This window comes from Barbus barbus (assembly GCF_936440315.1).
Source record: "Barbus barbus genome assembly, chromosome: 14".
Taxonomy (NCBI): Eukaryota; Metazoa; Chordata; class Actinopteri; order Cypriniformes; family Cyprinidae; genus Barbus; species Barbus barbus.
The window spans coordinates 20,338,948-20,471,650 of NC_136742.1; the positions used below are offsets into that span (position 1 = coordinate 20,338,948).

General features: G+C 36.8%; 5 protein-coding genes across 10 annotated transcripts; 4 read left to right on the plus strand and 1 right to left on the minus strand.

Annotated features, from left to right (window-relative positions):
* Positions 1-1,886: 1,886 nt before the first annotated feature.
* On the plus strand, positions 1,887-61,060 carry LOC306879890 (otoferlin; the record flags this gene model as incomplete). Of its 2 annotated transcripts, XM_079433119.1 has the most annotated exons (47): positions 1,904-2,263; positions 4,940-4,998; positions 20,660-20,748; positions 26,340-26,439; positions 27,645-27,841; positions 37,082-37,155; positions 37,444-37,570; positions 37,873-37,927; positions 38,954-39,085; positions 39,308-39,370; positions 39,510-39,594; positions 39,687-39,846; positions 40,054-40,240; positions 40,357-40,543; positions 40,654-40,877; positions 43,141-43,249; positions 43,389-43,578; positions 43,801-43,921; positions 44,060-44,160; positions 44,257-44,347; positions 44,440-44,556; positions 44,639-44,791; positions 44,910-45,099; positions 45,212-45,336; positions 46,012-46,146; positions 46,921-47,082; positions 47,329-47,400; positions 48,084-48,203; positions 48,330-48,491; positions 48,571-48,733; positions 49,728-49,798; positions 49,993-50,022; positions 50,140-50,274; positions 50,369-50,444; positions 50,841-50,980; positions 51,189-51,326; positions 51,409-51,546; positions 51,623-51,750; positions 51,835-52,005; positions 52,340-52,500; positions 52,583-52,725; positions 52,962-53,050; positions 54,127-54,225; positions 55,914-56,155; positions 56,309-56,487; positions 56,665-56,765; positions 60,143-61,060. In XM_079433119.1, exons 1-47 carry the CDS (start codon positions 2,185-2,187, stop codon positions 60,327-60,329), a joined length of 6,057 nt encoding a protein of 2,018 aa, XP_079289245.1. In that variant the 5' UTR covers positions 1,904-2,184. The 2 variants fall into 2 exon arrangements, with proteins under 2 accessions (XP_079289246.1, XP_079289245.1); XM_079433120.1 differs by lacking the exons at positions 47,329-47,400; positions 60,143-61,060 and adding an exon at positions 57,938-58,118 and having other exon boundaries at positions 1,887-2,263.
* Positions 61,061-61,357: 297 nt separating this feature from the next.
* Positions 61,358-68,020, plus strand: LOC306880283 (protein disulfide-isomerase A6-like). The gene is made up of 13 exons (XM_079433726.1): positions 61,358-61,493; positions 62,000-62,144; positions 62,501-62,558; positions 63,268-63,394; positions 63,512-63,618; positions 63,703-63,833; positions 64,008-64,122; positions 65,440-65,580; positions 65,738-65,822; positions 66,534-66,606; positions 66,765-66,923; positions 67,075-67,171; positions 67,255-68,020. The coding sequence occupies exons 1-13, from the start codon at positions 61,478-61,480 to the stop codon at positions 67,321-67,323; spliced, it is 1,323 nt and encodes a 440-aa protein (XP_079289852.1). The 5' UTR covers positions 61,358-61,477; the 3' UTR covers positions 67,324-68,020.
* A 1,181-nt stretch (positions 68,021-69,201) lies between these two features.
* On the minus strand, positions 69,202-84,248 carry LOC306880484 (hippocalcin-like protein 1). 4 transcript variants are annotated; one of them, XM_079434021.1, is made up of 5 exons: positions 83,879-84,224; positions 80,270-80,298; positions 71,368-71,777; positions 70,715-70,820; positions 69,235-70,224 (listed from the first exon to the last, which is right to left on the minus strand). In XM_079434021.1, the coding sequence occupies exons 3-5, from the start codon at positions 71,743-71,745 to the stop codon at positions 70,127-70,129; spliced, it is 582 nt and encodes a 193-aa protein (XP_079290147.1). In that variant the 5' UTR covers positions 71,746-71,777; positions 80,270-80,298; positions 83,879-84,224; the 3' UTR covers positions 69,235-70,126. The 4 variants fall into 4 exon arrangements, with proteins under 4 accessions (XP_079290145.1, XP_079290147.1, XP_079290146.1 ...); XM_079434020.1 differs by lacking the exon at positions 80,270-80,298 and adding an exon at positions 83,063-83,263; XM_079434019.1 differs by lacking the exon at positions 80,270-80,298 and having other exon boundaries at positions 69,202-70,224; positions 83,879-84,248.
* A 12,807-nt stretch (positions 84,249-97,055) lies between these two features.
* On the plus strand, positions 97,056-114,211 carry LOC306880209 (apolipoprotein B-100-like). Its single transcript, XM_079433575.1, has 28 exons — positions 97,056-97,157; positions 97,543-97,572; positions 97,836-97,939; positions 98,032-98,177; positions 98,296-98,443; positions 100,236-100,388; positions 100,488-100,612; positions 100,699-100,784; positions 100,873-101,326; positions 101,412-101,526; positions 101,619-101,765; positions 101,874-102,085; positions 102,158-102,353; positions 102,441-102,617; positions 102,703-102,906; positions 103,064-103,231; positions 103,327-103,532; positions 103,650-103,829; positions 103,913-104,022; positions 104,118-104,325; positions 104,433-104,608; positions 105,327-105,487; positions 105,599-105,708; positions 105,831-106,204; positions 106,307-112,342; positions 112,470-112,575; positions 112,712-112,898; positions 112,991-114,211. The coding sequence occupies exons 1-28, from the start codon at positions 97,103-97,105 to the stop codon at positions 113,897-113,899; spliced, it is 11,283 nt and encodes a 3,760-aa protein (XP_079289701.1). The 5' UTR covers positions 97,056-97,102; the 3' UTR covers positions 113,900-114,211.
* A 5,097-nt stretch (positions 114,212-119,308) lies between these two features.
* LOC306880700 (solute carrier family 22 member 16-like) lies at positions 119,309-132,476 on the plus strand. Of its 2 annotated transcripts, XR_013785096.1 has the most exons (10): positions 119,309-119,453; positions 121,125-121,598; positions 122,537-122,654; positions 124,642-124,956; positions 125,418-125,658; positions 126,123-126,250; positions 129,567-129,676; positions 129,974-130,061; positions 130,411-130,510; positions 130,637-131,308. XR_013785096.1 is itself a non-coding variant. In XM_079434420.1 (9 exons), the coding sequence occupies exons 1-9, from the start codon at positions 119,404-119,406 to the stop codon at positions 130,808-130,810; spliced, it is 1,710 nt and encodes a 569-aa protein (XP_079290546.1). In that variant the 5' UTR covers positions 119,315-119,403; the 3' UTR covers positions 130,811-132,476. The 2 variants fall into 2 exon arrangements, 1 of the variants encoding a protein (XP_079290546.1); XM_079434420.1 differs by lacking the exon at positions 129,974-130,061 and having other exon boundaries at positions 119,315-119,453; positions 130,637-132,476.
* Positions 132,477-132,703: the final 227 nt, after the last annotated feature.

Sequence of the window (132,703 nt, forward strand, 5' to 3'; positions counted from 1 at the left end):
CGATACTGGTACCCATGCACTGCAAAGAACAAATAGCCAGTGGATCCTTATCATATCATATAATTGGCCTTAAAACATTATGTTATAAAGACATTCCTGTCCTATGGATGTGTGCAACTACATAAATTATGTATTATAATCCAAGAGGCACAAAAAGAGCAACATATTTCCTCATTTATTTATTTAGTAAACACAAGAGGCATGACTTGTTTGTGGTGGACACCATTAGACTTCATCAGACTGCTACTTCCATCTGATATGGCATGATCTCTAATTAACTGACAAGAAAGAAAGAAAAGGAGACAATATTAAAAAAAACAAAAACAACAACAGCTCTAGTTTCGCTTGTACATAAATATGACTCCAGAAACTACCCAGCAGCTAAATGTGACCATAACTGAACATAAAACCCCTAGAGACAGCAGAGCTCCAAGTACAGTTAACCCTGAGAAATACATCAGCAAATAAGCCTCCATCACAAACAATCACTGGCCAGCCATAGTCTCTGACTGTCTCAGGGGGCATGAAAGAGGCAATTAGATCCGTGTGAGATGGAGGATTAAGAGAGAGAGAGAAGAGATAGGATAGCCGAAGACCCATTTTTAGAGATTACACTCAAAATTAGCCTATTTAGTTTCTTAATGCATGTTAACACATACACACATACATACTGTATAAATTCAAATGTTTCATATAGGCAGATACTGAAGATATTTTAAATTCTTGGTTTTCACTTAAAAGATAATATGTAAAATAGTTATTTTAATTAAAATAGCTGAGATGGCTTAGTCAAGTTAATTTCTTACATTCACTCTGGAGGGACCTTCTAAGATCCTTTTTCTCTTTTTCTGGCATGACAAAGTAATTGACCGGCTGCACAGTGCCCGTCTTATCTTTGTAATTTTCCCTGTGCTTCTGTGACAACTTGGGAAAAGAGAAGTCCAAAATGTTCATGACTAATCAGAGAGACAAAAGAGAGCAGTTTAGAACATGATCCTCAGTCACACCTTAATTCTCATTCTTACCACGTTGAAGTCCTTGATCTCCATCTGTCTTTTGAAATTAATGTTGTCCCGAACCCAGTAGGATAAGGTACTGTCTTGGGTATGGGAGCTCAGAGGCACACTATTGTCTATTTTTTAGGCCATCATTGCAGAACGGATGTTTTGGAAGTACTTTAAGGATGAATTGCCAAAAGTCTCCCCATACACGAATTTAGTAGTGGGAATGTGTCCACAACACCTTTAAATGATGCAGCAATTGCACAATTAACAGTCAATACAACATTGGTAATATTGTTTTATGATTTAATTCACTATCAATTAATTGATTTATATATTTAACATTAAATGACAACACACATTTTCTGTATCGTTTGAAAAGAAGGTGAATGTCAAAACTTAACCCTAAAAACCAATTCAAGGAGACAATTATTCTATTGCACACAAAATAAGAAATAAGCGATGTTTTTACCCCGGCATCAGAGACGATGGGATGTAGGCTGTGTTGTTATGCGTAATGAGAGTACCATTTCCTCTGAAAGTCATGGCTGAGTAACGTTAGATAATAATACTATGAATATTATCGGACCATAAGCTGCTGCGTGTCAAAGCTGACCTGCACCGCAGAAAAGACAACAAAAGGTTGCCTGGCAACCATTTTTTCAGTAGAGACTAGCATAATCGTTTTTATTCATAGCTAATTTGTCAGTTTAACTCTATATAGAATATATAAAACTATGCCTCTGCCTCGAACAATAATCAATCTGGTAAGAAGCTTTTGGGGCGTATTTGTTTTCTGCAAGAATCCGCCCCTGAGAAAGAGTTTTGACTGTGTGCGCCTGCCCCCTGCTGGGGTCGTCCGTCACCACATTGCGCTCGTGCGGAGCTGCGAGGGGTATCTCAGACTGAAAGAGTGTCGGAGCGGATCTGACGAGTGTACATGTGCGCATAGTAAAATTAAAGCTCTTTAATTATTAATTACTCTTTTCATGTTATTGCGCGCAGAGGATGCAGCTTATACCATAAGAGGATTTCCCCCCGGTTTTTATGTAGCGAATAAAAGCAGTTAGGACAGGATTTTATTAGAAGTTATGCAGCGTTGTTCAAGATAGATGCGCGATCTTTGTGATGAAACATTTTTACTGTCTTTTAGTCTTTTGATTTGTCTTCATTTTAAGTTGAAATGGCTTTAGTAGTGTACCTGAGGACTGTCACGGAGCTTCGTGGAAAGGGGGACCGCATCGCTAAAGTGACTTTCAGAGGTATAGAGCAATCATTTTAATTTCCAGTGAATGTTTTAGTATGTATTCATCTGTTTATTAAGCATCTTGTGTTATACATATGTAGGTTTAATATTTATCTCATTTTATAGGCTATATCATGCAGTGTTGTGTAACTTGAGGCTCTGGTGAAAAGTTGTATGTCTTTATCAAAGAACATTTAAAATATCGCTTTAGATGATTGAAAACTCCCTTGCTGGTGGATAGATACTAACATTATGGCCTCATACACAAGCCTGAGCTGGTTTTATTGTATATAGGCTCTCAATTTTCACTGCAGTACTGATTAATTAATTGTTAATTTCAAGCAATGCGTTTTAATCAAATGGATAGATCAGTAAGCTGCTAGGATTCTTTTCCAAATACTGTCTTCAAGGTCCCCAAAAGTATTAAATCTGGACAAAGTTGTAAATGGTAAAAAAGTGAACCAAATTTGTTTGAACTTTTTGGTTGTTTTATCTCATTACACCTTGTCTTATTAGGCTTGCCTCAGCAATCCATTAGATTTCATGTAAGTTAAATGTGGCTTTAAAGACACTGAATATGAATGACAAGACCTTTTTTCTCCTGTTTCTCTCTTCTCTTTCTCTTTTTTTTTTTTTTGAACTGTATTGTGTATTTCAGCACCTTGGACAGTTGCTCAGTTTTCATCTGACATTATTTTCTTTTTCATGAAATGCTCTCTGTGTATGTTTGTAAGAGAGAGTGGTTGGGAGACAAATACAGCCAGAGATATGTGTGGAGTTGTATGTGTTTCTAGCATATAAAAAGATAAATTACAGAATCGCCTTAGTTAAATGGAGCAGAAATGAGCTAGGACAAACAACATTTTATTGCTAATAAAAAAAAGAGAATGGAGTAAACATCTTCCATTATTAATAGGAATCTTCTCAAGGATATTTTGAGAGAAATGATGTAGAATGTGACAGTCTGCTTTTTATGTAATTTGATTGAGACACTTCAAATAATAAAAGTCATTTTGATGCATGGTCTTGTTATTACATTTCCCCCCCATTTTCTCTGAGGGCAATGACTATCAGCTCTCCTGCCACCCTTTCCTTCCCTCCCATTTTGGCCTTCCTCTCAGTGTGCAGTGATCTAGGCTGTCTGGTGCGGAAGGGCTATACTGATCTGTGTCCTGTTTCTCTGTGGGTTGCATAACTTAGATTGAGTACTAACGAGTGGATCTGAGAACAATGAAAAATCTCCATAAAAATGTTTCATCAGAGATAGAAAATTATGGAAAGTATGAAAATATTGGCTTTGAGACTTTCAGATGTGATTATGTTGGAATTTGAAAAGTCCTTGTGAAGACTGTACATCATTGAAAGTACTGTTCAAGATTGTTCTGTTGCTTGATTGGCCATCAATTTTTATTAAGTCGTTGCCTAGTTTATGCATGTTATATGAGCTTTTATCCATGTTCTTGTTATTGTCACAAAGGAAAAGTGTTTTTAAATCTAGGTTGTGAGCCTTGTGATTTTTGCTCTCAGTTTTCTCTTTATTAAGGTATCAGTACTGCACAATTCACAAACTCTTGCTCATCACACTTTTATCAATTCTTGCTTTTCTATTATGACTTTGAAGTAAAAAAAAATCCTCACTAGCTCAGCATTTTGTGATCTTCATCTCTGTGTACAGAGGGTAGATGTAAATGTTACCTGGGGGAAAAGCTCCTGTGAACAACAGCAGGCAGCAATGAGTTTGAGATGAGATGCTGCTTGTTTCTCTGAGACTAAGATAATTTTGTTGTCTGTTTTTTGATAACACATAACTGATAACTTATTTCAAAATGACATAATTCAGACTAATTTGATTATTTAAGAGCTCATTACCTGTACCAGTGCAATTGTTCAACACAGAATCAAGACAACAATAGACAATGGTATGGTTGTATAAAACTATAATAGCACAACAAAACAAAAATGGATTTCTCTCTGGCATATGTGGGAATTTGCATTAAAAAAATTGATGGCTGGGAAGAGAATAAGAACAAGCAGCATTGTATTGAATTGTATTGTCCGTTTATTTTAGTGTCAGAGGCCCTAAGTAATGATTCTTTATGTATTTACCTTTCTTAAACATATCTACCTGTGTGCCTCAGCTAGAAAACATGAATTAATTGCTCAAGTGCAATATCTCTTGTGTTCAAGTGTTTGTGTAGGCTTGTGTATGTGTGCATAAATTGGTGTGTTAATGTATTGTATTGACAGATCTTGTTTGCACAAGCACACACTGACAACAAACAACAAGCACTGTTGTATTAGACAAGTCTCTTGGTCAGAGAAGATGCTAAGGGTTGAAAAAAGGAGTTTCTTGCTTTCCTTAACATCTATACCCCACCCCTTCTATAAAGCAGTTTTGCACTTCACCGTTTTAGTGTGCTGCAGTTTTATGATAATCTGTGCTTCTCTTTTGCCAAAACATGTCAGGGCTGTGATGACCTGTGGCCTTCCTGTTATGCATAATCTTAATTTAATCCCAAATCTGAGCTATATATATATATATATATATATATATATATATATATACACACAAACACACAGATTTATAATATTTGACATTGCAGTCTTTATTATATTACACAATGTTTCTTATATAGCACTGCTTTGATGCTATGCTCTATATTGACCTTTAAATATGTTTGTCTCCATGCAGGTCTCTCTTTTTTCTCTCGGGTGCTGGAAAACTGCGAGGATGAAGCTCGGTTTGAGCAGGTCAGTATTTCCCCCTGCTATCTCTCCAGCTTCGGCTACTAACTCAAGAATGTTCAAGCGTGACACTAACACTGTCGACCTCAGAAACATATATACACTACAAATTTGATTTCTCTCTCCCCGAGAGAGGATGTGGTGAAGGAATCACTCGAGGAATCAGCCCGCTCAACCGTGACCAAACCCATCACATTTAGCCCCACTAAATCCTATTAATCTTATTTGTACAGACCCTCAGGCAAGCAACGCAGCAGTATGAAGTGGCAATAAGCTTGTGGATAAACCAGCTAAATTTCTATTAGGCTTATATAGTTCTTTGAATGATCGCTTTCTTTACTCTGAAATATCCCTGCAGGTCCAAGTCTCATACTTATAGATTTGATAACTTTGTTACTTTCTCAATCATAAATATGACTTGACGATGTGTCATGCATAATGTCCCCCCACAAATATTTTCTGATTTTGTACCAATAAAGATGTTTTTATTTGCATTAATAACAACTTGCTGGTTTAGTGTTTTTTAAAATAGACTTGTATATCCTCATAGTAGGCAGAAATTCAATTATGTTTTGCTGTCAGTCGTGATGGGGACTCCCACACTAGTGTTAGCCTCGTCTCACCTTTGGAGGGGGTTGTTGATTTTTTTCCAGTGCTGCAAAAAGCAAGCGTTACGAAAATGCTCTTTTGATTCTATTTAAAAACTAAGTTCTACTTCCTTTCTTGCTGATTGGTCTTTTGTCTATGTTAATAGAGAAGGCGGTGTTTCTACTGTGTGTACAGTAAGATAAGAAGAGAGAGAGAGAGAGAGAGAGAGAGAGACTCATAGTGAGTAAAGCAATAAACAAAAGAAAAATAATAATAATTTGAGATTATCTGAATGTGGAAGAATAAAGTTGACATTTTATGTTGCTTCCATATCTGCCCCATGACCTTTCTGGTTGAACTCCAGCCTCTTCATTTCCTTTCAATCTCTCACTCATAGTTTTGTGGTAATATTTTAATCATTACTGGGTGGTGAGAGAGGGCCGTTACACACTTCAAATCTACTGAACCCACTCGCCACTTATGATTACATCACAGATTTCATACCAAACCCCACAAGACAGTTCAGACAACACTTCTAGTACTGTAGGAGATGCAGTTGCTCTCACTTTAATCTCTTTTTTTATTTAAAAGCATGTTTGTGTTTGGCACCAGCATTGTTTTTTCATTCAGGTTTATCAGGCAGTTTTTCATATTCATCAGAAGTAACTTGGCTTTTTATGTACCTAACACTGACATTTACCGAAAGCAGGACATAAACAGAAAGTAAGCAGACTTTATTTAAAAGAGATGTTTGTGTACATTTTCTATTGATCCTGACAGTTTTATTCATGATTTGAAGATCATTGATAATCAAAGAGCAGTATAACTGGGCATATATTCAGACACACTGTGTAGTTGAGCACGCTTTGCATTGCCGATACAGAATATCTACATGCCAGATTCCAGATTAGCTTGCATAGAACATAGAACCGACAAACAAAATGGGGTTTTGTGCTGCAAAAATTGCGTTTAGCACAGATTTTGTGGCTTCATGTTTGTGCTTTTACCCATTTTCCATAATTCCTTCAGTAAACCAAGAACTAAAACAATACAGGCGGCTTGAAAACTCAGTTCATCCTCACGATGCATCTAAATTCCCATTCTTTCATAGTATGTCATAGTCTACTAATGTGGCATTCTGCTTTTTGCTTATATTATAGCAAGAAGTATGCACATTCGTACGCAGGTTCACCAAAATTGAAAATTGTCAGAATTTTCTCACCCTCATGTCATTCCAGATCTATTGCTTAATGCAATTTTTTTTGATGCATCAAAGTTTTGGTTTTGTGGACTTTCAATGTTAGGACAGAAGTCTCTCAGGTTTAATTAATATATATATGTTTTGAAGGTAAATGAAAGTCTCATGAAACAAAAATGAGGGTGAGTAAATGGAAGAATTTTAATGTTGGGCTGTTCTTTTAAGTGAATTTTCCCTACTTCTCTACTAACATATTTGTGCTGAAATTCTGCTTCTCTCATTCTGTCATTTATCCCAACACTTGTTTTATTACAGTCTTACTATCTTAGTATAACCAAACACAGCAGTTTTAAATCCTTGTTTTCTAATCCTGCTATGTGCAGCTGAGTACACCTTTCAGGGCTCTTGCCAGCTGTACTCATTGTACACTCTCAAATAGACTATTCATTTGAATCTGAATGGACCCAGATATTGTTTATGCATGAGCAATTATTATTTTATCTTCAACAAGCTCACAGACGCTGGCAAAGATAAAACATACATAATTTGTACATAATTTAACCAGATATGTCTTGCTCTCAAAATGCTGCATTTTCTCCACATAATCTTTGGTTCCTTTTTTAATGTAATATAAATAACATCTTAACACTTCTCAGTGCTGTTTGGCTTATTATTGCAGCGCTGTTGCAAACTGCTTTAGGCCTGCAACCTGATGTTGACTGTGATGGACAGACAAGGTTCAAAGCAGACGCTTGCTGCAGCTATGTGCAGAATTGCCCTTCTTTACATCAGCTCTGCAGGAGTGCCTGTGTTTAAAACATTGATTTTATCTGCAGGAGTCCAGCAAGAAACTCTGTTGTTAATGACAGCTGATGTGAACGTTTGGCACTCGCGCTGTTTAAGGCTTTTCTTGTGGTGGATGAAACTTCAGAGGGTAAAATATCCTGTTTGGATGTGTAAAGATTCTGTTGCTTGTATTTTAGCAGTTTAATGGCAAATGTAAATGAAAAGGAGAGTGACTGATGGAGCAAGACTTTGCTGAATCCTTTGTGGCAGGCAATTTCTTTCCAATCTTGTAATGTCTAAAACCAGGGGAACGTGAACCCCAGGTTGTTCTTAAACAGCTTTCAAGGAGTGGTTGGAAAGATATTGACTTCACTTTGGTAGACTTGTAAGTCTTTTCACCTGTAAATCATAACTTGGCATTAAAATTTGTAGAAATGCCAATGTATTCGGTTGTGGGAGATATATCATGTTTGGTCATGAGCTTCTATGCTGTATATATTCCACCGTACATTGGAATTGATTTGACTTAATGTTAAATGGTATGAACATGCCATCTGGATTTTATTTATAAATAAATGTGCTGTTAGGTCTTTCAGAGAAAGTTTCTCTGGGATTGGCCCTTGTAGAAGTCAAACAAGCTCAGATACAGAAAAAGCTGTGTGGTGCGCCATTTTTTCCTTCACAGTGTCAATTAGTTTTAATTTAATAGTTAATGTTTCTTCAAACTTCTTTAATATGAGTGAAGGAATGTATTTGTTTTGAACTTCACTAATGGGGCTGTGGGAGTGCATAAAACAATATAATGTTGGGAAACACTATACCAGTGAAATGCATTTTCTGTGAATGCTAATGAGTGAATACTTGAAGTGCTGACATAGTTGCACAGGAATTCATCATATAACCAAAGGCAATAAAAGTATGTTTAAAAAATGAATGCTTGTCCCTAAATCCTTTTTGATTAAAAATGGGTCTGCAGAAGATCATAAAGATGCTATTGTAGCACCAATGCTGCTCTTTGTTATAATGCATGCATATGCATTTAAGGATGTTCACACGTGAAGACTGACAAACAGAATTTTCCCCCACCCTATTACACCCCCGTGCATTTATCTATCAAACATTCTCTGCTGGAGCTTGTTATTGCTGAAACATACAAAGCTAGCCCCCACTAGTTCATGTCCATCACAAAACTTCAGCTATGCCTATCATGCTGCATCAGTTTCTCAATGTTGAAATAAGAGTTGCTTTCTCATTATACTGATGGGGAATTGTCTCATCATGACCAGCAGATCTCATCTAATATGATCATTCTCCCAAATGGCCCAATGAAGCACCAAATTGCACCAATCTCTCTCTTTTGTCAGTCTAATTATTCTTTCTGTTCAGCTTTCCAACAGTTTTAAACCACATGCTTCACGCTGACATTTCTCTGAAATGTGAAATCTTGACATTTCACATTAGATGCTGTGTTTTTAATTTGGAGCGGGAACAAATGTTATGCACAGAAACTATAATCCTTCAGTTCAGATCACTAATGAAAAGGTGGCAAATTAATTTGTTGTTTTAAAGTCCACATGTGAACTGAATTTATTGAGCAGGAGAGCAGTGATTCTCAACTGGTTCTGATTTTCTTCTCCGTTTTTAAAAGTAAATAAGCTTATTTCGTTTTTCTATGCCATCTGTGCACATGTATGGTTAGTTGCATTTTAATTATTTATTTGCTCTTGTTTTTCTCTGCTTTCTGTGATCCAATTACAACAATTTTGTGTAACAGTAGAGAACCATTGATGTAAAATACTTGTAGGAAGGTGTTTTTGATAAAGAAATTAACAAAAGTTAAAAAGTAAAAAAAAAAAATCATTTTTTTAAGTACGTTAAAAAACAGACAAAAGTCAGACAAAGTCAGCACCCTGTCTTTAGAGTTTGTAAAACAACATACAGGCATGTAAATGCATATCTCAATTTCTTAGGATGCTTGAGAGATTTAATGGTGAAGGAAAAGATTTGAGCTTGCTGTGACTCAGAAGTGAGTGAGGTCACCTAGAGATGTCTGCAGAGGGTGAGATGTTGATGTATGAGAAATCACATACTGTGAGGCCATATGGTGTAGAAAGGGAAGCGTGTAGAAGTAATGGCCACATTAAATCATTTCAGATTACTGTGGTAAATCAAAACAATCTGTTTTTAATATGCTTAATTAGCTGAAATGTTCCTTAGAGTTGGCTGCACACTGGGATTCTGAAATAAGAAGTGTTTTAACTTGCTATATTAATGTCAGTAAGCGTCTTCATGTGGCAGTATGAAACATTACGGAGGTTGGAAGATAAATCTGAACATAAGAGCTGAGAAATTAAGCTCAAATAACTCAAATTGCAAGAAACGACTAAACCATATAGTATGTGAGAAAGAGACAGTTAAACATGTAGGAGAGGAGGAGAAGGAAAAGTGGAAGGGCAAGCGAGAGCGAGAAAGAAAAACACCAGGGGGCTTGACTGAGCAGGCCGATTAGAGATGCGGTTTGATGTCAGGACCAGTGCACATTTTGTACCTAATAGTGAGACATTGATTTCACTGAAATAGTTGAGTGTTCATGCATCTTTCCATTATCTAAATCTCAGACAAAAAGAAAGAGAAGAAGTGAGGGGGAGGGAGATGTAGCATGTCAAAGCGTGTGATCCTTTGCCATTGAATAATTCACTCTCCATGCATTTAAATGGTGAGGCGGCTCTTAGTTTCTTAGAGCTGAATTGCAAACTCAAATCACCTCATGTCTTCATCACTGGAGCAGAGAGCTCTTCTATTCATAGCTTATATAAGAGAGTCATTGGTGGGAGAAATTAAATGCAAGTAGGTAAAATATGACTGAGGTTGATGATAGAACCAGGGTGCATGTTTTCAAGTAAAGTAATCTGTGTATTTTTGATTATCGTGGTGATTATTCAAAGCTCAAAGGGAGTCTTGGTCTTTGCAGTTTGATCAGTCATTCATAGTCAACGTTTATATTAACTACTTCAGACTTGGTTCTAGTCTCTGATTTTTGAGTTCAAATGTAACTTCAATTGTCTCCTCTGACCTACTTATATATAATTGTTTGGATTAATGGTATAGTTTTGAGTGACTGTCCAAACGAGGGTTTTCACAATGATGCCACGAAAGACAAGAGCCATTTTGGGTTCCTGAAACATCTTTCAGTGAACAGTTCTTAAAATAACCATTTTTTAGTGTAAAGAACATTTTAAAAATCTAAAGGACCTTTTCCCACTATATTGAACCTTTTGTGAAATTGGAAGTTTCCATGGATGTTAAAGGTTTTTCATGGAACAATATAAAGAACCTTTATTTTTAATAGTTTAGTAAATTTGTTAGCATGAAAGAGATTATTTAACATATTGTCACTATTTATTTTATCACATGACTCTCTGAAATGCTAGACCCTGATTGGTCAATAGCACCATGCATGTTTATGTATAATCATGTTTATATACAGTCAGCCTAGCAACAAGACAAACACTGATATATACTGATATATAGATATATAGGGGTATATTAGGGGTGTAACGGTGCACGTATTCGTACCGAACCGTTTCGAGACGGGGCTTTCGGTTTGGTACGCATGTTTACTTAACAAATACAGTATTTATTTATTTTTTTCAGGAAATTCAAATAATAAATGGCGTTTTGACAGTCTTTGTGGCATGACAGATCAGTGTATAAACGCCTTGGAGAGCCACTTCTGGGACGGTTCAAAAACGTGCTGGTATAAACCCAACACAAGCATTGACTCGAGCGGCTGCGATCAGCTCTGGTTCCCTTGTCTGAGCCGTGACGCGCCGCAGACCTGTGCAGAGCGGAGCGCGAGTGAACGCCATCATTCCTTCCTCTGTATTATTAGTTTTAATGCAAATAAACATGACTGAACATCTCATGCCTCATGTAATTTCTCAATCAGTGTTTCAACCGTGGAAAGACATCAACAAAACAGCGTGGAAATAAAATGACACGTAGCATTTCATTTACCTCAGCAAGTCATCAGTGTCCACAGCTCATTAGTTCACTAGAGAAATTAAGTCTAGAGAGGAGCATTTTGCGAAATATTACACCATATTCTCATTATATGAGAATATGGTGTAATGTATGTTTAAATGAATCTGCTATGAAACATGACGGCCAGTGTGTAATTGAATATATTTTAACAAATAGCCTAGAAATGTTATTATTTCTAAGTAAATTAAAATTTAAAAACTGCATTATGTGCAATTTACATGTTTGCATATAATTTTATTTTATTTTTTTTAAAGTTGAGTGTTTATCATCTATTTAAAAATAAATAGTAATGAAGTTAAATGGGGAATGGGCGGTTAGTCAGCAGAGCAATGGTGGAAGTACTCCGTGAGTCTGGCATGGTGGGAGCAAACCTGCGGAAGGCGGTGAAGGAGTTGGAGGAAAATGCAGAGAAAGCCAGCTTTGGCTCTGGAGGAAGGAGAGTGGCTGGGGGCTAACACACCGATAAAGGCAGCTGCAGGGGTGGCAGGGAGACGTCCCTAATATGCCACTGCCCAGAACAGCTTACCTGTGCTATAGATTAAATTTAAATTTGGGTTAAATTGTTAGGCCTAATTGTAAGCTTATAATGTAAAAGGGCTCCCTATATGTTTTAAGCATAAACTGATGTAGATTTTTATCACTAAGAACATTTAAACTATAACTGAATGTATTTAAAGAAAGAGCAAGTTGTTCAGTAAACCACTGTTTATTAAAAAAAAAAAAAAGTTTAGTTTTCCCCCCTGCTGTACCGAAATCATATCGAATCATGATGTTACTTTGTAATTGACAATTTTTAATAAACAGGCACAATTCTAAAATAATCAATCATCAGATAATCAAATAAAAATCTACTTAATTTATTTATATGTACCTGTACATTATCCCTTAATGATTTATTATTTATAGTTTATTATGAGTCTGTTCACAATATAAACACTGCTTGGGGTTTAGAATCTGTGAAAAATGTGTTTCTGACATGTTTCTCTGGTTTATGTGATATCCCAGAGAAACAAATAGAGTGAGAGATGAGGAAAGATTGAGAATGAACTTTATTTCTCAGAGTTATCTCCAATGAAATAGAGTCCAGTCAAACAAGACACTGAGCTCAAACCTTCTTGCACCAATTTTTCATTGACAGAAAAATGCTTCAAACAGGATTATTCCATAACCTGTCCTGAACTTTATTTTTATTTCTTAAAGGTTTTATGTACAAATTTGGGAAGTGATCATCAAATAATCTGACTGCATTTCAGACATTGCAATTTTCTACACATTGCAGTCATTTTCTTAATCATCGTTTTCCATAAAAATCTAAACATCCTTAAAACAACATAATTTCACAAGCAAATTTGTATAATTAAAACTTTTTTCATGATATATTGAATATGAAGTTTATTTTTCTTACCATATTTCCCGTTTTAACCATGAATATAAAATGGGGTGAAGCTTATGCATAGAACATAATGTGAGAGAATGTGTCATGCTATTTTTGTCCAATTAATTTTTATTTCCTGGGTTAATTAGTCATGGTGGGGAACTGTAAGATAGCGGTACATCTTTGTGTTGATGAATGCAGCCGCCTTACAAATGCTGTTACAAAGATATCTCTGAGCTGCAGATAATTTGTTTAATCAGTAGCCTTATCATCCACAAAGATAATTCAGAAATATCCCTAATCTGATTTGGCTCTATGGGCACAGTCACTGTAATTCCTTCTAATCTGCTCTCTTCATAGCCAGTAGCATTTGTAAGGGTATTATTAATAATTGGAAAAGGTTTTGTTGCAACTTGATACAGATTTGTTGTAATAACATAGTCTGTAATTATTGGTGGCAAAGTGAATTATGCACAGCTGTTTACATTTTCACTTTGCCACCAATAATTACAGACTATGTTATTTCATGGAACAATAGAACAATAGTTTTTCATGCAACAATAGATAAAGAATATATAATATAAAATATTTTTTGACTCTATGAAATGCTAGACCCTGATTGGTCAATAGCACCATGTATAATCATGTTTGTATAAAGTCAGCCTAACAACAAGACAAACACAAACAAACACACACACACACACACACACACACACACACATATATATATATATATATATATATATATATATGTATACATATATATATATATATATATATATGAAAATGAAATACACTTTATTGTCCCGAAAAGGGGACATTTGTGTTGGACTCAAGGTGTTTACATTGACAAGACCACTGGATCCATAAATAACAATATACACAATATACACATGAATTCCTATACTAACCCTAAAAAAACAATCAAACAAATACTTCTTTGTCCCAATGGTCTTCATTGGTATTTTTAACAAGCGTGCAAGCTTAGACTTTACCTGAATTGTGAGGTTACCAAACCATACTGTAATGCCATATCTAATTATAATCTAATCTCTATAACTGCCTGATAGAATAAATACATGATTTTCTGCTCTACTCCAAAAATCCTAAGTCTACGCAGAAAATACAATCTTTGCTGCACATGAGAACAAATTGCATCCACATGAATCCCCCAACTGAGTTTATCAACCATATGGATACCAAGGTACTTGTAGGAACATACTTGATTAATTGATGTTTCATGTATAAAAACGGACGTGTGATCACCTATTGATCTTGGATCAAAGATAATCTCCTCTGTCTTTTTTGTGTTTAAAATAAGATTGTTTAAATCACACCACTCTACAAACCTTGATACCTCTGAGAAATAAACCGACAAATCAGTATTCTCATACAGAAGACTAAGTATCGCTGTATCATCTGAGAATTTCACTATAAGGTTAGTAGAGTCACAACTTGAACACTTGATGGTATACAATGTAAAAAGTATAGGAGAACTAACACATCCCTGTGGAACATCTGTGCTAATACCTTTCAACTCTGATAAAGTATTAGTAACCTATTGTGTCCGATTATTCAAAAATGAAAAATAACATCTTATTAAAAATGGATTCACATTCAATGTCTTCAGTTTCTGAATTAAAAGGTGAGGCTTAACAGTGTTAAAAGCAGAACTAAAATCAACAAATAACAGCTGTACGTAAGCTTTTGAATTTTCTAGATGTTTAGTAATAAAATAAGCTACAGTATTAACAGCATCTTCTGTACTATCGCCCTGCCTATATACAAATTGTAATGGGTCAAGAATAGAGTCAACTTCTGTCTTTAAAACAGACACTATATATTTCTCAAAACTTTTCATTACGCAGGATGTCAAAGCTACTGGCCTAAAATTATTATTTTCACTCGAACCTTGTTTCTTTGGTAATGGAACAATTCTTGATTTTTTCCAGAGATCAGGTATAATATGAGAGTCCACAGACTGCTGAAAGATAGGACACCATGCCACAGCAAGTCCCTCTGCACAAGATTTGAACAATAAAGCAGAGATACCATCAGGACCTGTGGACTTTTTGGTACACAGTCTACTGAAGATTAAACAAACTTTCTGTTGGTCAACAATGACCCTATCAGATGTGTCCTCTATTATTAATGACTCCAAAGCCTCTCTACATTCCAGTGAACACTCCTGTGAATCAAACCTGAGGTAAAAGTCATTTAACTAATTTTCTTTCCTCATATTAGTAATAAGACGGTTCATATTTGTATTCATATTAGTCATGACCTTAATGGTGTCCCATACTTTTTTAGAATTAGTAGAAATAAAACTCTGTTCTAAAATCTCCTTATATTTTTTCCTAGCATTTCTTAGCAAACAATTCAATTCCTTCTGGATCACTCTCATACTCACTCGATCACATTCGCAAAAGGTTTGTTATTTCCGGTTGATAGAGTCTTTTATCTCTTCCGTGATATATGGCTTATTGTTTGGAAAAATAGTCACATACTTTTTCCCAACACATTATCTACACAAAAATTAATATAATCTGTGACAGTGTCTGCAGCCTCGTTAATGTCCAAGCTGTGATACATACCCCAATCTGTGCACAGAAAGCATCCCTTAAGCTTTTCTATGTATCGTCAGACCACACAGAAATAGTCTTTACCTCTGGTTTTCTAGATTTAAAAACAGCCTTATATATCAGAGTTAAATGAATAATATTATAGTCAGAATTTGCCAATGGTGGCTTTGATCCAGCAACATATGCTTTCTTTATATTGCCATAACATTTATCTAAAATATTTCTGTCACGTGTTACACACTGAACATACTGTTCAAAGTACTTGTTCCAATTTGCACTGGTTAAAGTCTCCCAAAATAAAAACTGCTGCTCCTGGCGTCTTGTGCAGTTGCTGCTGGACACAGTCAGTGATTTGAGCAGCGGCCCTCGCAGCGTTACCATCCGGGTGAACATATATCGCACAAATGACAATATTCCCAAATACCCTTGGCAGATAACCAGGTCTTAAAGATAAGCAGAGTAGCTCTAAATCGGGATCACATATCGTCTCCCGTACAGTATACTGCTTACACCAATCGTCTCTGATGTAAATGCAAATACCTCCTCCTCTGCTCTTTCCAGCTGCCTCCGTTCTGTCCAAACGAACGAGGGAGCGTCCTTCCAGCTCAACTAATGAGTCTGGAATATTGATGTAACCATGTCTCTGTGAACACCATAAGGCTTGATTCACGGTATTCATAACACACATTATTAATGAGGTGAAGCCCCTCCATTTTTCCTTTCAGTGACCGTACATTTCCAAAAACAACCGAAGGAAGCGGCGGTCTATTGCTTCTTCTGCGTATGCGCTGTCGTACACCCCCTCTCTTCCCCCTTCTCCGTATGCACTTTGTCCGATATAGATGAAATCTGCGTTCCTCAGAGAAGTCCACAGTTGTGGGAATATCTCTTGTTCTGAGCAACAACAGGGTTTGTCTGGTGTAAGTAATTGGTGACAAACACCCGTCCTCTCCACTTTGCCGCGTTGCAAGGCCTTGATGCACCAGTTCCCAAACAAACAGCATCAGCAGAAAAGTTCTCATATAGTTCACCATAGTGTCACACGATCTTCCAAATCGAATAATAATAAAACAACATAAAATATAAAAAAACTGTCCAAACTGATTTAAAAAAGATTCCAACAATCAATCAATGTAACGTCAACACCTGAGTCTGGGTCGCCAGCAGAGCAGCACCACCGGAAGTCCAAATTTGACCTATATATATACTATATATATATATATATATATATATATCAGTGTTTGTCTTGTTGCTAGGCTGATTGTTTTGTACTTTGTAATTGACAATTTTTAATAATTCTAAAATAATCAATCATCAGATAATCAAATAAAAATCTACTTAATTTATTTACTTGTTGAATAGCTACCTGAACATTATACCTTACAGATTTATTATTTATAGTTTATTATGAGTCTGTTCACAATATAAACACTGCTTGGGGTTTAGAATCTGTGAAAAATACGTTTCTGACATGTTTCTCTGGTTTATGTGAGTCTGCAGTGTATCCCAGAGAAAATAATAGAGTGAGAGATGAGGAAAGATTGAGAATGAACTTTATTTCTCAGAGTTATCTCCAATGAAATAGAGTCCAGTCAAACAAGACACTGAGTTCAAACCTTCTGGCACCAGGATGAGCAGATAAGTCTTTTTTTTATTGACAGAAAAATGCTTCAAACTGGATTATTATCACACAAGCACTGAGAATTAAAAGCATTTTGTGAGATATTTAATCATACTTAAAATGATCTCATGTTATGGTCAATACTCGAAAAATGGCCAATGTTAAAATTCGGGACTAAATTTAAATTAAAATCAAACGTTTTACAAATGCATTAGGCATCACAATAAGAAGAAATTTGCTGAAAATTACATTTAACAGGGTTATTAAATTATTTATCTTTTTAAAGATGAACTTTTAAGTATATTACCATCCTACAATATATTTTGCATCACTATTAATTTATAATTGTGCTGAGCTTTAACATCCCATGAGATAGTTTTAAGTATGATTAAATATCTCACAAAATGCTTTTAATTCTCAATGGCATGCTTGTGTGATAATTATTGGGATTTATTTGAAGCGTATGACTTTATGCAGCTTGTAGTCATGAGAGTGATTTCTAATAGCTTTCAGATTTTTTTAGATCCACAGGGAAGCAGGTTAAAGAAGTGATGCCTATCTCAACTCTTCATTTTCTTATTTCTTGTCCATACTCTCAGAACTGCCTCTCACCTCCAGCTTTCTAATAAACGTACCAAAGGCCAAACGTACACGGGGGATTGTAGAGATGAGTGGGTTTAAAATAAGCCCTCACTGCCAGTTATTCCTTTCTCTTTAATGAGCAACTCCATCTCCTATTGTTTATTCTTCTTCATATGTTACACCCTCTGTGGGAGTGAATATAGATGCTGCACTGGAGCAGAGGGATTTGAGGGGAAAATCCTCATTGTGCTTGGCTGGACTTTACCCCGTGGGTATTTGGCTCAGTCCATGAAGCTAAGCAAAGCGCACAATTCCTGCAGTACTCCATTAGCGGCTCCTCTCTGTAGATGTAGCATATAGACCTGTGCTGCAGTCTGTGCAGCTGCTCGAGTGCGAATGGAGACGGTTTGAGACCTCTAGTAAATCTCACACACATCCCCTTCACTATTTTGTGTTCGACATGACTTGACAGTTTCCATACATTTCCATATGACTCCTCCCGTTTTTCAATTTTTCCTTCAGTGTTATAAATTCCTTCAGTTGTAGTCCTTTGTTTGCATCTGGTACGCATCTCTCACTCTCTAGTGCGAATCATGTCTCTCATCGCATTAACTGCTCATACTGTGATGAGAACTTATAACGTTCAAATAGAAAAATGATCCTAATGTGTTTGGAATTAAGGACTGTGGGTGTCCTGTTGACAGAAGTTCACTTTTGTGTGTGTGTGGTTAATAACAGCATCCCTTCGTCAACAACCAAGTTCAACAACTAGTTTTTTTCACAAAGTTTCACTTAGCTTCTTAAATATGTTATTTCCTTGTGTAAGCCTCATTTGCATAGCTCATTGACAACAAGCTGTTGTAAAACTGCAATTTTCACTTTTTTTGTTTTGGTTGAAAGATACTGTATTTGTGTCTTTATGCACAGCTGGATGAAAGGTCTATTTTTTACACAATATTTTTGAGGTTAAAATGTACACATAGAGTAGTTTCATCCACTGTCAAGGAGCCGTCTAGACCAGGAGTTCAATTGTATATAAAATTATTACCCAATTGCCCTGGTTCATATAATCATTTCTGCATACTGATGAAACTAGTGGCCTTATTATGTTGTATTACTTTCATATTTGTTCCTCCTGCTCTTTGTTAAAGGTTACTGTCTGTTTGCTTTTTAAAAAGAGAAGGAAATAGGCATTGGACATACTGCAGACTTGTTTTTCTCTAGCTTCTCTGATCGCATACACAGTGTAAAGTTTTGAGAAACCTCACTGAAATGTGAGCATGTAAATATTACTGTTGATTTTTTTCTTAGTTGGAAGTATTAAGGTAATATGAAATTAATATTTTTATTCAGCAAGGATACATTCAGGGGATCAAAAGTGAAAGACATTTATAATGTTCAAACATTTTTTTGAACTTTCTATTTATCAAAGTATCCTGAAAAAAAATCTAATTTTGCACAAAAATATTAATCAGCAAGACCATTTATAACTGTAATAATAAAAAAGAATGTTTTTTGAGCTCCACATCAACATGTTAAAATGATTTCTGAAGGATCGTGTGAAACTGAAGACTGGCGTAATAGCTGCTTGTCGAATTACATGAGAAATCCTTTTTAAATATAATTCTGTTTCCCCAATAGCTATTATTTAACAAATATGTATTGTAAAACAAGACATATTTGTCTTGTTTTACACTTAAATTTATTATTAAATATCATTAAATTAAAATGGTAATTACATGGGTCAAATGATGGAGTCATGTAGACATGTACTGTACGTCTTTTCCGTATTATTTGTTTACACCATATTAGAAGAGAAACAAACATCTCTGATATGTTTTTAATAGCACCATTAACAACTATGTGTTCTGTAGACATGCCGTTATTTTTCAAGACTTAATTTGCCTGTCGAATGCGGCTGTCACTCCTGTAAATAACCCAACTCTGTGTTCAAAACAGGATTAAACAGAAGTGACAACCGCATTCACCTGCATGTAGCCTCTGTGACTTTTTTAATAACACAACAACAAATCTCATTCCCTTAGTCAGAGCGTCCTGGACAGTCTCAGCGCTGCACTGATTTATTTGGCAAGAAACATTGTGGTCCCACAGCCTGGCAGTGGAGTACCGCTGTTCTTCATAATCGCAGTGAAACAGAAGGCCTCAGCAGCCCTCAGGGCAGCCCGTTTGTCTGTATAGATCAGTGTGCCAGATGGGAGTCTATGTTCTGGGATCTAATGCATTATCCCACTGTTAAGAGCCCTAGCGGCAGAAAAGACTCCTGCAGTATCGTAGATTGCAACAATTAGTTTAAAATGGAATGCAAGTGGGTCATCCTTCAGTATCCTATATAATATTCACACTGAAATCCAAAAATGAATTTTGGGATATTAATGACGAGTAAATGGCAAGTGACTAGTTTTATTTAGATTGAAGCTTGGTCATGATAGAGAAAAACAGTTAAATCAAATTCGGTTCCTTATGGATGCCTGTTTAAAACAGCATAACATTTCAAATTTGCAACTTTATCTCACAATTACCTTTTTTTATATTGTACTCTGAGGCATGAACAAGCTTCTTTAAATCCCCAAGCATGGCACAGTACCGATAACGTTCAGCTGCTGATTTCCTGTTGTGTCGTTAATGATTTCCTGCAGAACACTTCCTTTTTAATTCAGATTAGGGTTTTATTGGAATGCCATTAATGATTCAGATAACTGGCTTGTTTTGGTTTGATATAATAAGAAATTATAGCCTAATAGTGTGTTGGGGTGCTAGAGCTCTTTTGGATTTGATGTTATTCCAATATAATGTGGATAATTAGCATGGAAAGGTGTACAGTTTGTTTAAACAGATTGAACAGATTGATTTTTGTTTGGTTGGTTTTCCAGGCATTCCGTTGGCCAATCGGGAGTCAAGTGGACGGTGACGAGATGCTGGAGATTCAAGTGTTTAATTACAGCAAAGTCTTTACTAACAGGTATGAGAATTCAATCATTTGATATGCAACATCAGATCAGCTAAAAAAGATTTATTGACACATCTCTATAGATTTAAGAGTATATGTTTAGAAAATACAATCTAATCAAGACATGTACAAGAATTATTGCAGTATTAAATAAATCTGAACAAGATGTTGAGTGAAGCAAGGCTATAAACAAAGCCCAAAATACATTTCCATTTAATTCAAGTAATTAACATTCATGGCTTCACCCTGTGGTCTCCAAACAAACTCCAGAAACACAGCACTGGTTGTTTAAATATTCTCTTGGACAAACTAAGGTTTGTTTGTTTTTCACCGTCTTTGTTATTTCCATCTGACCATATAGGACCTCATAACTCATAATTGCTGAACTCTTTGTATAATGGTTTTCATAATCATGCTGTTTTGACGGTCCATTTGCAGTGTTGACAATTTGAGGTATTTTGAGATATTATTACACATGACAACTACAGGGGTGGGGCCACATTTGACATGCCACAATTCCTACAGCAGGCTTTGTGCTATAAAACATTTATTGTATTTGTAAAAAAAAATCTACCACGACTATTATAGTATATTTGTTTATTTCTAAGTGTTTATCTCTCATTTTATGGAAGCCCAGTTCTGCCACTGAATAAAAAAGAAAAAAGGTAATTGCGACTTTTCTGACTTTTTTCTCAGAATTGTGAGGTATAAAGTCCAATTCTGAGAAATTAATAAGATGTTTTAAAATATTAATATAATGTTTTATTAGTTTCTTTCTTAGAAGAGTGGCAGTAAAAAAAAAGCCATTCTAATTGACACTTTATAACATTCTTGAGATACGAATGAGAGAGCAGGCACAGGATAGAGATCCACCGTATAGGTTCCAGGTATAGTATTTTCTAGAAGCTGTTTTTTTCTGTATTTGTACCTGTCAGTATTCATTCTGTTAAGTTTTTCCCTCACTGTTCTTTCTTTGAAAGAGTGCTGTGGTGTGTTTCCATCCACTGTCTTCCTCTAAAGGTGGTGGATAGGCTGACAGTCATTACTAGCTGTTCTCCACTGAATGACGTGTAAATTCTGTGTCCTTAAGAGTGTGACACTCCTGCTGATGTCAGTGTGTCAGTGTATGTAGGATTGTGCGGGTGTACATATGGTTAACATCCTGCCGTTTCACTGGAATACATCAGATTCTAGATTGAGTTGAGATGTTAGGTTGCAGTGGTGTTATCAGATTCTCTGTTGCTCTTGCTTGTGAGCAAGTCTGATGTCTATTCCAGTCTAAGTCAGTTCTATTTCAACCAGTTTGGCTGCATCTGCGTGACTTAGTAAATCAACAGCTGTCAGTAGAAAAATCTACCACGACAATTAAGTTAATTTAATTACGGTGTACAATCAATGGTCAGCTCTTTTTTGGTGTTATCATAGGCATTGTTTTGAGTTCACAGACATCTATTGTGGTCTGAATGACACCTGTGAATAGATCACAATGTATAAGAAAAGCATCTGCTGAATAATTCACATGACACCGTGACATATGTTAACCACGCAGCTCATTAGCTATTTGTGTGTTATTTACAGATGTAATTTCTATCCATCATATGCATTACGTACTGTAGCGGACCGTATCGACAAACACCACGTGATATCCCGAGCTTTACAAGCTCAGTAGATCGGGACAAAACACCAGGTGTGAGACCAATGTGTAGCTCAGAAACTCTTCTTTATGCAAGACTTTAAGGTTATACATTAGAGATGAAGATTTCCTATCCTTGAGAAGATTCATTCAACAGTGCTGTTGTTATTTCACAAGCAACTGACCACCAGGTGGTGACATTGGAGATTTCTGCAAAGGCAATAATAGGATGCCGTCCTGCAATTAAAGTCAATATGAGAAGAAATCAAACAACTCAAAAGAGACAGTAAAGACAGTAAAATGTTACAAAAGATTTCTGTTTCAGATAATTGCACTTTTGTGCTTTATTAAGAATTCTGAAAGATGCATCATGTTTGCAATACTTGAGTACCAAATTAGCATATAAGAATGATTTCTGAAGGATTGACACTGAAGATTGATGTAATGGCTGGTGAAAATCCAGCTTTGCCATCATGGGAATTAGCTACATTTTAAAATATCTTAAAATTGGAAACCTTATTTTAAATTGTAATAATAATGTGCTCTATTATTGATCAAATGAAGGCAAAGAGAGACATTCAAAGATGAGAAGCATTTAAACGTCTTACAGAACCCCAAACTTTTTAACCAAAGTATGTGCAGCTTATAAATAGTCACTGTGTTTTAGAAAGTAGTGGGGAGTTAGTTTAAAAGTAAGTTTGAGTCCAATGTAATGTAACGTTTTATGTCAGTGGACGTATATCAGAAGTTGGGCTGCATTTTCATGCATTTAATTTACTGATATCACTGGAAGAGAGAGCTGTGCAGGAGAGAGCATTCCTGCTCTATAATAGGATCTGCTGCTGATGACAACTACAGCGAATATGCAGAAAAACGTCAAATTCTGGCTCCAACACAGCCACTCATTATGTTACTGACTAATGAAGTGAAAACTCCTGCTCGGCAGTTCCTTGGTACTGCATATACATCTCTGCTGTGAGTTATTTTTTCTCAGTTTTCAGCTAAAGAAAGGCTCATTGTCCAATATTCAGTGTTCTTCTCTTTTCTTTATTCGTTCCCTGTCTATCTTGTTCTTATTTGAACAATGCTTGAAACTTGTTATTACTTCCTGTGTCTATTTACCTCTTTAAGATGAATCGCTTGATGTATTCCCCAATTTGGGAATTTGGCTTTGGATAAAAGCACTTGCAAAATGAATAAATGTAAAAATGTAAATATCAATGTCAGTGGTGTTTATGGTCTTCACAATAACAATAAAGGTAATATTAGAAACAGTAAAGTAGTAAAAAGAAGTCAAAACTGGTTACGGTTAGCATTTAAACAGATCAGATCACAGATAATCAGAAATCAACTTGACTGTGTCATACGAATCAGACTAAATTTGTTTCAGTATATTGTAGGAAACTAATTTGGTGGTTGAGTAATGCTTGAAAAAAACATGCTCTTTTTACATTACCTTAGTAAATATGGGAATATTGATGCATGGTCTAGTTATAAAATGACTGCAAATTGACAGATATTTTAGCTTTTAGCTGTTCATTTCTAAACCCTCACACAGTTAGTCAAAGGCTTGTGAATTCTCCAGTTCTGACCTCTTCAACAAAAGTCTAGTGACTTGACAAGGCAGGATGCAGTAAATTATGGAGCAGATGAAAGTCAATTGTCTGTTGTTTGTTCAGAGGATCAATAATGTATGTGGGGTCTTTAGAAAAGTTGATCGGGAGCCAGAACCTGATCCAGGATCAGTGAATTATTCACCCGTGGATGCATGCGGTTCACCGACAGTCACAAAGCCATTATTTCACCACTGAACTGGGCACATATCAATCACAATGCTCGTTTTTCCTTTATCGAGTCCCTCTGGACGAACAATGTGCTGAGTGTGTCATTTCACATCCGAATACAGCTGTAGCTCAGAGGCAGGTGCTAAAACTGTTTGCAGTTTAAATGGTTTGATGTGTCTTCTTCTCAAATTCCCTGACTACATGGATAGACCCGCCTGTCTTTCTCTTGCAGACAGTGATGCAGTAATAGACAAGAGAGAGTGTGTGTAAGCTAACTACATGTGGCATTTAATTGGTCAGTCCAGAGGTTCTGATTGCTTTTCTTCACTGCCTGTCACTTTTCATACAGAGAGTTGAGTTAACAATCAGAACAAAGACACATCACTATCGCCCATGTGTCTTCTTATGTCTGAATTGTTAGCTTCTAAATTCACGACAGACATCGTGGTTACATTAAAAGCATGTTTTTGTGTGGAGGGGACTGGGAGTGATTGCAGCTTTCTTGTTCAATACCATTTTTTTATTGGAAAATGTCTACATGATTCATAGAGGGGAAAGTATTCAGGATTGATTAAACAATTATAAAATATATATAATTTAATAATGGTACTTCTTTAAAACTACACAGCCAATTTAGAAGAATTTTCCCAATTATTTTTTTTAATGCTGTTAAAGGCGGTTTCCTAACTAAAAATAAATGAATAATGCTTTTCTGTGTGTGTGTGTGTGTGTGTGTTGGGGGCGGGGGATCTCGTAAAACCCATAAAAGTTCAGTCTTATAAAAGCTATTTTTATTTGAATGCAATTTTTTTGGTTTTACAGTAATTAATACTTTTATTATTAAATTAGTCAAAACAGTAATTACTTTTTAATTGTTACAAAAGGTTTCCTTAAAATAAAAGCTGATATATTGAACTTTCTATTTGTCAAAGAAGCCTGGAGAAATGTATTACACACTGTAAAAAAAAATCTGTCAAATTCACGGTAAAATACTGGCAGCTGTGGTTGCCAGAATTCTACCGTATAAAATACAGTAGCAACATTTTAGGTTTTACGGTTTTAACTTAAATTTACAGTTAAATACCGTAATTTCTTTAACTGATATAATCTTAATATACCAACCTATTAAAGTACTGAAATCTGTTTTGTTCTTTTGAAATACACTGACAACCACCAAATGCAGGTGATGATGAGAAAGTCACATGATGAGCCAAAGCCCATAACATGCAACTTTTAAACAATAGCATTTACAGAAGGTGCAGATGCAGTGTCATTCATACAAGCACTAAACACCATCATGGTGAGACTCCTTAAAATGAAATATGCTATAAACATTAATTTAACAACATTAGATGTAACATACAACCCTAATAAACATAACTGATAAGAAAAAACTAAGAAGAAACATAGTTATTTCAAAGAAAAAACGTCAAATTCAAACAGAATTTGAAATGGAACGCAGGGAATTCTGGGAACATCAGTTTATGGTTTTTCCCTGTAAATTTTACAGGAAGTTTCCGTTAACCATGTAACAGGTTTTTACCGTAGCATTTTCACAGTTTTTTACCGTTAAATCACGATAATTTTTTACAGTGCAGATTCCACAAAATATTAAACAGCACAACCATTTTCAAGTGTGATGCAAAATTTTCAGCATTTCTGAAGGATTTTTAAAGGATGAAACCTTCGCCTTTGTCATCACAGCAATAAATTACGTTTTAAAATATAGAAAAAATTGCAAATTTATTTTAAAAAGAAAAGTATTTAATAATATTACTGTTTTTACTGTATTTTCTGTTTATTATTGAAAAATCTTAGACTTTAAACAATAGTATAATTAGTCATGGCTGACTGTTAATAATAACAGACAGTACATTTGTTAAAAAAATAGATATAAAATGTAAAGATATTGTCTTTAAATTTCACGATATTCGTCTCAGCTTCAAATATTTTATTTCATGTATAGAGTCTATGTGTCTGTGTGTGTGTGTGTGTGTGTGTGTGTTTCACAGTTTTGCTATTTTTCATTCTCTTTGTAGTTGTCACAGTGTATTTTCCTCTCTGTGACCAAACCACCATTATAAGCTCAGTGCACATTGGGCCAGACCAAAGTAAGTGAAGGGAAGTATTAGATTGTTATTTAACACAGCTGTCTGACTCTTTTGTGTGTGTGTGTGTGTTTGCAGGTTAATTGGCACTTTCCGCATGGTTCTGCAGAAGGTGGTGGAGGAGGGTCACTTGGAGGTGTCTGACACTCTTATTGATGACAATAACACAGCCATACGGGTGAGACGTGAGGATTGCAGGCAGTGTGTGCATGTTTATGTTCTGGTCTGACAGATCAGAAATTTTCTTTTTTTTTCATATAACACACCCACTCACAAAAACATCCATTCACATATTTCACCACAGGGGTCTGGTTTTGCAAAACTTGCACAAAAAATTGTTGTCATGGTTACATGTCTACTCCGTGGCTATAAGGGACTATTCAGTTTTATTTCTCTCTCTCTCTCTGTGATATCCACCATCATGCGCAGGTTGTTTTCCATATGGATCCTGCTCATCTCTATGTGTCAGGATAATTAATAGCAGCTCTATGATAAAATGTATCGGTTTAGGTGGAGGTGTTATATTAAACGTCCTCCTTTGTTGATCTGCTGCATTGCTATGATACTATGAACACTGACTGGTCCTTAGTAATGTTTTGTTCAGACATTATTCTGTTCAGACATTTCTCCTCCATTCCTATTTCTTACTCTACTCAGAGCAAAACTTACAATATTGTAACATTTATGTGATTGTTGCATCAAAAAAGCTACTTATTATGAAATAATGTAAGCAAAATTATACCACTTTCATGCAACTTAGTCTTTTGATGGTTTTTTTTTCCGTTGAGATGAGACCTTAGGAAAGCTTGAAATTTGTCTTGGTTAATTAAAGCAGGAGTTATATCTAAGTAAAGTTGCAACAGGGCTCAGGTTCCCACTTTTGTATGACATTTACCCCTGGGAGAAGTGACCATCAGGCAGTTGACAGGGATACGTTGGACTGAGGCTAAATTGTTCCTTGTTCCTTCTAATGAGTTTGTAAACATGAGAAGGAAAGGGTAACTGATGCTGACAGACTGATACTGCCACATGGGTTAGCATGACCCTAACCCTAACACTTAACTCTAACACCTAACGTTTTACCCCTCTTCAGTGTCTTTATTGCTTGTGAAACCTGTGAACTAGTTAGCGTTTACTTAGTAATTAAGCTCAGTTTTGTACAGAACTTACTTTAAATAAAATGCACAATAAGACATATTTATATTTTTCATTATTAGATTTATTTAATATTATATTTATATATTTCAATTTATATTATAATCAGTAATCTTGAAAACAAGTAAAAAAAAAAAAAGTGAAATAAATATGTACTGGCTGTATTAATTATTTGACATAAATATGAATAATTAATTTTCTTTTATTTATTTATTATTTTTATTTCAGACAAGTATTTCCATAGAGATCAAATATCAGACCATGGACGGAAGTGTGAAGGTATGGAGCGATGGTGAGTTCCTTGATATTCCAGATGACTGTGATGGAACTTTCCAGTTTGAGACAGACAGTCTACTCTCTGGACGCAGCCAGAGCTCTGGGACATCACCTGGACGTTCTATCCACGGGATTCCCACATTCCGCAAGTAAGTGTGTCATCTTAGCCAGCCACAGTTAACACAATCACCCTCATCCTCATCCTCTTTGATGATAATGGTGAGGAAGAGGATAATGAGGAGGAAATTAGATTAAGTAATAAAGAAGTACTCTAACTAAAAATATACATTTGATCATCGTATTAATAATCTTATTAGCGCATCTTTTCACTGTGTGGACATTTTTGCTGAATGATGAAGACATGGATGACTGGAATGTGTGGGATACATTGATTTCCACTAAGCCTTCTAGTCTCCACAGGTCCTCTGATCTATAAATTATCACCATACACAGACACAAACGTACTCCATCATGGTTTGTGCGTGGGCACCATTAGTGTTTACATGCTGATGCATATGGATGATCACTGCTAGAAAAATCTATATTGGGAAAGTTGTTTAAAGTTACTACTAGGTCAATTAAAGCAGCCTCAAGAGATTTGAAAGCCTCATTTCATTTAGATCTTGTATTTGATATTGGGAATTAATTAGTATTCAACCAATAAATCTTATTTTTATTGAAACAAATAGTAATCCTGGAATTCAAGTATTCCATCTGTTTTAGATTGATGTTGTCTTTAGCAAGTGTTTTATGAGAGCTGTTTATCAGTTCTGATTACCCTTGCTTGCTTACTCAGTTTTTATTTATTATTTAAATTAAATCTCCATGAAGACAATCTATTTCATTTAAACTTCAAATTTTCCATATTATCGTGACTTCTTATGTCTTCACTCTGATAATAAAAAAGTGATGCTCCTACTTGGGCATTTTATATATATATGCTACTCTGTTTGTGTTGCCTCTTCGATATGGGCCTGATCGTCATGCAGGATCATTTCTTGTTAGAGAGCTATTAATAAAGCAACTTTAGCCTGTATCAATTTAGCATTAATTAACTGAGTAAAAGAGAAGAGACGGTGAGAGGAGAGAACACAAGGAATTGTTCAGGTCTGAATAAATAGGATGTGATATGATAGCTCATTATGCATTGCATAGTTGGCATAGATGACAGCTGCTAGTCAGTCAAACAAACACACACATGCACAACAGAAAAGTTAGTTTCTTTTCTCTACTACTTTCTGCACACTAGCATGCAAACAATGAATTTGGAGACCTTATACAACATATTTGCTGTTTCTGACCAGAAAGAGTGAGCACAAAACCACTGTCTTTCATGCTTTATGGATGACTTTTGAGCTCACACAGAGAGTTACTCTTTCAAAGACCTTGAGACTTTTCAAAGAGTTAAAGCCTATGTTTTTTTGTCCAAGTTTCTTCCTACAGTAGTTATGAACTGAATATTCTTTTAAGAGTCTGGCTTTACTACTACTTTGCATTTCACAGCAATTAGCGTCTTTTACCACTTTGAAGAATCAATTTTAATTACAAAATGCATGTATTTGTGTATCTACTTATAAAGTTTAAACAGTCTGTAAACTGAACAATTATCTTTAGAGATTTCTTTTAGAAACTTAAAAGTTATTGTAACATTATGTAGTCATGTTAATTGACATACTAAATAATTAAAAAAGGTTTCCACTTTTTTTTTTAAGGTTACTTGACATTTTAATAATATATCCATCTGTCCTCACTTGAACCATTCCTGGTGCTGTTTCATTATTAATTACAAGTCTTAGTTGTACAGTTGTACTTTTAAAAGTGTGTGAGAGTTTTTTGGAGTTTCTCTATGAAGAAAGTGTGTGTGTGCGTGTGTGTGTGTTTGTTTTACGGCTGAAGTTGCCGGGACCCAGTGGGACGTGGTGAAGCGTCTGATCTGAAGTAACTGCTAGTCCTCTCTAATGATTAGACCCCTCTCTCATCTCTACCTCTCTCTCTCTCCCATCTATCGGCTTTATCTCTTTCTAGCTTTTCTCTTTCACTCTCGTTTCTTTCCTTATAGAGCAGTGCTTCTCCGGACCCGGAGGGAATTCAATCCGGAGCCGTGTCCATTTCGTATTTCAAGAGCAGTTTCCATCTTTCGGATGAGACGTTAAACCGAGGTCCTGACTCTCTGTGGTCACTAAAAATCCCATGGCACTTCTCGTAAAGAGTAGGGGTGTAACCCCGGTGTCCTGGCCAAATTCCCTCCACTGGCCCTTATCAATCATGGCCTCCTAGTAATCGCCATCCACTTGATTGGCTCTATCACACTCTCCTCTCCACCTGTAGCTGGTGTGTGGTGAGCGCACTGGCGCCGTTGTCCTGTGGCTGCCGTCGCATCATCCAAGTGGATGCTGCACACTGGTGGTGGTTGAGGAGAGACCCCCCCACATGATTGTAAAGCGCTTTGGGTGTACAGCAAATTCGGCAATACACAATAAATGCGCTATATAAATGCATCATTCATTGATTCATTCATTTATATTTCCTTTGATAAACGCATGTTAAACTTGTAAATCATTTGTTTAGTTTTTAAATGTCTTTTTGGAGATGGTCCGAAATGAAAGCGAAGGCGAGATATTGAAACTTTTCCTTCATGACAATTGTTGTCATATCGGCAAAAAAAAAAAAAAAATCAGCATCTAATATTGGCTATCGGCTGCCCTGATTTCTAAATATTATTATTCGCGGTCGACCTCTATTGCAGACACTTAAATGCATTGTTTTGCCACTTTTGCACTTGTTATTCATGTATTTTAAATGTAAAGGGCACTTTATTTTTATTATTTTAAATTTGTGTTTATTTGTTATGCATGTTATGTAGGCTACTGTGTGTTTATTAAAAACAAGTTTTGTAATAACCAATTGGTCCGGACCTTTGACACTGATGAAAATTCAGATTTAGACCTTTTAATGTAGACTTTGAGAGCCCCTGCTATAGAGTTATGACATTTACATTTTTTTTTATTCATTTAGCTGACGCTTTTATCCAAAGCGACTTACAATTGCTATATATGTCAGAGGTCGCACGCCTCTGGAGCAACTAGATGGTTAAGTGTCTTGCTCAGGGACACATTGGTGTCTCAGTGGATTCGAACCCGGGTCTCTCACACCAAAGGCATGTGTCTTATCCACTGCGCCATCACCACCCCTGAGTCTGCCTACTTGGACTTGCACTGAAACTGTGCTTTCCATACTCAGATATTCTATATGTAACAGTCCAGTGTCCATGGACAGTTGCAGGAAATTGTATGCCAAAAAAAAAAAAATCCTGAAAAAAAAAAAAAAAAAATAGCAAGAAACACTGACAGTTTCTCTCTTTTTTTGCATCGGGCAATGCATCTTGTGAATTGCAGGGCAGCCCTGACCAATATCTCTAGTTCTATCTCATTGATTGGACTCTTTTGTTTACGGAGACTGTGTTTATCTGTTGTTGTGACTTAGTTGAAGATGGGATCAGTTTAATGATCAGTGTAATTCATGCCAAAATCCAGGTAAATCCTTTTTCTCTTTTCCCAGTATTGGACTAGGTATGTGTCTTGTATCCAAGGCTAGATTTAAATAGCAGTGATGGATTTGCATTACTATGTAAATGTGTGATGCATCTAAAGTCTTATATTTGACAAGGGTTTTGTTTTTTATCTTTCACATGTTATTTGAAGAGCTCCACAAAAAGCACCTGCATCACTGAACAAGCTTGATAAAGTTTTTGATGCCTCAACTGGACCATCCAGCTTCTGTCAGCCTTTTGTGTGCAACATCATTATCATATATGGAGGATATTGCATGTTTATCCTCAGCATTATAACAGGTGCTTTCATGTTTAGTAAAGCAGGAATTACCACCCTGCAGGGAGAAAAACAGTTTATTCTGGCTTACTTGTCACCCAGCCTGGCCCAGCTATTTATGCTGGTCTTTTTTGATGGTTTTAGAAGGGTTTTGGGAATTTATTTCAGCTAGCTGGCTGAATAGCAAAACCTAATGCCAGCTTGACGACCAACTAAACTGGTTTAAATCATCTAACCACCTTAGATTGGTTTAAGTTGTTGGAATTCCCAGTTCTGATCAGATTCATTCTCATAGCCTGCTGTTTGTAAGGCAAGTTTAATCATGAGAGAAGGAGCGTTATTCTCTTGAGCTTGGTACAATGACAGGTGATAGCTTACAGTCAAATTGAACTTTACAGAACAAGGGCATTTGCACAGGGATGTTCGTCACTTTAGAGCTGTGGCATTACTCTAGTGATTTAGTTCCCTGTCTTTGTTGAAGTTTAATGTTCATTCTCGATCGTTCCATTCTTCTGTATTTTTCTCCTCCTTGCATAAAACTTTGAACCCCCACATACACTTTAGAAAGTAGGGCACAAAAGCTCAAAGGCGCTCATTGTTTAATAATTCATCACATTAATGAAACAGAATTGTGCTTCTTATTCATTTACGCATTGCTGTAAATGGAAAAAATGACAAAAATACAAAAGAGACTCATATTAAACCAAACACCTCAGTATATTCATGTCTCTGCTGAATAGTGTTTAAACCGTCTAATTGTTTAAAATTGAAGAAGCCGATCTATTTATATTTATAATTTTAGAGTGACCCAGAGGGAAAAATAACTTTGTTCTAATTAGTGATTTGACAAAGAGCATGCTTTGAGTTTCTGTTTATGTGGCTAGAGCAACTAGCCTCAGACACCAAGGTCTCCCAAGCGCTTGAGCGATGCATAATTCATACGCTGCTTTATGCTCTTCAATGCATCCCCTTTATCTCTGTTTAAATGTGTTGCTGTGCATTTATTCCGTATCATGGTTGAGGAATGGCCTGTGATATACTCTGAGACTTTTCATTGATGTGAATTCTCTATTTTTGAGCATCAGTGCCCTTTTTCTTGCCAAATAAAGTTCATTTAGTCTCCAAGCCTGGATAAGATTGTATTTAACTGGTTTAGTTGTAATGTTTTGTTTATTACAACACAGATACATGATCTCACACACAAGCACAGAAAAATGTTCGGTAAAATGAATATCTTAGTTCTAGTGGTGCATTTTACTGTTTACAGTACTGGTCATAATTTTTTTTGGGGGGGGGGGGGGTTTGGAAGAAATTAACACTTTACTTTCAGAAAGGATGCATTAAATTGATCAAAAGTGACAAATACGTTTATTATGTTACAAAAGATTTATATTTGAAATAAATGCTATTATTTTGAACTTTCTATTCATCAAAGAATCCTAAAAATGTATCATGGTTTCCATAAAAATATTAAACGGCACAAGTGTTTTCAACATTGATAATAATAATAAAAATAATAATAATTTTGAGCACCAAATCAGCATATTAGAATGATTTCTGAAGGATCATGATGTGACACTGAAGACTAGAGTATTAACTGCAAAAAATTCAGCTTTGCCATCACAGGAATAAATGATATTTTAAAACATTAAAGGTGCCGTAGAATGGAAAACTGTATTTGCCTTGGCATAGTTGAATAATAAGAGTTCTGTACATGGAAATGACATACAGTGAGCCTCAAACACCATATAGTTTCCTCCTTCTTATGTAAATCTCGTGATTAAAAAAGACCACTGAAAAATAGGCGAATTAGAACATAACACCGACTGTTACGTAACAGTTGGGATCACTAATAGTTACGCCCCCAACATTTACATTTACACGCCCATGTTCTAGGCCAGCCGCCAGCCAAACCATCAGAAGTTCTGCAGGTATTGTGAAGAAACAAGCGAGGACAACAGCGAAAATGGCAGATCATGGAAATAAATGCTATGTTCCAGGCTGTGCAGGGGATGTGAAGTGCAGAGATGGGCTGGTGTCTGAATTCAGAAAGGCACGGAAAGCAAATAAATGCTGATGCCCGCATTTTATTTACAGTATAATTACCCAATGATATAACTGCGCAAGAAAGTATTGAAATATATACTGTATTTTCCCTGTGTTTCCTTCCTATGAGCTCCTGAAATGAGCCACACTGTGAAACAGCCAATCAGAGCAGAGCTCAACATTATTATTCATCCTTCCACATAAGCCTATAACAGACTGTTTCATTCTGGGGAGAAATCCTAGGGTTGTAAATGGAAATGTAAAACTGTTTCTGGAGAGTTATTGCCCTTACCTAATCCACATACCTTCTATGTAGATATCAGAGAACAATTTAAAATATTCTGTCAATGCATTCTATGGCACCTTTAAAATAGAAAGCAGTTATTTTGAATTCTAAATAATTTTTCATAATATTACTGTTTTCCTGTAGTTTTTGATTAAATAATTCAAGCCTTGGTGAGCATAAGAGTCTTTTGAATGATAATTTATGTTCAGTCTTACTATAACTTTTTGTGTAGTCTTGACATACTACAGTATGCCACATTTGAGGATTTCATTATATTTATTTGTGCTCATATTCCATCACGTCTGAATGCCTCAAGCAAATACAAATGAAATGCCTTTCACATTTCTCTCCCAGGTGTCATGTTCTCTCCTTTCATATAGTGTTGACAGTTGTTGTATTGTTTGTATTATGTTACAGGTACAGATCATAAATCTTAAACAGGGTTTAGAATAATTGCCTACCAGTTGCATACCAGTTTAGCATCTTCACTCATAATATCTAAAATGTCACTTGAGCTCACCCCCACACACTAAATTATATGCAAAGGTCACTCTTCATTAAACTGGGGGAAGGGGGATTACAATCTTTATTAAAATGGGATTGTCGTTGTGCAGAGGTTTCACACAGATGGTCCAGTCAATATAGATACAGTAGACTGAGACAGACTATGTGAAATCCAAATAAAAGTGCAGCATTTGGCATTTAATGAAGGAATTAAATGTCTCAAGTGCTTCATTGATTGACAGTGTTCACCAATGTCCTTCTCCTAGGCATAAAAAATTGTGTCTGCTCCATTGTGTGCTGCTCAGAGCGCAATGTGAAACTCTGGCTTTGTTCTCTGTAGCAACGCTGTCCATCAGACTGATAATTTACTGAACATCCTATGTAGACTAAACAAGTTAGTAATGTCTGGCCTACATACAGTACAGTAAGGCTATTTCATGTGGCACAGAAGTAGCTCCAGCAAATCCCAAAGACCTGCAGAACTGCCGTTGTTTGCGTTGTCAAGTCGCATCTGTGGGTTGCCTGTTTCTTCTTGACTGCTGAACTGAAGCCTTTGATTAAACAGAGATGGTCTCATCACGCTCTAAAAATCCTCTAATTAGTGTTAGGTTACCTTATCATGTCTAGATACAGTCCAGTCTTTTCTTCTTGATTTTGTCCACTCTTATCATAGGAAATGTTCTAGTGAAAGTCCAAACATAGTCTGAAGTGTTTTATTGTATATTTTAGTGTTTTTTTGTTTTATTTTTGTTTTTTTGTGGTGACGCCAAGATGACATTGTTGATGTTAATATGCTGTTATGTCCAAATACAATTTATATGCATTATCTGATATCCAAAGTACATTTGTAATTGGTAAATTGGTCATTTTATTTTAATCAAAAATACATCACAAACAGCACTGTTGTGAAATATTATTACAATTATTTGTAATTAATTATTGTGATGGCAAAGTTGAATTTTCATTAATCCAGTTTTCAGTGTCACGTGATCCTTCAGAAATCATTTTAATATGCTGATTTGCTCCCTATGAAACATTTAGTAGATGTATACAACAGTAATTTTTACTTTATGTAATATGGGTAATTATATCAGACACATCTGTAAGAGAGTGAGAGTGAGTGAATGGGAGTGTTGTTATGTGTCTGTGTGTGTATGTGTGTGAGGTCACATACTCTCCTGTTACTTTTTCACTCATACCTGGTCATCATCTCAGGTTCTCCCTTATTGTGGACGTCCCGTTTAGTCTGAGAAGTGTCTCTTTGCCTGTGTGTTTTGCTTTGATATGGACAAGCAACTGAAAATGGGCATATAGTACACTAGTGAGGAATTCCTCATTTTATACCCTGAGTGGCTCGGCACACATTTCTCTATTGGTTAGTTTTTGCTGGTTGTCAGCGCGTGGTGAGTATCCTGTATATGTGAGTGAGTTTGTTCTATTGCGCAGTTCAAAACCTTGTTAAACTAAACCTGCTTAATCTGTATCAAGTTCTGTTGATAAAAAAATAATTCAAAGCTTAATTTTGCTTGTTTTATAAAAATGTGTGTGTGTGTGTGTGTGTGTGTGTGTGTGTGTAGTGTGTATCTTTTTGTGACCTGGTGCACTTAAAAAAAAAAAAAACATGCCTGATGCATATGATGAAATTTTTATACTCTGATCTCATATTAACACTCATTTGTTTGATATAACTTCTTGTTTGACTGCGTATCTATTTTAGAGGGGTGTTTGACTCATGAGTAGTTTAAATTGCTAGACTTATGAGGAATAAAAAGGTCTGATCTTTATTCCTTTCTATTAATGAATAAAATTTTAAAAAGTTAGCTCTGAAGATTTTCTCTTCAGTGTCACTTTGAGATGACGGCAGTGATTCAAAGATACAAATTTTAGAGGGTCTGCTTCCATCGTAAGACTGAGATGCAAAAAAGACTACATTACAGAATAATGTTTTGAGAAAAGTATCTGTATTTGCATAATCAGTCCTGACTTGACAGATGATGTACTATTATTTAGTGATTTACGTAATACATCCACATAATGGAGAAATCAGTGTGATCTTGATACATTTTCACTCTTTGAATTCTCTCATCTTGTCCTGAAAAAGAATCTATATCCACAGATCACAGCTAATTGGAGAATTGTGCCCATCTTGTTGAATAATTAAGGACCGTTATTTGTCCAGCCGGCCTGTGACATCATCAGGCCTTTGTAGGTGAACTGATATCTAATCACCATAATATCAGTGCAGAGTTATTGGACACCACTGGGGCTATTGTGAGTGGGGTCTCGCTGTTGAAACGAGTGTCTCGTCTGAGTGATAAATATCACAGAAATTTTCCATCATGGCAAAACCTGTCGTGCTCCAGTAGTGATGATTTGATTGCTCTCCAGCAGTGCCTATAAGAGAATGAATACATCAAAACAAAGATAAAACTTGACCTGTAGATCAAACATTTGTATATGGGAACCATTTTGATACTTGAACACCTATCTATTGCACTACCTATGTATTAATAATTTATTTTATTGAATTGTGGAAAGTATCCAGATGGTTCACTGCTTTTTATACAATATCTATGTAACATAATCATATTTCTGAGTTTAAACTGGTATAAATTATTCAGTGTTTGGGAGGCCCAGAGGTAGAGGTGATTAAAAATGAATCAATGCAAATAATGTCACTTTTTTCCCCCATTCATGCCCATCTGAATGTTTGTTTTATATCGTAGGACAGGAAAAGGAGTGTTTTCAGCCATGAAACTGGGCAAGACACGCATCTCTAAAGATGACCACAAAAAAGGAGGTAAATATAACTGATTATTAGAGAGCTGGTTTTACAAGAAAGGCAAATGTATTTATTTATTGGTTGAGAGAGGACAACAAACCAACTGAAATATATTTGTGTCTGCATTTTTGGTCAATTTAGTGCTGAAATCACAGTTTTTATTACTTTTATTACCTTACCCTTAATTGTACTTTAAATCCAGTTCTCTACTGGTTTTGCTTCAGGAGATTTTACATTGGACATCAATAGGAAAGTCTAAAGAATCGTACAATTCGAATGCACTATCAACTGTGCTCTTGTTCGCAGATGACGCTGCCATTTTGGATGCAGAAGATCTGGATCGAAAGGCCATGCGTCTGGGCGGTGGACTCGACCCTGATACCATCTCACTGGCCTCTGTTACTGCAGTAACCACTAACGTCTCCAACAAAAGGTCACATATCTGATGTGCACTTGGTGTATTTTTAAAGCAGTACACTCTTCTCTTTTGAAGTTTATCTGTTTGCATCCTTTTAAAAGGTCACAGAGAAGAAAACCTTCAGTATTCCTTTTTCTGAGTGCTTGTCTTTTTAAGGAGAAAAAACTGTTTACTGAGTTTCAAGTATGCATGTCAGTATTTTAATCTTTATTTTATTTTACACCACAACGGTGTAATTCATTTGATTAAAGTGACTAATCAATTGACAGTCCTAGTTTGAAGGTGTTTTAAGTTTGGTCTTCACGTTTGTTTTTCAGATCAAAGCCTGACATTAAGATGGAGCCCAGTTCAGGGCGTCCTGTGGATTATCAGGTATGAAGACAGACGAAAGCACACAGAGAGGAAGGGGGAGCTCAATAACATTCCCACATTACAAAAGACAATAACTCCAGGCCTTGAATTGCCAACCAGACAAGGCAGTGGCATTTATCCTTGAGTAGTGTATTCTGCTCAAAGCCCTGAATATACAGAGCCATCCCAAATAAACAACATCGGCCTTGAGCTTCAGTGTTTCAGAGAAGCCTTTGATGTTTACTTACTAATTATCCTCTGCATGGCTGTTGTGTTGAGCAGTTGAATTGCAAATTCGTTTCAGTACCGGCACTGTATAATTCCTTTAAATGCAGGAAATCCATATATCCCATGTGTGCTGTGGAAGTGTTTTTAGGTATTGTTAAAAAAAATTCTTATCTCTAACAGTTCATATTTTGCTGGAGGTTGGAAACTCTGCTTTCTGTCTTTCTCTTACATTAACTTTTGGGACCCGCTTGCAGAATAAATCACTGCAACAATAAGCAGTATTATTGTCTGCATTCTTCTGGAATCCAGCTTCTGTTATTTTGAGTAGTTTATTTATTTATTTTAAATGTGTTTCATAAAAATGTAGCTTTGAATTGTAATAAAGACAGCGCCAATGTAAGGAAAATAAGAGAGATAGTTCATTCGAACTGTGCAAACCTGAATTAGATGGCTCTGCTGATTTAAGAGCTAAAACTAGAAATACAAATATTATGATTTTCCTTCTCTTGACTAAGGGTGGCTTTGCTATTTGTCCATATGCAGCCACAGAGTCATAAAGTTTATGAATCTGTGATCCAATAGAATACTGTAGCTCATTTGTCATTTGATTCCCTAAAGCAAACTTGACTAATTGGTATTCTGGAGTAATAAAAACATAACAGATTCCACACCCACGTTAATACAACCTCATCAGTCTTAGTCAGCATGTAAGACACATACCAGCTCAGGGTTTTATATCTTGTATGTTTTTTTTTTTTTTTCAAATATATAATTTTTAATTAATTATATTTTTAATATCCAAATTAAAATGTATTTCAGATCAGTGTAACAGTAATCGAGGCCCGTCAGTTGATTGGTTTGAACATGGATCCTGTGGTTTGTGTGGAAATTGGAGAGGAGAAGAAGTATACATCGATGAAGGAGTCCACAAACTGCCCCTACTACAATGAGGTTATATTCAGATTGCTGAAAAATCTGAGCAAAGGAATCTGTCATTTTAGACATTTTGACAGCCTGTTTACCTGTTTACTGATTACAACTGCAAGAGTTGATACAGCAAGAATGATAGTTGCTGTATCAACACCTAAATAATGTCTAAATCCACCACATTGTTTGAAATTACTTAATTTTATAAACCAGATTATTTCAATATTTTTCTCTATCTTCCAACAGTACTTTGTCTTTGACTTCCATGTGCCTCCAGATGTCATGTTTGACAAGATCCTGAAGATATCAGTGAGTAGATTAAGCCTTTGTTCACACTTTCAGCATATGAATATACATATTATAACAAACCTCTATGAAAACCCACTGAAAACAGCAGATGAAAAATGATTAAGTTGTACATCTGCTTTTCTCTCATGCTAAAATTAAGGTAATACATTCTAAAAACCTTCTACGAAGCGGTACTCTGGTGGGAACCTTCAAACTAGATGTGGGAACTGTTTACTCACAACCAGGTCAGTAACCAAGGGATAATGAAAATCTTTATAAGTAAGAGATATACTAATTAGATAGAAAAAGTCTTTTAATTGGTGCATGTATCTTACAGAGCATCAGTTCCACCACAAATGGGCAATGCTGTCGGACCCTGATGACATCACAGCTGGCTGCAAAGGTTACGTTAAGTGTGACATTGCAGTCGTAGGAAAAGGAGACAACATCAAGACTCCCCACAAGGCCAATGAAACAGATGAGGATGACATAGAGGGGTCAGAAACACTAACATTCATATATTTGTTTAGTTCATTAATTAATGAATTTATATATTGGAGTGCACTTTCGATTCACAAATGTTCATGAAGTTCATACTGTATTCTACACCATCTAATGCTTTATTTATTCATTGATTTATTCCTTAATTCATTAATTTATTTATCTGAGTGTCATATTGGTCTGTTCTTTATGATATATTGCAGGAATCTTCTCTTGCCGGAGGGTGTTCCATCAGAGAGACAATGGGCTCGGTATTATGTTAAGATTTACAGAGCTGAGGGACTACCAAAAATGAACACCAGCATCATGGCCAATGTGAAGAAAGCTTTTATCGGGGAGAACAGGGACCTTGTGGACCCTTATGCCCTGGTGCAGTTTGCAGGGCAGAAGGTAAGAAACACCTGAAAACACTCAATAAGAGATCAATATTTATATCAATTCAATTTTTTAATTAGACAGTGACAGATTACTTATTCTGTACATATAATACATTTTTACACATGCAGGGTAAAACATCAGTTCAGAAGAGCAGCTACGAGCCCATCTGGAATGAGCAAGTAATCTTCACCGAGATGTTCCCACCTTTGTGTAGGCGACTGAAAGTTCAGATCCGTGATTCAGACAAGGTGAATGATGTTGCCATAGGAACCCATTTCATCGATCTACGAAAGATTGCAAATGATGGAGACAAAGGTACTGGCGATCTGTCCCAGTGTAACACGAACAGTTTAATGAATGTACAGGTTGAATGGAGGCTGTATATAAACAGACATCTTAAAGAACAAATGAGCGTCTCTCCCCAGGGTTCCTGCCCACTATGGGCCCAGCCTGGGTGAATATGTATGGTTCTACCCGTAACTACACTCTGATGGATGAGCACCAGGACCTAAACGAGGGGCTGGGGGAAGGTGTGTCCTTCAGGGCACGCCTCCTTATTAGTATCGCAGTGGAGATCCTGGACACCTCTTCTGCAGAAATAATGAGCTCTACTGAGGTACAAATAGAGCAGGTGTCCAACAAGTCAGAGGTGAGATTCCTTATTTCCTTTTTTTGAGATCGGGTTAAGGCACTGTGACACCTCTCTATAGATCAATATTGAAATCTTTGTGAATCATAAATTATTCTACACTTACCTATCACACCATGACATTACACATGTGTTATTTGGAAGCCATCTCATTTATTCTAACTCATCTACAAGACTGCAATCTTCATATTTAACAATGTTTAAAAAACTCTACAAATTCCATCTTGGCATGGTCATTTGTAACCTTCCTGCACCATATGTGAAGACAAATTGATTACAGCTCAGTCCAGATTCTACGAAACATCATCTGCCCTCTGGGAAATTACAAGGCCAAGCTCTGTGTCCTCAGACAAAAAGTCACTGCAGATGTGGGAGTCCAGCTGTCTGTGATTTTGTCTGGCCTTTGGGAGCAAATATTGATTGTCAGATGCATTTTACTGAAGCACAAGATTTGTTTTTACACTTGACGTAGAGGCAAGCATCTGAGGTTGATAATCCCAACTGCCTTTAATGCCATGACTAACCTGGCGGTTTAAAAGCCTGTGCATTGATCCAAGCTACATGAAGAATAGAGACATAAAAGTGTAAGCCAAAGATATGTCGACGGTGTGATCATTGATATAATACAGAAGAGCTGGAGACTAGAACAGAAAATGAGATGTTTTCTTAGTGTTTAGAAGAGGAGGAGGTGAATAAACTCCTCAAAGGGATAGTTCACCAAAAATAAAAAATTCCAAGAGTTTCTTTACTCATTACAAACCAAATTACTTTCTTTCTTCCGTGGAACACAAAATGATACATTTTGTACCATTTATTATTTTCTGTGATATTATAATAAATAGGGAAATAGAGCTTTTACTCTTCAAAAAGTAAAAGCGAAAACACCATTAAAGCATCATAAAATTATCATAAAAGTAGTCTATGGTGTCCATGTGCTCTATTTCAATTTAAAAAAAAAATCAATTTAATGAATATGAATTAGGACTGAGAATGTGAAGCTCCATAATCACAACAAAAGTACCATTGAAGTGTTACAAAATGGTTGAAGTCATTATTCACCAGACAATCTTCCCATCCATTGCAATGCTAGAGAACCAGGCCAGAAGTCCATTTCTTGAACAAATCATCCAGATCAGTTTTTGGAAGTGGATCAACTTATTGTTTGAAAAGATTGACTGAAAAGTACAATTAGTTTATGAATTGAGCATTACTACAAAAATCTGTGAAGATTTTTCATGAATAACTTTTCTGTGTGTTTCTTATAGAAAGCTTTTGTTCAGCTTTCCCCTGGTTTCACAAACAAGACTTAAGTCTAGTCCCGGATTAAAATGCATGACTGAGATGTTTTAAATGAAAGAAACTTAAACTGACATATCTTAAAATATGTCAGTGCCTTTGTTTTGTCTCAAGATGCACACTAGTAATGTTTTGCTCTAATTGAACTATGACTTAATCCTGGCTTAGTCTAGCCCAGTCTGTGAAACCAGGACTTAGAATATAGCACACAAGTCAAATGGACCCTTTAGTGACACTTTATTTGTGCCTTTTTTTGGTCATTATGAAGCTTGACAGTCTCAGTCCTTATTCACATTTATCATATCATTTTTTTATATATACAAATGATTTGAGTAAATGATGAATTTCCATTTGAATTAAAAATTCTTATGAAAATGTACCAGTCAATTTTCAATTTACTATGGATCATGAATTAATTAATTAAACAATCTATTATACAGTATTTGGTATGAAAATTAGTGGCCAACTAAACTACTAAACTGCCATTGTTAGAATAAAAATGAAGATTTCTATTATGATAGATTTATTATTGCATAGTTGTAGTTATACAGTACAACTGTCGAAATGAAAAGTACATTTTTATAAGGGCGTGAATTCATTCCTTATTTTCTGCTAAGGACACCAGTGAGAGTTTTATTTGATCAAAGATCATAGCTTCAGTTGAGAAGAAACCCCTGCTGGGTTACAATGCAGCATTGAGCTTCTATAATCTCAAGTCAATTATGATTTCAGACTGAGCTCACACACTTGCGTTCGCTATTGGGAAAATGCTATTCATGTCTGAGAGGAAAGAGGCAAGAGATCCCAATGCGATGAAATAAAAGGTCACATAGTGTGTTCGTTCTTCACTCTACTAGGTCTGTCCCATTCAGCAGATAGTTATTTAACACTTTTTATGTTAATTAAATCAATGACAGCTATTTGGATGTAATTCTGACCTTAAAGGATCATTATTTTTTTCTATCAGAGTGCCACAGGGAAGATGGAGGAGTTTTTCCTTTTTGGGTCGTTCTTGGAGGCCACAATGATAGACAGAAAAATTGGAGATAAACCCATCAGCTTTGAAGTCACTATCGGTGAGCTGAAGTCAAACACCTGTGAGGTCTCTTTTCAAAACATTCACTTTTCAGTATACTTATGGAAATGCTTCAGTAAATTCAAAACATCAAAAATAACAAAATTTACAGCACCACATGTACACAATTTTCCACTTAGGTAACTATGGTAACCAGATTGATGGAGTGAGCAAGCCTGCATCAGCAAAGAAGAAGAAAGAGGGTGGAGGGGAGAGTGAAGAAGAAGAGACTGAGCTCATCCATAACTCCAGCGATGAAGAGGCAGAGGAAGATGGAGATTTGACATCTGTGCCGTCCACCCCTCCTATGAAACCGGTTATCACTGACAGGTCAGAGGTTAGGGAAAAGAAAATGATCAAATGGCAAAGAAATATCGAGTCCTCAGACTGTCTAGAAATGGTTTTGAGAAAATACTTTACACTGTTACACTGTGTTCTCTAACTGAAAATCACTCTCATGGGCAACTTGCATTTAAACAAAAAAAAATAGATAACAGCTACTGTTGAGCTCTGCATCAAGGAACTGAAATATCCATTTTGCTCCATTTACAGAAATTACTTCCACTTGCCTTACTTTGAAAAGAAACCCTGCATTTACATCAAGAGCTGGTGGCAAGACCAGAGGAGACGGCTCTACAACTCCAATATAATGGACAAGATTGCAGATAAACTGGTCAGGCTCCAACTTAAATTGCTATCTGACTGTTAAAATGTCAATCTCCTCCTTCGAAGCAGTTCATTTAGGGTTATTTTTGTAAAATAGGACATTATTATACTGTTTAAGCATGTGCATGTCTGTCTTTGTAAACAGGAGGAAGGTCTGAATGATGTTCAAGAAATCATAAAAACAGAGAAGGCATATCCAGAACGCAGACTTAGAGGTGTTTTAGAGGAGCTTAGCACAAGTTGCAGGTGAGAGAATGTTAAAGATCATCTAAACAATCAAAGTTAAAGTGTATACAGCACAAAATCACAATCGGCAATCTTTTTTCTCTGTTCTCTTTTAAGCCGATTTGTTACACTGGCAAACAAAGATCAGAATCTATCCGGAAGAACCAAGCTGGACAAAGAGAGACTAAAGTCCTGCATGAGAGAGTTGGTATGCCTACACACCCTATATGGTCTCAGCTTGGACATTAAGAACTGCTGATGGGTTATTAAATGTAATTTGCTTGGTTATATTGTTCATAGGAGAGTATGGCTCAGCAGGCAAAGACTATCCGCTCACAGGTGAAGAGAAACACGGTTCGAGACAAACTCAAGCTAGTGTTCAATTTCCTTCACAGGCTTCGTTTCCTGGCAGATGAGGTAAAAGAAATCACATCCCCTTACTACTCCATTCACATTGAGCAACTCAGACTTAATGTTTTCCTGTTTGTTTTCCTGTAAGCCCCAGCACAGCATCCCTGATGTGTTCATATGGATGATTAGCAACAACAAACGCATAGCGTACGCCCGCATTCCCTCCAAAGACATCCTGTACTCAATTGTTGACGAAGAGATGGGAAAAGACTGTGGGAAAGTTAAAGCTGTTTTTCTCAGGGTAGCTCCCCATTTTCATGTCTTTCTTCCTCTGAATAAACATGCTAGTTAGAAGGAATTAAATTAGGTTGGATATTATTGATGTAAACATTCTGCATTGGTGCTCGTGTTCATTATAGCTGCCTGGAAAGAAAGGCTTTGGACCTGCTGGCTGGACAGTTCAGGCTAAACTGGAGATTTATTTGTGGCTGGGGTTGAACAAACAGAGGAAAGACTTCTTGAGCGGCCTCCCTAGCGGCTTTGAAGAAAACAAGGCTACGAAGGGAACAGGCATACAAGCTGTTCCTCCCATCAGCCTGGTTTATAACAGTAAGATTATAAAAATATGATCTAATGTTGTTGTTGTTTATTTTTGCTTTTGTTTGCATGTATGTTATAACATGTACAGTATGTGATAAGTGACCCACAACTTGTTCTGTAGTGAAGCAGGTGTTTCAGCTGAGGGCCCACATGTATCAGGCTCGCAGTCTGTTTGCTGCTGACAGTAGTGGTCTGTCTGACCCTTTTGCAAGGGTTTTCTTCTCCACCCACAGCCAGGTGACCGAGGTGAGTGTGTGTTGGAGTCTTTGGTTATGAGTGTGCATTTCAGAGTCTGCAGAAGTACAGGATTTTTCTGTTTGGCTATCTCTGCTGTCTGTGAACAAATACAGTGGGTGCTGTTTTTGTATATAGTTGATTCTAAGTTAGAGGCACTTTTTTAAAGGAATACTTCACCCAAAAATTTTAATTGGATGGAATTAGATTAGTTTCTTTCTTCATCGGAACAGATTTGGAGAAATTTAGCATTACATCACTCGCTCACCAATGGATCCTCTGGAATAAACGGGGTCTGTCAGAATAAGAGTCCAAACAGCTGATTAAAAACATCATAATAATCCACAAGTAATCACACAAGTAAATTTTTGCAGTGATGCTAATTGCAATTACTGCAATTGTCTGTTATAATTGTATTTATTTATTTATTTATTTATGCATTGTACACATGAATACAAAATTAATTAAAAATGTTGATGTTCTTAATTAAACATATTTAAGAGCCATTTACCTGAAAAACTGAATACACTCTTTAAAAATGAGGAAAACAATTGAAGAGACGCATTAAAAATAGAGTCTGACCTATTTTTAGAATTACTATTAGAATTATTGTTATTTTTGGTTAAAGGACAGAAAGGTTCTCGTAATTGATGAATCATCCATGAACATTTTTGTATGATATTTCAGGTCCTCAGTGAGACTCTTTGTCCTACATGGGATCAGTTGCTTGTGTTTGATAATGTTGAACTTTACGGTGAGGCTGGGGAACTCCGTGATGATCCACCAATCATTGTTATTGAACTGTATGACCAAGACACTGTGGTAAGTTTTTATTGCACAACCCAAGTCTTATACCAAGTCTTATAAATATACAAAATTAAATGTCATTGTTTGCTAGTTCAATGCACAGTTCTGTTGACATTATCCCTTCCATGTATGAGTCATATTAAGAGTGTGTGAAAATGTGCCCTATTGTCCTGACTTGATGTTTCTTCCTGTTTAAAATCTTCTGGTCCTGGCCTTTTGTTGGACGACATTTTGGCTAAGTAGAGTGTGAACACTTATTTCAACACTGCTGCCAATCTGTGTTTGTATAGCTGAATTCAACAAGGCATGCAAGAAGTGGGATTGCTTGGGACTCTGTCTCAATAACAAGATTAGATCATTTCCCTTACTTTCTCAGTGATAAAAACCTGTTTCGTGAAGTGATAAACTGCCTCTTGCATTCCCTTGGTTGTGACAGTTCAGAGGGTTTACAATTGGATGTTTCTTTGTAGTTGTAGTCTCTACAGTAGTTTGTAGTAATCGTTGGTGTGGTTTATTTCATTGAAAGCTGAGGGACAAAGTCAGATGTAGCATTAATGATCCTTTTTAATAATTAGAGAGTGACTGAGCACAGATGAAGAAACCAAACTCAAGTAGACTTGGACTTTTGTGGTTGTTCATAATTGACAACCAAAGCTTGATTTTCAGATCTTAAAGCCCCAGCAATACAGTAGCCATGATGTGCAAGTGGTTTTACAAGGAATGTGGCTACACTGACCCCTGGTGTTCAGAGGCAAAACTGCAACTGGTGTTTTTTTGTGTGGCATCCAGGGGAAAGCTGAGTTCATTGGGCGAACATTTGCAAAGCCACTAACTAAGATGGTTGATGAACACTACGGACCCCCGCGGTTTCCCCCCCAGCTGGAGTACTATCAGATCTACAGAGGAAACTGTGCTGCAGGAGATCTGCTGGCTGCTTTTGAACTACTGCAGGTAACGTTACAGGCGGTACACAGTGGCTGTGATCAACTTGTAAATACTTCAATCTTGAGTGTACTCAGTCAATGCTTGGCTTATCTATTCATAAATGTTGCTTGAATAGCACAGATGCAGGTCGCTCTTTCTCTATTCCTTCCGCTTGTATTTGATTCTTGATCCTTTTGTGTGATTTCTCATTTCATTTTTCCATAATCCTCTGTCCCATCTTTCTGCTGTACTCTTCCATGGCAATTTTAACAGATTCCTTATGATGATGAGGAGATCAGGAGGGCTCTTATTGCTGTCCATGACTTTGCTGTACCTCAGATCAAGGTGCAATAAACAAAATAACATTGTCCCCTCTTTAATTCTACTTCGTTTTCCATTCTTGTGTAAGTGTCTCCATCCTCTTGCTTTTGCTGTGCTTTGGCTTTTTTCCTGTTTTATAAAACATGGTAGAGGTTTGAAATTAAAATGAGTACTTTTATTAGTATTATTACAGTCACTAATTACTTCAGCCTTTCAGCAGTTAAAGGGTTAGTTCACCCCAAAATGAAAAACTCACCCTCATGTCATTCCAAACCCATAAGACCTCTGTTCATCTTCGGAAACACAAATTATGGTATTTCTTATTAAATCGGAAAGCTCACATGCGTTGTGGTACTCTCAAAATTGTCGGAAGACGTTTGTTGTTTTTTTTTGTTTTCTTTGTGCACAAAAAGTATTCTCGTAGCTTCGCAAAATTGAAGTTGAGCCACTGATGCCACATGGACTGTTTTACCGATGTCCTTACTACGTTTCTGGGTCTAAGAACATTTCAGTTGCGTTGCTATCTATGCAGGGTCAGAGAGCTCTCAGATTCCATCAAAAATATCTTAATTATGAAGATGAACGAATGTCTTACTGGTTTGGAACGACATGAGGGTGAGTAATTAATGACAGAATTTTCATCTTTGGGTGAGCTATCCCTTTAATGAGTTATATATTTTCATTTTCAAATATCTGTTTATCTACAGATTGGTCCAGCAGGGCGAGCAGCACTTCCTCCAATTGATGGCCCGACTGATTCTGACCGTGGACCCATTCTGCCTGTTCCACTGGGCATACGACCAGTTCTCAGCAGATATCGTATAGAGGTGAAAACACCATCGCAAAAAGCCACAACCACAATTTGATTGTTAACAATTGCATTTACTACATCTGGAGCTCATATTATTTTTTGTATCATAATTTTTGAGCTCATGGTCTTTATTTCTCTTCAGGTCCTGTTCTGGGGTCTGAGGGACCTTAAAAGAATCAACCTGGCCCAGGTGGACAGGCCTCGTGTGGACTTCGAGTGTGCAGGGAAAGGAGTTCAGTCAGCCCTCATTCAGAACTACAAGAAGAATCCAAACTTCAGCACATTAGTGAAGTGGTTTGAAGTGGTGAGTGAAATATATGTAACAAAAAACCTCCACTTCATTTCTGATTTAAAAAGTTAACTTGAGTAATCTCGTGCTGCAGGATCTGCCAGAAAATGAGCTTCTTCATCCACCACTAAATATTCGGGTGGTGGACTGCAGGGCATTCGGACGCTACACGTTGGTGGGGTCTCATGCCGTGACCAGCCTTCGCAAGTTCATCTACAGCCCCCCAGACAAGACTGCTAACAACTGGGCTCACACCGGTACCTGCCATATACGAATATACTCACTGTGAATCTGTAATAATTAAATGACATATTAGAATTTTAACTTTTCTATTGATCTAGTAATTATTATCTGTACAAAAATATGTATTTGCTGAATTTCAATTATAGTTAAATCCCACCATACAAATATCACAAATATCTTTACATTTGTTAAACATCCCATCTGCATTTATTCATAAATACCTTGCACATATAATGTAAAATCAGGCAAGTTTCGCTTGTTATTGGATAAACTCTTATGCCACAATATGTGAGTAACAGCCCATTGTCATCTGGGTCAGGTACCAAACTTTGCAAGATGATGATATTGAACCACAATATGTGTTTGTTTGTTTTTACCATATATTGCACAATCCTATTTATACATCAAGCAATTAAATTATAATTACTTACACTACTGTTTAAAGGTTTGGAGTAGGTACAATTTTTAGTTTGTTGTTTTTTAAAGAAATTTATTCAGCAAGGACACATTTAATCGATAAAAGGTGACAATAGTTACATTTATATTGTTACAAAAGAAAGCTATTTCGAATACATTTTAAAATATTAAAATAGGAATATTTCACAATAGGATTGTTTCTACTCTACTCTACCCTACTATTTTTGAGGAAACAAATTCAGATAAATTGGGAGAGACTTTCAAAAACATTTAAAAAGTCTTACCAACCCCAACCTATTTAAACGGTAGTGTATATAAGAAAACTTGCATTATATTGCTTTTATTTTAAATTCTTGGTATAGACTACATCTTTTTTCCAGCTTTTCTGACTTTTCATTCCTTTTCTCTATTCCTTCTTCCTCTGATCTCTTCACGGTCTTATCCTTTCTGTCCTGGTGCTGGTCTTGGGTCATTGATTGCTAAATCATATGACCCTGCCCACACCAGCTAGACTGGCCAATGGCTACATGGCTCTCACGAATGGGACATCTCATTCCCGACCCCACTCCCGTCCTATTTCTCATCCCTCAGGTGATATTGAGGTCAATATGGACACTGAACCCAACATTAAGAAGATGGACACAGTTGTCAAGATTGATGCTGTGAGTAGAGATGCAATGCTGTGAGAACACGCTGTTATGGTTAGGAATACTGCTCTGCTTGGTGTGCTTTTGTGTTTCAGTGTTTTAAGGTTAGTGCACCAACATCATATGATGTGTATGCTAGTACGCTATTGTAAAATCTGCTGTGGATGTTGTTTGTATTTGATGTATGTTTGTGTGGCCCTGTCTTGTAGACCACCGATGCTGTTGTTAAAGTTGACTTGGTAAGCCTTGGTTTGGTTCAGACAGATGTAAATGTTTTGATTTGATTCATATTCATTTGGATTAACATTACAAATGTTACCACATTACATTTCAAATAAAATCCTTTGTACTCACAGAATGAGGATGAGAAGGAGAAAGATAAAAAGAAAAAGAAGAAAAAGAAGGGAGAAGAAGTGGATGAGGAGGAGCCGGATGAGAGCATGTTGGACTGGTGGTCCAAATACTTTGCCTCAATAGAGACTATGATGGAGGTGGGAGGGCCTTTAAGCATTTTTTTATCCTTTACGTTTGATATATAGTTTCATATTGTAATGTTTTACTGCATTATACTTAATGTGAATGCAGAATCTCAGAGCCCAGGAAGCCGCTTTGGCAGAGGCAGAGGAAAGAGAAGATTTGGAGATAGCAGCAGAGAGTGCAGGTAACCACAGAGTTTAACATGGATTTGGATTTACTAACGTTCTGGTTAGAAACGTGTTCGGATCAGCACTGTCATCCCAAATCCATTTCCATTGTAGTCATCATGACATGAACGCATTAGTATTTTTTTATGCCATGAACGTTGGCCACAAACATTTAGAAATTAACTAATTTTCCCCCATATTCTTTTAATTAAATTGAATTTTAATGTGTTTGTTCCTTCATACTTTAAGGGGATCTAGTATATAGTCTGTATGTCTTTTGGGACTTTAAAATAACTCTCATGGCTTGAAGCATCATCCTTCAGTACAAACATCCATTCAGACTGGTACTGTAGGTGTTGTGCTCACACATTTCTCATTTCCATCCGTACCTACCCATTCACCCCTAACCTCAGAGATCAAAGCTGAGGATTTTCCTATGAAAGGCACCAAACCCAAGGAGAAGAACAAAGACAAGAAGAGCTCCAAGGACAAAAAGAAGAACCATGATGGTACAGAAAAACGACCCCCAAAACCAAAAGTTGATGAACTCATGGTTAGTTCTTCTTCTTGAAAATGTTAGCCCACAGTGGCTGTGTTTTTCATTTTTGCTGTATTATAAACATTCATTTAAAAGTTACTGTTCAAAAGTTTCAAATATTCAAAGACTTCCTGACCACAAAATTTTGAACATACATTAGCTAAACTGTGATCTGTAGCAGTTTATCCTTATTTTAGTGTAAATATAAACACCTTTATCTTAGGTGTACAATAAAGAGCTGGAGAGTGAGTTTAGCAACTTTGAGGACTGGCTCCACACCTTCAATCTGTTTAGAGGAAAGGCTGGAGATGATATTGACCACAATGTGGTTGATGATGACAGGATTGTGGGCAGATTCAAGGTAAGAATATATAATGTATAAATCAGGCTTCAGTGTGAAAGTATGAACATCTTTGATTTGAATCTGTGTCCTTATGAACCAGGGATCCCTCTGTATGTATAAACTTCCACTGTCTGAGGAGATCACCAGGGAGGCAGGATTTGACCCAAACATGGGCATGTTCCAAAGTATTCCTCACAATGACCCTATCAATGTTCTCATAAGGATTTATATCATTAGGGTGAGTGAATTCAAATTTGAATAGTAAGTGTTATTCATACTGCACTGTCTCTAAAGTAACATGATTCCCTTCTCAGGCCACAGACCTGCATCCTGCTGATATAAATGGTAAAGCAGACCCTTATATTGTCATTCGATTGGGAAAGTCAGAGATTCGGGACAAGGAGAACTACATATCCAAGCAACTAAATCCTGTCTTTGGAAAGTGAGTAGGCTATACTATTGTAAACCGACCAAACCGATAAATCGGTTGAAGTTCAAACACTCTCCTCTCTTTCCTGTCCTTAAGGTCGTTCAACATAGAGGCTACATTCCCAATGGAGTCCATGTTGACGGTTGCAGTATATGACTGGGATTTGGTTGGAACTGATGACCTGATTGGTGAGACTAAGATCGATTTGGAGAACCGATACTACAGCAAACACAGAGCCACATGTGGCATTGCATCCAACTACTCTGTGTGAGTACTTTCTTTCTTGTACTTTCTATAAGTTATCAACGCATTGAGCATGAACCTCTCAAATCTTTATAGAACAACTTGTTAAAGTATTTTATTTATGGGGATGTCAATCAATACATTAATTTTGCATGATGTAACTATTCATAAGTTGAATCACAATTAATTGCATATATCAACATTTAAAAATGTGATGATAATAATAGAGTAGCCTTATCCAGCGTAATTACTCAGCTGAGTTTCTTGATCTGTCCAAGGCAGAAATCAAGTCTTTATAATAAATGTGGTAAACTGACAGTCCTATTTTTTTTTTGTGTTTCACAATGAAACCATCCAGCCATGGTTACAATGCATGGCGTGACCCTCAGAAGCCAGCTCAGATCCTTGCTAAATTGTGCAAAGAAGGTAAATTGGATGGACCCCACTATGGACCTGGTGGGAAGGTCAAAGTTGCAAACCGCATCTTTCTTGGGCCAACAGAAATTGAGGATGAGAGTGGTGAGACATTTACAGCGCTTATACAGAACTTGTGTTTTCTCTGATCATATATGAAAAGATGTCAATGTTGTTTGACTTACAGGTCTGAAGAAGCAGACAGAAGAACACTTGGCTCTTACGGTTCTTAGGCATTGGGAGGAGATCCCACGTGTTGGTTGCAAACTCATCCCTGAGCATGTGGAGACCAGACCGCTCCTCAACCCAGACAAGCCAGGCATAGAGCAGGTATGTAAGAGTCTGCAACAAAATACCACTTTGATTACTAAGGAAGGACATACTCCAAAGTTCACCAAGTGACCTTGATGAATTTTCCATCATTGATAACACAGTTCACAGCAAGAATAAACAACTGCATCAACTTTAGCAGATGCAGTTAATTTATGTGTGTTAAATGAGGAAACATAAATGAACATTGTAAAATAAAAAATGTAATGTAACTATAAGTTCCTCAAATCTCACAGGGAAGGATTGAAATGTGGGTGGACATGTTTCCTATGGATGTACCAGCACCAGGACCAGCCATTGACATATCACCACGCAAACCAAAGAGGTAGATGATTCTGTTCAGTGTCTTGACTGTTGTTGCTTTTCCTTAATTTGTTGCAGTTAAGGTATTAATGTTTCATTTGTACATAGTGTTGCCTTAATGTTTTCATGTTTTCCTTAAAGTCTCTAGGTACATGGAACAAAATGTCATTTAGATATGTGCATCAGTGAGTGCAGCCTTGAAGAGTATTAGACAAAAAATAGGAAGCATTAATAATCAGTCATGCTGAGGTCACATACTCACTCTTAGATCATTACACCCTTAAGCAAGGAACAGATTGCTTTGTTTTCTGGACTGCTTCTGCAATTAATATTCTTTGTATGACTTAAAAGCTTTGGATGAAGAACTGGCTGTGAATGGTGAATTGCCAAACTACAGAATGTCTTTTTATCTCACTTAATTTTTATAATTGTTTACTATAATGATTTTAACTGTGTTTACAGTAACTACAGTGATGCTACTGTGATTAAGCTACAGTTTAGATACAAACAACTAAAAGCACAGATGACAAATTCTTTCACCAAAAGTTGATAACTTTTATTTTCCTCCTTGTTCTTTTTCTTCTCATACTTACTCTGCCAGCTTCACGCCTCTCATCTGCTCTTATTTTTTCATGTTAATCATCTAAAGAATCTGCCAGTTTTTAATAAGACATGTACTGTGAAACTGTCCTACTTTAGTCTGAGATATTCATTTGCTGCAAAAAGTCAAACGGTGCAGTTGCACCTTATTGACATAAATATAAAAAGCTATTTGCATAGTTTGCACTTATTCAATTCTAAAAAGGTAAAGTCATTTCAGAGGAAGAGCAGACTATTATTTTTAAATTAAAGACTACAAAGACAAGTTAAAGACTAATTTGAATCAATTACAAGAACAGGAACACGCATTGAGAAAGTAAAATAGATAGATGTCATGTTAATAGTCTTAAATAATATTTTTATAATAATAAAATTTCATAGTCTTAAATAAAATAACCTGCTAATGTAGTTTAGATATTACCACATGAGGCACAGTTTTTGGTTAAAACACTTTTTACAGTGGTAGATGATGATGATCCCATTTTTTTCATCTCCCAGATATGAGCTCAGGGTGGTAATATGGAATACTGACGAGGTAATTCTGGAAGATGATGATTACTTCACAGGGGAAAAGTCCAGTGACATTTTTGTGAGGGGGTAGGTATGGGCAGGTGTGTGAAAAGTGTGTGGTTTAATCGGTTACCTTTGTTTGTTTGTTTCTGTTTCCTTTTGTTGTTCGTCTGTGTTGTTGCGTTTGGTGTTATTTTGTCTATCCCTCCTCCCTGCCCCCCGTGTCATTGCTGTGCTGTTATCTAGCTTTGAGCTTCGTGTTATTATTTGGAACACTGATGACGTAGTTCTAGAGGACGATGCTTTCATGACAGGAGAGAAGATGTCTGACATCTATGTCAGGGGGTAAAGACAATACGATCGCATGGCTTGAATGCTCTGCTCACCGCCTGCAGAAATCTGCACCTGCCCCTTCCATTCACAACTAATAAACAAATACCACCCTCCATACAGATTCAAGTTAAACGGGACCATATCATTCAAAAAGAAGCTGCTTTCTAGTTATCACCTCTAAATTCTTTGTATAATATTATTTCAAATTAATTAAATTGGCTGTAAAGTTGAATTCCTCGTAAATATACAATATCTGGTATGGTCTTGGTTTATAGAGCCATTTTTGTTTAGTTTGTCTTGGGGACTGAGATGTCTTCATCAAATACTGCATGAAAGCATAAGATATGTCTGTTTGCATGCCAAAAACAACTTTTGTAATCTGACTGTGACATACAAATAACAAGATGTTGCTTAAGGATCTGTCTCGAGAATTTAATCGGTCTATTTTGAAAAGTATTGGATCCACATAGTTGGCTATTAATGGTTCAAATAAATACATAATACAGTAGCTCTATATGATGTAATGCTGTTGGGACAGGCTATTCTTTCAAACTGGTAAGCTCTGCAGATTCACGCCTCACAACTTAAAGAAATAGTTCACACAAATATTAAAATTAGCTTAAAATGTACTTACCATCAGGTCATCCAAGATATACATTTTCATCCAAGATTTATTTTCTTCATCAGAATAGATTTAGAGAAATTTAGCATTATTTCACCTGATCACTAAAGGATCCTCTGCAGTAAATGGGTGCCATAAGAATGAGAGTCCATTCACAAGTAATCCACATAACTCCAGTCCATCAGTTAACATCTTCTGAAGTGAAAATCTGTGTGTTTGTAAGACGCAAATAAAATGCTTGGAAGACCTGTTTTCAGATTACAAAAGTATATGCATTTTCAGCAAAAAAGTTTTTGGGTGAACTAGTCCTTTAAGTTCAGAAAATTGACTAGATGTCAGGTCAGACATCCCTTTTTCTTTTTTTCTTTTCAGAGAGTGCATCTGTGATTTATATGCACTCTTTCAAATGATGTTATCAAAATGTAACAAGCACATAACTCTGTCATCAATTAACCATCTACATATTCTTTGAGCTTTATTCTACAAATATAATAATTTGGACCTCATTCAAATGTTTAATAACACCTACTGTAACTGCAATGACCATGGGGTAGAATTTGGATTATTTCATTTTTCCCCGTTTTCTGATGCAGTATTGGAGTAGATATGTATAAATACTATTTTATGCATGTTGTCTGTTCAGTATTTTTGAGCATACATTTCACACATTATACAAGTATATAAATGCACTCTTTGTTCAGAACATTTGTGCATGTTTTGTCATGCGACTATCACAAGAAATCACTGATGCTTGTATATTTTTTGTATGAATATTAAAATCGTGTTGCTTTTAACAATTGAAAATCATCTCCCTGCTCAGCTGGCTAAAAGGACAGCAGGAGGATAAACAGGACACAGACGTGCATTATCACTCTCTAACTGGGGAAGGAAACTTCAACTGGCGCTTTGTCTTCCCTTTTGACTATCTCATGGCTGAGGAGAAGATAGTCATCTCTAAGAAGGAATCCATGTTTTCCTGGGATGAGACAGAGTACAAGATTCCTGCTCGACTCACCCTTCAAGTATGGGATGCTGATCATTTCTCCGCAGATGACTTCCTGGGTATGTTCACAATTCAGAAAGAAAAAATGACTAATTATTAGATATTTATGACTTTCTGTATTCAAGTCATGTAATCAAGATAATTTTGGCTTTGAAGAACAAACACATTTTTGTAATGAATGCTCAGTTTAAAGTTAATGTGTTTAATCGCAGGTGCAATTGAGCTGGACTTGAATAAGTTTCCTCGTGGGGCAAAAACAGCTAAGCAGTGCTCTCTCGACATGGTTCTCAAAGAGCATGAGCTGCCAACCATCTCCATCTTTAAACAGAAAAGAGTGAAGGGCTGGTGGCCATTTGTGGCCCGCGATGAGAATGATGAATTTGAGCTCACAGTGAGTAAATCTAATAGATAGAATAAATGAAAAATACTAAAACAGGCATTTCATTACCAGATACAATTATTACCCAAATGTTATTTTACATTTGCTTGATAATTTGCCAGCATGTGGTGTATTGAAATGATTGCATAAGATTACCTCATTAACATTCTAACCATGTCGTGCTTGCAGGGGAAAGTGGAGGCAGAGCTCCATCTATTGACAGTGGAGGAGGCAGAGAAAAATCCAGTCGGCCTTGGGCGGAATGAACCTGAGCCACTTGAGAAACCAAAGTAAGACATAAAGCCGCTCACGTACATACACATTTACTTCCACTCACATGTGAGTAATGATGTAGTTTTAGTGTGTGAATAAATATGCAATATTTCATGTACTGCAGAGTAGACTATGAAAGCCTGTTTCTGCCTTGAGAGTAAAAAATAAAAAGGTAATTGTGAGATTGTGAAAACATAAGAAATAAAGTTGCATGCCAGGTACATTACCATTCAATTGTTTGGGGTCAGTAAGTTTTTTTATTTTTTTTAGTTTTTTTAGTTTTTCATGTTTTTGAAAGTCTCTTATGCTCACTGAGGTTATGTTAATTTAATCCAAAATACAGTAAAAACAGTAATGTTGTGAAATAATATTACAATTTAAAATAACAGTTTTCTATTTTAACATATTTTAAAATGTCATTTTTTCCTGTGATGCAAAGCTGAATTTTCAGCAGTCATTACTCCAGTCTTCAGTGTCACATGATCCTTTAGAAATCATTCCAATATGCTGATTTGGCGCTAACCACCCCCCCATTTTTTTATTATCAATGTTGAAAACCATTTATGTTAAATCTGTGATACATTTTTAGGATTGTTTGAATAAAAGCTCAAAACAATAGCAGTTCTTTGAAACAGAAATATTTTGAAACATTATACATGTCTTTACTGTCGCTTTTTATTAATTTAATGAATCCTCACTGAATTAAATTATTAATTTCTTGAAAAAGGTTTAGTGACCCCATGGCAGTGTATAAATTTACAATGTTTATTAAGTAACGTTGTGAGATATAAAGTTGCAATAATGAAGAAAAAAATTCACAATTACCCTTTTCTTTTTACTTTGAGGCAGAAACGGGCTTCCATAGTAGCCAGCATGCATGGAGTATTTCGGGTACAGTCTAACTGATGAGGATGTGCTAATTATACAGCTATAGAAAGGAGACATAAAGAGTCCCATATAAATACTGTAGATAATTACAGGTATGGCACAAACACTGACACATGAAGTGGGCTTAAGTCAGAAGCGTTCTCTCCAGTGAGAATGCCCCTCTGAAACTGTTAACTTCCCTTTCTAATACTCTCACTCTCCTTTTTCACATCCTTCCTTCCTTGTGTGACTGCCCTTTCCTCCACCTACCCTTTCCTGTTCATTTCCTTCATTCCAACCCCCATTCTTGTTTTGGAAAAAGTCGTCCAGACACCAGTCTAATGTGGTTCATGAACCCTCTGAAGTCCATACGATACTTCATTTGGCACAACTACCGCTGGCTGATCCTGAAGGCTCTGGCCCTGCTGCTCCTCCTCCTCCTCGTTGGGCTCTTCCTCTACTCTATTCCCGGATACCTGGTCAAGAAACTCCTAGGGGCGTGAGGGCTGAGGGGAGATGGGAAGACCACTGGTAGCCCACTCTCACTGCCTCTGTTTTCTCTGCTTTCCGTCTCTCTCTGAGCCATTCACAGTGTATTTCTCTCTTTTTGTTACTCGTACCGTATTTAAAGGCCTACAACGTGGACCAGAGGGATTGTGGGTGATTAAGTGTTTTCCATTTTGTCATTCCTCTATCATCTCATTTCTTTCTCACAGCATATCTGTGTGTTATGTTGTACTTCAGGTCTTTGTGGTTGTCATTTGCCTCTGGTTGTCTGTTTGGGCAAAGATTTGAATTGGTTATGAATTTTATGAGATTTATAGTCTATTGCCTGCTATTGTGCTTTCTGAACTTACCTTTGTTGCCTGATGTGTCATTGTACTGCTCTGAGCACAATCCACTGCAAATTTCCAGTATCATGCACATACGCGGTAGTCCTTGGCGAACATTTTTACCAGCTCTGTGGGATAGTTCACACAAAAATGAAAAATGTTGTCATCATTTATTTACTCACCCTCATGTTGTTCCAAACTTGTATGACATTTTTATTCCTCTAATAACAAGTGCAACGGAAGTCAATAGGAATGTTGTTTTGACCCCACAGTCACACAGGTTTGAAAAGACTAACACATTTTCATGTTGAGTGAACTATTCCTTTAAATGGATGATATGCCTTTAAGAGATTTTACTACTTTGCAGTCATCTTACTAACCACTAACATTTGTATTACCTCTCTTCCTCCATCATCCATGGTTTCACTTTTCAACTCACCACCTCTCACCTGCAACTCCTTCACCGCCTCAATCACAGCCGGCCTGACACCACCTTCCTGTGGTTTTTGAGCCCACTGAAGGCCATCCGCTACCTGATATGCAACCGCTACAAATGGCTCATCATCAAGATCGTCTTGGCTCTGTTGCTGCTGATCATGGTGGGCCTGTTTCTCTACAGCATGCCAGGCTATCTGGTCAAGAAGCTGCTCGGGGCCTAAAGAGGGGTCAAAAAGGTTCATTTGAGAGATTCTGATTTGACCTTGGCCTCTGAAGTGGCCCTTTTCTAATATTAGGTTACAATTTGCAGCAGCACTTTTATTTTTAAACATCTTAAAGTTTACCGTCCCTCATAGTTGCACTCTAAGCATAGCGTATCAAATATCTTGACTCTTTCAGTATCAATTTGCATGTCTAACCCAAAAAAAGATCAATTAACTTATCTTTCTATTTGTAAATTTCAAGAATAATTGGTCATAGGGAGAAAAGGAAAGCAGGGAAGTGTCTATTTTTGGTACGAAATTGAGTAAACTGGATTGATTTCTAGTATTCGTTCAAATGTTGATATAAATGCATTGCTTCAGATTGTTGGATTGGATTTTGTTGTTATTGTCTACATGTGTATATGTCGCTGCTAGAAGCACAATAAGCATGCACGGTTGTCTAAAGAAGGATGACTTGTTCATCAGTAGCTACAACCTGAAAAATATTATGATAGGGTTGCAGGCCTCATATATACAGTATGTAATTTGATTATACTTTGCCTTGATGTTTGCACTTTCAGTCCATGACACAATTCTTCTGCACTCCAGTAACATAATGTAGTTTATCCTTTAGAGAAACACAGACACTAGTAGGGGAATGATGTTTCATTTGACTTTTCAAGCTTTAATAACACAATAGAATGCTATTTCTTATATTTCCTACTGTTGTTTTTGCTTGCTGTGTAGTGTACACTTACTTGGTATGTACTTGTTTGCTTGCTATTTAATGTTGCTCTATTTAATGAATGGTAAATTTGACCATGGACCTGTTTGCACTGATTTTGGCTTGTTTATATATATATATAAAAAAAAAGAGTATTTTTAATTATTGTTTACAAGTGTGCAATATGGATTTATTTATTTTTGTCAGTATGAAGACTTAATAAAATGAACTCATTGAAATAAAACACTGAACATGTTTATTGTTTCCATACTGTGGCTATGCATGTGTGTGAGAGATTTTAGAGTATAACCCTGTTCTCTTTCACACAGTCGTCCGACTACCAGCCTGTCGTGGTTGTTGAGTCCCATACGGGTGACCTGCATAATGTGTTGGCGGCAGTATAAGTTGGCAACAGTGGTGACTCTGCTCAGCATAACCGGACTGATCTTTTTGGGCCTCCTGTTCTTTTCTTTACCTTCAGTTTTCATCCAGAAGATCTTCAACATCTCTGGATAATTACCTGGTGCCAGCACAAAGCAGCTTATTGAAATGGATGGCATCACTTAGCATTGCTTATTAAATGCAATTTATTGCTAATTTAAGGCAAATATGACATCATCTGTCTGTTAAGAATATTAAGAATATTATTAAAAGGCTGTGTCTGGCACTTGACAAGAGACTCTTACCCATCAAAGGCTTTTTATGGGATGGCTGTTTCTTCAACTATGAGCTCTTTTGTCATTGGTTTAATTATTTTGTCCAATTACAATGTAACAGTGTCTATACCTGCATCACTGGAAAATTCTTGTCATTTATTTCTGAAAGTCCACCACATTTCAACCTAGGCACAGTATTGTGACAATATTCTGTGCTAAAACTGATTACATTTTAACAAAATGATCGACCTCATTGTTTTGCTAAAGCAAATTTCGTAGTTGACAATTTATGTACCACAAATAGTTATATAATAGCTATTTTTCATGCTATTTGCGTGTAATTTTACAAAATTACAGCTTGATTGGAAATGTCACGCAAAAAGAGACTTTTGACCTGGATTTTTAAATGTTCAATAAAAGCCTTAAAATGAGCTAGTTTTAATAAAACTATCCCAGAGACATTAAAGTGCCTAGTAGATGAACACTTTTATATATTTTTATACTTTGAGTAAGAATGTGTCAAGTAATTTCTTCACTATTATGTTATTTTTATAATATTGTGGCTGAAATTAAAATATTTCTTTAACCGTGCGACTTTGTTTCAATTTATTATTGCATGCATCTTAATTATATAAATAACAAGTATGCATATGCATTTGTCTTATATTAAAATGGATCACGTGGATGCCGGACAATGGAAAATTAAATTGCAACGTTATGTTATCACATCTATTACTTTTGTTACAGTGCATAATTACTTTAGTACCTTTTATAAAACAATTTTAGTACCTCCCAGCTACCTTACTTCACCGAGGCGCAGAACTACACGTCGAGCTCCTATTGGCTGAGCTCGTCTCCGGGTGGGAGCGGGCCAATCAGCGCGGGCCACGGTGCGACTGTTGTGTTGTTACGCTGCTGGTTGATGCTCTGAGTGAGGTGGAGAGTTAACGCGGCGCACACAGCACTGCACAGCCTGAACAAGATATTGACTTGGCACAAAGAACAACCATGCGAGCGTTCTTGGGTGAGTTATAATGACAAAAAAAGCGTGAACTCTGCTGTAGAGTGGCGTTTTATCGACACAAATGCGTGGGAGGTGTGGAGAGCCTAACTTTAGTTAACATGAAGAATTGCAGCGTGAAGGATACAGGTTATTGGGATAAAAGGGAAAGCAAAACATTCTGTAAAACTAACTGAAGAGTGTTTCACAAAGTTCCTGTTTACATAGAATGCGTAAATGTAGAATTATAGTATAGTTAAACATGCAGAGTGAGTAATGGTGGTTGGGCCTAACGTTATACATTACAGCAAATTCATCTCCATATTGCATGAGACCAATTTTGTGTTCATATTGAGATTCTGCAATCATCCCTTGTTTGTGCTTAGAGCCTGAGAGTAGAAAGTCATGTTTGTTATGAACCACATGCTATGGTTCTTGTTTTTTACAGAAAGATGCTGCATTGTTTTTTTTCTAAAGCTGATGAAATCACTTGATGCTCCAGTACTGATGCTCCTTCTTTATGTTCTCAGGTGTGTTGGCGTGTTCTCTGACTGTGCTCTCTGTCCACGGTCTCTACTCTGCCAGTGATGATGTGGTTGAACTCAACCCCTCTAACTTCAACAGGGAAGTCATACAGAGTGACAGTCTCTGGCTGGTTGAGTTTTATGCCCCCTGGTAAGTTGGAAGAGTATGGTGGAACCTGGATATGTGTCACTCGTAGAGATCTCTCGATCTGTAGTTACAGATCAGGTTACTGTCTGAAATACTGGTGCTGAATCAGCCCGATCTGTTGCTTTCTAAGCAGTATATACACTTCATGATGTTTGTTTAAAGCATAGTTTAGTTATTATTCTCTAGTATTTCAGGCACTTTATTTGCATCATGATTTGCATGTCAGTAGGTTTAGTTTGCATATGATGCATAATACAGTTGTGAGCATCATTATTAGACCTTCGTGGTTGTACATTTCATGATAGTGTTTAGATGTTAATGTTCAATATCTGACAGTTTATTGTTTGTTTGTCTTTAAGGTGTGGTCACTGCAAGAGTTTGGCTCCTGAATGGAAGAAAGCAGCCACAGCTTTAAAGGTCAATTCTGAATTTAAGAATCATTGAAGAAATTAATACTTTTATTCTGCAAGGATGCATGAAATTGATCAAAAGTGACGCTAAATACATTTGTTACAAAATATTTCAGTTTCAAATAAATGCACTTCTATTCATTGCATTGCAAGAAAAAGTGCGTCACGGTTTCCACAGAAATATTACGCAGCACAACTGTTTTCAACACTACTGACAATAATAAGAAATGTTTCTTGAGCACTAAATTAGCATATTATATTGATTTCTGAAGGATTATGTGACATTTAAGCCTGGAGTAATGGCTGCTGAAAATTCACAGAAATAAAATACATTTTAAAATGCGTTAATATAGGAAAGTAAGTTGTTATCAATTATTTAATTGTTATAATATTTCACAGTGTTACTGTTTTTCCTGTGACCAAATAAATGCAGCATTGAGATTTGTTTCAAAATGTGTTTTTAATTAGTAGTTGTTAATTATTAGGATTAATTATTTATTTTAATTGCTTAAAAGTACTAGGTGTTGTTAAGGAACCATGCTTGTTCAGTGGAATATGTATCCAATTGGGAATTCTTCATTTATTGTTCTGAATATTTCTAAATATTTAATAAGAAACCTGCCTCATTGCAGGTACTTGGATGAATCTAAAAGTAAAAAATGGATAAAAGAAATAGAAAATTATTGAATGTTGATGCCATTTATGTTGTGGTACAGGGCATTGTGAAGGTCGGTGCAGTGGATGCAGACCAGCACAACTCTCTGGGAGGCCAGTATGGAGTCCGCGGCTTCCCAACTATCAAGGTCTTCGGAGCCAACAAACACAAACCAGAGGATTACCAAGGTTCAGTACTGCATCTTCATAAAACATCTTGGCATGCACACAAAGAAAACATTTTATGGTGATGTGAATGTCTGTTGCTCCTCCTAAGTACAGTTTGTCTCTCTCTCTCTGTGTTAGGTGGCCGTACCAGTCAGGCCATTGCAGACTCTGCTCTGAATGCTCTCCGCTCCCTGGTCAAAGACAGACTTGGTGGAAAGACTGGAGGCTCAGACTATGGCAAACAAGTATGGAAGCCCACCGTGATGATATGGTTGCTATATTGTTACGTTTGCATTTTGGGTTCTGACTTTGGGTTCTGTTGTGATCAGAGTGAAGGCGGTGCCGGCAATAAGAAGGATGTGGTGGAGCTAACCGATGATAACTTTGACCATACCGTGCTGGACAGTGATGATGTCTGGATGGTGGAGTTCTTCGCCCCCTGGTGTGGACACTGCAAAAAGTATGTGTCTTGCGTACATCATAAGACCTGTCTGTCCGTCATTCCACTGAAATAGTACCTGACATGCTGCGCCATGCATTATTTAAGTGCTTCAGTTATTTACATGGATTCGAAGACAATGAAATTCCTCTGACAGCTGGGCTTTCCCCTGTTGACTTTCTTTAATATTTCCAGTCTTGAGCCGGAATGGACGGCAGCCGCCACAGAAGTCAAAGAGCAGACAAAGGGTAAAGTGAAACTGGGTGCTGTGGATGCTACTGTTCACCAGGGCTTGGCAAGCCGCTATGGGGTACGTATGATGTATGTCACTTATTTAATGTCTTTTGAATATAAACAATTCTTATATTGTCTGTTGTTTCATGTTATATCTCAGTGATCCCAACAAACAATATTAAAGGTGCAATAGAAGATCTCGGAAAATGCTAACTTTAGCCTGATAGCACTGAAAGCGAACGTTCCACCCTCCCTGCAATCAACGTCCAAAGCCACGCCTCAAAGAGCAGAATACCAGAGACAACATTAAATTACAATAGGCTACATCAACGGTTTCCATTTACAGTCCTCGCGCCCTCCCTGCTCTGCACATTTCATATGTATATCTTATCGCGTCTGACGGTTGTTCTATTCGACCGTAATTAGTGCCCTGCGAAGTGGACATCACCAGATATTCCGCCATGATTCCAGTTCAAAGCATATGTTCCATACAAAGGGCATTAAAGTGTGCGAGACGTGAATTTAAATTGTATTTATTTACAGAGGTATATTGCGTTACACTTCTCTAGTAAGTTTCGTCTGTGTGAAGCCGCTGCGCAGCGCAATCTGTGAATGAATGTTCTGAAGTGAAATAAACTTCAACGGATTTCCTCTTCTTAGGGAGTAAGGAGCAATAAACACTTTGTAGGGAGTATGTCAATCGGTACACAGTTCATGCACGTAGCTCTCTTCTAACGAGCTGGTTATCTGAATCAGGTGTGTTAACTAAGCGAGATATGCAAAATATGCAGAGCGGGGGGCGTGAGCACTGGAATTGGGAACCACTGGGCTACATCATGTGTCATTCACCGGTGAGAACTTTACAGCACAGTTAGTAAAAGTACTACAGTACCAGGAAGGAAGATCGGGTTGTTGACGTTTGCCTGCCATTCTCGCTCTGTCTGCACAGAGTGTGTGAACGCGCTGATGACGTATCCTGTCTGCGCGAACAGGGTGCGCAGAGGTATGCAAATACAGATGTTGACAGGCAGGTAGGAAAGCCAATTAAAATGCTCGGACCGATCGTTTTGATTGGACGAACATTTCTTGGTCCTACACCTTCCACAGAATAGGCTATATAAATACAGATAAATACATTTAGACCACTAAACTTAATGATTGCTATCAGGATGTGAAGAGACTTTCAAACAGAATAGCAAAAAAATGTTTCTGAAGACAATCACCTATGGCACCTTTAATCTGTTTTGGACACTGAACATTTTTGTTGAATATCTGCTGTTCTTTATTTTAGTCTTGCAGAATTCCGTTTTCTGCGTTCCATTTTTTTTTTTCTCTGGTTTTTGGATTCACTAATTGCATCTGGACTAGCTGTCATTTCTGCTGGTTTTGATAGATTCGAGGATTTCCCACCATCAAGATCTTTCGTAAAGGAGAGGAGCCAGAGGACTATCAGGGAGGACGTACCCGATCTGACATCATTGCTCGTGGCATAGACCTTTACTCTGACAACATCCCTCCTCCAGAACTTCAAGAGGTGAGTTTTCTTTTGTTTTTTAATAGGCTAGAAGAATATCGTTTAATTAGTGTTTTATATTGTTAGTAGTAATTAGTTTTTGTAACATAATAGGCATTGTAACCCGTTTAAAAATATTTAGGTTGGTTTATATTCATGTGAATTTTATTTCCTTTAGATTTTGAATGAAGGTGTTTTGAAGAAAACCTGCGAGGACTATCAGCTGTGTATCATATCTGTGCTGCCTCACATTCTAGACACAGGTGCGTTTCGACGGCAACTATAAAACAAAAATACTTTTTTTGCTTTATCATTTGATAATCCTCTTAAATGGAATGATTCACTAGGGATGCACAATAAACTGGAACCGTATTGGTTATTGTCCGATATTACAGATTTTTATTTTATATATTGGTCAATATTTAAGTTAATTATGCATGCTTATTTACTAATTTATTCTGTCATCTAATGTTCACTTAATTTAAAAAAAAAAAAAGGACTAAAAACCATTAAATATACAGTATAATGTTGTCTCATTTCACTTTTTGCATGTAAATTTTTATTTAATTTACACAAAATAGTATATAATTTCAGTACCAGCCATTTATCAGATACCAGCCATAACCCTTAAAAATAATTATCACCAGCAAACTTAAATATATAAATAAAAATAAATAAATTAATGTGGTGGTCATTACAAGTGATCACTTCAGTTTATAACTTACTGTGTATGATACAAATGCATTAGTAACATGATGCATTTAAGTATTATTACTGTTATAGTTTGAATATTATATACTATTATATTTAAAATTTTTAGTTTATATGTCCTCAGGTTTTAGTCATTTTTAATAACGTTTTTAATTTTAAGTGCTTTTGTCATATTTAGTTATTTTTTAATGAATGAATGAATTATTGAAAATTATTTGTAATAGTTTGAGTTGACAGTAACAATCCCGTTAATTTGCTTGCAGGTGCATCTGGAAGAAACTCTTACCTGGAGGTGATGAGGTCGATGGCAGACAAATACAAGAAGAAGATGTGGGGGTTAGTGTTTTCAGTCGAGTACAAGTTGAGATCAGCCTGCCCATAAATAACACCAGTACATGTCACTGCTTGTGTGCCAGAGACGAGAGTTTAGGGAATCGAGAGTGGGATACAGTCACACACATCACACTCTTCCCTTCCTCTCTCTTTCTCTACAGTTGGCTGTGGACTGAAGCAGGGACACAGATGGATCTGGAGTCTTCTCTTGGGATTGGTGGCTTTGGCTATCCCGCCATGGCAGCCATTAATGCTCGCAAAATGAAGTTCGCTCTGCTCAGAGGCTCATTCAGTGAAACGGGCATCCATGAATTCCTCAGGTAACAGAAGCTGGAGTTTATGTTTCTGGGAAACAAGTTACGTCACCGAGACTGTTAGCATACAGTAAATCGAAGGTGTTGTTTATAAGGGCCCTTCTAACTGTCAGCCTGTTTTATGTTGTTAAAACTATTAATGCCTTTATTTATGCAGGGAACTTTCTGTTGGCCGTGGCTCCACTGCTACAGTGGGAGGCGGAGCTTTGCCTAAGATCAACACTGTGGAACCTTGGGATGGGAAAGACGGAGTGGTGAGTATAGAAAACAGTGTGAGGGTGCATAGATGTCATTATTTGTTGTTCTCAAGGCCCCTTTTTTTTTGGCCTTTCCTCAGTTGCCCATGGAGGATGACATTGACCTGAGCGATGTGGATCTGGATGATCTGGAGAAGGTTGAGTTATGAGCCTGGTCTAAACTACTCTAGACCCCAAATGATGCCCATGTCTTCTCTCCCATGGATGAGGGGATGGTTGGGACACAAACTTCCTTGAGACTTCTGTAAAGATACGAATAAAGCAAATGGTTGTGCAGCTTTTAAAAGAAAACATCTCCATATTAGTTGGAAAAATTAGGCTTTTCAGTATGTACATCACAATTGAGCTATGCTCTGCCTCAAGTTCCTCCTTCACTTTTTGACTTGGTGACTGATTGGAGTTTTCAATCAACTTGAAGCAGAATGTGACTGATTATCAAACACTTGTTTCCAGTAAGCAGATGTCACACAGATGCTCACAGAGCACTCTAATATCTGCTTCATTGACTAGGTTTAATCAGATGGCACTGGTTGTTCTGGTAATGAGATTAACCAGTGGTTATTTAAATTAGCCGTTCTGTAATTTCAGCAGCTCCTTGAGATGCAAGATGCCTAAAAGTTTTTCCATTTTCACTTTCTCCCTCTGATGTGACTTTTTTTTTTTGGTGGTTTTTAAGTTGTGTTACTGAAAAGAATGTCATCCAAACTGTATCCTAGTTTGCCCATTTGTCTAATGTGCTGGACCGGGTGTGATGTGGGCGTCGTGTAGATTTTTCTTACACAGCACTGTTTTGAAAAAAAATAAAAAAATTGTTTTTATGAAAATAAAACAAGAGTAATAAATTGACTAGCATTTTTTGTTACAGCTTATCTAGGAAGTTACTCCGATGAACTCTTGTTGCCTCTGAATCAGTGGTTTATTGAGAATTCATGCACATACACTGTAAAGATATAACATTTAGATTTGCACTGATGCTTTGGCTTCACAAAAATACGGCTGGACATCCCATTCCCAGCTGCAATATAACTTTTTTTTTTGGTCAACCATCATTTCTTACAACACAAGTAACACTATACAAAATTAGAAATAACTCATAAATCTAATATATATATATATATATGTATCCAGTACAAATATTAGTTTTGGCATTTCACTTCAACAGTCATTTTACAGAGGAAAAAAAAAAATACTAAGGGAGCACTGACATACCACACATGCAAAAGAGCAAATTAAGAGCCAAGTGAAAGAATGTTTCCTTTAACAGAAAGAGCTTGAAGACACTATATTTGACATGAAGTGTTAGTTACATTCCATGAAGCTACTTCTCCAACAGCATCTGTACTGCGCATGTTGACACTGGATTGGTGAAAGGACAAAGAAAACTAATCACCTTTCTGCCATTCTATCTGCTCCATATATCCACACAGACAACAGCGTTCAAATATTCATGAGCAGCCTAAAGGCTGATTGCTGCTGTTTTTTACCTTCAGGGCAGAAATGGTTGTGAAAAGTGCGACTGTCTGCTTATGTTACCTTGAAGAAGTTTAATTTAGAATTGAAAAAAAAAACAACGCAGAAAAATAATTATGCATGATTCGATAGCACTTTAAAACAGATTATCAGTGTGCATTATAATTCGAATCATTCTGACCTCCTGAGAAAAAAAATCCTTATTTTAGCATATTAGATTTTAAATCTAAATACTACATTTGAACTCAAAATACAGTGGGCATTTATTGTTGTTCACAAGTTTGGTTTCAGTAAGACCTTTCAAATGGTTTGAAAACATCTTATGCTCACTAAAGCTGCATTTATTCAATCAAAATTACTGTAAAATAAGTAATATTGTGAAATATATATTTTTTATTAAAATTACTGTTTTTATTTTAATATATTTAAAAAATATATCACCTGTGATGGCAAAGCTTAATTTTCGGTGGCCATGGCATTACTCCAGTCTTCAGTGTCATATGATCTTTCAAACCATGAAACTTGTTTGCTGCTCAAGAAACATCTTAATATTTTTTGTAAAGCATGATACATTTTTCTCAGGATTCTTTGATGTACAGAACATTTGAAAGAACAGCATTTATTTGAAATAGAAATCTAACAATTGTAACAAAGCAAGCATGTTTACTATCACTTTTGATCAATTTAACGCATCCTTTCAGAATTTAAAGAAAAATCTTACTGACACTAAACTGTTGGCATATTCTGTTACACAGTTAAAGAAGCAATACATTCGATTTAAAATAAAGTAGAACACAGAGAGTCTGTTTCAAAATGATCATAATTGGCAGGACAGCAGGCCGCTCCGAATGCATCTAGACCACCTGATGTATAAAACTCAACTTTCAACCAAAGAACACCTAGTACAAATACTATGTTTAGAACATGCAAATAGTGCTCTGGAGATATCTGAGATTGATTTTTGGAATGAATGCAAAACAAATGGAATATTTACAAGCAGAACTTCATCTTTTTGCCTAATAGCCAGTCTAGAAATGTACCGCTTTGAGTGGAATGCAAACAATTGTGAAAATATAATTCTTTTTAGGTCATCACTTAAAGACACTTTGAAGTCACTTGACAATTTTACAGATTCATGCTAGTTTAATGCTTTTTTCTTTTTTTTTTTTGATTAATGCAACCAATAATCAAAAGAGTAAGTTTTAAATGATAAATATCTGTAAACACCTGAATTTCGCCAATTGATTTCAAGGGTTCTTTAAAATTCTGACCATTCCCAGACATTATGACTCAACTCAACATTACCAATCCAAAAACAGGCTCAGAATACTGATGAAATGGGTAACCACCCATTAACAGAAACTTTAAGCAAGAAAGATATATAAGTGTATCATTAATAACCCAAACTACTTTTCTAATTAAATCTTGCCTTTTCAGTGTGCATGCGAGTGGTTTCCTGTCAGCTGCATTTAAGATCTGTATTCATAACTGTCGAGAGGTGCTTTGGTCAGACTGCAGTAGTCTGACAATAGAGGGGTCACTCTTGGCACCTTTGATGAATTCCTCCAGAGACAGTCTGCCTATAAATTTGAAAAAACAACAAAAAGGTTATTTCACCCATTTCAAAGAGTAACATCTGAGTGGTGCAAATATATTGATGAAATGCCCAGGAACGTATAAATAAATAAATCCTAAATATTGTTTTATCTGTGTGCCAGTGGTTGTCATGGACACTGAAAAATTATTTTCTAAATGAGTATTTCTATCTTGTTTCCCAACATCTTTAAAACAAGAAAAATTTACTTGGCAAGCACAGTTACATAAGACATAAAACAATTATATTTGGCTTAATAAAAAACTATGGTAATTTTTTTCAATTCTGACATATTTAACTATATATAGCTATTAACTATATATATATATATATATTGGAAAAAAATGCATATATATATATATACATATATGCATTTTTTTTTTCCAAGTGCAGTTTCTATGACATTTTGTGGGCTTCAACTTAAGAGTCTACATAAATATTAACAGTGAGTGGGAGATGGATCTCGAGAGGCGTACCATCGTTGTCCGTATCCATCTGTCGGAATATCTTATCTGTGCGTTTCTCTGGTGTCGACTCGTCCTCGGGCATTTTCATCACAGATGACACCATTTTATAAATCGCCTGTGAAGATTAATGTAACTGTGTGTCAAAGCATATGGTGGTTTGCTGTCACATGCAAAGGCTTCGGTTTTCAATAGCAACAAGTTTGATAAGACTGTCTTTATAATGCTACGACTGCCAGTCAAAAGTTCCATAACGCAGCTGTCACTGTCACAGTTTCAATCAACATGATGTCGTAATCAATGCAAATGATCACCAGCTCGTTTCTCTGCCAGACACATTTAATGTCACTTTCAGATATTGTTTTATAACCTGTCCTCGGTCGCAGGTGTAAAAGAGCCATCAATGTTATTAACATGGAGAGTCAACAGACCGTTTGAAGTAGTGAACAAAGCCTTTGTGTTTGGCCACCATTTGTGGCAAGACCATATGGCCTGTGGAACACTTGATTGAGGAGATCTGTTTATTCAGGAGGTCTGTATCACCAAACATTAGACTGAGCCAATATTGATGTGGAACAAGCTGCTCTGAAAACAATGACTCGCCGGGTAAAATACAGAAATGCAAATGAAACCAAAAGGAGGGCAAGCACTAAAAAGTACCTCACCTGTACGATCTCCAGCATTTCAGCTCGGCTGATGTATCCATTACCGTCCAGATCGTACATGCTGAAGGCCCAGCGGAGCTTCTGCTCCAGGCCTCCGCGCGAGGTCACGCTCAGGGCGATAATGAACTCCCGGAAGTCGATGGTGGCGTCGCCGTTGGTGTCAAAGGTGCGAAAGACGTGCCCCGCGAACTTTGAAGCGTCGCCGTAGGGGAAGAAATTGGCGTAGATCTTCTTGAATTCCTCTACCGTGAGGTGGCCAGATGGGCAGTCCTTCAGGAAGCCACGGTACCACTCCTGCAGCTCGTGGTCCGTGAACTCTGTGTTCTCCCGCAGGTCATTGAGGACCTCGGGTCGCAACTTGCTGTTCTGTTTACCCATGACGAAACTCTCTCACAGATCCTTGCTGCTCCCTGTCAGCACAAACACAAAGAAAAAAGTGGCTTCTTAGCTATTTTCAACCCCAAATTAGCCTTTATGCTTTCAACACAAGCCAGAATAAAGAGATCCACATTTCCTCTGCCAGATGTAGGTTTTGGAATAATGGAAAACGTGTTATCCTTCCAAACCCAGGGAGTGGATCCTGGTCTCCATGGAAACCATTTAAACCTTGTTAAGGTGAGAATTTATTGACTCCTTCACAGTGGGGTAAAGGGGGGAGGGCACTGAGCAGCCTTTAGGGAGGCTAATATGAGGGCATAACTGTCACCAGACCCCCTTAGCAACAATCAAGTCGGCGTGGGTTACCAGGGAGATGATGAAGAGATGTGTTTTTTTGCATGTGTGTGGGTAATTTGGAACAGTTGGTGTGGCTTACTGTACATGAGCTGTGAGGCACTGCTCATTTTATTTAAACAAATCATATAAAGACCATATAAACAGTGAGGTGGCAGGGATGGGAAATTTAACGATAGGTTATGAAAGCTATGACCATATGCACTCATTTCCATATTCTCGCTCTTTTTACTACAGACTCTCCATTCTTCAGTTTATCTCTTCGTATTCCTTTCTGATTCTGACTTGTTTACAGTTTAGTTCAATGACTTAATGCCAGTTATTTTTTTATTCGGATCGGTAACACTTTATTTTAAGGTGTCCTTGTTACACGTTACATGTACTTACTATTATAATAACAATAAATTATGCATAATTATATGCAAGTATTATTATTATCAAGTCATTTAGCAGACGCTTTTATCCAAAGCGACTTACAAATGAGGACAACAGAAGCAATCAATTGTAGTATTAAAACAACTAAAAACAGATCCAAAACTAAAAGCTAAAACTTTATAAATGCTACACATTTTAAAAATAAATTAAATAAAAATGACAAATGCATACAATACAATTTCAAAACTTAACATTTAAATGAAAAACAAAAAATAAAGCTAAAAACAATTCAAAATATTAGAGTATAATAATGATTCTAACATAACACAAAGCCAAACAACAATTATATATATGTGCATGTACAACCACACACACATACACACATACACACACATATATATATATATATATATATATATATATATATATATATATATATACACATATATATATACATACAGTGCCCTCCAAAAGTATTGGAACAGTAAGGCCAATTCCTTTATTTTTGCTGTAGACTGTAAACATTTGGGTTTGACATCAAAAGATGAATATGAGGTGAGAGATTAACATGTCAGCTTTTATTTACAGGTATTTTCATCTGGATCTGATACACAACTTAGAAGATAGCACCTTTTGTTTGAACCCAAAAGTTACCAAAAGTATTGGAACATGTGACTGACAGGTGTGTTTTGTTGCCCTGGTGTGTCCTATTAATTGATTATTCAAACAATAAATGGCACTGAATGTCTGCGCTCAGTTTCAGATCTGTGCAGACTGCGTTTATAGTTAGACGTGTAACCAACATGAAAACCAGAGAGGTGTCTATGGGGGAAAAACGAGCAATTGTGAAGCTGAGAGAAGATGAAAAACCAATCAAACTATTGCACAAACACTGGTAATAGCAAGTACAACCATTTGGAATCTCTTGAGGAAGAAAGAAACCACTGGTTTACTAAGTAACACACCTCAAACGGGTAGATCAAGGAAAACATCTACAGTTGATGACAGAAACATTGTGACAGCTATAAAGAAAGACCCTAAAACAACTGTTAGTGACATCAGCAACAACCTCCAGAGGGCAGGAGTGAAGGTATCTACTGTTCGCAGAAGACTTTATGAACAAAAGTACAGAGGCTACACCAGAAGATGCAAACCACTCATTAGCAAGAAGAATAGGAGACGAGCCTCAAACATTCTGGGACAAGGTTTTATGGACTGATTTTATGGACCAAAGTGATGGAAAGGCTCAAGTTTGGAGAAAGAAAAGATCTGCTCATGATCCCAAACATACAAGCTCATCTGAAACACAGTGTACACAGGTGTACATTATAGTACACATTACACAAGTAATGTAATGGCTTGGGCTTTCATCGCTTCTTCTGGACAGGCTCATTAATCTTCATTAATGATGTAACACATGATGGCAGCAGCAAAATTAACTCCGAAGTCTACAGAAATATTTTGTCTGACAATTTACAGAAAGATGCAACCAAACTGATTGGGAGATCCTTCATCATGCAGCAGGATAATGACCCAAAACAGTTCATCAGGGGCAAGAAGTGGAAGGTTTTAGACTGGCCAAGTCAATCTCCACACTTAAACCCTGTAGAGTATGCATTTTATCTGCTAAAGAGGAGACTGAAGGGAGCAACCCCCCAAAACTGAAAGAGGCTGCGGTGAAAGCCTGGAAAAGCATCACAAAAGAAGAATGCAAAAGTTTGGTGTTGTCAATGGGTCACAGGCTTGATGCAGTTATTGAAAGCAAAGGATTTGCAACTATATATTGTCTTTTTCACTTTAATCTATGTTAATTCTATCTGTTCCAAATCCAAATACACATTCCAAATGTTTTCAGTCTACAGCAAAAATAAAGGAATTATTTCAGATTTTTACCAGCATTTGGCGGGTGTTAATTTCAAACCCTGCTTACACATAGTAAGAAATGGTTATAAAAACTGAAACAGAAGTGAAACAAGTAGTAGAAAAGAGGAGAAATAAAAAGCGATACTTCTATCCTTTGCCGGTGTCCCTGCCCGGTGGAGTCGCACGGTAGAGTCGATGGTCTTTATACTCTTTGGTCTTACACGAGGAGGCCTTCACGCGACGGCTGCTACAATAAACTAAGCTTTTTTTAATTTATTTTTTATACCCGTCTAACAAAATACTAATTGAATTTAGCTGGATACACTTTCCTTATTTTTCCGCAACAAATGGCCGAGCAAGCGCAGACACTAACAAGATACGCGAGACAGAACGAGAGCAAACGCGATATCAGCATGTCTCCACTAAGCAAAACCATAATCCTAACCCTAACCATATAGTGAGTACATGTATTTAATTAATATTACTCAGTGCTTAAATGTATAATTACACTGTAATAAGGACATCTTAAAAAAAAATGTAACCTTCGGAACAAATTTTATTTGTTTTAAAAATACATTAAAAAAACTAATTCAAACAATGACTTGAATACATTTCTTCTACGATCTTTAATTTCTTTATTAAAATTAATTGTGATATATTTGAGGGGACATAAATTAAAAAATGTTAGGATGACACATCTGTCCTGAGACAAGGGCAACAAATTCTTAAAAAGAAAAGCTTTTTAGGTAGTTTGACCATTTTTTATATCTTAAAAAAACACTTCACTGCTTATTATTAATATTAGGAAAAAAAGTATAAAAAATAATGTCACCATCAAGTCATGACCACCAAAGTCATGTGGTTCAACCAACATGGAGAAACGTCCAGAAAAAAATAATAAAACAAAACAGGAAATGATATCATAGCAAGGACCCTTGCAGAACAAAGTCATAATTCAGGTTGTAAAGCCTGGAATACACTACGTACGCAATTTTTGCCCCGATTTCCCCCTGATTTTACAGTCTGAACAAGTTGACGCTAGTTGAGGAAAGTCAGAGCCAGTCTGCAGATTCCAGCTGACAGATTCCACAGAAAATTGCATCGTGTATGATGGTTACAGACTCCGATGATTTTTTAGCTTCAGACTTTGATTCTATCCAGTTGGAGGATATCAAACATGTTTGATATTTTTAGACGATTTTAGAATGCATATGTTTTCACATGTCATGCGTCTCCTAGCAACAGGGCACACGCTTGTGAGTTAGTTGTAATCGGAACAACTTTAAAGTCTGGTAGTGTATCATCTTCAGTCAGGTAGTGTATGATGCCCAGTTTTCCTTCACTATTTACAAAGTCGGCAAGTGTATGATGCCTAGGGTTGGGTACCGTTCACATTTGAACCGTTACGGTACCAGTATCGGTACATGTAATTCGGTACTGGTACCCAATGGTACCTTTTTTGGTACTTTACTCTCTGTGTAACAACAAAAACATTTATTTCAGAGAAAAAATAAGTCCAAAACTATCAATTTCTACATTTTGAACAATAGGGCCCTACAATTTTTTTTTTTTTTTCTTCCAGAAATTCTTGTTTTATTTTTTTCTGATAATCAAATGAAGGCATAAAACATTTATTTATTTTTAATCAAATGAAAATGAAACCCTTTTATTTTTTGGCAAACAAACAGAGGTCTACTTTTAAAATTAATATATGGTAGATAAATTGTGTGAATATTCCTTTTAAAAAGTTTTAATAATAATTGTATTTTTTTCTACAATTAAGTGGTTAATGTGGTTGTAATAATTGTTTTTATAATTGAATTGCTTTATTTAAATTTGTCAGTAAATGGAATGTATCAAGATGTGCATTATACTGTACAAAAGTAATACAAGAGTAAGATATTTCTGTTAAATGTTAAACCACACTTTTAATTTTACAGGTTGCCGGGAAGTTTCTGTGTGTACAGTATGATATGATGCTAGTTTTCTCAAATGAAACGGTAAAATTCTCATGAAGTGACTCTCACAGCCTGTAAGTTCATGAGTTCATGTTGTGAGATGCAGAAGCCGAAAATCACTGCGAGTTCATGTGTGCTTCAGTATTTGTGAAGTAAACAAAACCGCGTCTCTACCATTCATACATACCGAGGCTAACGGAACATGCAAGATTAATATTTACTTTTACTTACTTTTGTCATTTAGCAGACGCTTTTGTCCAAAGCGACTTACAAATAAGAAAAAGTAACTAAAACTAAAAGTTACAACTCTATAAATATTATATACCCACATATGTAAGAAAATAAAGAAATTAAATAAAATTGACACATGCATATAACAACATTTCAATAATAAACATATAAATGAAAAACTAAAATAAAAAGCGATACTTCTATCCCTTGCCGGTGTCCCTGCCCGGTGGAGTCGCACGGTAGAGTTGATGGTCTTTACACTCTTCGGTCTTCGCACTAAACCTTCTCACTGGTATTTAAGAGGGCTTCACACGACGGCTGCCGCGGTATAATAACCTTTTTTATACCAATCCAACAAATCACCATTTCAATTCAGCTGGACCCACTTTCCTGTTTATCAACTAAAAATGGCCAAGCAAGAGCACACACTGACAAGATACGCGATACAGTACGAGACCAAACACGATTTCAGCAACTCTCAACACAGTAAACAAAATAAGCGTTTCCTAGCAACAGCAAATGCGCTAAACAAGTAAATACACTTACGAGCTGATTTTAAACTTCCGCTGATAGACTGCCTCTCTTAAAGACCATTTCATTCCACTGCTTTCTGCTGGCGCTTGAACCCACTTTCCTGTTTATCAACTAAAAATGGCCAAGCAAGTGCACACACTGACAAGATACGCGATACAGTACGAGACCGTATCGTATCATATTTAAACCGTATTTTTGCATTTTAATATTAACATAAACTAGTTTATATCGCGATTCAAATTAAGTGACAGACCTTCTTCTATTCATCCAAAAATTTACGAATTCCGTTGCATTCCGCGCTATAGGGTAGGCTAAATTCCGGTTTTATGAATGGACTCCACCATCCTGTCCGCGTTTTCGCAGAAACCATATGACCCTAGAAATGTAAGAACCCTTCAGAACATTTTGGTTTGCCCTGTGTGTTGTGCAGGGCCAGCCCAAGCCTTTATGGGGCCCTAAGCAGAATTTTATTTGGGGGCCCCTCGGTGCCGCCAATATGACTGTTTATTGTCAAAGCTTGATTATTCACACACTATAAATCTAACACACCTATTATCAGTTTTGTTTGTTGTAGCTGTGTTGCTTACATCATACCATTGTCTGCCTGCATGTTTTTACCTTTCTGTGGTTTTGAACAAGTTGCAACAGTTGCAAACTTACAACAATGGTCAGGTGTTAATTTTCACTTTAACATTCAAAGTCTTAGGCTCGGTTTCACAGACAGGGCTTAGACTAAACCAGGATTAAACCATAGTTCAATTAGGACATTTAAATAATTTTTATAAACATCCCTTAGAAAAAAAGCATTACAGGTGTTCATCATAAGACAAAACAAAAGCACTGACATGTTTTAAGATCAGTCAGTGCAAGTTTCTTTCAGCTGAAATAGCTCAGATTTACTTTTTAGTCTAGGACTAGGCTTAAGCCTTGTCTGTGAAACAAGAAACCGGGGGTTAAAGTATTAAGTGGCATACTTAATGTGCTGAAAAGTAGCTAAATAAACCAACAGACAATGCATTTACAGAACAGAATGTTATTTTAACAACATAAATATTAATCGAAGTTGTACTTTTATTACAAGTCGTACTTTTTTTTATAATAAATATTAAACACAACAGTGAGCATCTATATAAAACAACAACTCTTAATTTATATCTAGCTAATTGAGGCATAATGATATTGGAATATAATAGCAAAGACGCAAAATGTAGGCTGAGGAGAAACTTATTTTTATTACAAAAATATATACCCAGCAAAGTTATGGCAATTTTTACTGATCTGACCAGGGGTGCATTTCCAAAAAGCAACTATGGTCGCAAGTTCTGTCGTTACAAATAGAGTTCAGTGGAAATAACGACCATAGTTAGCTAACAATGGTTTTGAGAAACACACCTCTGATTTGTGCCACAAAACCCCCATGCTGAATTTGTCCCCCTCCACCCGCAAAACACCATTGATTTTAACCCTTTGAGCCAGAGAAAGACGAGCTCCGAAAAAAAATAAAAAGAAAGACGCGCTCTGTGCTTTTCATATTTCATAACTGTTCAGTGTTTTCAACTAAATACAGTTTATTTTAGGTTTCAGACATTTAAATACACTTCAGTTAAGTAAAAAAAAAAAGACATTTAGTTTGTTATAGGCTATAGGCAACACGATGATTTCTATGGAAAGCGGCAATAATAATCCTTTCAATTAATGGACGACATGGTTTACTCCTATCAAATAGGCTACACGTTTACCATAAAGTTTACTCTGTTTTTCTCCCAGCTGACTGACCACTTACTTTCATGTATTTCGGGAGAAATAGGTGAATTTACGTGATGTTAATCCGACAGATCCACACGGCAGCGTCCGGCGCATATTATCAAATGCTCATTATTGTGCCTGCATAAAACGTCGCTATGGAAATAATCAAATGATATGCATAGAATATTTAATTATTTCATATTTCAATTTTGTATAATTACCACTGTCCATTGACATATATCACGAATATAAGATAAAATAAACGGTAATTTTTAATGTAGACTACTCTTGGAGGCCCTCTGGTGGCCACGGGGCCCTAAACAGCCACTTAGTTCGCTTATGCCTTGGGCCGGCTCTGGTGTTGTGTTTTAAAGAGTTGCAGGGGTGACATCATGTCACAGGGTCTCTCTCTCTCTCTCTCGCATGCGCCCAAATGCGTTCTCAAGTACCGAAATTTGCTACCGATAATGATTTAATGTGAATCGGTACTCGGTAGTACCGACACAATTCGGTCCGTATTAAGTACCGAGTTCGGTACCCAACCCTAATTGATGCCTAATGTTTTAAAAATCTGTTCAGATTTTAAACGTCGTGTAGTGTATTCCAGCCTTAAATGTCATGTGGTCCAATCCTGAAAAAGTATTATTAATGATATTTGTAAATAAATAAAATTACATCATAAAATTGTATATTTAAACTTTTTACTTGAGGGTTACATGACATGACATTTTAGAATTTATATTTTCAAAATCATATGAAACCAACATAAACACAAAGAGTATATTTTTAAGAATTCTGCTCTTAGTTATTTAAAAAATCAGTAGTTTAGCACTAGTTTTGAAAAATACAATTGGCCACTATCAGACCTGTGTAAACAAAAGGCCATTACTATGACCAGACTGTGCATACTTCTGTTTGGAAAATATATCTTCATGCATGCATCTTTCCTTCCAGTGAATCAGGATGTCCTACTTTAGCTCACAAGTTCCTGGTTTCAAGACTGCAGGGTGGCAAGTGAGATCATGGCTCATTATAGATATAAATTGGTGTTCCTGTGACTAAAATACCTTCTGCCATCTATCTCGTGCTGCATCCACAGAGCAACACTGTAACAGATTTTTTTTTTCCTAAATAAAAACGTCATGGGTTACTGAGTTACTATGACCTAAAAACCTCAAAGCTACCGTAAATATCTATTTATTTCGGTTAAAGTTACACTTTCTTAAGGAGGAACAAACTCAGTATGTTCTAAGAGATATAGATTTTCTAAGCATTTAGACTTGATTCTCTAGACATGTCTTCAGAAAATGGTTTTGCTCTGTTTGTCAGGCCCATCAAAAGAGTGGCTCCTCCCTTGGCTCGAGTCACATGGGTGAAGCTACTGGCATGGCAGCACGCAGGCAGACAGACATAAACATGGGCGTAGCTTGCTGCTCCCTCCCTCTTTTCCCTCAGACACTCACCAAGCCACAAGAAACCCAGAACTTTCCATCTGAAGGAAAAAAAAAAAAGTAAGCTCATGTTGCTGTCAAATGGAAAAAAATATGAAAAAAGTAGGGTCCCCACAGGCCCTGATCCAGCAGAAATAACATCAAAGGGGGCACATAGAGCTGAGAATCAGGCCCACATATGACCAAAATGAAAGACCTGCTGAGAGAAGTGAGGAGTCGAACACAGCCCTAATTTTCCAATTTCTTTCAAAAGCCCCTTGCAAAAAAAAATTGAATCAGAACAGCGAAGTGTGAGACACATCTTCTCAAATGAATTGTGGGTGGAGAGCAGATGGTGTATTACTTTATGCTCCAGTACCTCATGGTTCAGAAGCATCCTCTGTCACTCAAGTCACAAACCATAATGCTTTACAGGTTTCACAACTGGTGTCTTTCTATAAATGATACAAGTGGCACTCACACACCCTAAAGAAAACTGAGGAAACCATATAGCTTCTTATGTCAACATCCCAAAGAATGACATCATTTTTCTTAAAGGGATAGATCAGCCAAAAATGTGACATTCTCCCATCATTCAAATATTTTCATGTCAGTCATTTTAAACCTGTATAACTTTCATGGAACACAAAATGAGAAACTTAAGCATTTACTGGTCATTTTTCATTAAATTACAAAGAATGAGAAGTGGAGCCTATCATAAAAATTGTTTATATGGAAATCTTCTGAAATCCTATGATATAGCTGTGTGTGAGGAATAGACAAAAATGTTATCTCATTTGTTTTTCACCAATAGTCTTAACATAGACGACCAATCAGTTTAGCCGTACTGAAGAACTGGATCAGATTGATTAGTTCAGATTAGTTTTATGAACCAAATAAACAGATTCAATTAATTTTGTTGATGAATAGACATGAAATTTTATTATTTCGCTCGTTATTCACTGATAATCTTAACAAAGAGAACTAGTCAACTGAGTAGAACTTGAGAACTGATTCATTCTAATTGGTCTAGTGAACAAATAAAACTGATTTATTGAAAAGATCCAACTCAAGAATAATTTGCTCATAAATAGACTGAAACCTAATCTTTTCACTTCTTGTTCATTGACAGTCCTAACATAAACAAACAGTCAAGTTGAGTTGAGAACTGTGATTGGTTCAAAATTTTGGAAAGTAAATAAATATTAAAATATATTATTATAATATTTAATATATTAAAATATATTCACGAATCAGGCATCGTCATTTCATCATGATATCATCACTTACAGTAAACTGAAGCTGTTTCTCACAAAGCTATTGCATGGCTTCAGAAAATGCATTAGTCATATGGACCACTTTTATTAGGCTTCAGTTTTCTTTTTAAAGCTTGAAAGCTCCGGTTACCATTCATTTTAACAGCATGGAAAGAAATTGCTGGTACATTCTTCAGTACACTTTTTCCATGGAGGAAGGAAAGTTACACAGGTTTGGAAAGCCCTGAGAGGGAGAGTGAAATCGTGACCGAAATTTCATTTTTTGGGTGAACTCTCTCTTTAAGGGTGCAAATAGGTTTGGAAATGTCAATCAATATATGAAAAAAGCCAACATATACAGTTCAGCCAAGCTTGTGAGTATTTCAATGTTATTTAATTTACTTAAACTGTCTGTCCAGATTAATACATTTGTATGTTAGTTTAACATATTTTCTCTGTTTATCCTAAATGCCAGTTTCTATTACACTGACCCCTGTTGCACTTTCTTCTCACCAAATAGTTTACCCTTGCCTGCCATGCCTCTAAAGGGAATATTCTGTCACAATAAGTCAGGTTCTTATATTGCATCTAATGGCTAAACATTCCTCTATGATTTCCACACAAGACCTAGTTTCCAGTTTCACTCTCAGTAGCCTTAGTTGCACAAACTTGTCTTTGTTACCCTTCTTCCTCTCATTAGAGTAGCCCCCATTACAACACTGCCACTCTGGCAAATGTGAATGTTGTGTCTCACCACCAGATTCCACACACTCACGTGACATGTATTTTTTCACAGACCAGTGCGACAAGCTATACAGTGCAACTATTGCCCTTCATTTATTTCCAGATAACAGCTTTCCTTACACTCCATTCAAATCAAACAAAAATATGAGCCAGGTTGCCATGCGCACGGATCAGATAGCCAGAGAGACGTTACCTATAAAGTGAGGGACACACATTGTACACAGTGCAATTCAGCGTGTAGTTGTATAGTATTCATCTTTGACCCATCATGCATAAAACATCAACTCAATTAACTGTGTGTGTTGGTGTGAGGCTCATTAAGCCTTCTATTCCCTAATGTGGCCTAACATAAATGCACCCTGACAGGTGTCAAAAGATCAGTAGAACAGAAAACCCAATTTTTCTGCTGCTCTGGTGGACCGTAAAATCACAGGAAACCAAACAATCCGCGTGTACCCTCGTTTGAGAATTCAGGGTATTTTTCCTCAAAATAGCTTGTCGCTAAATGTAATGATGTCGAGAGGTCATCCAATACATTTCCCATCCAGGATGAATTTCCCCAAAGCAGTTTTACACATTTCGCTGGTATTTACCAGATTAAAACTAGAACTAGAGACAGGGGCGAACTTAACCAATAGGCGAGGTAAGCTCTTTGCACGCATTCTAAGCTGTTTTGACTGAACAGATTTAGACTAGAACTATATATAATAAATATAGAACTAGTTATAGTAAATAATAGTTATAGCTATAATGAGAGAGAGAGCTAGCGAGCAAAATAAGGGTTAGGCGTAAAAGAGCATATAGTTATTGTGTTGGTGCCCAGTACCTGAAATTTGCTTAGGGCCCCCAAATCACTAAGTCCGCCCCTGACTAGAGATGGAAATGGAAATGTTGACAGAGGTTCTGGATTGTTCTGACACTGATGGCAGGCTGGCAGGTATGCCACTGAGATGATTGCAAGGCATCATGGAGAGACTTGATTGGAAAAGTGGGAAATCGACCTCTTACTCCTGCTGTGAAGATCATGCTGTGACCCACAATGTGATCATAATACAGATGAAATTAAGAATACAAATGGCAAGTGAATTGGAAGAATAACCTATTGTTAACAGGCCATCTTCAGACTACCATTGAAAAGCTGTGCTGCAAATATTTAATATAATATAATGGAACTATCACAAGCAGCGTAACTATAATTATACACTCAGTTATATTATATATAGTAAGTACCTTAATGTATTCACGTATAAATCAATTTCTTCGGTGGATAAGCGATTTAATGTATCAAATTAATGCGAGTCACTTAGCATCATAAGGTCAGTTTTCCTGAGCATTAAAAACAGCCCCTGCTCACATTCATGGATTTTTATGGCAACCTGACCATAAACTAAAAACATTTCTCATTTTACATTTCTCCAACTTAGAAATACAAAAATAACCTCACGTACCATTGCCAAAACCATCGAAGATTGCTACAATTTGACATGAAACTAGTATTTAGCCTAAACTTTATTATTTTAGGTGACATTAAGAGCTGTGTATTGATTCTCATGGACCGCTATCATGCAAATGATGGGTTACAAACAGCGGCATATGTTGTTGAAAAAAATATATTAGAGGCTTAAAACAAACATCAACTTACCTCTAAGAAAATGACAGAGCTGATATGTGCCCCCAATTTGTCAGCTGTAGCCTTGGTCCGTCGGGTCCTGAAGAAGGAGTGCCCTCACAAAACTTTCAACATTTTCGCTGCATGATAAAACTAACAGAAGCTTGCATATACAAACAAAAAAACTAAATAAGCTATGTTTACACGTACCGGTCGGTCTTGTAAACTAAAGGTTGGAATGTTGTTGTAATAAAAGCGAGGCGAAAAAGTTATAAATTGCAGAATATTCTACAGACTCCATAACATCTCAAAGGAGCACTTGAAACCTCATCATTGAGCGAGAGACCTGACACCAGACACACAGCTCCGCTCCGCAGGCAATGGACGAGACCACCACTAGACTGTAGGGGGGACTCGTGGATCTGAGAAAGGGATGTCAGTATCATATTTGAGAACATTCACATTCTAAACTCATGTTTCAAGTTGCGATATGGTTGAAGGCAAATAATTAATAATTTATGTGCACACACAGCGATCTAGTGAGAGCAAAACACTGTGCTACTCTTTGGACGAGTCCGTACACATCGAAGTAGAGCAGACTGCAATATACTGTAAAAAAGAACAGTTCGCTAGCGGGAAAGAAAGCGCGTACTTGTCTGCAGCTGGATACTGTTGCATCCCACCCTTACCCCCCCCCCCCCCAATTCTCTTGTAAAACTTGCTTTTTGTCTTTAAAAGATTTTCTCTTTTCTTGATTACAAGAATTTCATATCTAAAACATAGGAAGCCTAATAGCTAAAATGTAAGTATAGGCTATTTCCAGATAGGGTTAGTTAAATAATGAGGCTATTTATCTAACCTAATAAAACCAAGAAGAAGAAAAAAAACACAGGTTCATGTTAAATAAGTTTTGTTGAAAATAAAGTAGGCCTACTAGTGGCAAATTTTTACTTTTTCTTTTATTTATTTATTTTACTCAATATTCAATCACTGCCACCTTAGTAGCCTACCTAATGACGCAATTTGCCCCACATAACATCAACCTGTATTAAATATGTATTTATATTTTAATATTCAGTTCTGATGTCTTACATATTTTAATAGCTCAAATTGACCATCTGAATAACATTCTTTCTCACGGTTCCAAAATTATGTTTATGTTTTACAAAATTTTAGCGCTCATAGGTTTGAGATGGAAAACTCTGATGGAAATATGTTCGACATCTCCACCAAGGGGCAGCAGATGTTGTCTTGTAATTTCTCTTGTAGCCAAAAGTGTACACAGCTTGTCATAGGCCTATTTCAATATTAGCCAACTGTATATTCCTGTATATGTAAAAACAGTCTATTTTTTTTCATTCAACAATCTGATCCAAAACAGTTGTTATCCAAACAATTATGCAATTTATGTCCTCTCCTAAAATTCATGTTGTGGTTATGAAATGCAATGTGATTCATACTTCATTGATAAGGGCTTGTTGACCTAAAAGACCATTTCATCTATTTTTTTTATTATTTTAAAAACAACCCATCTTTCCAGAACAGAAAAAAACACTAATGATCTCTGATCTATGATTGTACAAATGACCTTTGCTCTAGTTATGGAATAAGAAGATGTAATTGCATGAATCAGCTATGAGTCTACGCAATTAAAACTTCTTTTATGTTTTATAATATTTGTTTTTATATGCATTTAGATTTCTCAGCTGAATGGACCCCAGACTCATAAACTACCTCCCATGTTTAAACATGATTCTTGAGAATGAGAGACCATGATGGCACTGAGCTCAAAAACAAACAGCTAATGTTGACAGATATAAATGTACCTCAGACACACCGGGGCAATGGACTTTATGGTCACTCCATGGAAGCGTGCTGATATTTCCATACCATTTTGACTTCAGACTTCTTTTCTGCTGAAAAACAGTTTGCATAAAGTGAAATACAGCAAAATTATACAAAGTAGATTAAACATGAAGTTATCTATCTATCTATCTATCTATCTATCTATCTATCTATCTATCTATCTATCTATCTATCTATCTATCTATCTATCTATCTGTCTGTCTGTTTGTCTGTCTGTCTGTCTGTCTGTCTGACTATCATTAATGAAATATTAAAGACTGGAAGCAAATCAGTATAATATCTATAATGAGTTGAATTTGTCATATTACACAAACCAATTAGTAATGCAAACTATTAAAAAACTGTGAAATCTTTTATTGAGAATTTAGTTTTTTTTTATTAATTAAAAAATAAACAAAACAAATGCGCCACATCTTCATGTGGTGGCATGAAAATCATACCACTCAGTGTTCTGCATTGTAAAGTCCAACTTTAATATTTAATTTTAGGATCTGATGTGAAGTTTAACTACAAAACAAACAGTACATGCTGGTTGTTGGGGTTGAGATTATTGATTTTTGTCTGTTGATTTGGCATAAAATCAACCACCCATTAGATCAGCACCAATCAGATTGCAAGGAAATGTCTCCTTTCTCAAACATACCTTTTTGTAAAATCTTTGCATTATTGGTACATAATGTTATGTATAAATTATTATGAAAAGTAAGATTTTGTTTAATTTTGTCAAATATACAATGTTGTTCAAAAGAAGTAAAATCTAAATGCAAGTCAGTTTTTATCAGGTTTGCCATTAACTCTATATAATGGCTGGATAAGGCTGGAATTAGTTTTAAACTAATAAACAACATTAATGCTCTTAAAAATAGAAAACAAAATACTGAAAAAGAGAAATTCGTACCATCTATGGTACTTGCACAGTTTAAATGCACAAAACCACATTTTTCCTTAAATCATGATAGTATGGAAGCAGTGTTGGGTGTCACATGTGTTAGACATGCCATGCATGTGAGTGAATTACACATATCTATTGCACAGCATAATCCACCATATTAAGCAATTCCCACTCTCATTATGAGGTCGCATAGAATGCCCTGCTGACTGAATGTTATGAACTAAACCAAAGTATCTACATTGAGATTGAATGGTTACAAGCATCTTTGCAATACAACAACAGCAACAACGTTTATTCATTGAACACATTTAAACACAACCGAGGTTGACCAAAGTGCTTTACAAAGAATAAAACACAAATAAAATAAGAGTAACAAGGAAATCAAACAAAATTAAATCAACAAAGTACATTAAAAAACCCAGAAAACATTCTAAGGAATGTTATAAGCCAGGGTGAAAAAATCTGTGTTTAGATAAGATTTAAAAATACTAATAGATGGCACACGTCTGATAAAGGGAGGAAGGCTATTCCAATGCTTACGTCCGGCAGTAGCGAAGGTGCGATTACCACGATTTATAAATTTAACTCTAGGGACTACGAGTAGGCCAAGGTCACATGATCTCAAGGTTCTAGACAGGGTATACGGAAGCAACAAATCTGTTAAGTATTGAGGAGCCAGATTATTGAGGGTTTTGTAATCAAATAATACAATTTTAAAATCAATCCTATACTTGACAGGAAGCTGGTGTAGGAACATTAAAATAGGCGTAATATGCTCATATTTTCGTTTCCCGTCAAGCAGTCTAGCGTTCTGAACTAACTGAAGATGAGAAATTGAAGACTGAGAAATACCAGACTACAAAGAGTTACAATAATCAAGCCGCGATGTTGTAAAGGCATGGATAGCTGTTTCAAGATTTTTCCTAGATAGGAAGGGCTTAACTTTACTGAGAAGGTGAAGTTGATAAAAACATGACTTAACTACAGCTGAAATCTGTTTATCAAACTTTAAACTGGAGTCAAATAAAATGCCCAAGTTCCTGGCACACTGTGTATTACATGGAGTAAGGAAACCAAGATCAAAATTAAAAGCAACATTTTCCCTAGGACCAAACAAAATAATTTCTGATTTGTTTTCGTTCAGGTGTAAAAACATAGCTTGAAAGCCATAGCTTAAGTTTGTTAAGGCAATCTAACAATGGTTGAAGAGAATACTTATTATTACGCTGTGGGGGAAGATAAAGCTTGGTATCATCAGCATATAGATGAAAGGAGACACCATATTGTTTTAAAAATGGAGGCCAAGGGGAGCAAATACATTGTATAAATACATATACAATACAAATACATTTACTGTGTTGAGCCTTGCTGCGTTTGGTCTCATGCTTTATCGCATATCTTGTCAGTGTCTGCACTTGCTTGGCCATTTTTTGTGATACACAGGAAAGTGGGTTCAAGCGCCAGCAGAAGGCAGTGTAAAGACCATCGACTCTACCATGCGACTCCACCGGGCTGGGACACCGGCAAAGGATATAAGTATCGACTTTTAATTATCCTCATTCCTACTACTTGTTTCACTTCTGTTTTAGTTTATATAACCTATTCTTACTATGTGTTTCCAGATCAATACTATCACTACCACTCGCAAACCACGCATCACACACTGTAGACAGCACAATCCTATCAACCTGCGCACTTTGCCTATGTCTGCTAATACATTACTTTCTTTTTCTATTGGTCTCTGGAATTGTCAGTCTGCTGTCAACAAAGCATATTTCATTACACCCATTACTAGTCATTCAAGGTTAAACTTCATAGCCCTGACAGAGACCTGGATTAAACCAGAGGACAATGTTACACCTGCAGCATTCTCCAATAATTTCTCCTTTTCCCACATCCCCCGCTTGACTGGAAGAGGTGGAGGTACTGGTCTGCTCATCTCTAATAATTGGAAATGTACTCCTTTACCATCTCTGAGTATCAAAAGCTCTTTTGAATCACATTCGGTTACTATTACCTACCCTCTAAAAATCCATTTTGTAGTTGTTTATCGTCCTCCAGGATCACTAGGTAACTTTGTGGAAGAATTAGATTCATTGCTCTCAACCTTTCCTGAGGATGGTACTCCCTTAGTCTTACTTGGAGACTTCAACATCCACCTAGATAAACCTCAGGCTGCAGACTTCCACACTCTGCTTGCCTCTTTTGATCTCAAGAGAGTGCTAACTACGGCTACTCACAAATCAGGCAACCAACTAGACGTTATTTACACACGACACTGCTCCACTGATCATGTGCTGGTTACTCCACTGCACACCTCAGATCACTTTCTCCTCACTCTTAACCTCAACATGATTCCTGACACATCACGTACCCCTCCACATGTCACTTTTCGGCGTAACTTGCGTTCACTCTCACCCTCCCGGCTATCTGCTATGGTTTCATCTTCGCTTCCTCCCCCTAAACAGTTATCCTCTCTTGATACTAACAGTGCTACTGATACTTTCTGTTCCACTCTGGCGTCTTGTTTAGATACTTTCTGCCCCTTATCTTCCAAGCCAGCCCGTACCACCCCTTCTGCCCCTTGGCTATCTGATGTTCTCCAAAAACATTGTTCTAATCTCAGGGCTGCGGAAAGGGTATGGCGCAAATCACAAAATCCTACTGACCTTAATTTATATCTTCATCATCTCTAACAGCTGACGACTTTGTCACATTCTTCATTAATAAAATTACAAACCTCACTAAACAATTTTCCACACCACAATCTATCAAACACATCTTACCAGCAAACATACACTCGTTCACATCCTTCTCTCCACTCTCTCAGGCAGACGTCTCTAAACTCATCCTTTCCAGTCATCCTACTACCTGTCCGCTTGATCCTATTCCATCTCATCTCCTTGAAGCCATTTCTCCTTCAGTTGTACCTGCACTCACTCACATCGTTAACACATCCCTTCACACTGGAATTTTTCCCTCAGCATTTAAACAGGCTCGTATAACTCCACTTCTTAAATAACCCGCTCTTAACCCAACTCTTTTAGGGAACTATAGACCGGTTTCCCTTCTTCCTTTCATTGCAAAAACACTTGAACGAGTTGTGTTCAACCAAGTCTCTGTCTTTCTCACACAGAACAATCTCCTGGACAGTAACCAATCTGGCTTCAGAAGTGGACATTCAACCGAAACTGCCTTGCTTTCTGTTGTTGAAGCCCTAAGACTTGCAAGAGCGGCTTCCAAATCTTCATTACGTATCTTTCTGGATCTGTTTGCTGCTTTTGATACGGTCAACCATCAGATCCTCTTGTCAACCCTATTGAGAAAGGGCATCTCAGGAACCGCACTCCAGTGGTTTGAGTCTTACCTCTCTGATAGGTCCTTCAAAGTATCTTGGAGAGGTGAGGTATCCAAGTCGCAACATCTAGCTACTGGGGTGCCTCGGGGCTCAGTTCTTGGACCACTTCTCATTTCTGTCTACATGGCATCACTAGGTTCTGTCATTCAGAAACATGGCTTTTCATATCAATGCTATGCTGATGACACACAACTCTACCTCTCATTCCATCCTGATGATCCGACGATAGCTGCTCGCATCTCAGCGTGTCTAACAGACATTTCTTGCTGGATGATGAACCATCACCTTCAACTCAACCTAGCTAAGACAGAACTGCTTGTAGTTTCAGCTAACCCATCGCTTCATCACAATCTCACCTTCCAGTTAGGCTCATCTACAATTACTCCTTCAAAAACAGCCAGAAACCTTGGAGTTGTGATTGATGATAAGCTGAATTTCTCAGACCACATTGCTAAAACTGCCCGGTCCTGCAAATTTGCATTACATAATATTATGAAGATCAGGCCCTTTCTCTCGGAACATGCAACACAACTCCTTGTTCAGGCTCTTGTTCTGTCCAGACTTGACTTTTGCAATGCTCTCTTGGCAGGTCTTCCAGCCAATTCTATTAAACCTCTACAATTAATCCAAAATGTCGCTGCAAGATTAATCTTTAAAGAGCCGAAAATAATGCACGTCACGCCTCTGTTCATCAATTTGCACTGGCTACCAATAGCTGCTCGCATTAAATTCAAGGCATTAATGTTTGCCACCACTGGCTCTGCACCCCTTTACCTAAATTCATTACTTCAGAATTATGTGTCCTCTAGAAGCTTGCGTTCTTTAAGTGAACAACGCAATATTGTGCCATCCCAAAAACACACAAAATCACTTTCACAGACTTTTTCATTAACTCTTCCCATTTGGTGGAATGACCTGGCCAACTCAATCCGAGCAGCCGAATCCTTACCCATCTTCAAGAAACGGCTAAAAACTCATCTGTTCCATCTTTACTTGACCCTCTAACTCTAGCACTCTCTATTCTAATTTTATTTTATCTATATGTCTTTTTATAAAAAATAAATAAATAAAATAATAATAATTATCTGTACTGCGTTAGGCTAACCAAGACTTGTAATAGCACTTGCACATTGTTGCTCTTTTGTTGGTTTTAATTGCTTCTTATGTCCCTATTTGAACAATAAAACACTTATTAGAAAAATAAGAACAAAACCACTGTAAAACCATACCACGAAGTCCTACACAAGACTCCAGGCATGACAGAATGTTGTGGTTGATTAAGTCAAATGCAGCACTTAAGTCTAAGAGGACAAGAGCCATGGGTTTCCCTGAAACTGTCGTGAGAAATATGTCATTTAAGACTCTTAACAGAGCCGATTCAGTGCTATGTAGAGCTTTAAAACCTGATTGAAAGACTTCATTAATGGAGTTTTCTGACAAGAAAGACTGTAGTTGAGCCAGTACAACTTTCTCCATAATCTTTGAAATAAAAGGAAGATTTGAGATGGGCCGAAAATTGGAAAGATATGTAGGATCGAAGTTCGCTTTTTTAAGATATCCAATAGGCAGCCTGGAACAGTACCATTTATATTTATTAATTACTGATAACAGACTTGGGCCAACTGCATTAATAATTTAAGAAAAAACGGAGGAGCTATATCTTGTGGACATGATGTGAGCTTGAGATGATCCACAATTTCCTTACAGGAGTGCAAGTTGAGTGGTTCAAACACAGACCATGTGGAGGAGTATAAAGGAGCATCAAACAAAGTATAACCAGTACGAGACCTAATAGAGGTCTAATAGCTATAACCTTGCTTGTGAAAAACTTTCCAAAACTCTCACAAAGGAAAACAGAGGGCTCAGGGAAGAGTTTGACAGGGGGATTTAAAGCAGAGTCAATGGTGGACACAAGATTTATGCCGGGTTTTAGTGATCAGATCAGAGAAGTATTTGCACTTAGCAGCCTTAGCTGCCCTTTGGAACATGGTAAGATAATTTAAAATAGTTTTAAAATCTAGAAAAATAAGATTCACTATATCAGTCACCATTGTCATACTGCAACTGAAATTCACGTATCTAGTATCTAGACAACAGAAGTGTTTCAAATTTAGTTTAATTAAAAGACTCTGACTGCAGTAAAATATGGCAGGACAGGACACAATATCATTGAGGACTTCAAGCACAGACATATTTTGTTCAGTAAGAAGATCCATAGCATTATCTACTCGAAAATGTAAGAAACTTGCCTCCTAAAACAAAAGATAAGTTCATCAATGTAAGAACGAAGGTTGGATCCAACTCAAATGTCCTGATCACAAAGTCCATGCAGCATGTAAATTAACGTGTGAACGTGAATGTGTCTCCTAAAAATGTATATGCATGCTATCATGAAGTCTAGTGGGCTTCCCTGCCAATATCCAGCAATATCCATCAACTTCGCACAGCCATTGAAGAGGAGTGGACAACCTGATCGACTCTATGTGAAGGAGATGTGTTGCACTGCATGAGGAAAATGGTGGTCACACCAGATACTGACTGATTTTCGGACCCCCCTGGACCCCCCCAATACAGTAAAACTGCACATTTTAGAGTGGCCTTTTATTGTGGCCAGCCTAAGGCACACCTGTGCAATAATCATGCTGTCTAATCAGCATCTTGATATGCCACACATGTGATGTGGATGGATTATATCTGCAAAGGAGAAGTGCTCACTAACACAGATTTATACAGATTTGTGAACAATATTTGAGAGAAATAGGCCTTTTGTGTACATAGAAAAAGTCTTAGATCTTTCAGTTCAGCTCATGAGAAATGGGGGCAAAAACATAAGTGTTGCGTTTATAATTTTGTTCAGTGTAGATTTGTCATGACAGCAACAGTTACTCACAATCAGAGTACGGGACCGGTCTGATTTTGAATGGAGGGAGGTGCGGATTTTTTAAAAGTCGGAGCGTCGTGGTTTTCACTCGCTCCGAGAGCGCTCCACTGCCGCTCCATCACGAGCACAATTCATGCCAACGGCCCGTAATATAACTGCATATTCAGCAAGAATTCACATGTTAAACATATTTAGCTAGCTTGATAGAGAAGGATCACTCAAATCAGAAAGAATGTGAAGGCTGATAGTTCTCAGTGAATTTGTTTGTTCCTTTTAGATACTGAATATTTTGAAAGCATGATTTAAACAAGTAGCTATACAACACTTATTCACATGCAATTGCTCTCTCAATACAATTATTATCTTTCAGTGCTACTTCTGTATCCGATTTCGAATGAGCAGAAATCTGTAAGAAATGCATCGATCCGTAGCCAAAATAACTGACGAAAACGTACTATTTTCATCACAAACTAAACTTGCACTGCAAAAAGCAGCAATTATACCTTTTAAAGCTGACAACCATGTGATAGGAAAAAAAGTTTGCACACTAGTGTTCCAATAAGCCACTTTGAAACTCTCTTGTTATTTTATTTTTTAATAAACGTTATGAACAGAACTGTGATATTTCAAACATACTGAAATACTTTAGACAAGGAGCAAAGGCCGAGCGGTGTTTCTGGTATCAGTGAGCGAGGAGTGGAGCGGGAGCGGGAAATAGTGAACGGAGCTGGAGCGGAGTGATTATTAAATGTGTGGAGGGGAAATTGTTACTGCACCACTCCGCTCACATACTCTGCCGGACACCGCCACAAATGTGGCATTTTGATAAGTGAAAGTGAAGTGACATACGGCCAAGTATGGTGACCCATACTCAGAATTCGTCCAAAGTGCACACACACCCGGAGCAGTGGGCAGCCATTTATGCTGTGGAGCCCAGGGAGCAGTTGGGCGTTTGGTGCCTTACTCAAGGGCACCTCAGTCGTGGTATTGATGGCGCTCTCTGTACATTTACTCCCCCCACCTACAATTCCTGCCGGCCCAAGACTCGAACTCGCAACCTTTGGGTTACGAGTCCGACTCTCTAACCATTAAGCCACGACTTCCCTAATGACTGTCCTACTACAGGATTTAAACACAGAGTAACAGCTCACTACCACTTACAAAAGACACTGTAACAGTCTGTCAGGCAATTCTAGTTGCATTTTTTATCAATTGATTTCTTAAATTATCCTTTGACTATGTTTTGGCCTGCCATGTAGTGGCAAAAATTTTTTTGGCCCAATGCCAAACTTACTTGCCGACCCCTGATATACAGTATATGAGTCTGTGCTGCCGTTATTGCACAATATATGGCATGTCAGAACTGTTCAAGCTCAAAACCTTATCGGAAACTGCCTGTAATCAGAGTGTGTTGATAAAGTTGTGTACTGCAAACCTCAAATGCTTCTGAGGCAATACACTGTACATTCTGTACAAATACTTTGCATTTTGTGTTTTTACTCCAGCAATGCAAGCACGGTACTGCTGATTTAGCATTTACTACACGATAGACCAATACAACAGTCCCAAATGATTACAATTATAAATTGAATAAAGAAAATACTTAATGTTATAATTATTATTATTTTGTATTATATTGTATTATTATCATCAATATTAATAATAATTAATATCAATATATACCTTAATAAAATCAATGACAAAGTCACCCATGTAAACTTTCACAAAAGGGCATTTATTTGTGGTCTATTTGATTAGATAGCAGTTATCTTGCAGTAGATGCGCAACTGTCTGTGTTTGATAATGTCATTTCAAATCTTTTTTGTACAGTATATTGTAATAAGGTTAGGGTCACACATTTATCTATCAGCTAAGAATGATGTCTGGCACAGAGACCTGACTGATAAAAGTGTGTGTAGAATTAATATTCATGTTAATGCAGGAATGAGCATATCAGTGTCTGTGTGCGTGCTTGCATACATGCCTCTATGTATGGATATGTGCAATATAATGTACCACTCACATCAGCAAAACTTCAAGGTTTCACTATACATTGGTGATTGATGATAACAGTAATCTGGGTTAACAAATTGATGATTCATGACTGTTTTAAAGGTCTCTGATCAAGAGTAATGCTGAAATAAAATAAAATTCCCTATTCACATATTATATAAAAGAATGTTTAACACAATTGTTAAAGGTCCTTTTAATTTCCTCAGATCTATAATCAGAAAAACATATCTTCATGCAACAGTATTTTAACCAAAATTTAAATTTAAAATATATAAATATATTCTGAAAATAGCGAAAGAGCCAAAATAAACCAACACAAGTACAATATAAAATTATATTCAGTACACTGAGAATTTTTTTTATAAAATCATAGATAAACTTATGTTTTGAGAGAAAATTACCAGTACATTTTTTGTTGAGTTAAATTTCCTTCAACCCTTAAACAGAACATGAAGCAATGTGTAAATTATAATACAGATTCAACACTTTATACAAAATTACATGGTACATTGAGCCCTAATTTTTACAGGCTTCCTTAGAGTAGATATATTATGTAGATCAAAGCATTATACGGATTAAAAGTAGCCTAAGAAAGTCCTAAAAGAACATTTCTACAGGAAAAAGAGTGGATTCTACAGGAAACATCAGGATTCCAGTGTGGCATAGTGGCATAAGCCATGTAATGCAAAGGAATAGTTTGTGCAGACAGGGACATTAGTCAGCTTTTATTTTATTTTATTTTATTTAGTTTTGTAAAAGCACTATGAGAAAGAAATTAAATCAGTCCACTTCTCTTCTCTTCATCTTATGTAAGATAGAAAAGACAAGTCTGTCAATATCTGAACCTTGATATGTCAGTGGACTTTTAAACAAGTATTCATGATAAAACAAGGCTGCTGTGCTCTCCTTTTCCAACTAAAAGACTGGCCAAAACAGCACATTTTTATACAAACTCTTAGCTGCCTTAGAGAAAATGGAATCTTCTCAGGGTTAGGATTAGGGTTGAGCCTTGACTGGAGACTCTTAGACAGTGCATGATTATAGTTCCAGGTCATAGAAAACATAGACTACAAGACAAACTTAATATAAATCAATGACAATATGATCAGTGCAACACATTAGTTCATACAATTTCTCTTTTTTTATTGTGCACACTTAACAGACATATTCAAATACACAGGTTAAAGATTCATGTGGCTGCTGGCCTCTACAGATTGAGTGTCTTGCTCAATGCTTTGAATGAGGATAGCATGTCTCTTTTGAAGAGGAGACATAATCTTTCTTGACTGTTATAGTTCTGTTTAAGTAATCAATAACAAACATTACAGGGAAAATCCTGCATAGTGTTCTATATCACAATAGCTGGTGATGCTTATAAGGATGTTCAGAAACCAATTCTAGAACATTCTGCTTGAATAGCTTTCCATAAATCAAAAAATAAATGCCTTTGATTAATAACTTTCTGTGTATCAAAGAAGACTTGCCAGGACAAAGGTGATTGGTATTAACTCAACAACACAAAATAAGCGGTTAGTGGATAAAGTAAATGGGACAAAAGGGTTTAATAATTTATTCCAGTATCAGTTTAGTCATGTCTGATTGGCAATACCCTTGGCAAATGAAGTCAAAATAAAATGCAGTCAAACAAATATGTCGGTTCCAAGATTAGTTAAATGACCTCATCTGGTTTGGTCCATAATGTTCTACTTTGCAACATCATAAGAAGGCATAAAAGAAAGACAGGCTTCCTGTCATCACATAATATCACAAGAGGAGCCAGAAGGAAGTTGTCGCGATGTCACCAATATAAAAGGTTGGTTAAAATATATATATAAAAAAAAAAAAAAAAAAAATTCTGAATATACATAAAACTATATATAAAAAGTAGTTAAATAAAAACAATTGTATCTGTATATCATTAAACATATAGGTTACATGGATGACAGGAATAAACGAAAAAGGGAATAAATCCACAAATTAACAGATCAAGCAAACCAAGTGAAAAAGCATTTTTCATTTTCTCTCCATTTGAAATACCATTGACATTACATGAAATAGTTGCCTTTGTCCTGCCACAGAGGCAGAAGATATGAACTTTGGAGTGGAGACTTTACTTTTTGCAGCTGCCATCTCTCCTCCCATTCCTGCAGGACCTGCCTTAATATATAAAGCCATTAATAGCAGTAATACAGCAGATCGCATCTGAATACGCAAGAGTCTGAAGGAAAGAGCTTAACTGAACCCATTATGTGGGACACTAAGCTCTGCCTTTTGCTGCTTCTAAGTGGAATAGTCTTGACAAGTAAGTACTACTAAGGATTTAATAGAAACATTTCTGACTGTTGTTGGTTTTATATTAAAAAAATATGTATGTATATATTTTAATTATTTTGTTTTCATGTTTCTGTTCTAGTAGTAGTCACTTGTTTTTAAAAAGTTTAAAATATTAATTTTTTTATAATATATTTTTTATTGTATTACATATTACTGGTAAACATAAGAATATAAAATGTTAAAGATGATAAAATTAAGTGAAATCATCTATGTTGTCATCATGTATTTACTAGTTATGTTTTGGCATTATATTTTAATTTCACCAATTGTTTTTTTTTAAGAATAACATTGAAATGTATTATATGGTAATGTTTGATATTGTCTGTATAATACTCGTTGTTTTTTCATCTTAGATGCTCAAGATGAGGAATTACCATGCCTTTGTAAGCGCTAAGTATAATTTTATCGTTTCTATTATAATTCTATTTTTTAAAGAAAATTTAAATTGTAAATAAAAATCCATATGGTATTTATTATCTAATGGTATTTATCAAATAAGAAAGCATCCTTCTTTAAGTTGTGTTACAGTAATAGTAAAATTTGTTAATTTTTATAATTTCTCTCTTCAGAAAAGCAATCTAAAGCTGTAGAAAAGAGTCATGTATGAGTGTCCTTGATACTTAAGATGTGATTTTTGCACCCCTAGTGGCCAAAAGGTACAAGAGCTTCCACAAGTATGAATACACCTACGAAACAGAGTCCCTAAATGCCCTGAATGGAGCAATCAATGGCCCCAAAGCAAGATGCAAGGTATAAATGTCAACTGCGTGTACATTACATTTTTTTCTTCCTAAAACTTGAAATTTCATTCATATATTCTTTAAAAAAAAAAAAAAAAACAGGTTGAAATTGAGGTCCCACGTACATGCAGCTACATCGTACGCACAACGGGGTGCGAATTGAGTGAGGTGACTGATGTTGATGCAGAGGGAAAGCCTATCTTTGGGCCATCTGCTGGTGCAGACGCTTTCAAGGCAGCCATGGAGAAGTATGCTTCTCACCCAACAATATACACATATACACACACAACAGAATGATATAACAGAGTTATTTTGAGCAGATTAGAAAAAAACATATTAAACACCTACCCTGATCTTAATTCTCAGGAACCCACTGAAGTTCACCGCTGAGGGATACGATGACATCAAGTTGTTTCCTGAGGATGATGAACCAGTCAATATTTTGAACATCAAGAGAGGTCTAATCTCTGCTCTTGCAGTGCCTGTGCTGGAGGAGGACAGAAACAGGAGAATGGTCAGTCATTAACTCTAAAACGTCGCAAAAAGTTTACATTTGTTAAAAGGTTGATATACAGTGGGTACGGAAAGTATTCAGACCCCCTTAAATTTTTCACTCTTTGTTATATTGCACCCATTTGCTAAAATCATTTAAGTTCATTTTTTTTTCCTCATTAATGTACACACAGCACCCCATATTGACAGAAAAACACAGAATTGTTGACATTTTTGCAGATTTATTAAAAAAGAAAAACTGAAATATCACATGGTCCTAAGTATTCAGACCCTTTGCTCAGTATTTAGTAGAAGCACCCTTTTGATCTAATACAGCCATGAGTCTTTTTGAGAAAGATGCAACAAGTTTTTCACACCTGGATTTGGGGATCCTCTGCCATTCCTCCTTGCAGATCCTCTCCAGTTCTGTCAGGTTGGATGGTAAACGTTGATGGACAGCCATTTTTAGGTCTCTCCAGAGATGCTCAATTGGCTTTAAGTCAGGGCTCTGGCTGGGCCATTCAAGAACAGTCACGGAGTTGTTGTGAAGCCACTCCTTCGTTATTTTAGCTGTGTGCTTAGGGTAATTGTCTTGTTGGAAGGTAAACCTTCGGCCCAGTCTGAGGTCCTGAGCACTCGTCCAGGATATCCCTGTACTTGGCCGCATTCATCTTTCCCTCGATTGCAACCAGTTGTCCTGTCCCTGCAGCTGAAAAACACCCCCACAGCATGATGCTGCCACCACCATGCTTCACTGTTGGGACTGTATTGGACAGGTGATGAGCAGTGCCTGGTTTTCTCCACACATACCGCTTAGAATTAAGGCCAAAAAGTTCTATCGAGGTCTCATCAGACCAGAAAATCTTCAGGTGTTTTTTAGCAAACTCCATGCGGGCTTTCATGTGTCTTGCACTGAGGAGAGGCTTCCGTCGGGCCACTCTGCCATAAAGCCCTGACTGGTGGAGGGCTGCAGTGATGGTTGACTTTCTACAACTTTCTCCCATCTCCCGACTGCATCTCTGGAGCTCAGCCACAGTGATCTTTGGGTTCTTCTTTACCTCTCTCACCAAGGCTCTTCTCCCCCGATAGCTCAGTTTGGCCGGACGGCCAGCTCTAATAATAATAATTAATTACATTTATATAGCGCTTTTCTGCTTTTCTAAGCACTCAAAGCGCTCTACATTGTGAGGGGTGGTGTCTCCTCGTCCCTAAGAAGGGTTCTGGTCGTCCCAAACGTCATCCATTTAAGGATTATGGAGGCCACTGTGCTCTTAGGAATCTTAAGTGCAGCATATTTTTTTTGTAACCTTGGCCAGATCTGTGCCTTGCCACAATTCTGTCTCTGAGCTCTTCAGGCAGTTCCTTTGACCTCATGATTCTCATTTGCTCTGACATGCACTGTGAGCTGTAATGTCTTATATAGATAGGTGTGTGGCTTTCCTAATCAAGTCCAGTCAGTATAATCAAACACAGCTGGACTCAAATGAAGATGTAGAACCATCTCAAGGATGATCCGAAGTAATTGACAGCACCTGAGTTAAATATATGAGTGTCACAGCAAAGGGTCTGAATACTTAGGACCATGTGATATTTCAGGTTTTCTTTTTTAATAAATCTGCAAAAATGTCAATAATTCTGTGTTTTTCTGTCAATATGGGGTGCTGTGTGTACATTAATGAGGAAAAAAAATGAACTTAAATGATTTTAGCAAATGGCTGTAATATAACAAAGAGTGAAAAATTTAAGGGGGTCTGAATACTTTCCGTACCCACTGTATATTGATTAATCCATCATGAATTATTTTCCAAATCCAGCCCACTATCTACGGTATGTGCAAGACAGGCTACACAGTGAACGCCAGAGAGAACATTGCCACCGATGTCACCCTCAACAGAGACCTGTCTAAATGTGACAATTTCAGGCCGGTCAGGGACCACACCAGTCCCCTGGCCCTTATCACAGGCTTGGTAAGTCGACCCATCTTTGAATAAGACAACAAATAACTGTGTGCTGGATACCTGATGGCTTCAATAATGTTTGAACTTGCTTGTCTTTTCGTCACACAGCACTATCCACTTACTCAGCTCATCACAAGCAGCCAAACCTGCAACTACAAGTTTGATAATGCACAGAAACATATGACCTCTGCTTCATGCACTGAAAACCACATGCTTTTGCCTTTTTCTTACAAGTGAGTTCATTGACAGCTATATGGGTTTTTACTTTAGACTGACCGTTTCGTTTATTGATCTGCTAATTCATTCTGATTATAAACAGAGGACAGTACGGAGCTACTAATGTAGGAAAACAAGTCTTGACTCTGGTGGGAGTGTCTGTACACAATGACAGAATCTTTGAGCATGGTAAGCAATCATTCAGACACTTAAATTAACATGCGTTTGCAGTAATTGCGTTTTAATTCATGCGGTTTTCTTGTTTACCCACCTCTAGATGTAGCCAACATGAAGACCCTGCACCTTGATAGAAGCATTGACTCAGTCCATCCAATTAAGGATAAAGAGGTCATGCTGTCTGTTCTACGGGAATTGGCTGGCCTTTCTGAGACCAACAATGGACACAACAGAGCCCACCTAGCTCACAAGCTCATCGCTACAATCCGCAAAATGAATTCTGAAAGCCTGAGCGCTGCTCTACCGGAGGCCCTGGAGATTTCTCGCTCCCTGGTGTATCAGGCATTGTTCCAGTGTGGCACACCAGAATGCACTAGCTCCATCTTGCAGGTTCTCAGGACCTTTGACCGTTCCTCTTTAGAGATTGATGCTGCAGTGTATGCAATGGGAATGGTTCCCAACCCATCCAGAGACCTTGTTGAGGAAATGCTGAAGATGGCCAAGTATAAGGACAGCAAACCCATCTACTATGCTCTCAGCAGTGCTGTCAGGAGGTGAGAAAACCGGCACAACTCAACTGTAGTCGTGGTATTTGATCTATAAGTGAATTTGAATGTTTATTTACCTGTCTTATCCAAGGCTCTATGAAGCTGAAGGAAGTGTCACCCCTGAGATTCAGGGAGTCGCTGAGTACGCCCTTGAACAGATTGGTGACTGCACAGGCGACCAGGAACATGTATACCTGACCCTGAGGGTATGTTCAACCTATTCCATTACTCATGCTTCACCAAGTTAAAAATAACAGCTGATATGTGGATACTGAAATCTGTATATGAAATCTCTAAGGTCATTGGAAACATGGCTGCTGCCGTCGGAGCCGCAAGCCCTGCTCTGAAATCAGCGATTATCCAATGTGTAAACCAACCTTCTGCATCCCCTGAGGTCCAGCAAGCTGCTATTCAAGCTTTTAGACTCACTTCTGTCCCTGATGAGGTAAACAAGATATATTACCTAATTGAAAGACTACTAGAATTTTATATAAATCTAAAATATTTACAATAATTGTATGTTTAGCTAACATAAACTTGCTATTTCTAACAGGGAAGAGAGGTGCTGATGAACGTAATTTTCGATGGAGCCGCTCCCATACAGAAGCGCGTTGCTGCATATCTCATTGTGATGAGGGACCCTCAGCCCTCTGAACTGGCTCAGCTGGTTGCTGCTCTGCCTAAAATTGAAAACTGTCAGGCTATGAGCTTTGTTAACTCACATATCAGCAACATCCTGACCTCCACAGCATCTGAGACTAAGGAGTTAGTAGAAGTCTTCATACATTTTAACATCTTAAGTTAAAAACAGTATCTAATTTTTCTTCTGCTTCTCAGACTTAGAGAGAAGATTCTCAATGCCCTCCAAGGCAATGAGATCAGAACTTCCACAGATCCAACAAAGTACTCACGCAATTACAAGATTGGCTCTCTAGAGGGAAATGTGATCTTCGAGTCTGAAGAACTTCTGCCCAATGAAGTCATCCTGGAGATGACCCTGAATGCTTTTGGATATGACGTAGACATGTTTGAGGTACAAGAGTAGTCTACGTTTTTAAATCTTCTCCTTTTGATTTTCTTTGGTTTTAAATTTATATTTCATTATTTTTTGTTCTTACAGATCGGGCTGAATGGCAAGGGACTGGAACCCACTGTTGATGCCTTAATCGGTATTGATGGATTCTTCCGTGACACCATGCAGAAGACAATTAACTATGCAGCTGATAAAGTGCCCAGGGTCAATGACATTATACAGAGCATGTTCCCAACCTTATGGGATAACATAAAAATGCAACAGGTCATTTACATTTTAAAATTTTGCAACATTTATAGCATTTTCTTTGGTTTGGTTTATCATTACTCACATACCTTTCTCATTCTAGGCTCCTCAAAGCATTGTCAAGGAAATAATGGATAATGTTAACAAGCTCATCCAGAAACTGAAGGTTCAGGATAACCCAGAGGCTATGATCTACCTGAGGCTTCTGGGTGCTGAAATGGGCTATCTCAAAACCAAGGATATGGAAGGCATGGCCAACTCTGCTGCTTTGCTGACTAATAGACTCTTAAATATGTTCCCTGTTGATGTAAGTGAACTGCTTTATTAGTGCTTAGCAAATCTGCTTAACAAATAAAACACCATAATAATGAAAAAGGATCATGGTTGAAATAAATTTACAGTTTCCTCTTAAGTTGAAATGTACCGAGTGAATGATTTGAACAAATTAGTGATTTGTTTTACAGTTCATAAGGAACCTTTACTCAAGTGTCAACAACAACCTTTTCCTTCACTACGTCTTCATGGACAATGAGTTTTATCTACCCACTGGTACTGGAGTTCCATTAAGAGTTGCCCTGTCTGGTACTTTTGCTCCAGGAGTGAAAGGAGGACTGAAAATTGCCGCTGATATGGTATGGGTCCAGCCCTTTTCACATTGTGATCAGTAACTAGGGTTTTACTGAGCTATACCAGATTATTTAACCTATTTCTTTGTCTTTTCACACAGAGCGAAATGGCTTTCATGCCATCTGTTGGAGTGGAGTTTGTGACTGAGGTTGGAGCTCTCTTACCTGACTATGTTGAGTCTGGCCTGGAGATGCATACTAACATCTACCATGAGAGCGGTCTTAAAGTAAAGGTTTCTGTAACCAAAAAGCAGGTCAAACTGACCTTTCCCACACCCCAAGCTCCAACAAAACTCATCAGTGTGACGTAAGATGTTACTGTTAACACAAAATGCAATCATGATAAACAAAAAAATAAATAAATAATGTAATACTGCTCTACAAATACATTACAGAAATTCTGCATTTTATTTTCTCTGCACAGTAACTCCTTGTTCTCAGTGACTGGTCCTGAAACAAAGACTATCCCTCCGATGATGGAACATGTCAAAGCACAGAAATGCACTCCTTTCTTCCCTGGTTTTAAGTACTGCAGTGCCCTGCAATATTCAAATGCATTTTCCAGTGATGCCTCTCCCTATTTCCCCTTGACTGGAGACAGCAAGTAAGGAAAATACTGGTTTATTAATTTGTTTGTTTTCTTGCTTTTTTGAGTCTCAAAATTTGAACACAGACCTGTGTCTTTAGATTTGCCATTGAGATCCACCCCACTGGTGAGGTTTCTGCATACACAGCTACTGTCGACCATGTTTATGAAGACAAAGTTGACACGGTGACTTTAGGTCTGAAGGCAGAAGGTAAAACATTGCTTCACAAAAGAATCCCTTATGATCTCTACACATTTTCATCTATTAACTAGCAACTGAAATGTTGCTCTTTTTCCATATAATAGGAGCTTCATTTGAGGGCACAGCAAAACTGATGTTCGACAGACAGAAATACAGTGTCTCAGCTGATCTCCAAATTCCTGATTATGACCTTGAAGCTGGAATTCGAGTTCATTCTGTTGAACGCAGCACTCAGAGCAGGGCCACACATTCCATTCAGCTTGACTTCATTAACAAGAATATACCTGAGGCATCTCTTGTTGCCCTTGCTAAGTATTCACATGTCTATATTAAATATGTTCTAACAATAATAATATATTTTTAATAATTACACATTGTACAAATAAACTCATGGGTTTAGTATGTCCTTCCTTCTCTAGGACAGAGTCAATGAAGGATGCCATGCTGCAGGTTCAGCTGCTCATTCCTCATTTTCAGACTGATGCTAAAGTAACTGCGCAACTGAAACATGCTGAGGGTCTTACAGTAGAGCTTGAAAGTGACCTTAGGCTCCCGGAGACAACTTCCTCTATTCAGAAAGTCATTTTGAAATATGGTATAATAATTTTTTTTTTTTTATATTTTAATTTTAGATTATTATTTTTATTATGGTTTTTGCAGACATGAACAAACAATAACAGACAAACAGACCCTTCATATAACAACAATCTGTGCAGTGTGTAAAATGAAGTACAAAAATCAGACAAAAAAGTAGTAGTAGTATGGCGGTATACAAGACCAACATATCATACCAAAAATAATTACAATCCAATCTAAAATAAAATAATACATCATTGGTCCTTGTAGCTCAACAGAAAAGTAAAAACTGGTTCCCACATTTTGTCAAATTTTTCAGAGTTCCCAGAGATGGTATATCTGATTCTTTCAAGATGTAAAGTAGAAGTAAGTCCAGTTAACCAGTCAGAAAAGAGAGGCCTAACATTTTTCTTCCACAAAAGCAAAATAACTTTCTTAGCTACAATCATACCATATTGGATGGGTAACCGTACCTTCAGGCTGAGAGACTCAAGCAAATCTGACCAACCAAGAATTGCTATCATTGGGTCGGGGAGTAAAACACAGTTATAGACCTTGGCAAAGAACTGGAATATTTCTATCCAAAAATTCTGAATTTGTACACAGAACCAGAAAAGATGTGCCAGGGTCTTATATTTTAATTTTAACTGTACTTCCTTAAATTCAACTTCAACTAAAATTCAGCAAATTAACTAGAAGTCCTCTGCTATATTAATAAATTTTCATGTACTTTTTAGATGCTGAGAAGATTGAGGCTGAGGTCACTTCTGATGTCAGCACTGAGATTCACAACATTATTCCTTTGGATGCCATCAAAGCCACAGTCAGTGACCTGCTTGATCAGAAGATTGGTACATCTGATATGAAGATCCGTGATGTCTTTATACAGTCAGTTGAGGTAAATTCAAAATAAATCATTTATTCCCCAAACCCATAAATTCATACAAGTAAGCAAAACATAAAGATACAGATAAAATGAGAATATAACACATATTCAATAATTATCTAGGCCTCAGATAGCTACCTGAAACAATTAGCTGCCGACATCCCATATGTCCAGGGCTTTAGGATTCCTGCCCTCCCAGAATTTACTGTCCCTGAGAAGCTTTTCCTGAATGCGTGAGTGAATTAAAAATATAACAATACATTTTAAAATGCAGAAACATGAAACATATCTATAACGTTACACATTCTAATTAATGTTAAGTACATTCATGCAAAAAAAAAAATTTTTTTAACAGTGAGGGTTCTGTTAAATACAAGTTTGGCCAGAATTATTATACCATCTCCATTCCCATTCCTCTTGGTGGGAAATCTTCTGGAGATTTCAACTTCCCTGCTGCCCTGACCACACCAAAACTGGTAGTACCTCAGCTTGGCCTGGAAGTTGCTTCCATTAGCATTCCTCTTCCAGAGGTCTTTGTTCCTGAGAGTCTGTCTGTGTCAGTACCTCACACGATAAAAGCAGAGATGTCCAGCAAGCTAAGCAGCAACTTCTACAACATGGAGGCAACAGCTTCTGCTGGCAGGGAACTTGGTGACAAACCAAGCTATTCTGCCAAGATTGAAGCCACTGGAACTAGCCCAGTGGATCTCCTCTCCTTCAAAGTGGAAGGTACTTGTATATTTGTTTGCATCTATATTCTTAACACATAGCACATTTTTGTAATCTGTAATTAATTACTTATTACTTAAATGTTATTATGTTTATGTTTAGGATCTGCTTTAGTGGAAGAAACACCTGGGGAATCTCTGAGGGCTGAGATGAAATCCTCTTTTGATCACAAGCTAATTGAAGCCAGCGTTAATTATGTTGAGGAAGTGACAACTGCTGAAAAAATTAAATTTAAGTCAAGCAGCAAGATTGAGGCAAACAGTCCCTTGGGTCTGAAGATTTCACTGGAACACACAGGCCAGGTTGGAGTCAATGAGGATGAGATCTCTGGAGACGGAAACCTGATGGGATCCATCAAGGCTGGTCCTCTGAATGGTGACGTTGCTCTCAGTCAGTCACTTATCGTATTCCCATTTAAGCCAGAAGTGAAAATCAATTCCTCTCTGAAAGTAGACTCTGACCTTTTCCAAGCAGAGAACACAATTGAAGTGGCGCTTGCCAATGGAGAGTTCTCTGTTTATTCAAAAACAACTGCATTTGAGAACAATCTGATACATGATGCTGAAGTTACCTATAAAGGGTCTCTACTTGCTCTGAAGTCAGATACAACGACAAAGGTTCTCAGTCTAAACATCCGAAATGTAGCTGAGGCTAGTGCTAGTCCTGATTTGGTCAACATTAAGATTGACACTAATGCTGACACTTCTGCTGGGGATGAAAACCGTGTCCTTTCCCAGTTTATAGCAACATTGGATGCAAATGGGCTGGATGTAAAAGGTGATGCCTCCGCAAATCTGATTGAACACACAGCTTCCCACAAGTGCAGCCTATCCCTGACCAGGGATGGCCTGACCATGAGTGGCACAACCTCACTGGAAAGCCCTCTCATTCCTTTGACGCTTGAGAACAAATTCAACGGTGACCTTGACACATCAAAGCTTTCCTTGTCATCTGAGACGAAGGGCAAATTTATTGAAATGCTAATTAAAAATACAAATTCTCTTTCTGCATCCTTGTCCTCGCTAGCTTTCAACTCCATAACGGATCTTGATGGCGATGTTGTATCTTATAATCATGACATCTCCATTCAGATTGAACCATATAGTGCTTCAGCGGCAATCAAAAATAACCTGGATATTCTGGATATCACTCTAGTTAATGATGCCCAGTTTAAGGCACTTCCATACACAGCTGACCTCAGTGGCTTTTGGAAGCTTTCCTCTGGTGCAGATGAGCTGAAGCACACATATGATATCAGATATGAAGATCTGGTTGTCACTGCCAAGTGTGGTACGACTGGAAAACTCATGGGATCTCATATGAGACACAACACAGAAATCGAGGTTGCTGGACTTTCAGTCACATTCGGCAGTGATGCACTTTTAAACTCACAGTACCTACGCTTCAATGGTAACTTTCATGCCACTGCTGTTCCCTTCAGATTCAACATTGACGCCATGGCCAATACAGATGGTGATTTGTATCTATATGGAAAACAAAGCGCACAAGTTTACACTAAATTTCTTTTGAAGGCAGAACCACTTGCTTTTGCACACTCACACGAATGCAGAGTCTCAACAACTCACAATTTGGACAACGGTCTATCAATTGAAACCAACCTTGACAATAAGATTGATACTGTGCTGACACCATCTGAGCAGCAGGCCACAGTGAGAGTAAAATCTAAGGTTAACAACCATTTGTTCAACCAAGATGTGAGTGCTTACAACAACCCTGAAAGACTTGGAGTAGAATTGTCTGGATCCATCATCACAAATCTCTTCAATAGAATCGACTCTGACAACCAAGACCACTTTTTCTCAGCCTTCCTAAAATACGATAAAAATACTAACAGCCGTGTCTTTAGCCTGCCATTTATTCAACATTTTCCTTTGGACCTGCAACACATCAAACTTACAATTTTAAGGATAGCTGAGGCCATGCAGTATTATATCAACCATGAAGACATTATTGCTGAGATTCAGAACCTGGCTAAGTACATTAGTGATTCTGTCAATGAGCTAAATCTGGAGAGGAAAATCATCAAGATGAGCGAAGACCTGATTTCTGTTTATGAGAAGTATGGATTTACTCTGGATGACCTGGAGGCTGCTCTGATGAATCTAAAACCTGTTTTGTTGAAGCTAGTCACTGAACTGGACACTCGTGTAGAAGAAATAGAAAGAATTGTGAGAGAAATTATTGCAAGTGGCACACTATCTGACAGTGCAATACAGAGACTAACAGAAGAACTGAATGCATTCAATGAGAAATATGACATCAGAGGCATAGTTCTTGCTGTCATTGAGGCTACTGAAAATTTAATTGAGCAGATTGATGTAACGAGACCGAAGGGCAGCGGCAGTGCACTTTTGCGAGATCTTGAGGCACAATATGCTATTAAATCCACACTGGAGAAGATTTTGAGTGAACTGAAGCAGTTTGTTGCAAACTTTGACCAAGGAAAGTTCATTGAGGATGTGAAGAACTTCGTTACCTCGGCCAACTTCAAAGACTATGCAGACAATTTGGTGGCTCAAATCCCTACAGAGGAAATCCGCAAGACTGCTGAAAAAGCAAAACAAGTGCTTTCTGTACTGGGAGGGAAGCTGAATGCCATCTACAGCAATGTGAGAGAAATCCTGGTGAAATCTGGGGTTGACAAGAAGATTGAAGCAACTCTGAAAAAGGTTGTTGAACTTATTAAGAAGTTCAATATTGAAGAAACTGTAAAGGTTCTTGCTGGCACTTTGAAATATATTCTGACCCCCATCACAGAGCTGCTGAATAAGGCCATGACCTACTTGAAAACAACAGAGGTAAAGGAAATCATTGAGCATTTAAACAACTGCATTAATCAATGCATCAGATATGTTAGATCATTTGACTACAATGCATTTGTGGATGAAGCCAACCAGAAAGTCAAGGAGTTGATAAATGATCTTTACACCATGAGTTTGTCACTTGAGATCCGGCAAAAGCTCAATGCAATCAGAGAATTTGTCAATTATGCTCTGTCATCTCTCACTGCTTGCCTTGAGGAGCTGAAAACAATCAAAGTTGCAGATGTGGTCAAAAACCTGAAGGACATTGTTGATAGTGCAGTCTACATTGACACTGAGGCGCTTGTAGAGAACATCAGAAAGAGAATTACAGACATGGATATCAGAGAAGAAATCATGCGGCAAGTGAGTGGTATCTACACGAAGGTAATAGCCATTGCAACAGATGCATGCAGTGTTGTTATGGAAATAATCCAAACCATCCTTAAAGATCAGGCGATTGTCAATGAGATGAGGCAATTCTGTGATGGAGTCAAGACAGCACTAAAAACAGTTGAATTTGAGATCCCATCTATCACTTTCCCACTCACAAACCTTGTTGTACCCTCCATAAAAATAAGTTTAGAAAAGCTTCAGGAATTCAGCCTCCCTTCTACACTGATTGACCTTCCAGAGTTTACCATTCTGCAATATTACACCGTGCCACCAATCAGAATAGAGTATGATGATATCAGGCAGGGACTATTAGACCTATTAAACTTCATTGCCAATTATGAAATGCCACCTGTTGAGGCCATCTTTGGCGACCTAAGAATTATCTACCTGCCAGAAATCTCTGCCATCACACTGCAGGAGATCAGTTTTCCAGAGATCCCCCTCCCTGAAATTCCTAAATACTTTCCGGATCACAAATTCCCAGACCTGCAGATCCCAGAATTCACTCTCCCTGCAATCCCTAGTGAGGTCATGATGCCGTGCTTCGGAAAGCTGTATGGTGAGGTTAGGGTTACCATTCCAATTTTCAACATGAGAACTACCATGGAATTCTTAAACTCTACTGAAAGTGCAGAAACACCTCAATTCATTGGGCACATTACCTCACATGGATCATCTGAATATGACATTCTTAAATACAGCTTGGATTCCACAGCTCGGATTGCCATCCCTAAGATGAGTCGTGTGATTGTTTCTGAAACCCTGAAGATCACTCACAGTGTCCTAGCAGTTGAACATCAATCCTCAGTGTCACTCTACGGCTTCTCGGCCCAGGCTGTGTCCAAGAGCAATGTGAAGATAGCTATCGCCTCCCTTAGTGCTAACATTGATAACATGGCCTTCTTTGCACTGGAGGATGGAATGTCTGCAAATATTAAAACACAATACACCGACAAGGTAAGAATTCCTGCTCTCTCATGGAACAGTGACCATTCCTACACTAATGAGATCACTCTTAAGCAGGATGGCTTAAAAATCGTTCTGACTATGACAGAAGAAGCCAAGGGCCAAATATATGTAAAGGACGAGTCTGATGATATCACCATCAAGGGTATCTCAAGTATAATTATAACTCCAACAACAGCCATGCTAACCATGTCTACAGATGCCGATAGTGGATCTTTCAAGTTTAACGAGAAAATAAAGGCTGAAGGTGTTGCCCTGAAGTATATCGACTTTAATGCCCTTATTGAAGTAAATTATGATACAGGAGAAAATTACTTGCTGAATGCTTCTGGAAAGGTTGATCTCAGAGAAATGAAGTTAGTGACGAAGGCAACCTATGACACAAAGTTTGTTGGATTGCTCAGTGGTACGTTGTCCAGTGCCTTCAACTTATTAGTGCATCCCTTTGAGGTGGTCCTTGATTTCCAAAATAAGGCTAATACTAAACTCAGCTTCAAAGACCCTCTGACTGCCAAGATTGATCTCCAGAATGATTATGCTGTTATCCTAAATACTGACATGCAGAAGTTTAGCACTGTTGCACTTGTTCGTTTCAACCAGTACAAATACAGTCACAACTTTACAGTTGCCAACAATAGAGATGAGGCTGGCATTTACACTGCAGTAAATGGAGAGGCCAATTTGGAATTCCTGACTGTCCCATTCAGTATCCCACCTATCCAGTTCGAAGGATTAATTATGACTGTTGAGACTCCAGAAATCAGCAACATCAACTTATATGAACATACTGGCCTTAAGCATTTGTTGACCAACTTTGACCAGGCTATTGATGTAGATGCAAAGATTGTCTACCAGAAGAGCAAAGCTGCACCCATTTTTGATCTTGGTCTCATTAACGTCCATCCTCTAGGTGATTTAATCTCTGAGGTGTCATTCAAGTCCTCTATATTCAGCCTTAATGCTAATGCTGGTATCTATGGGAAAGATAACCCTGTAATTCGATTTGGAGCAATTACTGCCTCTGAGTTTGAGGGACTGAAGACCAAACTTGAAGGAACCAGCAGTCTGAGCACCAAAAGTGGATTCAAATTAGCCAATTCTGTGGTCCTGGAAAATCGCCACATTGAAGGAACCCATGAAAGCACTGTAACTATAAACCCAGATGACTTTGAAGTTGTACTGTCTGTGACCACAAATGCAAACATGAACCTACCGATTCTTACAGCTAAAGCCAACCATCAATTTACTGCTGACAACAAGGCCCATCCAAAAGCTGATTCAACTTTTAAGACAGAGTACACATTTGACGTTCCCATTATTAAGTTTGTTGGTAAGGGAAATGCTGAAAACATCTTAAAAGGGGAAGGAACTCTTACGTTTATCTCTGCTGAGACTATCTTAAAGGGTACCATTGATGGAACATTCCTAGATAGTGGTATTGTAAAGGGAGCTCTGAATTATGATGAATCCATCTATCTGAATGGCAACAGTTTGCGATATGCTCTTAAGACTTTTGCCAATGGCAACCTGAATTATAGAGATCTCAAGGTAGCATTTGATGTGGATGAAAACCTGTCTGTGGAAACAGCTATGGAACATGTTTACGCTATGTTGAAGTTTTCTTCCAAGAATGAAGCAAATATTGGAGGTTTTAACACAAAGGGAGATCATACTGGCCAGGCTACAGTTGATCTGGAGCTTCTAAAGTCACTGATGGCTGATATGAAAATGGACTTGTCTCAATCAAGCACCTTTGGTGACCTTAAGATCTCTGAGATGATGTTGGTGGAGCTTAGTGTACCCAAGCAGAAAATTGACTACACCTCAAAGATCGTCTCTCCAGTATACACCACAGATGTTGTTGCAAAATTAGATGGTAGTGCCCCAGTTTACAAGACTGTTCTCAAGGCTACAGCCACTTCACCAGTTGTGCTCCTGGAGTACAGTCTTGACAGTAAGTATCTGCAAAGACATAAATACAAATACATATAGTTCATTCAATGGTACTAATGTTTACTAAGAGTAAATTACAATATTTGTTCTCAGTGTGCTTTACTGATTTGTGCTTTCACACTAAACAGGCTCCATGAGTACTACAATGGAGAATGGTGCCCTTGTTGCAGGAGCAAATGCTGTACTTACACATGCTGACTTTACAATGGACATCAGCAATGTTCTTCGTATGGGGTAAAAAAACACTACTGACTTTTTTTTTATTTAGTTATAAATAAAATTTTTGTATTAGGCTTACAAGTGGTTTAGATTATAACCAATTCTGTGTGTAAATCGTAATTGCTAAACTCACTTATGAATTTTTGTTTAGTGATCCTAGCCATACCCTGAATGTGGACATCACCAGCCCAACATTCACCGATGTAAACTTTCGCTATGCTGCTCGAAGCGATGGCGTAAGTGCCTCAGTTTCCACACCAACAACTGGCCACCTTGGCTTCCAGCTTCAAGGAAAGATTCCATCTGAGATGAATGCGAGGATCTATAGCCGTTATGCTGTAAGTGACATTTCTTACATTACTCCTCCAAACTGAGCTATAAAATCTATGCTAACAACTTTTGTTTCTATATTGAATTGCTTTTTCTGCAGTCTGCACCAGGAGATGATGTTGAAATTCTGAACATCAGAGTACCAAAGGGAGATGAAAAAGTACTGTTGGTCAGCTACAATATACCAGCCACACGAGATTTGGCCCAAGGATTTATGGAGAGGCTACCAGTTATCTCAAACCATGTTGAAGGATTTGCTGAAAAATATGGCATCACTGACGCACTAAAAAGACTGTTTAATATTCTTGATGAAGTTGAAATTATTTTAAGAGATGCTACTGTCTGGCCTAGCCAAGAGCTTAGTGAGCTGTCTAAACTTTTCAGAAATGTAGTTGTTTCATCCCAAAAGACCATCCAGGTCCTGCTCGATGCTGCCATCAACTTCCTGAGAGAGACCAAATACAAACTGCCTGGAATGGATGAGGCTTCACTGGCTGAAATCTTCTCAAAAATCAGATTTATGATTGCGGAAATGCTGGAGAAACTCTCTAACAATCTGGAGATATATTTCACGCCCATCTTGGAGAACGTCAGCACAGTTGAAATGACATTTCCTTCTGGAAAGGTCATGACTGTAGCCAAGGTGCAAGAAAATGTGAGAAGTACCCTGAGAAGTCATCTAGCTATGATAGTAGATGTGATGAAGCAAACAAATGGTCTTGATGTGTTTCTTGAGAGACTAGGACAGACCCTACGAGAGGTGGTCGATAAAGCACAAGAATTTGTAGACAGCATTAAATCCGATGTCTTAGAAGTTGTTGCTGCTCCCCTTAACACTTTCTACAAGAAGTTGCTGCAGAGCTTCAATGACTTGAGTGCAGCATTTATCTTCTTAGTTTTGATTCCTTTAGGTGAATTATATAACATCATTTTGACCAATTGGGAGGAATTTATTAATGCAAATGATGGAATACAGCAAATTGAGCTTCCTTTGCCTTTTTTCCAGTAAGCTGGTCACTTTGAACAAACATTGAATGAAATAAACACTACCATCTTTTGGAAAGAGCATTCTTAAATGGGCATTCAAGCCAATGGACACTTAACTGAAGTGTAATACCAATATGTATATAAAGCAATCACTGATGCCATAAATGTCTCATTATTATGCTGTTGTATTGTTCTATTTGTATAGGCTAAATGATAATTCAAAAACTAACCTTGGTACAAAAATGTCAATTGTGACATATAGTTTCATCCTTGTTCTGTATCTGATATTAATGGCATGATGGATGAGGCTAAATAAAGAACTTTTATTATGCAATTTCATGCATCTTTTTATTTTGTTCCTCCAAAGATGATTGCCTGTTGATCTGGACAGTTTAGCAATATGCTTGAATATGATTATGAGCAGAAACACACATTTCTTTCTCAGCAACATATATTGGACAATACTGAAAGTTACATGCCAACTGTCAAAACATTTCTCATACTAGTAAGTATGGATTAGTTATATAATATATTGTATAATGGTGGATTTAATAATACCGCAAAACCTGCATTTCAAAATACTACCTCTCTCAGTACAGCAGCAGGAAGTCACTTAGATATTTCAGAACAATTATTTTGCTAAAGCGTGCAAAATTTACCTAAAGGTTTGTTAATTGTCAAAGCATTTTTACTGTCATATTTTTGTCTACAGCATAAATGAAACAAAGTCATACCTCAGATGTAAGTTTTAAATTTTGTCATATTTTGAACCACCCACCTTTTATTTCATATTTGACTGTTCTACACATTAACTTCAATGCGATGCGGCCTGCAACATTTGAGATAGTTTTCTTTATTTATACAGAAAAGACCCATCTCCAGTATACAGTAGCTTTACTCTGCTCCCTTGTGGTGAACACACTGAATTGTTTACACAGTGAACAAATACCCATATACAAATAGAATAGAGAATATGAAATAAGTAATGCAATTATAATACTAGCTGTATAGACCTACCAATCACAATTTAAACACTGTTGATACTCATGTTTGTGCATTCTTGTTTTTATCACATTTAGTGCGCAACCAGGTGGTTGTGGATGTTGGGATGGTATTTTATTTGTAAATTTTCAATAAATCATCTGAAAATAAAATCCCTCTGGATCCTTCTGTTCTAAAAAAAAAACATTTGGCCAATTTCTGTCTTACCTTTCATTTCAAAGGTTTTGGAGAAAATTAGCTAGATCAGCTTCAATGTTTTCTGAGAAGTAATCGTATTTAGGAGTTTTTAAATCTGGTTTTAAGTCTGCTCACAGCAGACTGCCCTCTGTACTCTTGAGAGTGTTAAATGATATTTATCTCTCTACTGATTCTGGAGACTCTGTGATTCTTATACCGTAGACCACTCCAAACTATTATCTATCTTGGGTAGGTCTAAAAGCAACGATTCTTAAATGGTTTCAGTCATACCTGTCTTACAAAAAGTTTTTAGTGGAGCTGGGTAATTTTACCTCTTCCCCTGCACCTTTGACAAGGCTCTTTTTTCTCTCTACATGCTCCCTCTGTGTTCTATTCTAAGGTAACATGGTGTGTCTTTTCATTTCTATGCGGACAATACTCAAATCTATATCTACCAATCAAAAGAAACAATTCCGCAGCAATTACTTCTCTTCTGCAATGCTTAGGGGAGTTGGACAGATTATCCATTTTTAGCCAGACTTCTTCTAAAGTGTCGCAAACATGAACATATCACTCCAATTCTGAGATCTCTGCACTGGTTGCCGGTTCGTATAGACTGTAAATTGTACTCTTTGTATACGAATCTCTTCATAATCTAGCAACTGTCTACCTCTCTGAACTCCTTCATCTATACATTCTAGAAGCCTAAGATCCTGCGACCGTGCATTTGCGGTGGCAGGGCCACGACTATACCCTGCCTTTAGAGATTAGAATAGCCCTTTTTCTGTCCGTTTTTTAGTCCCTGCTAAAGACCTACTTGTTTTCCTTCGTGTATTGATTACTGTTATACGGTAATTTTTAAACGGGTTGTTCTTATTTTTTTGTCCGGGTTGTTTAATGTGTATGTTTTATCTTGCTCTTCTGTAAAGCACTGGTCAGCCTGGTGGCTCTTGTAAATGTGCTATACAAATAAAATGAACTTGAAAAATGTTTACTGATTCATAACAGACAAAATGTGATAGATAAAACCATATAGCCTAATTTCAAAATAACAAAAGAAATTAACTCAACCACAGCAAATTCACTTTTATGTGCCAGTTAGAATTTATAAAAATTCATAAACTTTTATAAATGTATTTTTTTTTTAGTACAATGATACAATTTTCAGGAATCATCTTATAAACCAACTAAATAATAAATGGGGTTTTTTTTTTTTTTTTACACATTTTCCTTATTTTGGCTTTGCTCCCTCAGTGTGTAACCAATACTTTGAAGTGTGAACACACCAGATGTTGAATGTTCAAGTGAAAGTTCCTCTGATGTATCTACTATATGTGTGACTGTGTTAGTACCTACCTAACCACATTGTGGATGTTGGGATGGTATTTTATTTGTAAATTTTCAATAAATCATCTGAAAATAAAATCCCTCTGGATCCTTCTGTTCTAAAAAAAAAACATTTGGCCAATTTCTGTCTTACCTTTCATTTCAAAGGTTTTGGAGAAAATTAGCTAGATCAGCTTCAATGTTTTCTGAGAAGTAATCGTATTTAGGAGTTTTTAAATCTGGTTTTAAGTCTGCTCACAGCAGACTGCCCTCTGTACTCTTGAGAGTGTTAAATGATATTTATCTCTCTACTGATTCTGGAGACTCTGTGATTCTTATACCGTAGACCACTCCAAACTATTATCTATCTTGGGTAGGTCTAAAAGCAACGATTCTTAAATGGTTTCAGTCATACCTGTCTTACAAAAAGTTTTTAGTGGAGCTGGGTAATTTTACCTCTTCCCCTGCACCTTTGACAAGGCTCTTTTTTCTCTCTACATGCTCCCTCTGTGTTCTATTCTAAGGTAACATGGTGTGTCTTTTCATTTCTATGCGGACAATACTCAAATCTATATCTACCAATCAAAAGAAACAATTCCGCAGCAATTACTTCTCTTCTGCAATGCTTAGGGGAGTTGGACAGATTATCCATTTTTAGCCAGACTTCTTCTAAAGTGTCGCAAACATGAACATATCACTCCAATTCTGAGATCTCTGCACTGGTTGCCGGTTCGTATAGACTGTAAATTGTACTCTTTGTATACGAATCTCTTCATAATCTAGCAACTGTCTACCTCTCTGAACTCCTTCATCTATACATTCTAGAAGCCTAAGATCCTGCGACCGTGCATTTGCGGTGGCAGGGCCACGACTATACCCTGCCTTTAGAGATTAGAATAGCCCTTTTTCTGTCCGTTTTTTAGTCCCTGCTAAAGACCTACTTGTTTTCCTTCGTGTATTGATTACTGTTATACGGTAATTTTTAAACGGGTTGTTCTTATTTTTTTGTCCGGGTTGTTTAATGTGTATGTTTTATCTTGCTCTTCTGTAAAGCACTGGTCAGCCTGGTGGCTCTTGTAAATGTGCTATACAAATAAAATGAACTTGAAAAATGTTTACTGATTCATAACAGACAAAATGTGATAGATAAAACCATATAGCCTAATTTCAAAATAACAAAAGAAATTAACTCAACCACAGCAAATTCACTTTTATGTGCCAGTTAGAATTTATAAAAATTCATAAACTTTTATAAATGTATTTTTTTTTTAGTACAATGATACAATTTTCAGGAATCATCTTATAAACCAACTAAATAATAAATGGGGTTTTTTTTTTTTTTTTACACATTTTCCTTATTTTGGCTTTGCTCCCTCAGTGTGTAACCAATACTTTGAAGTGTGAACACACCAGATGTTGAATGTTCAAGTGAAAGTTCCTCTGATGTATCTACTATATGTGTGACTGTGTTAGTACCTACCTAACCACATTTTGGGGACAAACTTGTACCTCTTTTCTAAAAACAGTATTAAAGGTTTATATAGATGTAGAAAGATGCCTCATGCCTTGTCAAAAGGTACAATGTATTTAATGCTTATGAATGAATTTCCTATTTCAGTGATCTAGCTATTTTAGTAATGAGTTGTCTGTGATGTCTGTATATGATTTATGTAGAACATGAAATGTCAAATGTGCACTCTACTGCGACCATGTATTTAAAAGGTTAAAATTAGGAGAGAAAAGAGGTTAGACATCTTCGCATTCAAAGACACGTGAAGAATTAGGGTCATGGTAAATCAAACAACAGTGTGTCTGTAACAGTAAAGAGAGTCATTACATTCAACTAGTTTGTTACATCAAGGTTCACATAGGCTTACTGTAAATGATACAGTATATGACTTTCCTAGAGTCATTCAGAGTAGATCCAAAACATTTTACATTTACAACTGACAGCCTCTGTCATTTCTAATTCAAAAACTGGATTTTCTTTCTTTTTTTTTTTTGAAAATCAATTTCTCTGTAGACTATTGAACATCTCCACTGCTGTTGCTCAAGAAACAATCACCAAACACACCGTGTCACAATAAATGATGTACTAGTGGTTCTAGTACATCATAACAGCTATTACAAAATTATGATGAAAATTCACAAAGTTATACTAACCTACGCTTTGAACTGGGTATTTAAAAATCAAAATACAATAGTCTAAAAAACAGTGCTAGAGAAAACACATAGAATTACGCTTGACTCAAAACCATATACTGAGATAAAACATTGTTAATCAATCATTTAGAAGATCGAAGCTAGATCACATGTGAAATCTATGACAAAGGATAGACTGATTGATTGCTTTATAGAGAATGCACTCATTGATTGAATTAACATAGGCCTGTTAGCTATGGTCAATTTGATTAACCTAATTTAACCTACTCAAGAGAATAGATAAAAAAAAATAATAATAAATATATATATATATATATATATATATATATATATTTACAAATGGTCAATTTGATTAACCTAATTTAACCTACTAAAGAGTACAGATTAAAATAATAATAATAATCTTAGGCTCAAATATATTATAGGCTACTTAAGTCTCAGAAAACTAGACAACATTTCGCGATTAAGCCTAAATCATTTATTAATACCCATCTCACGTCACGAGGATATTTCCAGGGGGCTCCACGAAGTGTCTTGTCATCTATTTATACTCTGGATAACCTGACTAGAGTTACGTAGGATGGAAGCAAAACCAAACTGGCACACTTTAGGCATACGAAGATGAAGCAATATGATTTAATTTCAGCTGCACTAGGGGCTCTTGATTCTTCGGGGTGTCGCATTACCGCATTAACGTTACGAGAACGTTTTGGTTTTAATCGTTGCTTGCCTTTTAGAGTGGAAAGTTCCCAATCGAAACCGCCCCTCCTACTAAGATCCATGATAGCAAACATGTACATATTGACAAGAGTCAACTAAGAGTCCTTCACACTCTTCAGGATCCTGCACGAGCTGAAAATGACCACCGGCGTGGAGCGACTATTCGACCACCTTGGACACTTTAAAAGGTACCCATTTGTTCCTGAAAAGTGTTTTATGGCGATCACATCAAAGCTGTACTTATGTTACTGTTACTTTGTGTCATCGTTATCGCATGAATGATGCAGATTTCTCACTATGTTGGTGGCCTTTGATAAATATGCATAGCTCGCATCAGGGACTTGCAGAAAGTTCCTCAGGGACAGGGGCTCAAATGTAAAACAGGGACAATAAAAAAAAAAAAAAAAAAAAAAAAAATATATATATATATATATATATATGTATATATATATATATATATATATATAGGTCAAAAGTTTGGATACATTACTATTTTATATTTTTGCAAGAAGTCACTTATGGTCATCAAGCCTGCATTTATTTGATCAAATATTTAATATATTTTAAAATACATTTCATGCAATTCTGATTTATAAATGTTGGAAACCTGTGATACGTTTTTTCAGGATTCTTTGATTAATAAAAAAAAAAAAAAAAAAAAAACACAGCATTTATTTAAAGTATAACAATATAAGTTGAAAAGCTTGAGGTCAGTATTTTTTTTGAAAGAAATTAGTTTTCATTCAGCAAAGATTTGCTAAATTGATAGAAACAGTGATAGTAAAGATTGGTATTATTAGAAAACATCTCTATTTTGAAAAATAAATAAAAAAATAAATTAAGCAGCACAACTGTTTCTAATATTGGTAATAAATCGGCATATTAGAATGATTTCTGAAGGATCATGCACTGAAGACTGGAGTAATGATGCTGAAAATTCAGCTTTGCATCACAGAAATAAATTATATTTTAAAGTATATTAAAATAGATTATAAAAATTAAAAATATTTATTATTAAAAATATTTCACAATATTACAGTTTTTTCTGTATTTTTGATCAAATAAATACAGGCTTGATGAGCATAAGACACTTTCATAATGCTGCATAATTATCAAAAATGGTAACATGTTAAAGTCCTTTCGGGTCACCATTTCGCCAGCCTACACTTCACACAATAGGCCTGTAGGTGGCACTTGGGCTTCATTACTATGACAGTTTCATGAAATAGTAAACGGTGCATCATACATAAATGTAAGTGTAATGTAAAAATGAATAATTTTGAAAAAGGGCAGGGGCTTGAGCCCCCAAAGCCCCCCTTCTGCACGTGCCTGGCTCGCATGCGCTCTTGTTGTAAATTTATTAGAAACATGACGTAAAAGAATAGCCTATCCAATCCTGTACAATGTAAAAAAATAAAAAATATTTTTTTTCGTAATGTTAAGTTAACAAAAAAACTGAAGGTTACCTTGCTATATCGGATATTTTATTTTAAAAAGATTAACAAGTCTTTTAAAAAATGTTTTAGAAGTAAAAAGAAAAAAGTTATGCATTGTCTTACGGAGAAGGTAACACATATAGGCTATTTTTATGAAAAATATTTCACAATATGTTAAACAGGATATCACAACTGTAAATATTCTGGAAGACTGTAAAATTCACTGACACTACAATGTAAAAATGTAAACAGACTTCAATTACCTGCCTGCCATTATTTGCAAAATATTAGTCCTTCTTCTTATAATTATTGTTTGACTTGCTTTACAGACATCAATGAATAATTTACTTAAAAATTGATATTCGATTATGTGTGCTTTCCTGTCAATAATTTAACTTCCATTTGATCCTTCTTTCCCTTCAGGTTTCAGGCATGTCTTTACTTTGCTGCTATTTTCCAGGCCATCTCTTGTGGAATACATTACCTGGCCTCAGTTTTCTTAGTTGAAACACCTAAATTTCTTTGTGACGCTCCTTCAAATATCACAGATGTTCTATATAGGAATTACTCATCGACGTCGCTGGCAGATATATGGACTCACTACAAGCCAGGTGATGGACCAGTGGTTGTACGGACAGCTGGAGGAGACCAGTGGGAACTTAGTCCTTGTTTAAAAGCACTGCGGCTTGATGCCATCGATTTTCAATATGAGTTTTTTGGGAACAAGACTGTGGAGTCATGTGGTGGCTTTGTCTATGATCACAGCGAGGTTGAGCAGAGTATCGTTACAGACTGGGACCTGGTGTGTGAGAATGAATGGCTGGCCAAGCTTGCACAGCCAACTTTTATGCTGGGAGTTTTGATTGGAGCATTGGTGTTTGGGGACGTCGCAGACAGGTAAATTGTCTGTTGCAATTGTCTCCACAACAACCACATATAAAACACATCTCAAATGTATTCAGATAAATCAATGAACAAAAGAACAGATACTTTCATCCGTGAAAATTTAATAGTTTAATATGGTATAAATTCTGTGAATAAATGTTACCCTAGGGGTTGAAATAGGCTTGCAATTAATTAAGGGGATTTATCCAGTTGTTAAGTCCAAAAATGGATTGTCAAGGTATTATTACACAGTAGTTGTTGACAGATCAATGCACATAAATCATGATTAAGGAGTGTGACAATACAAGTGAACTCTATATGCGGTAGCCACATTATACCTGAATATTTAATATGGCAAGATGGTTTACAATTGGCAAATATTTGATTCTGCAACAAGATAACTAAGAGCACTGAGAGAACTGCACAGGATGTGAGAAATGCAGACACTGCATGGCTACACATAAACAGGATATCACAGGTCCACATTCCATGAAGACAGAATTGGTCATGGTTGTATAACAGTTGAAGAGTATTATTTTGTTCTGGGAATGTTTATCCATATTACTAATTTAACAATTAAATGAATTCATGGAATCAAATAGAATGGTCAAAGGTGAAGTCATGCTGGTGTATATAAGTGAGCCATTTGTATGCAAAAAAAGAAAAAAACAAGCCGGCCCATTGGCTTGCTTTGATAATACATTTACCCTGTTTGTCCTTAAACAGCTGTTCACACATGAATATCAAATTGTAAATAGTGAATCTTTCTACCATGAACCTGCAATTGACTGAATGATACAACCAGTCTCTTTTCATGCTTCAGTTGAAATTAATATAAAGTTTATAAACCAAAAGTTTATATAAAGCTATTTGTCTATGGCTACATACATGTTTCTGTAAGTAATTGAAAACAATTATAATATGTAAATTTTTGCTTTTACTTTTTCCAGAATTGGCAGGCGCCCCATTTTGATGGCTACCAGCTTGTGCCAGTTTATTTTTGGGGTCACTGTTGCATTCACAGGGAACTACTACCTCTTTGTGTTGATGCGATTCCTTCTTGCAATGGTGAGTGGATTGGTCTATATTCTGAATATCTTAGAGCTGTCAAATTATTTAATCACGATTAATTGCATCCAAAATCAAAGCTTGTGTTTACATGATATGTGTATTAATATGTAAATACACAAACATACATGTATATATTTAAGAAATATTTATATTATATATAAATATACATTGCATATATTCTTCTTAAAGCTGCAGTCCGTAACTTTTTCGGTTAAAAAATATTTGAATATTTTTGAGCAAGTACATAACCAGCCAGTGTTCAAAACTATCTCCTTACTTTAGTCCGATTCACAATGGTAATGTTTTCTAATTTGAGTGGTACTGGTAGGATTTTGCTGGAAATTCGAGCATGCCATGGTTCTTCTTTGCATCATTACGTTACGTCTGTAAACATAAAGAAGGAGTCCCGGCTAGTAGGCTATATCGCATGCAAGGATGCTGCAGGTGGTGGATGATTTATAGCCTTTTCATACAGCAGCTGGAATAAATAAACTCATAATTTTAATGGCAGATTGTAATCCAGAAAGGATTATGTGTCAATGAAACATGTAAATGACTGAAGTTAGATTATCTTCCAGTTTTAAATGTGCATCTGATTACAGATACTTGGGATAACACAAGATTTGTATTTAAGGTACATTCATTTGCTTTTTGGGTTAAAAGAACAATTTCTTCATATGAAATTCAAATGGTCTGACAATTAGAGATTAGACTGTACAGAAATTCAAATCTACAGTTAACGCTAATGCACACTATATACACAGTTATGCAGCGCTGATGTTGTTAACATTAACAATTTGAGAACAAAGTATCACAATAATAATAATTTGCTCAGTTTGATGTGATATGAGCTAAGTGATTGTTAGATTTAATTAGCATTGGTAATGCAATTTATTGAAATGCATTTTATTCCCTCAGTTGGTCAGAACAAAGTGGCAGACATATCCGGTGAAAATTCTTCGGTCATATTTCCAAGACGTAGAATCTTTGATTCCTAAGTACACCGTTATGCACACTGGTGTGGTTACTTGACAGCCACACATTCTCCTAAAAACATTAGATTTATCTGTGCTGAGGAGCCGTGCCGATGCACAACCCACCTAAAGATGATAATTCCACAAATAACTGCAATTGCAGGTTTCAAACAGAGATGGCAACAAAGAGGCAAAACTTATGGACTGCAGCTTTAAATGTATCCATGTATGTGTGTGTATTTAAGGCTGCACAATAAATCGCATGTGATTGTCATGTGCATCTCATCAGTAAAGCCATGTCAAGCGGCATTTAGTACACAGAGCCATAGATCACTGACAAGCTAGGCAATATCGCGTTCATAATTACAGGCTCTGTGTATTAAATGCCTCTCCAGTCGAAAGCATGTGATGGAGCTTTACTAATCAAAGAATCGCTTTACTGACGAGATGCACATGACAATCACATGCGATTTATCGTGCAGCCCTACTGTTTATGTATACACACACACACACACACACACATATCATATAAACACAAACTTTTATCTTGGATGCGATTAATCGATTTGACAGCCCTAGACCATTTACAGTCATACACATACTTAATTAGGCTGTATGAGTCTCAAGTGAATACTTTGCAGTTAGTTACAATCTGAGGGCTGGTGATGTAGCTATTTAAAGATGTTTGATTAAACATTCTGGTCTTTCTCCTTTATTTTACTCACCCCTCATCACAGCTGAGAAGCTTCAGACTTCTACAGCTGAAAGAATAAAAATATGGTGAAAACTGGCAAAAAATTTAAATTAAATTGAAATACAACAAAGCAATTTAACACTTCAAAAATCAGTGAAAGGAAAGAGAAAAAATTGTCAGGAAAGCAAATCATTCATTGCCATCCTCACTGCGTCCATCTGACTCTCTCTGCTCATTAATTTTAAACATTGTTTATTTCTAATAACCCCTTTCTCTCTCTCTCTCTCTCTCTCTCTCTCTCTGTGTGTGTTGGCAGGTGTCGAGCGGGTATCTGGTTGTAGTCTTTGTGTATGTGACAGAGTTTACAGGAATTAAGGTGCGCACATGGACCTCTATGCATGTGCATGCAGCCTTTGCTGTGGGCATCATGGTAGTAGCTCTAGTGGGGTACCTTGTTCGCGTCTGGTGGATCTACCAGATCATCCTCACCCTCAGTACCTCTCCATTCTTGCTCTACTGCTGGAAGTTTCCAGAAACACCCTTCTACCTAATGGCTAAAGGCCGGTACAAGGAGGCCCAGGAGCTGCTGGACACTATGGCTTACTTTAATGGCCTGCCACCCACTCTTAAGGTAGACTCACACTGATAACACATGGAATTCTGTTCCTGCCATGAATTATACCCTTTTCAGAATATGCTTTCCTACCATGACCTTAGATTATGAGACACTAGTAGTTCCATACTTGGATTGATGAAACAGCTTTACCCAAATAAGGGGAATGGAAAGAAAAGTGACATGCAAAAATAAAGAGGTACCATGAATTGAAATGCAAATTTAAAAACGCATTAAAAAAATTGTCACAAAGCAATTGCTGCCAAATATCTGTTGCAAACATTAGCAAGGACATATTTTTCACACAGAGAAATTACTTTGATCAGTATGAAATGCTGGGAGACACTGTAAACATCATATTATAATATTCTAAGTGCTTATTTGAAAGATAAGAAGAACAGTTTTGGAAAGTCATGGATTTGGGAAAAAGTGGTCTTGTTAACAGCTTTTGTATTTTTAAAATATATCACTGACCTTAGGTGTCAGAGCTAAAGGACGAATGTGATGGAGCACTGCTGAACGACAATAAGCAGGAAGACGGAAGAGCAATGCAAGTCGAGAAGAGGCTAAGCATCCTGGACATGTTTGGAAGCTTGAAAATGGCCGGTCGCAGCACCACCTGCTGGGCTATTTGGTTCATCGGAAGCTTGGGATACTATGTCTTCAGCCTGGGATCTGTCAACCTTGGAGGAAGCCAGTATATCAATCTCTTCCTAGCTGGTAATGGACTAATGTGTGTATGTTTGCATGTGCTAGCATGTATTCTCAAGACGGTTTTGATGCTTTAAATAGAACAGGTCACCTCCTCTCACCCAAAAATCTGTCATTGTTCATTCATGTTGTACCAAATTGGAATGACTTTTTTCCATTATATAAAAGATGGCTAATTCAGAATAATGTATTGTTTGTTTTTTCCATGCACTTACAATGAATGGAGAAAGTAGCTTTTACGCATGATGGCTTTAAATGTAAAAAAAAATACAAATAAAATTGGGGTGAACTATTTCCAAAAGCAAAAATAAGTTGCTACTCCAAGAGATACAAAAACCTGCAAACACATCTAGTGTGATGCCTTGTTTTGCATTTCTGGAATTTGAGCATTTCTGCTGAGCTATATGCAGTTTAGTTTCAAAAGTATAGAAGTTAACAGCATTTAAGCTAAATATCTGTTATTTATCTGTTAGGTGCTGTTGAGGTTCCGTCATACTTGATTGGCTGCATTGCAATGGATCGGGTCGGCAGGAAGAAGACATGTGCCCCAGCTCTGCTGCTTGGTGGAGTAGCTTGCATGCTCATTATTGTGGTGCCCCAGGTATGAGATCATGTCTGTGTGAATCCATGTGATATACTATATACACATCGCGATACAGCATTACACCGTTAAAATTATAATGAAACGGAAGTAGCGGTAGATCTTTTCTTCCATATTATGCCGTAAATCTAAGTGTAATGGATTATGGAATAAAGTAGGACAGTGTCTTGGTTCTATTCATCGGTTGTTTATTGGATATTTAGATGTGGGTGTTGTACTCAACATTGAAAGCAGGTGTATGTGAGCTTTCAGGGACTGAGTTTAAATGGAATGGAATGACTTTTTTCCATTACATAAAAGATGGCTAATTCAGAATAATGAACTGTTTGTTTTTGTCATGCATTTACAATGAATGGAGAAAGTAGCTTTTATGCATGATGGCTTGTGCACTTGTCTTTAAAAACCTGAAAGCTTTAAATGTAAAAAAAAATTAAAATAAAATTGGGGTGAACTATTTCCAAAAGCAAAAATAAGTTGCTACTCCAAGAGATACAAAAATGGAATGCTCATAAAGCTCATTCTGATTAAATATCACATTTAAAAAAATTAAATGGATGAATTTTTCAAAATAATACCTTCTGTTTAACATGTTTTTATAAAAAAATAATTAATTTAAATTTCATGCCAACTTTAAAACACACACAGTAACACTGTTATATATATTTGCTATTTAGAAATCAAAACAAACCTAATTCTGAGCCTCTTATACATAGGGAAGGAACAAGGAAGCAAAAAAGGGCATTGCATTTAGTTCCCATGGCAAAGCCACAATATTTAAAAACTAGCCTTTCAAAATTGTAACAAATTGTGGAAAATATTAATCTGGGCAAACTTGTAAATTTAAGTTGGTTTGACAGGTGTAGAATCAAATTGCTTCATTATCATTACCTCTGGAAGGAACTAAGTGATTACTAAAATGAATGATTAACCTTGGCAAGAGTGGACATGTGTTTGTGTACATGTTTGCTTTTCACATGATAACTGGGGCAGCTGTTTGCATCAGAGCCTCTTGTTCTGTTTTTGATAAACCGTTTTGCACACACTTTCTTAGTGCTTTTAACAGCAGTAATACGTACTAAATTGTATGCAATCTGGATTCATCTTCTTGATTAAGTTTTGAAGACACAAAAGTATGTATGTGAAGAGACTGGTTACGGCATACACATCCCACCTCATTTACCAAAAAAAGTGGCCATGTAATTATTGCAACAAATTACTGGCAGCTGTGTTGGTATAGCAACAAGGGTTTAAAAGCACCATCTCTTCTATTTAGAGGATTTGAATGCAGTGAAAAAGCTTGTGTAGATGATATCCCCGTTCTTCAGTTTTCTTTAGTTTAATTACTACTGTCTGGTCCTTAGACACACTCATAAGTGACATGATAGAGGTAGAGTTGAACCTCATGTGACTCTCTAGTAGGATCTTTGGTATTACAATATTTTTAAGAACTCAGGCTACTTAGGACATACAGTTCTGCCAAAAATAATATTGTTGTTCCCTTGTGTGATTGGCCAGAAAATTCACAGTGGTGCAGGTCTCAACAAGCCCCAAATATTACTGTGTGTCAAACTGACTGTCCAAATTGTCTTGCCCGAGTTTAATAATTAATAACAAGCTGTATGTTACAGATTGCTTCGATGCAAATATCCATATGGTGTTATTGCTGGTGTCACAAGATCTGTGCTCAACCATCTGGGAATGTGAATTATTTTTACATGCAAAATCTTTTGAATATGTGAGGCATGCTAGTCATGTCAGTGTGTTTTTCACTCTACATGCTGTAGTTGGTGTTAAGTGTCAACTAGACCACTTCCCTCATGGTCAATGCCAAATTTCAGTTTAACTTAAAATAAATGGCAGTTTCCTCAGTGTCATGGCAGCCTCTTGAATTATAGATCTGCAGGTGTTTCCTTGGCTTCTTGAGAGTAATACATGTACGCACACGCTCAGTTTGTCAGTTTAGCAAAGTTGTTGAATTGCTGTTGGATGAAAGGTTAAAAAGGTGAAAATATTTCAGATGCTTCTTCACTAAATGCTATGCTTACACTTAACTGAATCAGAATCAATACATACACTGCTTTTAGCCATTATCATTGCAAGAATTTGCAATAATTGTGTATGAAAAGATGAAATTTTTAGTGTCGCAAAATTTCACTTGTCGCAGGTGGCGACAAGTGACTGTCTTTATGAGCGAGTCATTGTTCCAAACACTGGCTGCATCCGAATTCCCATACTCGCAGAGTAGGTACTTGTTTTGAATAAGGAATTACTTTGCAACCAGAAAAAAAGTATTCTATAGAATCCCTTTTATGTCATTCACAAACCATGAGGCCATGGGAGAGGAAGTCCAAAGTAGGTAATCTGGGTGCTTTTCGACTACTGTTTTATAAATTTTGTGAATTTGGACATACTATTTTCACATACTGGTTACTGCCTACTATATGTAGGAAAGTATGCATATTCGGATACAGCCACTGATTCAGTCAGAAAAAAAATAAAAAAATAAAACTGTTTATGAATCAAAACGCCACTACTGTATGTTGCTCAGAGATGAAAACTGCTGCAAACATGAATTCTAATATGACTTCAGGTTACTCAGTATTACTCTATTGTTCACTGAATTGTCTAAAAGAATCAAAATTGTGCTGTTGGTCTGAATATCAACATGCTGTATTAGGAGCAACAGCCCTCTTAATACACTGATTAAAAATACAGGTCATCAAAGGGAGCAGTGTGAATGACTTCAAAGAAATGAAGGGATGTCATCTATGAAATAAATGGAGCACATTTCTTAGCCTCCAAACTACAGTGGCCCAGTAGTGCGCAACACAACTAAATCACCACAACACAATGCATAGGACTAATTTCATTGTGTTGCGGCTTGTTTCCCTTGTGTTGTGGAGATTTCGTTGTGTTGTGCACTACTGGGCCAGCGTACCAAAGAGCCTTGGTCACTGAAAGCACAGGGTAAGAAGAATGTTAGTGGGTTGATATTCCATAAGGATCACCTCACCCCTCATAACTAACTGCTGACACACTGAAATGGCCGAGTGTGGCATGAGTACAGCCATCGTTGCTCCAAAAATCTATAAATAGACCTGTCATCTAAGTGACTGTTTATACATATGGCAGCTGGCGGCTTCTGAGAGGGGGTCAAAGGGGACATGTCTTGGGGACGTTTAGACTTGTGTCTGATCCCGAATTTAAGGAAGCCCTACTATGGCCTGCTACTGGCAAACTGTCCAAACAGCTGATGGCTGAAACATTGTTGCTGATAAATATAGTTTCACTCTGTGTTTTTCTCTCTTTGTTTCAGGACATCGAGATTTTGGTTATAGTCCTGAGTATGACAGGGAAATTCGCTATCGCCATTGCATTTGGTCTGATTTACTTGTACACCTGTGAGCTTTACCCAACAATCATCAGGTATGTCTTGTTCTAATACATCCACACTAAAGACTGGAATACACTACACAATTTTTATTTTAAATCTAGACAGATTTTAAAATGATAGTTGTCATACACTTGCTGACTTTGTGAATGCACACAGAGAAAAACTGGGAATCATACACTAAACGACTGAGCATCACATCACAGATGTTCAAGTCTGAACACAACAAACAAACTCGTGCAGAAACACACTTTTTTGCTAGGAAATACATTATAAAGATAACAATACGTGTTCTAAAATTGCCTTAAATACATTTGATATCCTCCAATTAGATACATTCATAGTCTGAAGCTAAAAAAATCTGAGTCTGTGGCGATTGCAACACAATATCATAACTGGACTTGATTAAACTGCACAAAAGTAAGTTACTCATTTTCAATTTCCCTGCTGTGGTCTGCTTCACTTTTATCCAGTACCGCTAAATTTCATTGACAATATTTATAACTTTCCAATACATATAAATCTAGAAACATCCTATTCTGCCAAAAGGGACTACGGATGAAAATTAGCCAGTTTTGGCTAAATCTGGTGCATTTTGCATATTGTATATATTATTAATGTGCATTGTGCCTGATTAAATAAATGGAAAGGAAAAAATGAAATGAAATTTCATCAATTTCTTTACTGGGCATATCTGAAGTTGACTGGAAGAGCATTACATGCATGTTATCTAGTGATTTAATAACAGACACTATATCTGGTCCAACAGGTCTCTGGCTGTCGGCAGTGGTAGTATGATGTGTCGGGTGGGAAGTGTGGTGGCTCCCTTCTGTGTTTACCTTGCTGACATCTGGATCTATCTGCCTCAGGTATGTAACAGCACACAATCAATCTAGTACATTGGGGTCTAGAACTGAATCATGATACAACACGATATATATTTGCTAGACAGAACAGTGCTACGGTAGCTTATGCTCTTTATTATTATTCTGTAGCTGATTGTGGGAATTCTGGCCTTCATCATCGGGATCCTGACCATGTTTCTGCCGGAAACTCTGGGACAGCCCCTCACCTCAACATTAGAAGAAGCTGAAGCTCTGGGCTCCAAGCCCAACACGAAGAACGCTGCTGTGGATGCACTAGAGATGAACCAAACCATCAAAGCCTAAATCCATATTAACCTAGGATTAACCTAAGTGCCTCTACTGACTAAGAACACTATACTCCAATATACAAGTCTGAAACGAGACGTGTAGGCATTTGTGGGTAGATGAGGCTGTGTTCTGTGTGTGTGAGTTTGTGAGTGAAGTTTGGATAATTACTAAAAAAAAATATGGTATAATTCATTGTGAATACTTTAATATTTTGTAATTGTTCTGAAAATCTTCATTTTAAAAAAGAGCCTGCAAGGCAGGACCTCATTTATCTAAACCACTAAGTAGTACATTTTTGCATTTCAGCCAAAAAAACTGTTAAGGTGCAGTCACACTGGTGAAATTTCAGCTACATTTTGGGTGCAAAAAGTTCCAATGTCTATTGTCTATAGTGTAGCAATGTATGAACCACAGTTCACACAGAAGTCACTTTCAAACCAAGAATCTGTGACCAAATTGAAACCGTTGTGAAATCTGTGTGGATTCCTATTGAAATTAATTGATTTCTCCAGCAAAAAAAAAAAATCACAGAAGAAGAGTAAATGTGACCCTGGACCACAAAACCAGTCATAAGTAGCATGGCTATATTTGTAGCAATAGCCAAAAATACATTGTATGTGTCAAAATGAAAGATTTTTCTTTTATGCCAAAAATCATTAGGATATTAAGTAAAGATCATGTTCCGTTAAGATATTTTGTAAATTTCCTACCGTAAAAATCTCAAAACTTAATTTTTGATTAGTAATATGCATGGCTAAGAACTTCATTTGGACAACTTTAAAGGCGATTTTTTTTGCACTCTCAGATTGCAGATTTTCAAATAGCTGCATCTTGGCCAAATATTGTCCTCCTTTCCTAACAATGATGTATAACTCTCAATATGAAACTCTCCAGGGTCACAAATGTGAGCGCACCGTTAGTTTGAATTTAAAAATTGAACAAATCTATTTGTGTTTCCTAAACAGATTTTACAATTTGCTAATTTTAGCAATAGTTTTTGCAAATAAATCTCATAAAGCAATGTGAACGTAGTAAAATGCTGATATATGAACATTTTGATGCACTAATGTGTAATGGACCTTAAACACCATTCACCTACTTTACCTGATAGTATTAGTAAGAACATTGCCTTCAACTAATCTGGAAAAAAAAAATATTTGTTCATTATCAGTTAACGGCGTGATAAGTTTCTATGCATCAGTGAAAAACAGACCTTGTTAGTTGAAGCTGTTTTTTATATAACTACATCTCAGGGTTTAGCTCCAGATTTTTGTTCATAGTAAACTGTGACTGTACTTTATAATACTTCAGAACTTGTTTATTCTGGGTGCTTTTGTATTATTTTGTTATTTAATATTTTCATTATTTTTATTTTATTGTCCTGTATTTTCCCTCACTTTGCATGACATGAGGAATGAAATGCAGAAGAGTTCAAAATAGTATTATCTACAAAAATTCTTGTAAAGTCTTGATTTTTTTGTAATACAGCTATTTTTCTCTTCATCGACTTTTATAATCAGTGCATTTACAATTTTCCTCAAGCTTATGAATTTATTGTGTGTTTTTGGACCAAAGAAGCAGGGATAATAGATTATTGCTGTAGTCATGTGCAGTTGTCATAGCAACATGTTTGTCTAAAGAATGTCATATATTAATAAATATGACATCATGTCTAAATTAGACCCGTTTCATTAAAATAATTACGATGGCTATACATATTGGTGATTTAAGTAGGTACTAACTGCCCTTGTCTTGTGCTGTTTACCTTTTATTCTGTAATGAGAAGAATCTACTCATGGAAAAGTGGGAAATATTTTCCAGGTTAGTGGGCATAAGGCAGGCGTCTCTCATTCGCTGTGACAGAGGGGAGGAGGCTCAGGACAAGCTGTGCACTGCCAGCTCTAAAAA

Excerpts from the sequence above, each read along its gene's own strand:
- LOC306880283 (XM_079433726.1), top strand. Across the intron at positions 65,581-65,737 it reads CTCCTCCAGAACTTCAAGAG|ATTTTGAATGAAGGTGTTTT; the intron begins GTGAGTTTTCTT and ends TATTTCCTTTAG. Across the intron at positions 65,823-66,533 it reads GCCTCACATTCTAGACACAG|GTGCATCTGGAAGAAACTCT; the intron begins GTGCGTTTCGAC and ends ATTTGCTTGCAG.
- LOC306880484 (XM_079434019.1), bottom strand. The coding sequence starts at position 71,745 with ATGGGTAAACAGAACAGCAAGTTGCGACCCGAGGTCCTCAATGACCTG. Across the intron at positions 70,821-71,367 it reads AAATGCTGGAGATCGTACAG|GCGATTTATAAAATGGTGTC; the intron begins GTGAGGTACTTT and ends TAATCTTCACAG. Across the intron at positions 70,225-70,714 it reads GATGGATACGGACAACGATG|GCAGACTGTCTCTGGAGGAA; the intron begins GTACGCCTCTCG and ends TCAAATTTATAG.
- LOC306880209 (XM_079433575.1), top strand. The coding sequence starts at position 97,103 with ATGTGGGACACTAAGCTCTGCCTTTTGCTGCTTCTAAGTGGAATAGTC. Across the intron at positions 102,907-103,063 it reads TAAATATGTTCCCTGTTGAT|TTCATAAGGAACCTTTACTC; the intron begins GTAAGTGAACTG and ends TTTGTTTTACAG. Across the intron at positions 105,709-105,830 it reads GAGAAGCTTTTCCTGAATGC|TGAGGGTTCTGTTAAATACA; the intron begins GTGAGTGAATTA and ends TTTTTTTAACAG.
- LOC306880700 (XM_079434420.1), top strand. The coding sequence starts at position 119,404 with ATGACCACCGGCGTGGAGCGACTATTCGACCACCTTGGACACTTTAAA. Across the intron at positions 129,677-130,410 it reads CTTTACCCAACAATCATCAG|GTCTCTGGCTGTCGGCAGTG; the intron begins GTATGTCTTGTT and ends CTGGTCCAACAG. Across the intron at positions 130,511-130,636 it reads TCTGGATCTATCTGCCTCAG|CTGATTGTGGGAATTCTGGC; the intron begins GTATGTAACAGC and ends ATTATTCTGTAG.